General features: G+C 41.4%; 4 protein-coding genes, 1 long non-coding RNA gene and 3 other non-coding genes across 14 annotated transcripts; 5 read left to right on the top strand and 3 right to left on the bottom strand.

Moving 5' to 3' along the window:
- Nucleotides 1-6,719: 6,719 nt before the first annotated feature.
- On the top strand, nucleotides 6,720-20,694 carry LOC119480016 (cerebellar degeneration-related protein 2-like). Its single transcript, XM_037756077.1, has 6 exons — nucleotides 6,720-7,156; nucleotides 16,225-16,337; nucleotides 17,568-17,716; nucleotides 17,996-18,160; nucleotides 18,257-18,464; nucleotides 19,529-20,694. The coding sequence occupies exons 1-6, from the start codon at nucleotides 7,078-7,080 to the stop codon at nucleotides 20,294-20,296; spliced, it is 1,482 nt and encodes a 493-aa protein (XP_037612005.1). The 5' UTR covers nucleotides 6,720-7,077; the 3' UTR covers nucleotides 20,297-20,694.
- A 4,735-nt stretch (nucleotides 20,695-25,429) lies between these two features.
- Nucleotides 25,430-25,502, top strand: trnar-ucg. Its single transcript has one exon. It is a non-coding gene; the product is annotated as a tRNA-Arg (tRNA).
- Nucleotides 25,503-25,888: 386 nt separating this feature from the next.
- On the top strand, nucleotides 25,889-25,960 carry trnam-cau. The gene has a single exon. It is a non-coding gene; the product is annotated as a tRNA-Met (tRNA).
- Nucleotides 25,961-26,666: 706 nt separating this feature from the next.
- mrpl58 (mitochondrial ribosomal protein L58) lies at nucleotides 26,667-28,376 on the bottom strand. The gene is made up of 6 exons (XM_037755310.1): nucleotides 28,154-28,376; nucleotides 27,755-27,779; nucleotides 27,592-27,651; nucleotides 27,402-27,484; nucleotides 26,997-27,166; nucleotides 26,667-26,896 (listed from the first exon to the last, which is right to left on the bottom strand). The coding sequence occupies exons 1-6, from the start codon at nucleotides 28,298-28,300 to the stop codon at nucleotides 26,812-26,814; spliced, it is 570 nt and encodes a 189-aa protein (XP_037611238.1). The 5' UTR covers nucleotides 28,301-28,376; the 3' UTR covers nucleotides 26,667-26,811.
- Nucleotides 28,377-28,442: 66 nt separating this feature from the next.
- trnaq-cug lies at nucleotides 28,443-28,514 on the bottom strand. The gene has a single exon. It is a non-coding gene; the product is annotated as a tRNA-Gln (tRNA).
- A 389-nt stretch (nucleotides 28,515-28,903) lies between these two features.
- On the top strand, nucleotides 28,904-40,399 carry daglb (diacylglycerol lipase, beta). The gene is made up of 15 exons (XM_037755309.1): nucleotides 28,904-29,671; nucleotides 29,772-29,923; nucleotides 31,621-31,795; nucleotides 31,886-32,153; nucleotides 32,337-32,459; nucleotides 32,583-32,710; nucleotides 33,189-33,315; nucleotides 33,437-33,520; nucleotides 34,319-34,396; nucleotides 34,486-34,566; nucleotides 36,086-36,213; nucleotides 36,776-36,844; nucleotides 37,786-37,858; nucleotides 37,933-38,186; nucleotides 39,348-40,399. The coding sequence occupies exons 1-15, from the start codon at nucleotides 29,577-29,579 to the stop codon at nucleotides 39,541-39,543; spliced, it is 2,031 nt and encodes a 676-aa protein (XP_037611237.1). The 5' UTR covers nucleotides 28,904-29,576; the 3' UTR covers nucleotides 39,544-40,399.
- On the bottom strand, nucleotides 33,415-50,477 carry LOC119479553. The gene is made up of 4 exons (XR_005204699.1): nucleotides 50,293-50,477; nucleotides 35,649-35,660; nucleotides 35,251-35,253; nucleotides 33,415-33,425 (listed from the first exon to the last, which is right to left on the bottom strand). It is a non-coding gene; the product is annotated as an uncharacterized LOC119479553 (long non-coding RNA).
- Nucleotides 41,176-111,801, top strand: spag9b (sperm associated antigen 9b). 7 transcript variants are annotated; one of them, XM_037755302.1, is made up of 31 exons: nucleotides 41,176-42,013; nucleotides 60,547-60,667; nucleotides 65,929-65,999; nucleotides 68,307-68,410; nucleotides 76,383-76,527; nucleotides 78,602-78,673; nucleotides 79,847-80,288; nucleotides 80,416-80,509; nucleotides 81,677-81,801; nucleotides 82,330-82,387; nucleotides 83,654-83,806; nucleotides 83,918-83,975; nucleotides 85,356-85,486; nucleotides 86,828-86,884; nucleotides 87,012-87,014; nucleotides 90,352-90,531; nucleotides 90,823-90,952; nucleotides 91,118-91,207; nucleotides 92,294-92,455; nucleotides 92,752-92,923; nucleotides 93,102-93,311; nucleotides 94,691-94,847; nucleotides 96,322-96,450; nucleotides 96,546-96,626; nucleotides 96,746-96,813; nucleotides 96,899-97,047; nucleotides 98,366-98,537; nucleotides 98,651-98,764; nucleotides 106,220-106,399; nucleotides 107,747-107,878; nucleotides 108,796-111,801. In XM_037755302.1, the coding sequence occupies exons 1-31, from the start codon at nucleotides 41,714-41,716 to the stop codon at nucleotides 108,906-108,908; spliced, it is 4,173 nt and encodes a 1,390-aa protein (XP_037611230.1). In that variant the 5' UTR covers nucleotides 41,176-41,713; the 3' UTR covers nucleotides 108,909-111,801. The 7 variants fall into 7 exon arrangements, with proteins under 7 accessions (XP_037611230.1, XP_037611233.1, XP_037611235.1 ...); XM_037755305.1 differs by lacking the exon at nucleotides 87,012-87,014 and having other exon boundaries at nucleotides 79,847-80,282; nucleotides 86,828-86,885; nucleotides 90,350-90,531; XM_037755307.1 differs by lacking the exon at nucleotides 87,012-87,014 and having other exon boundaries at nucleotides 106,223-106,399.
- Nucleotides 111,802-125,191: the final 13,390 nt, after the last annotated feature.

Here is a 125,191-nt window from a genome sequence, read left to right as displayed (position 1 = left end):
CGCTCCCGTCACTACATCTGGTGACCGGCCGCTCTCTGGACGACAACATGGACGCGCTGCTGCACCGCAACGGAGGAAACCGGGATTTCCGCACATATGCCGCCCTGTGCTTCACCGAAACCTGGCTCGGTGAGCACATCCCGAGTGACACCTCACTCCATCTGCCGGGCTTCACACTCCTCCGGGCGGATCTAACGGGACCATGCGAGACAACCCCCGGGGTTGGTGTACAGATGTTCAAGTGTTGAAGAGAACATGTGTACAGATGTTCGAGTGATGACATATAAACACATAGAACTCACATAGAAACCTTCTTCATAGACTGTAAACCGGTTATTCGCGGCGGGAGTTCTCCTCGTTCATTCTGGTGGCTGTATACATCCCTCCTCAGGCCTCCTGTGTTAGTGAGGCGGTCCAACATCTGGCTGATCACATCACTAACGTGGAGCAGTGACAAACCAGACTCCCCGCTCATTATTCTGGGGGACTTTAACGGAGCAAACCTCAGCCAGGAACTACCAAAATACAGACAACACATCAGCAGAGATGAGAGCACACTGGACCACTGCTATACAGCGTTAGAGGACGCCTATCGCTCCATCGGCCGGTCAGACGTGGGACTGTCCGACCACTCTCTGGTTCATCTCCGCCCGACCTACAGAAGGAAGTTCAGATCTGTTAAACCTGTAGTCCAGACTGTGAGGAGATGGACCAACGAAGCTGTGGTGTGGAGGAGCCTGCAGGTCATCACTAGCTACAGGAGACCACCCCTCTCCCCCCCTCCCCCCCCCCCCCCCCCCCCCCCCCCCCACCCACACACACACACACACACTGTGGAGTCCCATCAACTGGCCGGCGACCTCAATGTATTTCACTGCAGCTTAGACAAGTCCACATTCACACCTCTCATCCTCTGTGACATCCTCTGCACCAAGGACTCTGGTGCAGTCAAAACAACCTGGAGATGACAACACTGCCCCCCCACATATTGAACAACACGGTGTCTGCTGTGGAAGCCTTCAGGTTTCTGGGATCCACCATCTCCCCGGACCTCACGTGGACGGGGGGTTAACATCTTGATGGTATCACATAACATCCCATATACAACTACATTGTTAGATTACTTGTAAATAACCCAATAAAAACTTTGAAAGAAAGAAATGTGTCAGCTTCTAACGCAAAGTGGTCGTGCACATTCAAATAACATTGAAGGCAGAAGCTGGACCAATAGAAACAGCATAAACATAAATGAAAGACAGCACACTGTAACTCCATTAGGGGCCAATTCATTGCCACATCCACAAATGATGTTTGAAGAAGAGCTCGAAACGTCACATGTGGATGTGCCGGTAAGGGAGCTGCAGTGTGCCGATCTTCATTTATGTTTTCAGTGTGTTAGCTTCTGCCACTCCAAGTTTCAGGAATGCAAACCAAACCAACCTAAACACTTGACATTTCAACTGCAATTCAATAATATCAAGAAATGATAGTACCAATATACACTTTGATGTAGGCCTAGTGTAATTCACATCCACTTTCGAAATGAGTTGAAATGAACACATGTGGAACATGATGGGTGGTGTCGATGCAAGCGTGCCTCATGTGATGGAGAGGAGGCCTTAGCTGATTCAAATGGTTCCATTTGTCACTTACCAGGGAGTCAAACCTCTTAAAGACTACAGTGAACACATCCACTTGCACGCCATTATAGTGATGAGAAAAAAATAACACATTAATGACTACAAGGGTTGAAATATTCCTCCTGCTATTTGGTTTGCTACTGTTGAAAGAGCAGGGCTTTTTTTGTTACTTACTAATAGTGGCAGACCAAAGCCCTCTCATATATTAAAACCTAATTTGACAGTTTGACATGTCAGAAAAAGCACTGGTGTAACAGATAACAAAACCAGGACGCAGGAACTGACAAACCTGAATGGAATGCAGCCATGATCAATGTTGATACCAAGTCAAAATGTCTATGAATGAAGAAAAGTCAACACTAGTACTTCCAGTTATCTCAGCAGTCTCAGTTGTCCCACCTTACCTGACAAATACCCGATTCCAGGCATCCTTGTTGTGTTTGATGTCTTCCTGAACCTCCCCAATCAACCTGGAGAGGGCGCTCACGATCTCTGACAGCTCCTGTGTATCAGCATGATGCAAAAACAACATGACTTTAGTGCTGTCAGATCAAATGGAGAAACCACATCACCCTCAACTCCACAATGTGAAGGCTTCACCTTAGTCATTGGCTGATGTAAACCCTTTTTGACGGTGAACCACTCCTGTGTACCTGTCTGATAGAACAGTGACATTAGGAGATATTAAAGACTTATGATATACATACTTTTGGTAATAATCTATTGAATGTACTGTAAATTAATATGAATAGAAGAAATTGTAAAAGGCAGTACCACTTTCTAGAAATGTATTTCACCCCCTTCCTCGCTTTTCCTGTCTCCCAGATATCTGAAGGAGTTCAGAACTGAGCAGTGCCCCCTGTTCGTGCAGCATAAATGTACACAGCACAGGCCTTTTTCCTGTTTCCACTGGCACTTCCTGAACCAGCGGTGCCGCAGACCCATCCGCAGACGAGACGGGACCTTCAACTACAGCCCAGATGTGTACTGCACCAAATATGATGAGGGAACAGGCACCTGCCCTGATGGAGATGAGTGAGTGAGACTGAGATTTCAGTGTCGTACAAGACTGTTTCACATCATGTTTGCATTGGTTATCATGAGCCCCCCCAATAGAGCCATACATTTAACATAAACAATCAGGGACCTCTGTAAAGGGCAAGTGTTATTGTAGTGCGTATTTATGTATTAAAGTAAATTACAGAGAATTACCTGGCCTTTAGTTAGACACCCCATAAACCTATCTCTATTGGTTTGCAGGAACCTCTTTTAAGGATGAGTTTGGGTGCCACTCCTGTCTAAACTATCCCTTTAACTCTAAATGTTTAAATCTAGCTGGCATCCAAAGCATTGTTCCCATCTCATCTCTAACATTTGTCAGCTTTTACATTTAAATACTGAATTGTTCAAATGAATCACCAGAATGTGTGGAACATGGCATGAGAAAGGAGCTCAAGTTGAACACCTTGGAGGAACAGTGGCTGATGCATAATCCCCACAGTGAGCATTAACACCTGAACAGAGCCGTTCTCTCACTCTGTGGGACTCTGAAATATACTGAGCCATTATGGTCTGACAGCCTTACAGACAAGGTGAATGTAAATGTAAAGAATGGAGGGTGAAACTGGGACGTCTTTGATACATGCTGATGAACCACTTGGTGCTAAGTGAACAGTTCAAATGATTCCTGTTCAGGAGTGATTGTAGGATCAGAGCATTAGGGGGGCTCAGACCCTAACGAGAATGTGTACAGTCAGGAGGATAGGTTTCCTTTCAACATTAGGGGGGACACATATGAAGTGGGGGTCTGGGTTGACCCCCCCCCCAAGGAAATTTTGAGCATCAAACACTTTATTTCCTGCATTCTGGTGATTTTTTATGCACCAATTTCTGTATGAAGTTATGTTGGAAATGTCTATTTTTGTAAAGGAAAACACAATATTCAGGTGCCAGGTGAAAATTAAAATGATTAACAAAAATATAAAGGAATATAATGCAGCAATGCTCTCAGTCATTCTGTATTGCTTTCAAATATTTATTCCTGTGTAGATAAACTTCTCATTTAACGTTGCCCGGAGCCTTATAAACAGTATTTCATCAAATTCACTGCCTCATATCTCTATTTTCCAAGCTACTGTAGCTGACATATTTTGCAGAAACGGACCTTCCTTCTGCCACTTAGCATTCAGGATTTAATCCAATAAACAAACTATCAAAACTCAGGCTATTACATTCAGTTTCAAGTTCATTTAAATTAAATTCCAAACTGATAGATTAAATTTGAAAGTATGCTATTCAGATTCAGTTTTCCAATGCAGTTTATTCAAGTTGAGCAATTCATATGTAAATTATTCAAATATTATTCAAATGTAAATTATACAAATTCTATTTCTAGTGACACATATCTCTGCCCATAGCCTTTTATGGTACAACTGACAGAAATGATACCCAGCCCGACATAAACGCTAAGCAAGAATAAACTGCATTACAATTGTCAAGAGAAAACGAAACAGAGCATCAAACTGAGTCTAGGTAACACATCAGTGTAACTCCACTGAGAAAACACTTGGAAGATTCATTCAAATTTTCACATTTTTACTACTATGAAAATTATACAACATCCCAACATCAACAGCTGATGCCTCAGAATCCATCCTGAAGCAGCTGTATTGCAGACCACATAGGAGCTTCAAGTGGGAACAAGGTAGCTTGTATACAAGACGGTGCAGACCTTGTAGTGATAGAGATATTATATTACTAATACAAGCTCCCTTCAGATGCACTCATGTAGACAGCAAGACTATCAAAATAAACTGTACAATGAACTGTGTTGTATTTATAGAATATTCTCAGCAGTAGCACATCCACCCTTCTACCCCTACACAAACCATCAGCACCACTCAGTGGTGGAAGGAGTACTCAGATCTTTAATACCACAGGGGAGAAATACTATAAGTGAAAGTCCTGTTGTCAAAATTGTATGTAAGTAAGTTTAAGTAAAAGTATAAAGCATCAGTATTAGCATCAAAATAAACTTAAAGTAAAAAAAGTACCCATTATGCAGAATGGCCATTTTCAGAATAATGTACATGATATTACTTGATTATAATTATTGATGATTTAATATACACTACTTTAATGTTGAAGCAGGTAAATGTGGGGCTTATTTTTTTACTATACTGTCAGGGAGCAGCCAAGTCTTATCTTCATACATAATAATCATACATCTTAATGCATTTGTTAATTATATTTTGTATTATGTATCTGAATCTGCAATGTAAGTAATAATTCATTTATTGTATTGAGAATTTCACCAAGGGTTCAATAAAAAGGCTATCTTTATCCATAATAATACATCATTTATTTGTTGATTATATTTTGTATTATTAATCTGAATCTGCAAAGTAACTGGTAACTCAAGGTATCAAATACCTGTAGTGGAGTAAAAAGTACAATATTTCTCTCTGAGATGTCGTGGAGTAGAAGTATAAAGTAGCAGAAAATGGAAATACTCAAGTAAAGTACCTCAAAATTGTACAGTACTTGCGTAAATGTACTTTCCACCACTATAGGAGAGGACTAAAGATGCCATTATAATAAATAAAAAATATTTTTCATAATTTATACTATATATATTTATATTAATATATATGATATGTATAGATTTCATAATGTATATTATTTTCTTTCTTTCTTCATAATTTTTGATGTATTTAGATTAATAACCTGTACACATTCCTAATATGATCCCATATCTGCCTTTTAGCCTCCCTGACTCTGGATGTCAGATGCATGAGGTAATGTGACGTTTATGTGCGGTCTGGAATTTAAGCTTTATATAATATAGTATTTGGTTTTAACAGGTTTACCATTATAATTGATGGGTCTAAATGAATGGTGTCATGCCGTCTTTACATATATTAATGTAGAGGGCGCGCTTGACCGACAGCTAGTCGAATGTAAACAAAGCTGGAGGTGTTTGCAGTGTACGAGCAGACCGTGAAGGCACCGTGAGTGTGCCGCTCGTGCTGCTGATAACAGGGAGAAAGGAAGTGATGTTGCAACATCACTGCCACGTCTGTAGGCTGTAGTCTGTAAACTGTAGTCTGTAGTCTGTACTCTATAAACTGTAGTCTATAGTCTGTGTTCTATAGTCTGTAATGTAGTCTGTAGGTTGTAGTCTGTAAACTGTAGTCTGTAAACTACTCTGAAGGGTGTAGACTGTAGTCTGTAAACTGTAGCCTGTAGACTAGTCTGTAAACTGTAGGCTGTAGTCCTAGACAGTAGTCTGTAGTCTGTAGTCTGTAGTCAGTAGACTGTAGTCTGTAAACTGTCGTTTGTAGGCAGTAGTCTGTAGGCTATAGTCTGTAATCTGTACACTGTAGTCTGTAAACTGTAGTCTGTAGGTTGTAGTCTGTAAACTGTAGTCTGTAGGCTGTGGTCTATAGTTTGTAGACTGTAGTCTGTAAACTGTAGTCTGTAGGTTGTAGTCTGTAGTCTATAAACTGTAGTCTGTAGTCTATAGTTTGTAGACTGTAGTCTGTAAACTGTAGTCTATAGGCTGTAGTTTATAGTCTGTAGGTTGTAGTCTGTAAACTGTAGTCTGTAGTCTATAGTCTGTAAACTGTAGTCTAGTCTGTAGACTGTAAACTGTAAACTGTAGACTGTAGTCTGTAAACTGTAGTCTATAAACTGTATTCTGTAGACTGTAGTCTGTAGGCTATAGTCTGTAATCTGTACACTGTAGTCTGTAAACTGTAGTCTGTAGTCTGTAGGTTGTAGTCTGTAAACTGTAGTCTGTGGTCTGTAGACTGTAGTATGTAAACTGTAGTCTGTAGGTTGTAGTCTGTAGTCTATAAACTGTAGTCTGTAGTCTATAGGCTGTAGTCTATAGGCTGTAGGTTGTAGTCTGTAAACTGTAGTCTGTAGACTGTAGTCTGTAGTCTATAAACTGTAGTCTATAGTCTGTAGGTTCTAGTCTGTAGGCTGTAGTCTGTAAACTAGTCTGTAGACTGTAGTCTGTAAACTGTAGTCTGTAGTCTGTAGTCTGTAAACTGTAGTCTGTAGTCTGTAAACTGTAGTCTGTAGTCTGTAGTCTGTAAACTGTAGTCTGTAGGCAGTAGTCTGTAGTCTCTAGTCTTGTAGTCTCTAGTCTGTAGACTGTAGTCTCCTCTGCAGCAGCAGCGGCATGGGCTGGTGCCGGTGCCGGTGCCAGGCGGTGGGGGATGAGGAGGAGAGGTGGGAGTGACCGAGGGAAGGAAAGAGGAAACACGTAGAGCCTCCTCACGTCGCTCCGGCTGAGAGAAGCAGCCTGCAGCAGCTCCAGCTGGAAGGAGCGACCGCTGCCTTCTGGAGGAGCCGCCGGAGGAGCTCTATTGTTCACACGGAGCGGCTCGTTTCTGCGGGTTTCCAGGTTCAGGAGGAAAGGGGGTCACCCATGCTAAACTCAGGGACAATGGAGGAATTCGTGACCGAAGAGGAAGAGCCATGGTACGACCAGCAGGACCTGGAGCAGGGTAAGAACCAGACCCCATCCTCCCTCCTCCCGGCCCGGCCGGCCGCAGCATCATCACCGTCAGCTGCTGGAGGCCGGTCCCGGAGCCGGTCAGCTAGCCTCCGATAACAAAGGCTCTCTGTCACGTCAAGAGACAGCAGAGATGTCTGCTCCACGTCATTCCTCCATTTCAATGCTAGTAGATAAACGTTGACGTGGTTTGTGAGGAGCGAGCTGTGCTTCTCTGACAACAATGCATTGAGAGCGAGCCAAGCAGGGCCTGGTGTTACTGTCAGCATCACAGAGCCTCAATGACTATGTTATCAGGAGGATATCTAATGGAAAGATTTAACATTACATTATATCTAAAAAAAAGAATGATTTAGACCATCAATTATTTGTTTATCAAGCAAAATGCAGAATCATTTCTGGTTCCAGCTTCTCAAATGTGAGGATTTGCTGCCTTTATGTGTCATTGTGCATTGAATATCTTTAGGTTCTGGACTATTGGTCAGATAAAACAAACAACCTCAAGATGTCACCTTGGGGCTCTGGAGATGTGATGATGTGACGATGGACATGTCCCACTATATTTTAGTATGAAATGTCACAATTTCATAGCACAGAGCCTAGTTATTACAAAAAGTGTATTCATTATTTCAAAGTAATTTGCTCATCGTTATAGGCTGACGTACAGCCCGAATACACAAGATATGCAACAATGTTAAAAGCAGTGTAAGATAATGATTTGTTTTTTCAAGGAAAAGTCTTCATGTTTTCCTGAAAAAAAAAAAATCATAATTTGGTCTCTTGTTGCCTTTGGTGCCTAAAAACTATAGAGGTCTTTATTTTGTACTATGATGCACTGCTTACTCTATTTGTGTATATATATATATATATACATACAGAAAATATTGGTTTCATTACTGATTAATCTGTCGAATCGAAAAAAAAAAAAATAATAATAATAATGTTAAGACAAGTGAGGGGAAAAAAATGGAGAAACTGGAATCCTAAAAAAAAAAAAGGCAGATCATTTTGAATCCACTGCACACTGTGCCGGTAGTGATGATTGAATTCATTTTTGAAGAATCTTGCAAAAACAAGCCAGCAGGAGGGTTCGTTCGCTGTTCAGTCTTTGTCTAATTAGCCTGATTCAGACTCAGCTAATGAACCTCTATGGTTCCATTATATGGCCACCTGCTCCATACGCTAACAGCAGGAGCGGATCTATCAGATCCATCTTGGTCATTCATGCTCCTGATATTTGAATATATTGAAATAGTCTAACTGAGCATATAATGACTCTTTAAAGGGAACCTATTATGCAAATTTTCAGGTGCATACTTGTATTTGGGGTTTTTTAGTCTACTAAAACATGTTAACATGCTTTAATTTCCCCCAAAATGGTTGTGCTGCAGCACCTCTTGTCACCCTCTGTCTGAAACACTCTGTTTGAGCTCCTGCCCCCGCCCCCTCCCCGAAAAGCCCAGTCTGCTCTGATTGGTCAGCTGGCCCACTCTGTTATGACTGGTCAACCGAACCAAACTCTTTGGACTCCGCTCCAGCTCCACTCTCAACTAGCTTTGTTTGAGGCCGTTCCAAGCTAGCCACCAGGCAAAATGTGTTACTCGATGACATCACCACGTTACGAAAGGAAAGGCGGGACTTCAAGTGAGGCATTTCAGACAGTTCAGGGGCAGTGTTTCTGTGAGGGAGACTTTGCAGACCTTTTACATGAACAAAAAAACGATATAATCCACTAAAGGAAAGGGAAAAAGCACAAAAGCATAATAGGTCCCCTTCGAAAGGTTTCCAAATTTATTTGAGTATTGATTAAAAAAATGCATTTAATTACATTCATGTTATGCCAGATGGACTTGGTATCAGCTGATTTCCATATAGATGAGGAGGACTGTCATTTTATGTTCCACTTCATCAGTCACATACTGTACACTAAAGCACATTTTAGATGAGGTCACACTTTGTATATTGTTGTGCACTGAACATCTGTAAAGACATTTATCAGCCAATTTACCACCAAATTAAAATATATATATTTAATTTGGGATCCCTCTAATACTGATATGCATGGCTCCTTAAAATGTAATCTAAAAGAAGACTCATCATTGTTCTTTGCACCACTTACTTCATTTCCTGTGTCTCTTCTTTATCATGTCTCAATCACTTGTCTTCATAGCAGGTAATTATAATGGTACATTTCCGGAGAAGAAATGGTGCTGATGCAGGGATTTTTATCGGAATTTTATCTAAATGTACCTGCAGTCATGCTGTAATGGAGTGTCGCACATCGGAGCTGAGGATAAAAATGGATCTTCGTTAGTCTTTATTTTGGGGAGGAGGAAAGAGAAAAAGAGGGATGGCAGCAGAGAGGACAAAATATTCACAAAAGTCAAAATGGCTGGTGTAAAAACTGAGCGGTGTCTTCATCATGTGTGTGTCCACGCAGAGAGCTCTGTGTCTGATGGAGCAGAGAGGATGTCAGACCAAACCGCTGACGGCCTGAGCTCATGGTTTGTTGTCGTGCGACATTTCAGGATGCCACGAATCCCTCGGAGAGAGAGACGCCACTGTCATCGTAGGCCATTACAGTACAGTAGTTGTTGTCGTGCAGGCTGAGCAGTCTGACCTAAGTGCTGTTTGAGAAAAAAAGGCTCTTTTTTGCGAGGGTTATGGAGGGGAAACATGCAATGAAAAGAGTCATTTGGGTTTTTGACATCTGGTTGAACAAAACGAGACATTTGAAGATGTCATCTTGGCTTCTGGGAAACTGATGGGCATTCATTCCTCATTTTTATACATGAGATTCATCCAGAAAATAACTGGCAGATTAATCAATAATTCAAATAATTGTTAGTTGCAACCACATAAAATTGTGTAACTCTGCTCCTGCTTTAGGCTGCTCCTGTGGAATCAATTATTTTCAAATACTAAAATTCTGTATTGGTACTGACCTTGAAGTTACTTATCGTGATGTTTTCAGACCTTACCACAAGCAATGGCAGTTACTTCCTGTCGTATCGCTGAGGTAGAGGTGCTGGTAGGCAGTAGTTTCATACGTAACTTAAAGGAGACATATGTGACATCACAACTTTACGGAAGTCCTGACGGGTCGTTTAAAGGCACAGTTTCTGAATAAGTGCTGAGTGCGTTTCTCCATGGATTGAGCGTTTTGATACTTTCACAGTTTTTATACAGCACCTAGACCTGCTTTATAATCAAAAAAAGACAAGGAAATCTCACTTTCTACAATATGGGACCTTTAAAGACATGAGGGTGGTGCTGATCTTCTTTAACTAGCAAGAGAACCAATATGCTTATATCCCACAATCTCTTGCTTTCCTTCAAGTCATTTGAGAATGAAGCTCTTCATTTGTGTGCAAATTTAGCAGATGTCAAACTTGGAAAGCAGAGTCTGTGGAATGTAAGAGACGCTGTGGCTAGTTACAGCTCACATTTCAACTCTTGAAGCAGAAACACAGGAGGAAATGCAATGCAGACATGTCATTTGGTTTGAGCCTTTTGTGTGCTAGCCAGAGAGCCTTGACTGGCCCAGGTCCAAGAGGAAACTACGTGGCTCTACCAGCTGAGACTGGAGGCTTGACTTACATCTGATGAGAGGCTTCCTCCACTGATTAAATGCTCTCGTTACTGCTTAATAAGTGGTGTTTGGTGCCACCCAAGAAGAGCAAAGGTCCCAGTGTGGACCATAAAAATGTTGCCGAAACGGCTGCTTTTTGCACATCGTCATGCATTAGTGCAGGTTATGGACAGAAAAGCAGTCTGTTATTGCACTAAATAATTCATTTCGGGCCACTGGTTGTGTCTAGAAGCTTTTCTGTGAGAAAGTCGGGTCTGCAACACAGGACAAGAGGAAGAGGAGATGTCTTGTTTTTTCCACATTCCGATAAATCTCATGGGAGATATGCACCTAGCCTGTGGAAGAGATCACCACATACAGTAACAAATATGTCTAACTGTGCAGGTTTTCAGCGGGTTGCATTCAAAACATGTATAGAATATAAAACTGCCCTTGTGTTTACTGTGTGAAAAGCCCAACCGAGTTCTTTTAACACACAAACACAGTCCCAACTGGTTGCAACTGGTTCTGTGGAGCATGCAGGAAATGCATATGTCATCCATGATGTGATTACGCTGTGGTTTCATCCTGTGTGGGTCGAGCCTCAGGTCTCTGTGGAGCAAACAGACGGTTGTCTGACTTGCTAAGTTGTTTGCTAGTGCAGTGAGTTGCATCGATTGGCTCTCTTCCTCTCTCCCACTTTGTTTTTCTTCTCCTGTTATTCTCCCGTCCCTGAGTTCTTTCTCCCTCTCTGCCAGCTCAATGTGGACACTAACACAGTGTTTGGGTTGTCTGGTTTTCTTGGTGGAATTTACGGTTTTTAGATTTGTCCGATTGGCTCAAGGCTGGATAGGATTGGAAGAGCTTGTTAGAGGGCTTCAGTCGTGGCTGGTTATATAACTCTTTTTAGTTCATTTATAACAGGAATGCTGGCTGGACTAACATTAAACTGACCATGAGGTTGGTCTGGTCTACTGAGTTCCTCTCAGAATACAGAAGTTTGGTTTATGTCAGATTTATTGCCAGTAGGTTTTCATATACAAGGAATTTGCATTGGTATTTGGTGCATGGTCACAATAAACATAACAAGAGAAAATACAAAAACAAGTACTGCAAGAAAAAAAAGGTACAATAAGTTAGGGCTGGGCGATATGGAGAAAATGAAACATCACAATATTTTCGACCATATACCGTGATATATCAATATTGCGACGATATTGTAGAGTTGACCATTGGTGCTTTTACGAAATATTTGCAAAAAAATTGTATTTTTGATAAATAATCATCAGTAATGTGAATGTGATGACAAAGTGGGTATAGGGAAATAATAGAACAGCTAGAACAGTCTTCACAAAATGACATCACTTTACTGTTTTGCAGCCTTTAAAAGCAGGAAAAGATGATGCTTATGCCAGATTACAATATCCAAAATCTAAGACCATGTCTAGTCTCATATCAAGATATTGATATGATATCGATATATTACCCAGCCCTACTGCAAGTACTGTTGAAGAAATGAATTTATAGGTTGCACTCTTTTCTTTATCTGCTTTAGCCATTGTTGCTAGTACTTCTAATGCTAACTACACAATTCTTCCTCAGCGTATATTAAATTTATCACTTCCTGTGTCTTAGGATTTTACACTGAACAAAAAAAAACAATCCCAGACACCAAGTTTTAAAAAAAAAAAACACACAAAACTTTAAACTTGCATTGATTCATGTTTTGGCCACTTGGGGGCAGCACAACAAGCTGTAAACACAACACTGACATATTAGTATCCTCTAAAGTTGACATGTTAGCCTATTTACACATCCAGCAGACACAGCAACACCAGCATTCATTTGGAATCATGTTTCTGGCCCACTGACAAATCTAAGTTCAATACTCACTCTCCTTGTAGTTGTTTTTCACCACCAATTCCTGGGAAAACATCTGTCTCTTTATCTGCTAAATGCTCCACTGAGTTCACCAGCTATCTGCTATCTTTGTCTGTCTGCAGTTTGGTGCTGGACCGGTTGAGAACAGTGGGTTTATCAGAGCTTTTTCACTGAAAACAGCTGCATGCTGGGACTGGAAATACTGCTGATAAGAACGGGTGAACCAAAGCAGTACATTCACTGGCCGTAACACCAAAACAACATGCTAAAACTTGCTAAAACTCTTCTGCAGAGCTGAGAGGAGCTGAGTCAGTATGAGTCACCCCACATACACATATTCATTTGATTCATTGTTAACATAGACATTTATCTACAACACCTTTAACTAGTTGTAGTAGATCTACTACTGACATCTACTGACAATATATGGAAATTTAAATGAAATTGAGCTTGAAAGTTCAGTCTTGACCTAGACCTTTCAGCTGCATCCCTTGGTCTTCCTCAGCAGATGGAGTTTTCTCAGTTGTCTTCACTTGGTCAGAGATGGTCTTGATGGCCTCTATATACAACGACCTGACATCAATATCTGGGGAGGGTCACATGATGACAACGGAGGCATCTCCATGACAACTGAGTACACTCTATCTGCTGAAGAAGGCTGTGAGATGAGGTTGAAAGCTCTGCAAATCAGAGGAGAAATTTTAACCTTGCTTTCAATATCTGACTTTTCTTTGTTTTTCCAGTTCTAGCGTGAGACGTGTAACTATTCCCTGGTGTGATATATGAAGTTGATCTAATGATAGGGCTAAAATAAGGAGAAAATATATGAGGAATTAGGTGGTCATGTGATACATTTGTGTCATTCTATATCAGAGATAAGGCTATTTATTATTGCCTTTGAAGCCTTCATGGTAATGGAATAAAAATTCCACAGGCTGCTCATGTTCAATCAATTCCATGCTGTGAGTTGTAAACGTTTTCCACAGAGCCTTTCTAGTTAGCTCGTCCTAGAAGAAAGAGGGCTGGCTGGACTCACTCACTCCAGCATTCAGGAGGAGTCCATGCAGTGGATCCAGAGCCACTGATGCTAGGGCCCCGCAGGAATTCATTTAGGTATCAGCACAGAGGGAAGTGTGTTAATTAGTCCATATGGAGCTGTCGGCACCTTATGCTTAGCTTGCTACTCATTAGTCTAATTAAAGGAGGTGAGGACGGGACTGCCAGATAGAAGAGGAGCATGGCTTCAAAACATGCAGGGACTGAAAAATAGAGCCTCACTGACATTAGATTCATAAGGCTAAAACCAATATTAATACAATTTATCAGCCAATAATCATATGATAGGGCTCATAGACTGTATAATACAAGTGGACGTAGTCACCGTGACATCACCCATAGGTTTGGGGACTGTTTTGAAGCCTTGAGTGTGGCATTTTGGTTGTCGCCATCTTGGTTTTTTGGAGCCAGAAGTGACCATATTTGGACAGAGGGTGGAGCTGGCAAGAAATTAGCTTGCTAGCTAACCAAGCTAGCTAACTAGCTGGCTTGGGTAGGAAGGTTCATCTGTAATTCATGTAAACTGTGATATTAATTGGAATGCTACATTTGTCTAGTAAAAAAACATGCTTAAAACAAAATGTACTTCCGGAAAAAATGAACAGCTGACTCCTTAGTGTCATGTAGTACAACCGAATGCTGAACAACGCCGTGGTAGCGACGCCGTGGTAGCAACATGTCAATCACAAGGTAGCCACGCCCTAAAGCATCCCCTGCTTTATGGTCTATTTGACTCTAAATGGGACCATAATTTACTAAATGAACATCACGCTGTATTGAAGAAGACTTGAAACTAGTGATTGAGACCATAAACTCATGTTTACAATGTTTACTGAGGTAATAAATCAAGTGAAAAGTAGGCTCATTTTCTCATAGACTTCTATACAATCAGACTTCTTTTAGCAACCAGAGGAGTTGCCCCCAGAAAGAATGCAAGTTTAAGGCACTTTAGCATTGGCTTCACTTTTCAGACACGGAGGTTGACCACTGGTCGGACTCTACTGCACATCAGGGGTTCCAAAAGCCCGTGGGGATGTCTTCAAATGGCTTGTTTTGTCCAACCAACAGTCCAAAATGCAAATATATTTAATTTACAATGATATCATACAGAGAAAAACTATTTTATTTTATCTATTAATTCTATTTCTTTTATCAACTAATCAGTTAAGCAAATTAAGCACTAACTCAGACAATGGTTGCGTCCAAAATTCCATACTAATATGCTATTTATACTTCTCACTATTTCCGTTGAAATACTACAGTATGCCAGCAGATTAACGAGTTACCTTGGTTACCATGGTTATGCGTTTTCAACCGACAAGGAGGCTCTCAGGAAGTGAAGTTGTAATTACAGTTCACTGCCTCTGAAAAGATACATACTACTGTTTATTTATTATTATTTATTATGTTGAATGATAGTACACATATTGAGTATTTAGGCTGGTTTAGAATATGTGATTTTGGACACAGCCAATGATTTGTTAGGTAAAGGTAAAGTGAATCCAATATAATTACAATTTTCCCAAAGTGTACCTGTGTTACAGTACCTGAACATCCTCAGTAAATTTATGTGAGCTACTGGTTGGGTACACTCCATTTACTCCATCTCAACATGGCACAGCTGCGGTGATAGGTAAATGTATGGGTAATATAGTATAATATAAAGTATAGCTAGGTCAGGAGTTGCTCTGAGAAGCTTGTGACTTGGCATCCATCCTAGTGATCACTATTCAATATTGCTGACAGAGGCAGGACTGAATGAGAAATGACTTCATTGGCCGTTCAGTTTAGTCCTCCGCTTTCTTACGGAGGTCGCAAACCACATCTCGCTGACTTAAACTCAACAATGTAGGCCATCAATACCGCTGAGTCAGAGCACAGTTAGAATAAAGAACAACAGCAGTGACTCGTCTTATTTTGGAGGTGCTATAACAGTCTGGAAGCACAAATACAAACAGCACAGTGTGGTGCAATAAAGGTAAAGCAAAGACCAAGACTCCTGCATCCCAGCATGTTGGATTTCTGGCCATTTCTGGCCCTGATCTCAGCGGAGAAGTGCCTCTTCAAATAATCTTGGCACCAATCTCTGACCTTCATATTCAGGCAGCGGAGAGGAGAGGACCTGCAGGGAGAAGATTGTCTTTCTGTCTTCCTCCTGCTCTCCTCTCTGTATGATTGAACTGCTCCAGGGCAGACTGAGACAATGTGATGGACCCTTTAATCATCCTGTTCCAGACCCTGTTATAACCTCGCCTGAAATAGAACAACGCGCTCCTTTAATTGTGTCAGCGGGTGATCTAAATTGTACGGCTGCAGTCTGTCTTCTTCTGTGAGATTAAATTCCCCATTCTTGTCCCCTCAATCCTTCCTCTACCACCATTTAATTTTCACATACTCGTATTAATATTCCTTTTGTCTTCATTCTTCCATCCCTCCCTGGCCTTCTTTTTCCCTATCCTCAACTTTCACTCTTTGTATCTGTCTTAGTAAATCTACATCTCTCCGTCTGCACTCGTGACTTATTTGTTCATCAATGTCATCCTAATTTTTAGACCTCCACTTGGCGGCAGAGCTGGGTAAGACTCTGCTGGAGAGGAACAAAGAGCTGGAGGATTCCCTGCAGCAGATGTACATCACTAATGAAGAGCAAGTGCAAGAGATCGAGGTACGAATGACGGAGTGCTGTCAAGAGTTTGTCCGGACTCAGGCAGGATGGGAAGCACTGAGAAGGGCTTTATTATCATTTAGAATGATTGATTTTGAGAGTTTTTATCTAATCTAAGAACAATTTTTATCCTAATTAACTTAATACATTAATTGAATTCATAAATTAAGTACAGCTAAAGGGCGGGTCCGTTATTATTATTATTATTATTATTATTTTTATTTAGGTTTTTATATCTTTCTGTACCTTCCCAGCAGTGTCCCTTATATTCAAAACCGAACATTAAAATTTTGGTGGAAGTATATATGCTTAACGTCCAAATTCTAAAATTGGTGAAAATATTTTAAATATAGCGTACACTTAAACTGATATTGATTTTTTTTTTTTAGAGGGCTACAATATGTTTTTCTGCAGCTCCCGTCCACAGCAGCTTTACCTTGTCGTCAGACAGCCCTTTCTGACGGGGAACTGAAGCCGTTATATCGCTCTCTTCCAAGCCACCAGACTCCATTCACAAAAACAATACTTTCACCTCGCAGAATACGGGAGTATTCATACAGAAAGAAAAGGAAAAAATCCAAACTAACCCTTTCAGTTATTACCAAACTTAGCACTGATAACGTTGACTCAGCTAGTGCTAGCATTCACATTCTTCATAACCTTATTGATTAGCTTACTTTGGTAACCTGCGTCACTGCTGTTTCCATTTGAAAAACCCGAAAAAGTATGCAGATGGAGTCCTTTAATGGGAAAGACATTTGGGAATGTCCCTGTAATAGCAAGACAATGAGTGAGTTACTGTACTTACACAATTTGTCATATTTTTATAATTTGAATGAAGTTTTTTTATGTGAAGGAACAAGACGACATGCAAATTGTTGTTAAGTTTAATATCTGATTTACTAACTTATATTTGATTTGATTATAATAAGACAATTTTGGAAATGTTGAGGTTTAAAGTTCATTTTGTCCTTAGAAACAGCAGTTGACAAAACAATACCACCTCAAATCTCAAGGTCCATTTAGTGACTTTTGATCATATCACATGATCTTCAGAAAGAAAGAAAAAATGAAGAAAGAAACAGATTAAAAATTGCTGCTCCCATTCTGCTGTTAGAGATCTGAACTTCTGAACTTCTCAGATTGTTGCTCCTGTGTGTGGAATTGTGTGCACATTCACTATGTATAGGTGTTCGTACAAACATGCATGTCTACTTGTCTGTCCTACAGTACCTGTCGAAGCAGCTGGATGTTCTCCGGGACATGAACGAGCAGCATGCCAAAGTGTACGAGCAGCTGGACGGGACTGCCAGAGAGCTGGAACGCACCAACCACACGCTGGTCATGGACAGCAAGGGCTCACAACAGAAGATAGAGAGGTAAGTGGAGCTAGAGGGTTTCTCTTCTCCATTCCTTCATAACCTGACCCGCCAGATGGTTTGTTACACAGAACCATCTGAGGAGCCGTCATTGGAAACTGTTTGGAAAAGGGCGGGCACTTTCAAAAAACACTTGGCAGGTGATTGGATGAACCATCTATCAATCAAACTCTTGCAGAAGCCAGTCGGGAGACGAGCGAAAATATGTTTTCCATCGAGAAAATTCCTACATCCTCCTCTCTTCAATTCCTAAACATGTTTTTCTTCCTCCTCGACCAGGTTGACAGGGACCATTGACTCTTTGCAGAACCAGGTGGAGTCTCTCTCAGGGCAGGTGGAGCAGCTTCGCTCCATGGAGCAGCTCCGAGTCAGGAGGGAGAAGAGGGAACGACGCAAAACCATCCACTCCTTCCCTTGCCTCAGGGAGCTCTGCACAGCACCCAAGTACTTGTTTTTTTGTTCTTTATAAAAGGAGAGAGCAGGTGGCAAGTCATCTTTACAACAATGAAAAACACTTCCTGTAATCTGTCATCTTGTCAGGTATGAAGATGAGTTTGTAGTGGGCAGAGCTGAGAGCTTTACAGTGGATACAAAGCGTCCACCGTTTGAAGAAGAGAACCAACATCTGAGGGAGGCGGTGTCGGCTCTCCGAGCGGCTGCCCGGGCTGAGAGGGGTCGTAGGGAAGGAGTGGAGAGGGAGTGCAACCACCTCCTCGCAGAGTTCTCCCGCCTGCAGACACGGGTGCAGGTAGGTCCATTTTTATAATATAAAATGTATTATGTATGTGGGTGTTTCTGCAACTACAGTCACTTTTGTCTCTCCCAATTTAAAAACATCAACCTCTGAATTTTAATATTAACCATCAGAGTATGTAATACATATAAACAGGTACACAAAATTACATATAGTCATTAAGATTTAATCTGTAACATGTTTATTTTCTATAGTTTTCAGCACTTGTTCTTACTAAATGTCCTTACCGCAACATTACAATAATGTTCATCTTATACATTTTGCGTTTTCAAATTTCTATAACATTTTAAAGACATTTAAATTCATTTTCGTCAAGCTTTGTGCATCATTGTAAATATTGATATAAAAACATTTTCTAAAAACGTCATGATTTTCTCTACAACCTGAAAAAATCAGACAGTAACCATAGATGTCAGTCTTCATACACAAAAAATATAAAATATGTTGTTTTTTTATGACAGATATTGTAATGTCTAATGTCTTTAGGTGTTGCGGTATGTTGTTGCGGAAATGACATTTTTGCTAATATTGCAGATAAATGGCAGCTAGCAAGGTCTGCTACGTTAGCTTTGACTCTTTGTATCTAATACATGAATTCAACAGTAATATTAAGTTTTTTAAAACATGTAGTTCACTGTGGTATTTGTTCAGTGTCGCTGTAAGGACTCAGAAGTATGGGACAGGTGCATTTTCATGAAAAAAATTATATAAATGAACACATTTTAATAAAAAATAATTTTAATATGGTGTAAAGTAATATGTATATGAATCAATTCCATTTGAAATGATATCAAATTGTAATTGAATTAATAACTAAAACACTAAACACTAAAATGCTTCATACATTTTCTTAAATCACATTATTTAGTAATTATTTTTTATGTCAAGATGGGTAATAACAATGTTGCACTGCAAATTTTAACAAAAATCCAAAATGTTGTTCCTGGGACTTAAAATGCTGTAGTTGCAGAAACACCCATGTACAAAAATATATCTGTCATTAATATATAGATTTTTTTATCAGATGATTATATGGAGCTGATTGTCTTTGCTTCTAGGATGCTGAGAGCTGCCAGGCGAGGGTACGGGAGTTGGAGGTGGAGCTACAGGAGCTGCAGCAGCTACGTCGTGCTCGGACTTACCTGCTGAGCGGAGAGGACGACGGCGTGGGTCTCACCCAGACTGTCCTCAACAGCACCCCGGAGACCGACACTTTCCTGGAAGTGGAGGTCGGGGAGACCGGAGGAGGCGTGAGGGAGGAGACCGAAGGTGGAGGAGGAGTGGGAGGAGAGGCCCTCCCGGAGTCCAGCCCTGTCAGGAAGAGCTGCAGTGACACGGCCCTCAACGCCATCGTGGCCCGCGACGCGTCCGGCCGCAGGAGAGGCAGCTACGCCCTCCACGCCAACAGCGTGAGGAAGAGAGGGATGTCCATCCTCAGGGAGGTGGACGAGCAGTACCACGCCTTATTGGAGAAGTACGAGGAGTTGTTAGGGAAGTGTCGGCGCCACGAGGAGAGCCTGTGTCACGCCGGCGTCCAGACTTCCAGACCCGTCTCCCGAGACCCGTCCATGAAAGACTGCGCCATGGGCCCCACCCCGGCGCCTCCCTCTACCCCCACCCAGTCGCCCTCCACCCCTGAAGCCATAGAGAGCATCAGCAAGCAGGTGGAGGCGGTGGATAAGAGGCTGGGACAGAACACTCCAGAGTACAAAGCCCTTTTTAAAGAGATCTTCTCTCGTATACAGAAGACCAAGATGGACATCAAAGCTACCAAAGCTGCTAAGGCTAGCAAATCTGGCAAGTCTGGCAAGTCTAGTAAACAGTGATGGTTCACTGATTGGCTCTAGGGAGGATGATAATGTGCTATGTCAGTGACTACATTTACATGCACAAAAAGATTCAGTTTTTTCCCCTTATTCCCAAAAAGACAATATTCCTACTAAGCGGTTTACTAGGCCAATGAAAATCAATATTCCACTAATATTCCCGTTTACATGCAGCTGTGCATACTCCGATTAACGTAACCGGTGGTGGACTTGTTTGAGTCCTAAAAAACGGAAATGAGTTAGCATTTTAGCACTTCCGGTTTCCTCGCCTGCAAGTCAATGGGTTTTAGTTAGATGCCTGAAATAAGCTCTGTGGTTACAACAAGCTGAAGAGATTTTAACGTTTTGTTCTACGACATAAAGTACATCAATAAATACCCCACTCATGATTTTTGAAGTCTTTATGTGTCTTTAAAAAGGCGGTTGCTAGCAAGTGGCTAAATGAGACTACTAAACGTCATCACGCCGACTCGTCCTCCTTTACAGCCTCGTTGTGTATACGATCATGTAACCGTAGTGTAGTTCGTTTATAGCCGTTAGCTTTTTACTTCTGCCGATTGCATTCACACTTCAAAAATCATAAAAGTGGTGTTCATTTGTGGAGATTTTCTTGCTGATCAAAACGTGTATCATAAACGTGTGTTTGCCACAGAGCTTATTTTCTGCAATAATCCAAAAGTCCCATTGGGTTTTTGTGGAGGGAACCAGGGCGATGCTAACTTCCTGGTTGGTCTACAGAAATACATTGTCTCCGGAGCACTCTGTTCCTTCAACCAGCTTCTTGAAACGGTCGGCATTGTGATATTTGTTCATATCCAAAAAAATTGTTGATATGCAAGTTTTTCATAATTTTTAAAAGTATGTGCGTCTCCTTCCAAACTGAAATGTGGGCTTTTCTTTTGGGTATGCATCTCCTCCCCAGCCTGGCATACTGTCGGCTAGTTGGTTTGTGTACAACGCATAAGGCTGGCTGCAAACAGGCGAGAGGCAGCGCGTTGCAAACTGCCATAAAAAACCCAATTGAGACGCATATTCTGAATGTGCTGTATACATGTCCAAAGAATGCTCCTAAAACCTGAATATCGGCATGTATGAATATTGTCATATTCAGAATAATAATGGAATATTAGTGTGCATGTAAACGTAGTCAATGTTAAGTGCTGTAGTTTGTGAACGGGGGCCTTAATGTAAACAGTCTTATAGAGGGTGCTAGTTCGAAAGCCGCTAAATTCAAGTACAGTTCCGTTCAATTTAGGACAAATTAGAGCGCGCAGTTTCATCCAGAACTGAAACCTTGCAGCTTACACAAGAATCTGATCTGCATGTGATCAATTTAAAAACGTTGCAGAATTGAGTCATAGGCTATATATATATAAAACATGAATGAATTTGTTACAGTAAGAACTAGATTGATTCATATTCTTTTATTCAGTGTTCCTGCTAAATATATATTCTGGCTTCAGTGCCTGAATCCTTTAGGCCTATAACATAATACTAGCAATATGCCTCTCATGAGCCTCACAAGTGCACTAAATGTTAAAGCTTCACGAAATAACACGAGAGAACTGCATCTCTGATGAAAACATGAGTGGAAATCTCAATCTGATATTAACATGAACTGTATCCTTTAAGGTTATTATAATGGACTCTACTAACATTTATAGAATTACAGTAAGAAAGACAAAGATTGATCCTCTCAGGCCACAGTGCTGTCTGTCTCAAGAAGGAACTCGAGGTGCTAATAATTCTCCTCCCATCTCGTATATCTCTTTACTAATGATGATAATGGACACTGTTCAACATTCAAACAAGCCTTTAGTGTGGATGACATTGCTACTCTCTTGCACCGCTCTCTCTCTGTGTGACCTTACGACTGGTTTGTTGTGCCTCGCCCTTTTATCTGGAGATTCCGAGAAATAGTTTTCTTCCTGACAGTTTGATAAAAAAAGATTGATACCACTCTCATGCAAGTGGTTTTGAACAAATGAACTAAACAAGATATATAATGTGTTAATTAGTGAGCTTCAGAGGCAGATTTTGTAATCTTCTGACGGAGCCAGGCGAGCTGTTTAACCCTGTTTTTCAGTCTTTAGCTAAGCAAGCTAACTGACTGCTGGCTGTAGCTTCACATTTAGCAAACACACAAGTGTGATATTGATATTCTCATCTAACTGTCGGCAAGAAAGCAAATAAGCGCATTTCCCTAAACTTTCTCCCTCACTTGTGCTTACATTCAAAGTGCTCAGTAAAAAAATTATACTAACTGGAAAACTTGAGCAAAGGAATAGCAGACTGGAAACCTAATTTACATTTATAAAAGAATGAATTTTCTCCCTCCACTGTGTTAAAGTCACTTTAGCTCTCTTATGAGTACTGAAGTGGGACTTATCAGTCCATTGGGGCAACAATGAAAAAGCTCAATTAGATCCAGGAAGCATTCTTTATAGTAGGCTAGGGAGTGATATTATCTACGGTAGAGTCTTTAGTTTAGATAGTTCAATCTGTAGTTTTTTTTAATGTGTAGGATTGATGATCCCACTAAATGCTACAAAGCTGCTGTCTTGCTAAAGACAATCTCTGCATTGATTGTTATTTTCACGATTTCCTGGTTGTTATGGACACTCATCATCATACAGAATATAAAAATCCTGAAGTTGAGATGTCTAATTATGGTCTTTCACCATATACAGTATAAGCATTAACTATCTAACAGACCAGGCAATGAAGAATAGCAAAAAGACATGAAGGAGGAATAACTCCTGATTGTCATTGGGATTATAAAAAGGGCATTGAATGAAGACAGCATGAAGATTAAAAACACATAGGGATGGGGGCCCATTTTTTAAAAAATAGAAAATGGTCCAGTGTTGAAAACTTCTATAATAATTCTTAGGAGCTTTTTTTATACATGTGTTGAGACTATTTTCTTTTACTTATAGATAGACAGACGCACTGTATAGTAGAACTGTAACCAGTATGAGGCTTCAAACCAGGGCTTTGTCTAACACCTAGCAGTCTTACCAAACTATAAAACTAACCTGCAAACGTATTGCACCTTTTTAACAATATACAATACATATGCCTTCTTTCTGGATTACCTTCTCTGTATAAACCTTTGTTATAATGAACGTTATTACTGCTAGTTTTATATCGGATTCTTCAGCAAAGTTGAAGACATAGCCAAGCTTGAAACCTTTCACATGTGGCACAGCTGACACCAGAGGGACCCTACACTCCTGTTTGTGGCTCATGTGTGTAAAGAAGAGCGAAGGATGGATGTTTGTTTGCAACCTGGCAACCTGAAACCAGAATCGTGTTACCCCCTGATGAAATAAAGGTTCATTGATTGTTGCAGCAGATAAATTCTATTGGACAACTGTGGTGTGTTGAGTGCATTTGAGGCCAACGCTTCTGTCTTTTAGAATGATTTAAGCGTATGGAGGGAGGAATATGTGTTAGCATAGACAAAACAATGCCAAACCAGAGCCTGTTAAAGGCCCATGAGGTTTCTGTACTGTAATGTCTTACCTATTGCACTTGAAAATGTTTGACGCCTCATCTTTTGCATATTTAGGATAGCTAACATGAAATTGTACCTGTGTATTTATTTGTGTGTGAATGTTTCTTCATATTTTTTTTTTTTTACTTTTTCAGTGCCTATATGTGAACATCACTAACAAATTGTCAGAATAAACATATTTAATTTGCTTTACTTTTATTATCCATTTGAAATGTGTGTATTATTATTTAAGATACCGGCATTTAGTCTGCTTAGTTCATATCATTACTGAACTAAGACCTACTTTACTCTGTTAATAAAGCATAAAATGCATCTGGTGTTGTTGTATTTACTGTATGTAGAGGCATTGTTTGGTAAGTCACAAGTAAGTCTCAAGTCTTTGCACTCAAGTCCCAAGTCAAAACAGGCAAGTCCCAAGTCAGGACAGGTAAGTCCTAAAGTTTGAGTTTCAAGTCCCAAAGTCATAATGTGATCTTCACCAAATGTAATGACATTTTAACAACAGACTAATGATAAATTCAATTTACAAAAATCATAAATGCTTTTAAAGAGTTGTATTTATTTGTTTAAAAAAGTGTGACTGAACTTAATAATGAAAAAAAAGACTAATTTAGTTCTGCCTGTTCTCCTTTTGTAATAATTCATGTAATATCTCAACACTGCAATGCACAATCATGACATTTCATATTTCTTTTTCAGGACCAACAGGGCTATCAGAATATGTAGGCTGCAGTGATGTCACATGAATACATAAATAGTTATATGACCTTAAATACATGAGAAAAAAAACAAAACGGAAATGAATCTGATGCATTTCTGAATCTCACAGAAATGTATGCAAACCACACAGAACAATAAGGAACAAGATTTTGGGCTTTTGAAAAATGTTCTCCCAAGTCTTGAGAATCAGGGGGAAAAAATAAACATTCAACAACACACATCAAAAAGTATTTACATGTTTTACAGAGAAGTCCTGACATTGTTCCATCTGTTTTTCTACCAAAGGTTAGCTGTGCCATGCCTCAAAGCAGTTCCTGTCTGCTGTGACACAGAGGGCCACAGGGGGTAGACTGATTGACCTGCCTGGTCAGCCTGCAGTGGACACAGGTCTTGCATTCAGAGGAGGCCCTCTTGCTGTCATCAGGTTGATCAGAGATTGCCACTCTGTGCCTTGGCAGAAGGGAAAGCAGCTGCGACTCCTCACATCTGGTCTGTGAGCTCCTGCAGGTAGGCCCTGTTATGCTGGGTCATTCATGGGTTCCTCCATCTGCTCTCTGCAGAGATCCCCGTCTGTTGCTGGCCTGGCATTTTGTCCTGCAGCAACCTGTTGTGATGGATGATGACAGGTACAAACGAAAGTTTATGTCTGATAACGTTAATGATAACTTGAAGATCCAAAACCTTGTTAATGTCTTCGATCGAGCCGTATATGAGCTATATTTGCTACAACGGCATTACGTCACATTTATTTAAGGAAAAATTGTTAAAATCATAGTGGTACGTCAACTGGTATGCATAAAATCGTCTTTAAAGTAAGTTGCCACAGCTCTGTGTGTCGTATTGTATCAAATTAAAGGTATTTTTACAGTATACCGCTCATGTTCCGTCAATTCGACCGCGTGGCCTAATGGATAAGGCGTCTGACTTCGGATCAGAAGATTGAGGGTTCGAGTCCCTTCGTGGTCGTATTTTGCTCTTCATGCAGCAATTGTTTTCTAAATCGGGTTGTATCCGGTATCATTAGAAGTGTTGTGGCTAGTACATAGTAGACTAGACCAGCATTAGCTTGTCACGTAACGTTACACATGAATCTCTGTTAATATGCGTCAATATAGCAACTCTTAGCAACGGTTAGCTAGACTAATGCTAATGTTATGCTGACTAACCTAACTAGCTAACAGCTAGTTAGTGACATTGCCCCTGGCTAAGTAAGCTAACGTAGAATTTCAGTCACAGTAATAGTAATAGTCAGTAACAGCGATGGTAATAGTGACTCAGTTACAAAAACAACAATAGCTATGAGGTGTACTCTCCATTTAAATTTTCGATCTGGACATGTAAGAATCCGTGAGAGCAGAGTGGCGCAGCGGAAGCGTGCTGGGCCCATAACCCAGAGGTCGATGGATCGAAACCATCCTCTGCTATTTTTGTGATTTCTCTCTGTCCAAATACTGACTATTTCTCTGAGCGAGAGTGATCATTGGCATTTCTGTTAAATAGGAATTTTGCCACTGTAAATGTTTTATCATACTTTATCACACGCTTAATTTTGATAGGTAGGTATATTGTCAAAAATGGTGTTTAAATTTAAAAAAGCATAAATAAATACAGGACAAATAAATGAATGTATTAAATTAATTTCTACATTTTTGTACACCGGCATTCACTTATTTTCGTATTTCCGTGTCTGTATGTTAATGTGGTAGGTCCTTACCTCAGTCTAAAGCGGAATTGACCAATTAGGTGAACCTTTATTTATTTCTGTGTTTATTTCAGCATTTATTTATTTATGTATTTATTTATTTTTATTTATTGCTTTATTTATTTCTACTTTATACTAATTTTTCGTCCTCCATATAACACCAGAGAATCAACTAATTTATATGAAAATGAACAAAGTCTCAACCAAATATTGTGAGATGACTTGTTAGTGTTCTACCTGTAGACTAAAGTTTGTGCGATCATAGCTATCTTTTCCCCCCTAATATATGAATATATAAGGTCACAATTTTTGTTTAACAGTTATTAAATTAAAGTATGCAATGGAGTATGATAAATATGTTTACATTCCTGTGCAGGGCACATAATCTGATGTGTCACAGAATACAGTTTAACACCAGTCAACAGCAGTAGTTTACTTTAAAACATTATATTTAATAAGAAAAATGTTGCTACTTACTTTTATTGTACAGAAAATTCAAGACAAAATAATTAAGACTGGACATATAAATCATATGTACAAAACAATCATGGGAGGTAGAAACATAACAGTCAATCAGTCAAAATCCACTCGTCTGCTCGTCTTTGTAGCTGAATGGATCTTCTTCTGTTTGAGTCGCTCCTTGTTCCCCTTATCTAACCTGCACAACATATTTCACATCAAAGACACACACAGGTATCATTAGTAATCAAGGTGGATGATATAAAACAATGTGCACTACTAGTACTTCCGGGTAATACCTGGCTGCCCTAAGAGCTATGTCCTCTGCTGTTGGTTCCCGTGGCTTCTCGCTGGCCTCAGCTATGATGGCTGAAATCTTCTGTATACAATCAGACAGGTTTCTGTGCTGACTCCTGCTCAGCTCTGAGGTCACCAGCAGCTCCCCGGCCTTATTGATGCGGTTTCTGTTCTGTGAAAAACAAAATGTGTTCAGTTGGTTTTAATAGTTACAGATTCAAAATGTCATGGATGAAAATCAGCCATATCAGAGGTTATTCAAATAGTAATTCTAGTGCTTTTCTGTTGACAATGTAATGATCCCTTAGGAGGAAATAAAAGAGAAAAATTGATGGAAATGTGCATAACTTTTATTTGTGAACTACAATAATACAAATATCCTGATTCCACAGGATTTGAAAACAAACCTTTTCAAAGATATTCTGTCGGACATCTTCTGGGATCCAGTCTGCTGTTTGCACATGGAAGCGGACCTCTGCTTTTGTGTTGACTGTGGATTAAGATGTCGTTACACACAGGAACATACTGTGCATGATAGAACAGATTCAAGATTCAACTTTGACATATATGTAAATAATGAAGTTTAACTTTGTGAACCTTTATTGACATGCTGACCACCAGGACCACCGCTTCTGCTGTAAGATACCGTCAGGCGGTCTAAGAACCAAAAGGAGAAGAAATATATTATTGAAAAATACAAAAAAAAGAGAATAAAAATAATTTCTTATTCTGCTTAGTGAAAATATATTTGTATATTTACCCACTGGAATGTGTACTTGGACGTCCTGGAAAAGTAAAATAATCTATTGATTTGCTGTACATCCAGGATATTAGTCCACACATTAGACTCAGACTATGATACAGTACATTTACACAGTTTTATGAATTGTCATTTATTGATTTGTTCTCATTTAGTCTCTCTTTTATATATAGAGAATGTCACAAGATCCATTCACAAGTCTGACCACAGTTTACCACAACATTGACCTCTGGAGGTTTGTGAGGGGAAAAGCTTAGTACTTAGTGCTCCTGTCTAAAGTCAGAATGATATCAACCCCTCGGTGTTTCTGGTTCAGGTTCAGGTTAAGGTCAGGATAACACATATGGACTCTGTTAGTCCTCTCCCCTCCTCTGTCCTGAGCCTGATCATGTAACTAACCTGTGTGCTGTCTGTCCCTCGGGTCCCGTAACCAACACTCTGCTGTAACGTGTTGTTAATGTCTCTTGTTAGTTGTACTCGCTGTGGCATCACGTTTACTGCACTACGACAAAGTAAATAACAACGTCGTGCTATGTGCGCCGCCATGTTGGAATGACGTCGTTATGGCCAGTCAACTGTGTGATGTAGCTCGGTGCTGCCGATGCTAAAATAGCAACACTTACAATCTCTGTCTGGGTAGAAATGCTGCTCTAACCCTGTACGGCGGATGGTAAGAGAAGAAAATATCAGGTTCCACCGAGATTTGAACTCGGATCGCTGGATTCAGAGTCCAGAGTGCTAACCATTACACCATGGAACCACATAAAACATTATAACATGTAAATATAAATTTGAATATGATTAAAGAAGAGTATGGAACCTGATGACACAAAACTTATAACAAAAATATTGGAACCGAAAACATTCCTTCGATGTAGATTAACAGCTACATTAAAGTGATTTTTTTATAGGCAATATCGTGAAGTCATTTGTGGTGCAGCAGACTAGACAGCTAATGGTAATGACAGAATAAAAATGACAATAATAGCTGGCTATCTCACATGCAAAGACTGTAACCGGTGCAAGAATGATCACCAATATTACACAAAAGTCGTGTCTAAAACTCATAAACATCTGCCTAGAAAAGGGGACTCTGTTATTGTGTGTTAAATATAAAGAGGAAGACAAAACCGGAACTACTGTGGGGTGGTCTCTGTTGCAATACGGAACCACCAGCGGACGGACACACTGCTTGTTTTTCGTTTTTCAAAACAAACCAGTTGTTCTACGTGTAGCTGCGTTGTATGTTACCTAAACCGCTGAGATGAGTTGGTAACGTTCTTTATAAAGCACTAGGTTGATATGTTAGTGTGTCAGACGGGGTTAGCGGACATTAGCTCTGAATAGCTGTCCGGTGTTGTTAGCTCGCTAGCTGATGTATGCTAGTCACGCAATGGTGTAGACTGTTTTAGCCAGCTAGTTGTCGTTAGCCGCATTAGCAACATGATCTAATGTTATCTAAGCTGTTTGTTGACAGATCGCAACACGCAACACTGTATATGACATCGAGATTATAGCCTGGGCGTTATCTAACGTTAACGTTAGCGGGCACACATCCGCTGTACTCATCTCAACGTCAGCTAGCTGCTAGCTTCCACTGTCAGCACGTCATGTTGACTTATTGAGCAATGTAGCCGAGTGACGGGAGGATGTGACTACTACGGGCAGAGCTCGCTGCCAGCCAGTGGAGGTAACTGCTTTGTGCAGTGAGGTCATGCTTGACTTGGGGAAGTGTCCATTGTTCAAGTGAGTTCCCTCCACTAAATAGTGGTGAAAAGGTTAATTACTATCGGTGATATTGTTGGCCTTGTTGACCTGGACCATGCCTGGGATCCTGGTGTTTGGTCGGCGGTGGGGGATCGCCAGTGACGACCTGGTTTTCCCCGGATGCGTTGAGCTGTTCGTCCGTGTACTATGGTATGTTATTTACTGTGATTTACTGGGGACTTGTGCCACTAGTTGGGCATAATGATCACATTCATTGACTCTGCTCTTTGTCATTATCTCTCTTTGTCAGGTGGATCGGCACGATGGTCCTGTTCACCTACCACAAGGGTCATTTTGATTGTAATGGCAGAGGAGTTCTCCACAGCTACCTGGTTGGACTGCTGGTTGTGCTCGCACTCATCATCCTGTCACTGTGTGCCATTGTCTACGTCAGTGCCCAAGGTAAATCACCTGTGTTTTAGCAGGTCTCCTACCTTAAAATCCAGTGAGCCTCAGTGAACTTTGTGTAGGGATGGAAATCCCAGGATCTCAAATGCGTTCATATAATTTTGCCCTCAGCAGCAGTATAGTGTCAAAATACAGGTTATACTGTCAGACAGTTGTTGCGCTACATAATACAGGAAAGTGGTGGGAAACATTGTAAAACAAAATGTAAGTATTTTTAGTGCACACACAACAACGTGTACACCAGTGCCAGCCTTCATATTGAAAACCACTATAAACTTGCAAAAGGCTTAACTGTCAGGAAGCATAGCTGCTGGAAGGAAGGAAGGAGACAGCTCTGCCTCTTGCCTCAGGGTACTCTGATGAAACATTGGATACATTCTAACTATTACTTTAATCTGTCACCCCTTTGCAACATCATAGTATTGTGGCTCATTAATGAGGGTAACTCCGGTATTATTCAACCTGGAGCTGGACCCTATTTCCCCATGTCTTTGTGACTAATAGGGACATCAAGTTTTGAAATTGGTCCAGCATTGAGGGATAACTAAAAGTGCTTGTTTTTGCCACTATCATGCTCAACGAATATTTTCATTTTTGATTTATTTGGTGATTATTTTCTAAATGAATCAATTAATCGTTTATAAAATGCCATAAAATGGTGAAAAATCCCAGTTTCACAAAGTCCAAGGTAGTGTCTCTAAATGTCTTGTTTTTGCAACCTGATATCACGCCAAAGTGTGTAATAGACCCGCCTGTCCACCAGAGGACATTACGTCTAGTCAAGGCATGAATATTGCACGTGTGTATAAAGGTGCGGTACCAGCAGGGGGCAATAAAACCACTCGCTTAGGTTTAAAAAAAAAAAAAAGAAAACATCATGGTTGGGCTTAAAATAAGTATGCAAACTAAGTACACTACGTACGGAAACAACGTAACATCAGTACGGATAGCATGTCACAAATGTCACTAACGTAACTTGCTAAACAAAACACCGGCCTCGAACACTGGTCTCCTGGTTGAAAGATGTTTTTATATTTACGAAGTTTATTTCTGTATGACTTTATTGTTAAAATACTTTGTTATAAGACACAGTTTGGACATCCTGAAAGCTGGAGACCTCAGCTTTTCAAAACAGCATGGCATGCATTTGTTCTATAAATAGATCATCTTCCATGCAACTTTTTTGTAACTATGTAACAGAGTATGACCAGTTTCAACTACCAGGTCCGTCGGGCTTAAGAGGTTAAAATAAAGTACTAAGTAAGTACAATATGTACGGAAACAACGTAACATCAGTACGGAAAACACGTCACAAACGTAACTTGCTAAACAAAACACTGGCCTCGAACACCAGCCTCCTGGTTGAAAGTCCTGTGCGGCCTGTGCAGATTTCAGAACGAGATTTCTCCTTCAGCAAAACTCTTTCCATAATGTCAGACACTTATAATAACAATCAGAGCCTGTCATGGCAAATACAAGCACTTTTAGTGGACGTAAATGACGGTGTCAGCTTGCCCCAATAGCATCACATTGCAGCCCGTGAGCAGCTGCTGTCTACAGCGCTCTCCCTCAGTACTGGACCAAGTTCAGACATTGTTGTCACTAGTAGTCAGTTAGACACAAACACATGGGAAGATCCAGGTTGAAAATACTGAGGATACCCTTTAAACATCAACTTGATTGTTTCTCAGGTACCATCACAAACCCTGGCCCGCGGCGCTCCATCCCTGCACTGGTGTACCTGCGAGCCCTCCTGTACGTCCCTGAGCTGGTGTGGGCCTGTCTGGGAGCCGTCTGGGTGTCTGATGACAGCCGGGGCTGCGATCCTGCCACAGTGGGTGTTGTCATCACAGCGGTGGTTGCCAGGTAGGTTGTTCAGGGTTCGTAGTTTCATCGTTTTATAATTTGACAAAGAGGTGTTTTTGACTCAGCATCTTTCTCTCTGCGTCACAACAGCTGGATCATCCTGCTGTTCACTGGGCTGGGCGTGATGTTTGTGTTCGACCCGCTGGGCAACCCCCGTCCTCAGCCTGCCGCCATGGAGCCGCTGGGAGTGAGAGACCAGCAGAGCACCGAGGGCGCCCAGTTCCTCTCCACGGCTCGCTCCATGGCCATCAAGGTGTGGGAGAGCAGGCTTCGGCTGATGTGCTGCTGTCTGCCGCAGGACGACAGCCACCGAGCGGCATTCTCCGGCATCGCACAGCTCGTCAGTGGATTCTTCTCCGTAAGGGACACTTTCTCTCTCCTGTCTGGGCTGTCCTTTATAAGTCAGATGACATAACAGAACCGAATACATCAAGAAAGCAAAATGTGTAGTGTGAAATATACAAGAACTGTCTAGTGGTGTCATACTGCTGCAAAACCAGTTGTAAGATGCTTCCCGGTCTGATGTTTGTGCGTGTTGCAGGACACAGACCTGGTCCCCAGTGACATAGCAGCTGGTTTGGCTCTGCTGCACCAGGAGCAGGACAAGATGGAGCAGAGTAGAGACCCAGACGTCGTGGTCGATCACAGCCCGTCCTCTCCCATCGTAAGTACAGGAGTCTGTCTGTCGTCATGTAGGTACAGTAGACCTAAAAGCAAGCATGTTAGTAATAGTATTCTAAGTCTGTAAAGATGTTTTTTCTCCTTGTATAATTTTAACTGTGTGTAGGGAGAAGATTTGGAGGCAGAGCTGGAGAAAGCAGCTCACTGTATGCAGTTTGCTGCAGCAGCTTATGGCTGGCCGTTGTACGTTTACTCTAACCCCCTCACTGGGCCCTGCAAGCTCAGTGGAGACTGGTAAGATGTGCTATTTACTTATAAATCAATGGGTTCTGTCAGACAAGTCATAAGACCAGCCAGGTTAGGTCAACAGCTGCTGACTGAAGGTTTTTTAATTTTTGACATGGAAAAAGTTGCATCATTTATAGTTGGAAAAAAGGTAATAAATCACAATATATCTTATGAAAATACTCAGCATATCTGTGTGTATATATATATATATATATATATATATATATATATATATATATATATATATATATATATATATATATATATATACAGTATATACAGTATATACAGTATATATATATATATATATATATATACAGTATATACAGTATATATATATATATATATTTTTTTTTTTTTTTTTGTCTCTACGGCCACTCCCAGGCTCTGTAGGCCGACAAGTTCATTTCGGAGACGGAGAAGAAAACCTTAAGAACTTGATCATATTTCAATTCAAATGAAAACGTGTGTTTGTGTGCATCAGCTGTAGGAGTCAGGCAGCCGAGTATGAAATCGTTGGAGGAGATCACCTCGGCTGTCATTTTTCATCCATCCTGCAAAGTACCGGCTTGCAGTACAGAGACTTCATCTACGTCAGCTTCCACAACCAGGTAGGACGTTCACTAGTAGCCCCCGTCAGGTATACTCCTCTGTGTTCAAAGGTTTTCTTTTTTTAGAGATCAGCACCTGTCCAACAGTCTCAGTAATTCATCTGTATTCTCTTTGTTGCAGATCTATGAGATCCCCTTCTACGTGGCTCTGGATCACAAGAGAGAGGCTGTTCTGGTGGCTGTCAGAGGAACGCTGTCACTCAGGGTGAGTCAAGACTCCAACCGATCTCTTTAGATAATAGAAAACACATCACTGTTTCAATTGTTTGCTTATATATTTCATTTTTATTTCTCTTCTTTTTATTTTGATGTATTCCCTGTCAAAGACATAGTAGTGTTGTTGGATGGTTGGTGCTCTTGTTTACTCATTTTAATTAGTTTAAATATATAAATATTACTGGGTGACCATGAAAGTCTAAAATCTTCTTCATACACCCCACTCCCCCTACTAGCACTAGATTTGATCCATGTGTGTACATGAAGAAGTAATTAAAATAATTCCTTTTTTCATGTTTTTCCTTTCTGTACTTTCTGTATAACTGCTGTGCATTTCTAATGGTTGCCGCTTTCCCATTTCCTCTTATTGTTCAGAATCACTTTCCCATTTGTACAGATGACTGATATGAATATTGGTGCCAGTTGATCTATATCTGCTGACATGTGACCTTTCCTCTTAAGAACTTAAAATAGCATTCATATAGAAAAAGAAGACTTGAGTGTGGCAAGTAAGTGAGGCGTGTGTGTGAGAGTATCAACGCATATAAACAGTGAAAGTCAAAGAAGGATTTATTGTGGCGATTTGGTTGAAAAATATTCAAATCTTTCTGCTCATGTTCATCAGCAGGTCTGAAACATTTGTTCCGACATTGATTCCGATCAAAGCGTTTCATTGAATATCCCCCACAAATATTCTATATGTAGCTTTTAACTTTGACCTTTCACATGGGGTCTTATACAAGGCCAGTCAGTTAGTTGTTAATGTCACTGAGTGTCTGTCCTGCAGGATGTCCTAACAGACCTGTCCGCTGAATGTGAGAACCTGCCTATAGAGGGAGTGTCTGGAGCCTGCTACGCTCACAAGGTACAGTTAAACCCAGTACTAGAAGCGTTTAATGTGTAACACGTGTGTTTCAGTGGAGATTAATGCTGCTTTGTCCCTCACTCCTACAGGGTATGTGCCAGGCAGCGGGTTACATCTACAAGAAGCTGGTCAATGATGGCATCCTGAACCAGGCTTTCTCCATCGCACCGGTAAGAAGCCTAGAGTCCCTTTCCCACTGGACAAAAACACCCACTAACACCCACTAACATTTTATCTTTAGTGGGTAAAGGTTACAATCTGCATTCATTCACGGGACAAATGACCCTGCAGTAGTCACGGGTATTTATTGGCTACAGCTCTGATGGGCAGTGATGGAAACATGACACCCGGGTGGACACGTTCATTTTCAGCCCTTTTCCGCGGTGATGCTATGTGACGTGCGTTGAAGGGAATATATAATAATTAAAATCAAAAGGGAATTTTTTATTATAATGTATTAACATTCAAAACATACAATTAATATGCTCTCCTAAAAGCCACCAGACTCCATTGACAGAAACAGTCATTTTACCTCACTGATCGTCGTAAAAACACATTTCATTCAAACTCGCTACAAAACAAAATAAAACTCCTCAAAACCATCCTTGTTAGTCTTTCTACTGTTCCAACAATCACCAATTCTGGTTTGGCGAAATAAAGCCTTATTTCACCGAGTTAAATGTGAAAAGAAACAGCCGTTATACGCTCTCCTCAAAGCCACCAGACTCCATTGACAGAAACAGTCATTTTAACTCGCAGATCGTCGGAAAACACACTTCAGTCAAACTCGACAGAAACTTAATAAAACTCTTCAAAACCGTCTTTGTTAGTCTTTCTACTGTTCCAACAATCACCAACTCTGGTTTGAGAGTTTGAAAAAGAGAATGAGTAATTAACAGATATAAAAAAAAAAAAGAAGTAACCACTATAATCTTTTCATTCATATTCAAATTGGACACTTCTTGTTTTTACTTTTAGCACGTACTGTTGCATGCAGTATGCATACAATTGGGACATACTACTTCCTCATAAGATTGTGCCTTGAGCTTTGACCCTCTTGCTCATATATCCGCTGTGCAGAGGATTGTGGGTCAAAATAGCAACAAAAGCATGCTGGCTTGAAAAATGCTACCGGATGTAGTAAGACATTCTGGTATTTTTGGAATACTATATTTGGAATACTATGTATTGGGACATACTAAATCTTTTTTTCTAGCATACTAAATAGTATGCTAGTGTGGGTATGCGGAACTGTTTACTATCCCTGCTTCCGTTGCCGTGACGTCGTGACACACCAGAAAAAAACCCAGAAAGGCCTACTCATCTACTGGCAATGGGAAAGGAGTCCATCACACATATGCTGTACGTGCTAATTTTGGTGGAAAACAGTAATAACTGAGGAGGTCATCATTATATTTCCTTTCAGTGACATCCCAGCTGGCAAATCCTATTAGGAGGGAATGAGTTTTTATCTATTGGACAGGTTTACAGGGACGGCACAGTTCAAAAACATGATGGTACTGATAAAATAACAACACTGCTTTCTACACAATACTCTTCCATTAAGAATATCCATCCATATTCTGTATTTGTTGACCATCTGTTGTCAAAGACATAACACCAACTTTGTAATAGATCATGAATAATCCTCTAAGTATAGAATGTGTTTCCTTGTCGTTGTGTTTGTAGGAGTATAAACTGGTCATCACCGGTCACAGTCTGGGTGCCGGCACAGCGTCACTGCTTGCTATCCTCTTGCGCAACTCCTACCCCACCCTGCAGTGCTACTCGTTCTCTCCACCAGGGGGCCTCCTGAGGTAAGGAACACCATACAGCTGACCGTGGATGGAACTGGGCTGCTCCTCTGCCTCTCAAGTAGAACAAGTGTTACTGCTAAAGCCACCCAGTCATTGTGTGGAGTTAAGAAATCCAGATATTTGTTGGTAATGGCTACAGGAGTTTAAGTTTTCCTTTTGTTCCTTAACATTTATCATCAAGATGAAGAACAATCACATGCTTACAAACATTGTATGTTTTCATTGATAAATTATCAGTGAAGTTGTTTTAAAAATGTGAAGCTTCAGACCACTTTGTCTAACTTTGAGCCCTAATTATGAGGACGTATTATTATTATTATTATTATTATTATTATTATAAGTATGATTTTACAGGTCTGACTTAAAATATGAAATGGTCACATAAACTATAAAATATCCATCCCACCCCACCCCAAGATATATATATAAAATTACTTATAACTATAATAGTAGTAGTAGTAGTAATAATAATAATAATAATAACAGTAGTAGTTCTATCTTTTGGTAAAGTCAATTTAAGTAACAGGAAAACTCTGTTTTCTGTTCTTTATTTTCTATGCAGTAAAGCCTTAGCTGATTACTCCAAGGACTTCGTGGTCTCGGTTGTGCTGGGGAAGGATCTGGTTCCCAGGTAAGACTGATGGCTTTTTTTATACAGAGTATACTTCTCAGCCTTTAAAACATATTGTTTAATCAAAGTTACAATTCATAATATAAATAAATACTGTATGTTGACACTGGTTAGATCCTTGTAGCAGTTTGGTTTTATTTAGTGTGGCTCATTGAATGTAATACATATGTTTGTGTGTTAGCAGCACTGCAGAAAGGCCAATATGAATGTGCTGTGGTGCACAGACTATTCTAGACTCATGCGTGATGGAGACTCTATATTTGGCTCTGCCCTGTAATTACAGGCTCAGGGAAGGAGAAAATGAGAGCAACTCACACACTCCTTTTTCTTCTTCTTCTTCCTATTATGCTTATTTCCAGGTGCATACTTGATGTTTAGGGGTTCTACTGGAATATGTTTACATGCTTTAATGTTAAAAAAAACACCTAACTTTTCTCATACCGGCTGTGCTGCAGCACCGCCTTTCACCCTCTGTCTGAAATGCTCTGTTTGAGCTCCTGTCCCGCCCTCCCTCCCGAAAAGCCCAGTCTGATCTGATTGGTCAGCTGGCCTGCACTGTTGTGATTGGTCAACCGAACCCTACCCCTCGGACTCTGCTTCAGCTCCGCTCTAACAAGCTTTGTTCGAGGGCATGCCGAACTAGCCGCTATAAGCGGGTATTATGCAAATGTGTTACTTGGTGACATCACAACGTTACGGAAGAAAAAAACGGGGCTTCATGCGAGGCATTTCAGGCAGTTCAGGAGCAGTGTTTCTGTGGGGGAAAGTAACTCCCTTTGACTCTGACTTTGGGCTTTGTAACTTTGCAGACCTTTTAAATGCATAAAAAAATCTATATAACACACTACAGGAAAGGGAAAAAGCACAAAACATTCCCTTTAAAGTTGTGTTTTTCCTTTGTAGTCTCTGTCTTTATTTCAATCAATGTTCTTTATGTACAGATTGAGCATTCCCAATATGGAGGATCTGAAGAGAAGGATTCTGAAAATCGTTTCAAACTGCAATAAGCCCAAGGTAAGAACCATTCAAAGCACTGACATTGACCGCCAGCTGTCAGTCTTTTGAAATCTTTTCCGTCTGTGTTTCAGTACCGCATCCTGCTGCAGGGATGTTGGTACGAGCTGTTCGGAGGAGACCCGGATGACTTTCCCACTGAGATGGACAACAGGAGGGAGGAGGAGCTCAGCCAGCCACTGTTGGGGGAGGAATCACTGATAATTCGCCACTCATCATCCTATCAGAGCCTGGCATCAGATGACTCACCTGCCCACACCGCTGCCCACTTACCTCTCTTCCTGCCCGGACGCATTCTGCATATCACAGAAGACGGGCCATCACGGAGGTTTGTCTGCAAATATATTCAATCTCCGATTTACCCATAGACTGTATATAAAGATGGACGATATGACAGCTCCCCAAAAATGAAGCCAAAACATCTGGATCGCCCCCTGGTGGCTGGCTGCAGTATAGGTCACTAATCCCACCACCTCCATGTTAGTGGATGGGACATGGGCCAAAATAAAAAGCCAAAGTACATGTCAAATACATTTTTTCCCAAAGATGGTTTCTGTCATTTTAGTTAGTTCTTATCACACTGATGTATGGTAAAGTGTTCATTTTTCTGATAAGTTTGTTTTTTATTAGTTATTTGATGCTATAAAAAGGGGGTGAGACGTCATGATTGACAGCTGTGATTGACAGCTGCTCTGAGTGATGTAGTCGCGGAAGCGGGAATTGTACAAGAGAGGAGATGTAACTTTAATTTTCCATAACTGCCATGAGTCTGTAATAGAACATGAGTCAATTTGATCATAAATGTAGTTATAGAGATATCATGGTTAGTTGTTGTGTCTTTCTAGCCAAACTGCTACCATGGTGCTAACGTAGCAGCTAGGTGGCTCACACTAGCAAGCTGTGGCTGTGCGCGGCTCGTGATTGGCTTGGGCGGGTGCGTGGGCGGCACCTCTACCGCGGCGCCAAATTACGTCAAAATCTCAAGATGGCAGCTCCTGTATCCAGAATATTTCGGCATCACTTTTGTACAGTTTTGTACAAGTGGAGACGTGTCGTCCATCTATATGTACAGTCTATGATTTACCCTAAATACCAGCTGATAAATAGGAAAACGTGTTTGTGTGCCCCCTAGTGGTGATTAGAAATGGAATGAAGGGAAAGCTTCAATATTTCCCCATTCAGTTGGTTGCAATATGCAACCTTACCACTAGATGCCACTCAATTCTACACACTGCTCCTTTAACACGTCATTCAGCGCTTTTACTTCCATTTTAACTTTTTTCTGTAATTGTATTCTGACTGCTACTTCAACTACAACTGTTTCAGCACTCGAGCTGTCTTGCAGGCAGTCACATTGACAATACTAGCACACCTACAGTATATCAACATTGTACAACCTGAATACCAGATATGTATCAACGTTGGGTGGAAAGAGGCCTCAGACCCTTTTGAAAATGAGAAATTTCTTCTTTCTCTCTTTTCCCCTCAGATCCTGTTTTTCCCAGGTGCGGTACCGTGCAGACTGGTCCAATGAGATGGCGTTCAGGAGTATTCTGATCAGCCCCAGGATGCTTGCAGACCACATGCCCGACATTCTGCTCCGATCACTCAACAGCCTGACCAGCGACAGGCCCTACGCCCTCTGCCCGTCATCTTTGAACAACAGCCAGCACAGCACTATCTGAATTGTGTCATAGAGACTGACTCCTGATGTCTGTTCTCCAAAACTCTACTTGTGTTTCTCTACACCTGATACAGGAGCATTTCAAATACTCCATGCTCTACATTTGCATCCTGTTTGCAGGCCTGATACTGAAGCCCCCTTTGGATTGTAATGGCATACATGAAACCATAGAGATGTACCTGCTGTGAGCTCCATGAACAAACTCCATCAGTTAACATGTTGGGGCACAAGTACTTTTGTTAAATTGCACTTTTAATTATTTAATTCAAGCCATTGTTATTAATTCAACTCTCTGAGTTACTCCATGAGCAACTTCATGCCATGATCTATGAATGTGCGTTGTGTACAATATTGGACAGTGCTACAGTTTTACTGTAATGTACATTTTATGTTGGTGTGAGCGCTGAATGCCCGGTAGAGGCTGCCCCCCTGCTCACTGGAAGGGTCAGACGCTGTCCTCCTTATGCGTGGGGACGAATGAAGAGATCCAGGATGTGATGACATAGGGGTAACCTTTACCTCAAAATGTGGACTGAAGCATAACTACTTCATTGTATAGTAACCGTAGCTAGTCTGTCATGTGTTTAATGTCTTGAAACATCAGGGTGAACAGTGCCTATGCATTACAGAAAAATAAGTCAACCGAATTGCTTTTACAGAAAAAGACAGTGACGGATGCAGTGAGTTTACAGTAAATACTGTTCTGCATTTTCTAAAATGAAGTTTCAGTAGTGCATGGTGTTTGGAAAAAAAGGATAGAAAGATTGTACTTATTCATTGTGTGGGAACGTGTTTACTTGTCATGGATATTACTTCTTTTTCAGGTGATATATAATATTAAAGTTTGAATCAACTGATGCCTGCATAATTATTTCACATTCACAATATTGGACTCCTTTATGCAAATAAAAGCCCTTGTGAAGCACACTTTCAATGCTTTGATTTGTTTGAATAATAGGAGGAATACAAGCAGTTTCTAACCTCAGCAACCTGTTGAACTGAATGCAAGGAAACTACATTTTAAGGCAAATATTATTAAAAAAATGGGATTAATATCTCTTGCCTGAAGCCTTATGAGTCAATGTGAGGGGGTGTAATAATTATGGAATGTCTCCAATGAATAGATCACTAAGGATTAGCTCCAGTTTTGACTCTCTATCCTTCATCGGCCCTGTTTAGCATGTGACGTAACCGCGACGTCCACTCACCAACACATGACATCTTCAAGTGATCCTCGGAAGCTTCTATTTCTGAGCTCGGACATGGTTAATTCCGGTGCGGATAGTTTTATACAGTATCAAAGTTGGCTCAACAATATATCTCTACTTTTGGCTCTGAATTCATGTGAGAAATCGAATGGCAGGCCTACATAACTACTCAGCTTTAGAATGAAATGTGTAGCAAGTGATTGAAATGAATGTGCGAGGTAAATAAATGTGACAAAAGTGGAACATAAAACTATTAGAAACTCACATCACCCCATCACGTCTGTAAAGAAAGACAGAGTTACAAATAAATAGTTTGAATTTCTTTTAATCCGTTGTTGATACGGTTTGTTCTCCGCCCCTAAACGTCACATAACAGTAACTATATATATGAGCAACAGGACACATGAAATGAAGCTTTAACAATAGAAACTATTGAGCTGATAGTGCTTCTTTATGACACTCATTCGCAACCTTGTAGTACTGTAGCCCTCCGATATTTTTACAACACTGTAGTGCTTTTAATATTGTTGTGTACACTGTACACTTTATATCCGGTAACTACTGAGATAAACTACAATCTAACGTTGTTTCTGTTGTGTTTACTACTCTGCTGTGACGTTTCACTGCGTGCGTCCCCGTCTTTCCGACAGCTCTTGAAAGCAGCAGCAGGAGCTCATCTGTTGGACAGGGAAACTAATCAGGAGACAAGTGAAGACTTTTCAGTCCCGCTAGCAACCAGGCTAGTTACGAGGCTAGCAAGCTGTTAAAGTCAACCGTCCAGACCACTAAAGGAGTACACACGTAGTTTATGAAGTCCATGGTCTCTTCTGTCCGGTACACACCAGTCTGGCTATGTTTTAGGAGCACTGTGTTGTTGCTCTGAGAGTAGCAGCCTCCGTCCAGCTGAAGCTCGCTGCTATAGCTCGTTAGTAACGGTAGCTGAGGACAGAAGAAGTGAATAAAATGGAGCTGGACGACGTCGTCCTGTATCAGGATGACTCTGGCAGCTCGACCATGATGTCCGAGCGGGTCTCCGGTCTGGCCAGCTCGATATACCGGGAGTTTGAGCGTCTGATCGAGCGGTACGGAGAGGACGTGGTGAAGGAGCTGATGCCGCTGGTCGTCGCCGTGCTGGAGAACCTGGACTCGGTGTTCGCGGTGAACCAGGAGCACGAAGTGGAGCTGGAGCTGCTGCGGGAGGACAACGAGCAGCTGGTCACCCAGTACGAGAGAGAGAAGGCTCTGAGGAAGCACACAGAGGAGGTGGGTTTCACCACACTACCACCAAACTAAATTATAACCCGGATTAGAGATTACAGGCTCGTATTATGGACTTTATTTAGTAGGAAAAGATTAAACTCAATTCGAAAATCTGGCAACTCACTGTTGCTCTTGAACTACACATCATATTTCATTAATCAGAACTTTTCTAGAAATATATGAACCATTCTTTCATTTAGCATCCTTACAGACTCTGACAAAGTACACTTGTGAAGGAGAAAGACACTTTATAAAGTGCTTGTTGGTACTTGTTATGACCCACTATGGAGCATGTTGACGGAGGGAAATAGAGGGAATGGGTTGCCAGGTCTGACAATTTACCAGAGCGCAAATATCCCATCCGAAGCACATACTGTACTCTGGCTGCAAGTTTATTAGTGATGTGTCGGTCACGAACGAGCCGGTTCAAAGAGCCGGCTCTTTTAAGTGAACGATAAGAGCCGGCTCCCGTTTTTTTTCTTTTCTTTTTTCTTCAATTAATTCAAGGCAGAACAATAGGATGATCTTCTCCACGCAACGGACACTCCATGCACTGACTGTGACTGATGGTACTTGTCCACAGGCTCCGTGCTTTCCACGCTTCCCATTCATTGTCTATGTAAGCAGCCGCGAAATGCATTCTGGTAGCGTGGCGGCGCGATTCGAGAAACAGAGCGTAACGGCGCCTGCTCCTCATTTGCATAAAGTTGAGGGCTTGTCTACTTTATGCAAATCACGGGCGTCCGATGCGACTCGCCGCCTCTTGAAACTCCCGAGAATCTTTTAAAATAAATGTTGTTGATCCAAAATAAAGACAGATTCATCAACTGCATGGTTTATTTCTAGCCTCAAATGTTTTCAGAAACACATTTCGGTGAACTATTTTCGTGAAATAAGAGAAGAAAGTTTCCAAACGGGCCTCCATACTGTTTCTGGTTTGAAAGCTGGGGGCAGCAGCCAATGGCGGGAAAGCGTTTGTCCAATCAGGTGGGGACAGCCTGTGTCTAGCGACACGCCCACCAAGCGTCCATTGTTGGGAATCGCGCGTCCCCTCACGATAAAAAACGCCTCTGTGGACACGTACCATGAATGTTGTGTTAGTGACGTCCGTGCGACCAATCAGGTGATGACAGACAAGGATCATACCATCGCGCAGAGAGGGGCGGGGGCGCGCTGACGGTCTACAGGTACAGAGCTGGAGGGAGAAGAGGAGAGACAGAGAGAGAGGAGTGCGGTGCGCGAATAGCATACAAGATGAGTGACAGTCGGAAACGAAGCAGCATGCAAAATTATGATATTCTCGAAATTATAAGGTTTAGTATAATTATATTGAATAATTTAAGTGATATATGTGCACACATACTAATCATAGGTCAAAACTGCGCTAAATTTGGCTGAATTATAAAAGGCAGAAGTGGTAAAACGAAGAGCCGTTTGGGAGCTGAAAGAGCCGGCTCTTGGTGATCTGAGCCAAATGATCTGGCTCACTTAAAGAGACGGAATTCCCATCACTAAAGTTTATGCAGCCACCTTGGATACCAGCAACTCTTGGGACCCACAGTTACAGTCAATGCGCACTACTATAGTTTAGCTTGAAAACCTCAACATTGATTTTCAGTCAAGCCTCATTTATGCAAACCAATCAGTGATTTGTGTGTGGTTTTGCTTTCTGCCGCCTCCAATACAAATTTGAACCTCAGTGATCACATTCAGCTTCGTGACTAATAGCAGCCACACTGCTCTCTCATTTGATTCCATATGACACACCTATTATTGCCACGCTCTTCATTACTTCACCACCACAGTGCAGTCTGTGTTTGCTCAGTGACACATTCACAGTTGTTATGGTGCTATACTAGCACACTGGGTGTCAATTGAAACTGATTTGTGTGTTTACATCCTTATTAGGTCAATGGTAGGCCTACTTTTGTTCTACTGAACTATATGAAAGTTTGGGTGATGGCTGCTGTATGCAGCTACTATCCCACAGTGGTCATCCAGTATTAAAGCTGAAGGAGGTGAGATTGGAGCAAATATGATTTAATAAAAGTTATTTTTATAAAACGGTCGCTATATCCTGACAGTAGTACATGAAACAGGTAACCTGAAAAAAATCATGTGCCTCTGTGTCCTCCGGTGCTCCTAACAGCATCTGCAAGATTTCACAGACCAGAGGAAAACAAGCAGTCAGAGCTGATCTGAGATCTGCTGTCTATGAGAGCCGGCTGTCAATCACTCACGAGTCAAACTAGGCAGCACTGATCAAATCTGAATCAATATTCTGTTACTATAATGCCTATTTCTCTCCTCAAATGTTTTCAGAATCATCTTGTAGTGCACGGTTTAGCTGTAAAATGAAAAGTTTGTGACCCAGCAGCCATGTTGGAAATCTCTTCAAGGAACGCCAAGTACCGGTCACATGACCGGAGCACAGCCAATAGGAACGCTCTCTCAATGAAATTACCTGTGAATGGTCAAAGTCTCCCGTCACGGGCTAGATTTAAAAAATATATATATATATATTCTGCCTACTGCCACTTTAAAGCGGCGGTAGGCAGAATATTTTTGCCATCATTGGGCAAAAAATCAGCATATGGTAATTCAAGTGTTCTGAGACAAAACTAGACTTCTGCTCCTCTTCATGGCTCTGTTCTCAGGCTTTAAAAGAATCTATGACGGAAGACTTTGGCCAATCACAGGTCATTTCAGAGAGAGATCTTTCCTATTGGCTGTTCATTCAACAGAAGTAGCTGTTGAATCACTCGCGAACTTCGGTCAAACTATGCAGGGCTGATCAAATATGAATCAATATTCTGTTACTGTAATGCCTGATCCGGATGTGATCCGGACGCCATGTTGAGATCAGTTGAGGAAATATCAAGCACCGCCCACCAGCCGGAGCACACTTTCTCATTTAACAGCTAAACAGTACATTACAAGATGTTTCTGCTCAGAGACAGCAAGGCTCCAGTTCGGCTCTGACTGGTTGTTTTCCTCCGCGCTCTGAAATCTTACAGATGCCATCAGGAGCACCGGAGGACACAGAGGCACATGATTGTTTTTCAGATTATCTGTCTCATGCACTACTGTCAGGACATAGTGACCGTTTTATAAAAATAACTTTTTTTAAATCATATTTGCTCCAATCTGCCTACTCCAGCTTTAAATCTTGAATGCACGGACACTAAGCCTGTGTTAAATCTATGGTACCAACAGGCAACCTGATGACATGAAAGCTGTTAGATCCACAGTGTTTAGCTTTAGGAGCTCATAACACTCATAACTCTCAGCTTTGCTCCTGTACATTAGTATGCACTTTTCCCTCCCGCTGTCATTACACCTACCTATTGTGAGGTATGAGTGGGTACCATATGTAACAAATTGCCCCCTCAGCCAAAGGTCCAAGTTACAGGGTAACTCCTCATCACAGTAACAATGTGTGACTGGGCATGATACAGGTGGTGATGATGCTTTATAATGTGTTAATGTGGCTCTTCAGTTTGATACTGAGATTGGTTGAAAGATATCTGTGATACAGAGGCTGGTATGTCAGAGAGCAGGACAGTCCTAAAATTAAAATGTCTACAGACCAGTGTGTTGTTTGGACAGGGCTGTAGTACTCGAGTCCAGTCTTGGTCTTGTGTCCGATCTCGAGACCACTTTTTTAAAGTTTTGCACTTGTCTTTGGTCTCGTACCTTGTTGGACTCTGAATTGTCTTGGTCTCGGGCTCGGCTATTGAGAACGTGTCAAGTTGTTCCTGTCTGCTGAAAAAAACACAAACCTCTGCCTCTTCCTCAACATACCTGGAGCCTGTAGTAACCTGTAATGGTCCTCAAACCTAAATTCTGTGCATTGGTTAGTTTGATGTTAGAAGATAGATTCATATTGTTCATATATAGATTATTTCTGTCCATCCTAACTCCTTAATCTCTATATTAGCATTGGAAAGACACTAGTGCCCATTATGGTCTTGAATAGGTCTCGACTGCCTTTGAACTTGGTCTTGGAACCATGAAATATAAAGCTATTTGTAAAAAATCATTGTCAACTGAACCAAAAATTCTAGGGATGCTCTGATATTGATAAGGGATCGGGTATCGGTGACAATAGGGCCAATCTGTTCAGTTCAATTCTATGTATTATACCATATGCATTATATAGGTAGTTGCAAGTGAACGATTTCTTATTTTAATAATAAATATCAATTCAGTAAATGTTTATGTATTTATGTAAACATCTACGTATTTATTTGTCACATTTTGTGTACAAGGTTAGAAGAGCAATGTTTAAACCAGGGCTGATGTTTCCTTACACTTAAAAGAACAATCCCAGTCACTTCCACACAGTGAGGTATACAGCTTATTAATTAAACGCTGGTATCGGATCGGTACTCGGTATCGGCCGATACCCAAAGCCCAGGTATCGCTATCGGGACCGAAAAAGTCCCTAAAAAATGATAAAGAGCTGGCATAGACATTGAAAACCTGTGTGAGTGTGAACTACAATACTATCTGAACTAAAGTTACAGAGAAATAGTCTTTGAAAATGTCTTGTTTTAGAAAAAACAAGACATTTGAGGACGTCATCTTAGGCTTTGGTAAATATGTTTCACCATTTTCTGACATTTCATGGACCAAACAACCGGAAAATTATCAACAGATTAATCGACAATGAAAATAATCGGTAGTTGCAGCCCTAATCTGAAAGTCACCAAGAAAACTGCCGTTTGAATGTCACCTGTTATGTCATGCTCATGCAGTTAAATCGTGAATGCATGGTTTGTTCTTTTCAGATTAGGATTGTGTGTGCAGGACTTGAAGTTCAAGAATTACTTAACAGACATCAACAGAAAACACACAACATGAAACCTAAAGTAATTGTTTCTAGAAAATAAAAACAAAAACTGCACCTTGAAAACAAACTAAAACTAAACAAGTTGAGATCCAAGATTACAAAAGCAATCTACATAAAAATCGATAGTTTAAAATTGCCTTGTTGTCCTTTTAATGAAAGGGGTTTGTAGATATATTGCCGCAAAGCTATTTTCCAATGAAATTCATTTAGGTGTTTTTGTACTTTTAAAGCTTAAACCCACAGTATTCCTCCTCTTAATCCTCACTGGTCCTCATGTTCTTCACACAAGCAGACCCCCTTTGAAGCATATTTAATAACCTAGAACTACTGCTGGGTTTTGCACCAGTTTTATTTTTTTAACCAGCCTCTATGAATTTTATCCCATCAAAATTAGTGGTATCCAACATGGGGCTTAGACTGGGAAAAGAATCAAAACATTAGAGTGAATTTGTTTTGTGAAGGTAACAACAAAACCCAACTTAATTAATTTCTGGGAGTGGGGATTAGGAAACAGCACGATGTGTGTACATGTGCAGTGTTTGCCACTCCTCAGTATTTTCCAACTTGTTGACATTCCACTTGTTACCGGTTAAATGTTGAATGACAGGCGCAACAGGTCACAAAGCAATGTGTTAATAATTAATGTCATGTCATAACATGTTGCTAAAGCCTTTAGGGTAGACCATGGGAGTTTCCATTGCTGTGTTATGACCTTCCATTCGTCTTGTTCCCTCTCGCTACTGTGTGTTAAATACCTCATCCCCTACAGAACCAGCTCTTCACTCAGCCAGGTTACCTGTTAGCTTTCACGTTGGCGTGATCAGGACTGTTGTGGTGAAGGAACTTCCCCTGCAGTAATAATGATTGGCTCAACGCTCAACAGCACGACATGCAGTATTATTGCCTTTTTTTTTTTTTGCAAATTACTAAATTTATCCTGCTTTTGGTGCTATATAAATATGCTTTATTGTTAGGCTATTATTAGGTGTATTGTTGCTTTTTAAATGACAAAGATGACAGAGTTTTAAAACTAATTATGTGTATTATTAAATGCAGAATACAGAAGGACAATGAGGCGCAGCGTTTTTTTTTTAGCTGAGACTCTTTGGTTGAGTCTGGTTGCTATGAAACGGAATATTCGCCTGAGTAAAAATGACGGCACAAGGTAGAATCAAGCCCCCGGGAAGAGCGCTGGTTGTTGATCCCAACTTTCGTAGTGGCCAAACGGCGGTACTGCAATTACCGTGTCCGTCACCTGATGCCATTGGGCCCAAAATTACTTTTTTTCCCCCATAGACTTACATTATATAATTTTTTTTGAGGTAAATAAACTAGGTTTTAAAAGTTGTAAAACGCACTAATAGCCGAATCCAGAGTTATTTCCCTTCCTCCGTTCATGTGAATGAGACCCAGACCGAGGCTGGAGCGCAAGCCGTGACGACGGCGTGACGTTGGCACCCCGTGACAGAGTCATGTGACTGAGCGGACGCTACTGCGCATGTTCCATGTGTCCAAGATCCGGGTACTTTCCCAGGCGGAAGTCGAGCCATTTTTTCTTCATGCGCCACTGAGCAACTTTCATAGGAATGAACGGGGCCTCGCTTCCAACGTTGTATCCAGTTCTCTTTATACATCCATGGGTAGAGTACTTTCTCTGAATGAAGGGAAGCCTGAAGCATGTAGGGAGAGAGGACAGACCCGCAGGTCTATGTGTATTCATTTCTCCTCCCTTGTTGTTGTTGTTGTTGTTGTTGTTGTTCAGCACTATTACCCTCCTCCATTGTGATTGGACGACTGGGTAAATTGACAGTGACGAGCGCAGCATTTTACCCAAAGCTGACTATTTTTCAACTCATGGCGACTGAAAAAAAAACACCAAACGTGCAGTGCTCAGCGCAGAATTGACGCTCAGCGTGTCGTCACGCCTGTGGCGTTTGTAGTATGGTGTATACGCGGCGCTCCCTTTGCAAAGAATCCAAAAAAGAAAACAACATGAACATAGCGGTTGTTTGCCATCCCCTGTGTTGGTTTGTCAATAGCATGGTATAGCAATATTCTGATTATTGCCCTAGGTGTGACCCGTAATATTCTCATGCTGCGATGACATCATAGGTCTACACCCTCTCTGTAGGAGAGGTCAGCTTCTGTACATGACAGGAACTGGAATGAACAATCAATTCCAAATGTGGCCTTTATGCCAGCAGGAAGAGGTTAACGATGGTCAATATCAGACTGGTTTCTATCAGTCTGTTGGTACTGATACTAAAACAATCCCTTTTTTGATACCCATGTTTACTGATTTAGATTAGGAAAATATCTAATCAAAGAATAAATAAACCAGCTTAAATATCTGACCAAGCATTTGATGCTAAGGATAAGAGGAATGTTTGCAATTTATTTTGATAATGCTTTAAGGGGAGACACCACAGGTGAACAGTGTAAAACGTTTAACTAATAGCCTCGATATCACCATGAAACTTCCCCAGTTGATTACTTACATTAAGACAATATTTTTTTGTATTACAAGTTAATGGAAAATGTATGTTTAAATATGCAAATGAGGTATTATCCTATCAAATATATACTAATTTGCATACAACCGGGTTCAAAATTCTTGTTTCCTTTTATTGAAATATTATGGGGCGGCTGTGGCTCAGAGAGCAGGTCGCCCACCAATTGGAAGGTCAGTGGTTCGATCCCCAGCTGCTCTGGGTCACATGTCGATGTGTCCTTGAGCAAGACACTCAACCCCAAATTGCTCCCGAAGGCTGAGCCATCGGTGTGTGAATGAGTATTTAGATCAGATCCTGATGGGCAAAGTTAGCACCTTAGCAGCCTCTGCCATCAGTGTATGGATGTGTGTGTGAATGGGTGAATGCTGACATGTAGTGTAAAGCTAGAAAAAGCAGAAAAGCGCTGTATAAATGCAAGTCCATTTACCATTTTTTGGGTCAAAGGTTTTTTATTGAGGGAATTGTGGATGTCTCTTTTTTATCACGCCATAAATCAGAAAATACTGTCAACAGCCATTTAAAAAAAATCTATTTTCAACGTGTTTTTAGGAATAAAATGTTTTATGAATCAGGCTATGAATGATGTATGAACAAACCCCTCTGTGAAAACCTTCACAATATAGATAGGAATCAACCTGGAAAGTTTGGTGGATGTAAGTGCTGCTGAAGTAGAAGCTTCTGGCTCAGAGTCTGAGAAAAAAAATATAGAAAACGGCCTTTAAAGATATGGATTGTAAAATTCCATACACTTTGCAAGACACTACAGGTGAATAGGTTAAAAATATAAAACAGCTCACATTAAGATGATTCTTTTTTTGTAATACAAGTTTTCAGAAAGTTTATGTTTAAATATGCAAATGAGGCATTACCTCATGCTAACTTATGGTGTATTTAGGAGAAATCTACAAATAGACACTAGTGTGAAAGAAGACACGTTATGGAAGCAAAATAGCCCAAAATCTCAAAATTGATCAGTGCATGAAAAAATAAAAGTAGTAAGTAAAAGTATATAGCAAGTAACAAACAATTGCATACCTTATGTACGTAGGATAATTTAAAAAAACAATGCAGATTTTGTGCTTGCTGTGCTGTTGTTGAACCCCTGAGAGATCATGATCATCGGTCGACCAGTGTACAGCTGTATCTACAGCAGTATCTTTTTACTTGCGTGTGCTGTTGAAGTTTGACTTCCTGTATGAATCAAATTTCTGAATGAAGAGACAATGAGTGAGCGGTACCTCATTGTCTCAGTTCATTCATCCACGGTGGCTACTGTTGCTTGTGCATACTGCCTGCTTCTTTTGTTTATCTGCAAGAAGTCAATTTAGCAGCAACCTGAAACTTGACATTGTGCACTATAGGGCTGTGTGTTGGCAAGAATCTGGCAGTACGATGCGTATCATGACAATTCAATATATTGTCGTAGTATAAAGACACATAGTATATATAAAAGTAAAATAAGTTACTATGTGAAATGTCTCCTATGGGGACATCATCACACACAAATACAGTTGGGCTCATTGGATCCACAAGAGTCTCAGCTTTACAGTGATACCCAGTTCATGTAATTGACTGTTTAGGGACCCCTGTATGCAGAAATATTCAAATACACCATTTTAAGAATAGGCGAAAATAACACATTTATACTGCATGCAAAAAACTGCATGGTTTTAGCCCTAAACTGCATGTGATTATCATAAAGTGGGCATGTCTGTAAAGGGGAGACTCGTGGGTACCCATAGAACCCATTTACATTCACTTATCTTGAGGTCAGAGGTCAAGGGACCCCTTTGAAATTGAAGAATGCCATGGTTGGTATCAATGGATCCCTTAGGTTTTAGTTTTCATATGATGCCAGTATCTTCACGCTTTAAAAGTGAAAAGACAGAATTGCATCTGTTTTTTAAGAGGTTAATTAGAAATTGATACAGCATTTTGTAGAATCGATACAGTATCGTAAAACGTAATATCGCAATACTCATGTGTATCGATATTTTCTTACATCCCCTTGTGCACTACAGGATATTTGTCGGGAAAGAACTGCCAGACATTGGGAGTTTACCAAAAATTACTTCTAAAAGATCATTAGGCATTAGTTAGTTGCATTTCACATGGTTAAACTGTCACACAATGGAAGGAATTCATAACACTCAGACCGTTTAAATGCAAAGTGTCCCCCTGCACCAAAGCAACTACCCACTCAATGGAGGCAAATGATTAGCATGGCACAGACTGAGCTACTAAGCCAAACTCATTTGGATGGCAAGTCACTCTTGAAGCAAAGGAGCACATTAATCTTACCAAACAAACACATTGCAGGAGCCAAGTCCTGCCTCTCCCTGCTCCGAGCCCAGAAGAGTTCCTCCTCTTAGCAGTTAGTCTCAGCAGAGGAGAGGAAAAGGCAAGGCAGGAAATTCACTTCCCTCAGTTCCCTTTTGTCCACTCAGGGTTGTCTGCTGACCTGCAAAAGACCACAGCCTATGAGCATATAATGCCAGCTGATTGATCATCATGGATTATTAACATGACATCTATTAATATACAGAGCGAGAGTACATACTGTAGCATAGCCTTATATAAAATTCTTATTTAACAGATGTTTACTACTGACCATGTATGGATGTGATATGATTACTCTCTTTGTTGTAATGCCTGGCTCAGGTTAAACCCTTTGTAAAACATACATATACTGTACATACAGAGAATGTTCATTTCCACAGAGCATGGGAAATGTATTCCTGTAAGAATGAGCACACATGTTGTTTTATGTTAAGCATGTTCAGTAAAATGGATAGTTTGATAAGATAACATTATCACGATCCCGATGCTAATTTCTGCGCGTTAACGGTAATTGCTATTATGTATTAGCATCTAGCTAACGGACTAAGCGCTAGTTATTTGCCACATGGTTGTAGCAATTCTGCTACCTTGCGTGCGTGCGTGCGTGCGTGCGTGTGTCAACTCGCCGTCCCGTGTATCGAAATACACTGCCGACAATTTACCCACATCTGGCGGGTCTAATTTCAGACCGTGGACACAACAACATGGAGGCTCCGTAGTCCGAACCAAGACGACAAACTTTACTACACCTTTCAACTTGACGAAGGCAGCACAGACCATATCCACTCCTTCTGTTCTTACCTTTCACAATAAAAGCCCTAGATATATAATATTCACAGACCAGTATTTAGTAGAGATGCACCGATCCAACTTTTTCAGTCCCGATAGTGATACCTGGGCTTTGGGTATCAGCCGATACCGAGTACCGATCCGATAGCAATGTCTGATTAATAAGCTGTATGGAAGTGACTGGGATCATTCTTTTATGTGTAAGGCAACATCAGACTTGACTTAAATATTGCTTTCCTAACAAATAAATACGTAGATATACATTTGCTGAATTGTTATATTATTATTAAAATAATAAATCGTACACCAGCAACCTGGTAAAAAATCTTCAAAATGATCAGGAATTACAATTCACAAGTAAATCTTATTAATGCAGCAATAAATTGGTCAAAACTTAAAACGGGGAATTTAAATTCCAGTATAAAATGTATATCGTATATAAACATAGAATTTAATTGAATAGGTCGGCCTCATTGTCACCGATACCCGATCCAGCTATTTGAGTCAGTATCGGCCCTATATCCGATCTGGTATCGGTGCCGCTGCATCCCTAGTATTTCGCATTTTTGTGTTGTTTATTCGTCACACCCCCGTGTGTAACGGCCTCTAGTCTTGTCTTCTATCTAACCACTGCAACAGCCAGTATGTTTATGAGCAGCTGCGTGAGAGAGTGTCGTGGTAATAAGCACAGCCTCTGGTTAGTCACTGATTGTAAGTCACTTGATTGTTTCTTAAATGACTGCATGGTTTTTAACATCTATATTATTAACTGTGTCATTATAATGTTGTGATCCTACTAGAAACACTGCAGTAATTCTTACACACCTCTGTTTTCCCAGATGTCCCAGTAGCAACCCACAGCCAAAAACACCAAAAGGAGTTGATTTCACTCTCTTGTCAATTGAGTGCCAATACAGTGGTGCCCTGTGTGTGTCTGTGTGTGTCTGTGTGTGTCTGTGTGTGTCTGTGTGTGTTTGTGTGTTGGCACTCAGGGACAAAGGCAGCATTATCCATGCAGCGTAGGGGGAAGAGTGCACGTTAAAACACTGGAACACTCATTCTCTGGAACGCTGTCATATGCACATTAAGCCTCCCTCCTGGGTCATATGATGAGCAGCAGCGTGAGAGAGGAAGATGTTGGGAGTTGTTCTAGAGAGTGTGTTGATACAATAGAAGGGTATCGTTGTCGGCATGCTCGTCTTTAACGGTGTTAATTGGTGTAGATCTGAGGAGAATCCTTTTCCTGTCAGCAGTTTAAAATGATCAGAAACTGGAACTGTTCAGCTTGTCTTCGTGTTGTAGTTATGTGCAGTTGCAGATTAAGGGGCACCCCCCCACTATGAACCCTCCTGTCTGTAGTGTAGCCCAGTGCTATGTTAATGCTCTTAGTAGATTTACATGGCAAATGCTGCGTAGCTACCAAAACCTCAGTCCTTCAGATGCTCCCTGGGCTTTCCAGACTGTAATTCTTTCACCTGCGAGCCCCCAATAACCTCCTCACCCCGCTGTGGGTGAGGAAAAAACTTCACAATAAAGACAAATCTATTCACTTCTTTTTATTTGTTAGCTTTATTTGTGAGCCTTGAGAGCTCAAAGGAAGAGTAAAACATCTCAGTCCATCAATAACCGACTAGGTGTTACTGCCCCGACACACCAAGCCGACGGTCGGCCGTCGGACAGTTTGGGGCCGTCGGACAGTTTGGGGCCGTCGGTGAGCGTCCGTCGGCCTAGTTTTCTCATTGTGTCGGCTCTAGGCTGTCTGTGTCGGGTTTTTTTCGGCCGATTCAACGAGTTGAATTGGCGGCGGAGCCTGTCAGTGAGAGAAATCACTCTGATTGTCTTTTCAGCTTAAACGAATCAGAGCACGAGAAGAGAAACGGACGTGAGGAAAGCAAGCAAATGCCGATCATTCCAATATGCAGATATTTTCACGACATGGCCGTCTGGAATGAAGCTGTGTGAGAGTGGTGTGTAAATGGTCGGCAGACGACACTTTATTTCATGTACGTATCATAACCTTGGCTTATATATCCACCGTCCTCGGTCTTCCGATTTCCCTTTTTGAATGAGGAATACAGACTACCGCCACCTGCTGGTGTGGAGAGTTATTTCATCTCACTCAGGCGCAGAACGTACGTGGTAGTTGGCCGTCGGCTGTAGTCTTTGCGGTGTGCTCGAGTGCAACTTTTTGTCCAAGGCAAAGGCGACGTGAGGCGACTTAATGGGCAGCCTTTTTCGCCGCTACTTCTTTGATGTTGGGTTGGTGTGTCTGGGTCTTTAGAGAGAGTTCACAAAAGCATCCTGAAGAAACACCTTTGTTATATCTAGTTCACACTATACAACATTAGCCCGGATTTTCCGCTCCCGGACAGTTTTTGGAGATCCCAGACAAAAGCCCCAGATCAGAGGCAGATCAACGTTGGTTATGTGTAACGCAAGCTGAGCGGCTCGCCGATGCCTCGCAGACACATTCCAGATACATTCCATTTTTTATTTGTGGGCGCCTTACTAAGCAGAGTGAAAAATGGATAACAATGTAACAATAAATAATGAAATTAACAAAACAAATTTACAGTGTATAAAATCATTATGTACAGAAGATTCGTGGGACCAGATGGACAATGATCAGAGTGAATATAATAGTTTAAAGAGATGTGTTTTGAGACGAGATTTGAGAGTGTCAATGTTACGGATATCTAGAATGCTGAATATCTGGACCTGTCGGAGACTCCGGCCACGAGCTCCAGCCAATGAGAGCGCCAGACTTGGGTTGAGGGGAAATCTGGGGGAGGAGGGGTCGCCTGTAACACACCTGTCTCACACACATACAGACATTTGGGGTCTTTTCCATTGTTGTTGGAGGTCGTCACAGTGTGTAAAAGAATAGGGACTTACTGTATGTGTTACATTTGCAACACGGAGCAAAGTTGTCGTTGCACCTAGAGGAATAAATAGTAAACACATCTGCCGATATCAGCAATGTGTCTTGCGTATGGTATCATGTCATTTACCGTGGATTTCGCCTGTGTTTTTGTGACAAAACATGTTTTGGAGACCTCATTGGGGGATTCCTCCCGGTGAAAGATCTTGTAGTGTGTGACCCTTCTGTCGCCGGTCAGTCATGTAGTGTGAAACCCCCCCCCGATTAGAAGACAGCAAGCTGTGTAGTGTGAACAGTACATCGATCCGACCACTTTGAAAGTCTTGTAGTGTGAACTCGGCATTAGACACCTCCAGTCTCAGTGTGATGTGCATATAAAGAAGAGGCTGTTTGTAACTGGGAGCTCAGGTGATCCTCATCTCCTTGCAGATGACCTCCATCCCGCAGCCCAGGGCCTGACTACAGGGCCTCTCATCCACAGCACCAACATCACAAGACTTCATGTTTACAGGCCCGTCCTCAGACACCTGACTCCACAATCAGCTGAGGGATCAATAGATGGTAGGGATGTGCATTCCAAGCAAAACAAAAAAATACTATTCGAAAATAACTGGGAATTTGTCAATTATTCGAAAATCAACGCCAATGAATGTCAAACTAGATATGTCAGTGCGTTGTCATATCTGGGAAATGGGGTATATATCTTAATGTTTGTTTTAATCTTGCATTGGGTCTATAGATATGACATTTTCCATTCTTTTTTGTCTCAGTAAGTTCTTCTTTTCTCATATATTTTGAGTGTGCTTTGCCAGTGTTTTCAGGTCATGTTGAAGGGATAATTCGTGTGTTTTGAAGTGGGGTTGTATGAGGTACTTATCCGTAGTCAGTGTATTATCTACAGTAGACGACAGTCGGCACACCCTCGTTTTGGAGAAACATACAGGAGTTACCGCACGGGACCAAAGCAATGTACTGCTGTGGACGGGGACAGCAGCAAAACAGATTTTAACCACCTTAAAAAAAGCGATATCACTTTAAGTACACTCTATATTTAGAATATTTTCACAGCTTTACCTTGCCGTCAGACAGCCATTTCCTACGTGTAACTGAAGCTGTTGTTTCCATCTATGCTCTCTTCAAAGTCGCCAAACTCCCGCCAGTATCGGGAATGCATCTGTTACTGCACAAAATTCGTGATTGGGTATCGGCGAGTACGCCAGTCTATGCACCAATCTGATACCATCATTTATTAACCCAGAAAAAGATGTAGTTTTCAATTTTTCTTCTCTGCTCCAAAACAGTAGCCTTCACTGTGCTGTCGCCCTGAATGTATCATGGCTGTCACTGGCATCTACTGTCTATTATCTATACATGGTCGGTAGTAGGGATGCACCGATACCACTTTTTTTCAGACCGAGTACAAGTACTTACATTTGGGTACTCACCGATACCGACCGAGTACCGATACGAGTACTTCTCTGTGCCAAAAGACCCTCGTTAACAGTCAGCTGGAGGGTGTGAGCGACACACGGCAGGTTGGGGAGTCCCGCATACGAGGCGATGCGCCGCGACTGGCTCTAGGTCGGCTTGGAAAGGCTCGGGGCGAAGGTGGCTCGCGGCCACAGCTTTACAGCGATCCCCGCCGCACCACGATGGGTCTCCCTGTTCCCGGTGCGACTGTCGACCGGGGCGGACTGTCCTTAGTGCGCCCTAACCACGTCGTGCCGCGCCACACGTAAAAGGCGCCAGGGGTCTGTGGCGTTGTTGGCAACCCACCCGACCCGTCTTGAAACACGGACCAGGAGTCCTTGTCTAATGCGCGCGCGAGTCAGAGGGTGCAAGCAAAACCTCGTGGTGGGATCCCAGCCCCGCGTGTTAGGGTACACCACCGGCCCGTCTCACCGTTGGGAGTGGAGCGTGAGGACCTGAAAGATGGTGACGAGAGGTTAATGTCCCGCAGCTGTAAAGTGGTATCGGTGCCGTTGTATCGGAGCCGTTTTGCGAGTACGAGTACATGAGCACAGTATCGGACCCGATACCCCATTTACCATGTTCTAGTTTTTCTTCACTCTATCTTGATATTTGTCCCTTCAGGGACCCACTTTCCATCAGACCTCATTAAAGTTTCATCTCAACTATTCACAAACAAATTGTAAACTGCCACCAGGGAGTATTAAATGGATTAGATTTGGGCTGAACGGTGGCTTTGTGGCTGGAGACAGTTTGGGAAGCTGTGTCGTAGTCCCAAGCGTCCATTCTGTCTCAGACCCTGACCACTGATAACCCTTTTGCCTTTCCGGGATCGGTAAAGTAACAGATTATGAATATTCTTCTTCTCATCATAATTATTTATTGTTGCATGTTGGTCTTTACAGTGCACACAATGTGCTGTGTGGTAGTTTGTCTTGATATGCAAACAGTCATAGAGTTGTTAGTCCCAGATCCCCTGAGAGAAGGACTGAGGTTAGCGACAACGGCTGCTGTGAAGATTGAAAAAACAACCTTGATACTGATATGGACTGTTACTAACTTGCCCAGGAAACTGTGTCTGCACACATTACAAACACTCATACACACAAACACACACACACACACACACACACACACACACACACAAAGGCTGTAGCTGTAGCCGCTGTTGTTTTGGTGAGAAGGCTGGCGCTGTGCACCTGTTGTGCAGAGAGGTTAGATGACTTTCACAATAGACACTCTATGCTCTATTTTCCACTGGTATCACATGAGCAGGTCTTTAACACACACACACACACACACACACACACACACACACACACCGTTGTGAAGTTTGGCAGCTATTTTAGATTTGGTCTTGAGATGAAAATGCTGATCAGTTTTAGTCACATTTTTATCCGTCGTAGTTTTATAAAGACGTCTATGAAAACGTAGGGCAGTTTTTGTCGCTGAAAAGTCATTTTAATCAATTTTTAGTGAAAATGTTTTCTCTTAATTTTGTCAGCTGTTTTTTTATTTGGTCTTAAGTAGGGATGCACCGATACCACTTTTTTTCGGACCGAGTACAAGTACCTACATTTGGGTACTCGCTGATACCGAGTACCGATACGAGTACTCAATAACACCATGACAGTTCTAACAATGACTTTGAAAACATGTTTTATTTTCATCAGACGCTCCACACTTTCCGACTGTAACAAATTAAATATACAGGCCGATGCTGTTGCTGACATTTTAACATTCAACTTTGTGTTTTCCTGAACAAACATGGCACTGCCACACATTTCACTTAAATGTAACCCTTAACACATTCAGTGGATTTCAGTACCACACAACATACAACTATAGCAAAACAAGTGAAATGATATGTGATCATATGTTAGTGCCGTCTGTGAGGAGTTGGACTGGGTACTTTTTCGGAAAAAAGTGAGAGGCAGGTTCTTTTTGATAAAATGAAGCTTCTCTATATTATCAGCTGTGAGCCTGTTTCTGTTTTCATCTACAATATGTGACATTGGGCTCAACACAGTCTTTTACTGTCCACACTACTGCATGGTGCTGAGAGGTATCTGCGGGACATTTGGGCAAGAGTGGGATTGTGGGTATGTCTTCCCGAGAAGTTGTCTCTAACTGAATGGCCGATACTGGTATCGGTATCGGTGCATCCCTAGTCTTAAGGCCCAGACTCACCAAATGGACATCAGAGAACTAGTGGCGACAAAGGCCGATTGTTGCGTCGTCTCAAGTCACCAGTGTCTTGGCCAAAAAGTTGCATTTGAACACACCGCAAAGACTACAGCAGACGGCCAGTTAGCACGTATGGTCTGCTCCTGCTTGAGATGAATGTGCTCTCCCTACCAGCAGGTGGCGGTAGTCTGTATTTGTCATTCAAAAAGGGAAACAGAAGGCAGACGATGGCGGATAATACAAGCCGTTGATATGATACTTACATGAAACAAAGTGGCGTCTGCCAACCATTTTCACACCGCTCACCACTTGGCTTCATTCCAGATGTTCATGTCGTTGTGAAAATATCCGTGTATTGGAATGATCAGATGAGATGAAGATGAAGATGAGAAATGAGAAGAGCCTTCTGTGTTCTTCCTCTTGACTTTACTTGTTGGCTTGCTTCCCTCATTTGCATTTCTCTTCCCCTGCACTTATTCGCTTGAGCTGAACAGCCAATCAGAGTGATTTCTCTCACCGATGGGTGAATCAGCCGAAAAGCCTCCGACATGGGCGGACTAGAGCCGACGGTCCAGGACACTCCGCAAAAACTAGGCCGACAGACGCTCACTGATGCCCCAAACTGGCTGACGGCCGACTGTCGGCTTGGTGTGTCGGGCCTTTGGTCTTAGTCCTGTGTCAAAATGTCCTTTTTTATACATCATTTGAGTCAAACTTATTTCACATCAGATTTGATCTTATCATTATCTGATGAAAAACACCGGTTGAATGATTAAGAATACCGCTTTGCTACTCCGAGTCCTCCTGACTGTGCTCATTAGTGATGCACGATTCAGTTGCACCCACTGGTCTGCAAAAATATGCGTTAATCAACCACCCGACCAGCAAACCGCCAACTTTATGCATTATAGTAGCACGATTGTCAGGACTGAGGACTGAGAGAAGAAGGACAGAGATGGACTGAGGACTGCAGCGAGAGGGCAAGAGAAGGTGGAAAGTGACGAAAACAACGAGAAATTTTGGGCTTTTAATTTTAAAAATACATTTTAGTCTCGTCTGTTTTCGTCAACGATATTGCCTGATTGATATCGTCACCATTACTGTTTGACGTCGGTGCCGTCTCGTCATCGTCTCGTCTTGGTCAAGGAAAACAAATGTTGTTGACGAATATATTCTGTCATAGTTTTCGTTAACGAAATTAACACTGACACACACACACACACACAGATGCAGGATTAAGTCCATAACATCTCCATTTCAGCCCGAACTCTATTTCATGCCTGCTCAAAGGGTTGGATGTCGTACATGGTGATGACTGAGGTCATTCACACTGGTTAAGAGGAACTGACTGCCGTATGCATGTGTGACATTTCTCTCTCCCGTTGGTGCCACAAACCAATCATCTCACCCGTCCCTCACTGGGAGTCTCACAAGTTTACGGTTCTCATGATAACTCCTGTGCCTTGATAATAAACGCTCTATTTCCTGTCTCTATCTGCAGAGGTACATCGCCCTAGAAGACTCCCAGGACGGCGAGAAGAAGGATCTCCAGTGTCGACTGGTTACGTTGGAGTCACACACACGGCAACTAGAGCTGAAAACTAAAAACTATGCAGATCAGGGTGAGTCCGCAGGCTGTACTGGCTCTATTATTGGAAAGTCTACCACACATACACATACACACACACACACACAGGCCAGATAGCCTGTGAGCAGCATTGATAGTTTGCAGGTCTTGTGACTGTTTGTTAGCCTTATGTGCCAGAGGGCAGATGGACTCCCATGTCCCTACTGAATAGAGGCCATTAGTAACATACTATGATTGTGTTTGCCTGCCAAGTCTGCTAAATGAGCTGTAACAGAATAGATCAAACCTATTCCAAGATTCAGTGTGGTGTACAGGAGGATTTTAGGGAGCTAAGGCTTCGATCTCCTTATAATATTAATCTTTATTTAGTAGCAGTCTGTGCTTCTGGAAAATAAGAAAGGCTAAAACATTCATGTCAAAAGTAACTGATCATTATGTTTTCCTGAGGTAGGAAAGACATTAAATTTTAAAGGACAGACTGTAGTCTTCAAAGCGTGGTAGTCTTTCCAGTTCATCAAGAGAAAACCCTCATGATGTGTGCATGACTGCACTGTTGACAGCGTGTGTGTGTGTGTGTGTGACTGCTTGTTTGTTCCACCACAGGACCGTAGCGTTCACGCTAAGGGAGGGCTCTCAGCAAATGGCTTTTTATTTTCTTTCATTGTGACACTTCCCTTTTTTTCTGTTTGTGAGTTTTATTAGTCTGTAATTATGTTTTTGGAACGAATTGGCAGCAGTGTGAGTTAGATCACTGATCTGGGTTTGATCATGTCAGTGTGAATACACACAGTCTAACTCTATAAACCCAAGACAACTTTGATGAATGCAAACACACTGTCAACTTTGTTTTCCATTTATTAATGTTCTTATTTTATTACTTTTTAAATACATTTATTTTTAATAGGGCTGTCAATCGTTTAAAATATTCAATCACGATTAATCATATGATTGTCCATAGTTAATCGTGATTTATCACAAATTAATTTTTTAACTGTTCAAAATGTACATTAAAGGGAGATTTGTCAAGTATTTAATCCTCTTATCAACATGGGAGTGGACAAATATGCTGCTTTATGCAAATGTATGTATATATTTATTATTGGAAATCAATTAACAACACAAAACAATGACAGATATTGTCCAGAAACCCTCACAGGTACTGCATTTAGCATAAAAAAGTAACATGAGCCTGCTACAACCTTAAAAATCGCAAGTTCCAAGGTTAACGGATTTTTTAACGATTTGTTTTAACGCTTTATTATCGCGTTATCTTTGACAGCCCTAATTTAATGCCATTTTACCTTGATTGGATAGCTGACACAATAGTCTTCTATGCTAATTTCGCCTGACTCCTCCATTATTTCCTGGCTGCAAATCAGCTGCAAATGCACTAACCACACCAGCACAAGGGATGTGACGGTGAGGACATTTTCCCACCGATTAATTAAACTTGTGACAACACCGGCGTTACCCAATACACCGGACATTTCACAGGAAAAGATGACAGTCAACATGCGTAGCTTTCTTACTTTGATCTTTAGCATCGGGTGGCTGTGTGTCTGGCCTCTCAGGTCCAGCTTTTGCTGCAGGGCCGCAGGGGTCTACCTGGCGCCGCTCAGTCCTCCTTGCGGCGATTAACGCTACCTTGTTACCGTTGCGGTTCCCTTATAGCGTTGGGTTTAAATCTAAAATATTGCCAAATAGGCACGTTTGCTTTTCGCTTCGACACCAAATCCTCTGCCATCTCTCGGTCTGTCAACTCTCTCTCGTCCTGTTTGTGTGAAATGTGACACATGCTGCTCTGAGCTGACTCCTCAAGATACAAACAAACTTGGATAAATATACATAAAAATGAGTTTGTTGAATCAGTGTGGCGACAGTCACTTGTTTACCTTGAAATTATTATCACTTAAATTGAAATATTTGAGGTATTTTTTTTTTTTCTTGGACATTTAAAGGAACGCCCCATAAATGAAAAGCATGATACCGTATGTGATCTCAGTTCTATCAATAGGACATATTCAGGCTTTTCATGTGGGGGCTTTCCTTTAGGATCACTTCCTTTTATTCTACACACCTCCTGTATCTGACCTGGGTTATTTCTGCTCTACTCTTTAACCACCAGTTCCTCTATCAGCCCTCTCATACGTAAGCACACTGAATCACAGTTTACATCATCCTATACAGCTGCTGTCTGAACTGTTGCACTTCATTGATCACGTAGGTGTTTTTTGTCTACTTGAGCCTGAGAGAAAAAACACTCTATTTCTGACTTAAAACCTGTGCAGCAAAGCATGAAGTATCACTTTTTACAGTCTCGCTTTTACGGATTTGGAAGGCACGTTTAAGTGCCTCTGTCCACCTGTTGGTGAGAGGGCATTTTGCTTGGCCTGGCATCTGAAAACACACGGAGACTGTCGGGCTGTTTTGACTACAAACTTATGTCACCTTAGAGCTGCAAACAAGGGACTACGACTGATGCGGATGGGTGCTCTCTAGATAGGTCTGTGGATTGTTTATATCCAGTTTCTTATCCTTTTTTTTAGATGGTAAACATGAAATATGTAGTTTTTAACTCTCATTTCCATTCTTTACCTTGAGGTTACTTGGACTTGTATTATTACCAACCACATACATTAAAATGAAACTTTTTAGACCACCATAATCAGAAATCCAAGGAGCTGCAAGATTTCGATGTTTGTCATTATTTCTGTCAAAATCCCATCAGCTGTTGATGAAGTTTTAAAGGTCCCATATTATAAAAAAAGATTGAGATTTTCATGTTTCTTTTATTATAAAGCAGGCTTACAGTGCATCCGGAAAGTATTCACAGCGCTTCACTTTTTCCACATTTTTTTATGTTACAGCCTTATTCCAAAATGGATTAAATTCATTTTTTTGATCAAAAAAAGTTTTTTTTGAAATTTTTGCAAATTTATTAAAAATAAAAAACGAAAAAATCACATGTACATAAGTATTCACAGCCTTTGCTATGACACTCAAAATTGAGCTCAGGTGCATCCTGTTTCCACTGATCATCCTTGAGATGTTTCTACAACTTGATTGGAGTCCACCTGTGGTCAATTCAGTTGACTGGACATGATTTGGAAAGGCACACACCTGTCTATATAATGTCCCACAGTTGACAGTGCATGTCAGAGCACAAACCAAGCCATGAAGTCCAAGGAATTGTCTGTAGACCTCCGAGACAGGATTGTATCGAGGCACAGATCTGGGGAAGGTACAGAAAAATGGCTGCAGCATTCAAGGTCCCAATGAGCACAGTGGCCTCCATCATCTGTAAATGGAAGAAGTTTGGAACCACCAGGACTCTTCCTAGAGCTGGCCGCCTGGCCAAACTGAGCGATCGGGGGAGAAGGCCCTTAGTCAGGGAGGTGACCAAGAACCCGATGGTCACTCTGACAGAGCTCCAGCGTTTCTCTGTGAAGAGAGGAGAAGCTTCCAGAAGGACAACCATCTCTGCAGCACTCCACCAATCAGGCCTGTATGGTAGAGTGGCCAGACAGAAGCCACTCCTCAGTAAAAGGCACATGACAGCCCGCCTGGAGTTTGCCAAAAGGCACCTGAAGGACTCTCAGACCATGAGAAACAAAATTCTCTGGTCTGATGAAACAAAGATTGAACTCTTTGGACTGAATGCCAAGCGTCATGTCTGGAGGAAACCAGGCACCGCTCATCACCTGGCCAATACCATCCCCACAGTGAAGCATGGTGGTGGCAGCATCATGCTGTGGGGATGTTTTCAGCGGCAGGAACTGGGAGACTAGTCAGGATGGAGGGAAAGATGAATGTAGCAATGTACAGAGACATCCTTGATGAAAACCTGCTCCAGAGCGCTCTTGACCTCAGACTGGGGCGAAGGTTCATCTTCCAACAGGACAACGACCCTAAGCACACAGCCAAGATAACAAAGGAGTGGCTTCGGGACAACTCTGTGAATGTCCTTGAGTGGCCCAGCCAGAGCCCTGACTTGAACCCGATTGAACATCTTTTGAGAGATCTGAAAATGGCTCTCAACCGACGCTCCCCATCCAACCTGATGGAGCTTGAGAGGTCCTGCAAAGAAGAATGGGAGAAACTGCCCAAAAATAGGTGTGCCAAGCTTGTAGCATCATACTCAAAAAGACTTGAGGCTGTAATGCTGCCAAAGGTGCTTCAACAAAGTATTGAGCAAAGGCTGTAAATACTTATGTACATGTTATATTTTCGTTCTTTATTTTTAATAAATTAGCAAAAATTTTAAACAAACTTTTTTCACTTTGTCATTATGGGGTATTGTGTGTAGAATTTTGAGGAAAAAAATTAATTGAATCCATTTTGGAATAAGGCTGTAACATAACAAAATGTGTAAAAAGTGAAGCGCTGTGAATACTTTCCGGATGCACTGTAAGTCCTATATAAATACTGTGACAGTATTGAAACGCTCAATCCACAGGGAAATACACACAGCTCGTATTCAGAAACTCTGCATTTGAAACAAGCTGTCAGGATTTCTGTCCATTTGTGATGTCACAAATATACAATATTTAGACCCTTTACACAGATTTAAACGTAAACATTCTAAATGTGTCCCAGTTTATTCCTGGTTGCAGTGTAAGTGAATGTCATCAGCTGACAGGAAGTACACATGGACCCAAGCTGTTGCCTAGCAACGCAATTCTGTTGCAATTTTATCGCAATTCCGTCGAAATGTGCTAAAACAGAGCGTTTCAGGCAGAGGGTAAATACAGGTATATTCAGGCCGACAGTATGAGGAAAATAAAGTTTTTTTTTGAACATTACAGCACGTAAACATGTTCTAGTAGAAACACAAAATACAAGTATGATCCTGAAAATGAGCATGATATGGGACCTTTAATATGTGTTGAAAGATTAATGATGAAGATTAATGATGATTGTTTAATGAGTTTGATTCCATAGCTTAGCCTATGATTCAGGAATAATCCTATCAGGGCTCTTTGCCTGGTGTAGTTTAGGAGGGGTTTCTTGATGCATGGTGGCCCTCTTCTGGCTCTGACATGTTATTGCAACGTCTACTCTACCACCACATTCACTACCACACAATGAAACGGTACAAAATGTGAGGTAAAACCTACTTGATTTCACACTGTGTGTTTGATCCATGATTTGTCAAAGAATGCATACGATTAATTCATTATAGAACAATTGCCGTTTTGAGACAAAGTTCCTTGTTGTTATCAGTGAATCTCGCTGCAGTCCTGTGGCTTGATTTGTCACATGCACTTTGAGTAATTGTTTCTCTTTTCCATGCAGTTAGCAGAATGGACGAGAGAGAAGCGGAGCTCAAGAAGGAGTATAATAGCCTTCATCAGAGACACACTGAGGTATGCCGGGCTGGAATAAACATATGTGTGTTTGGAAGGTTGTTCATCTGTGCATGTACTTTGTACAGTAATGCATACATACAGTTACTGCTTTACTCCTTTCACAACACAATAATGTCTATTTGAGATTCCATCTAAAACACAAATTGATTATAAATGGAAAGCTGAAATGTTTTGTGTCATTGAAGTATTCATCCCCCCACAGTAAAACCATGCTGGTTAGAATTCAGTTGAGATTAAATGGATACAGTATATATTTTTTTTACGTTTGCTTTACACCTTGGTCATGATTCAGAGATACATATATCAGAGGTGGGGCCAAGTCATTGTTTTGCAAGTCACAAGCAAGTCTTAAGTCTTTGCACTCCAGTCCCAAGTCCTAAACTTTGAGTTTTCGAGTCCTAAACAAGTCATAATGCGCTCTTCATCACATGTAATGCCATTTTAACAACACGACTGGTGCTCAGTAAGGTACCGTTAGTTCTTCATGGTTCTCTCTTGCAACTTGATTGGGATGCTGTCGGATTGGTTCAAACAAATTGGAACTTGGGAATTAAGTGTAAGATAATCAAATGTAAGTTCCTATAACATTCACTCAAAATAAAAAATCCAGTGTTCAACAAAAAAAATCCACTTTTTTCAGTTAGTTCAGTTTAGTTCAGTTTTTTCCCTACAAGTAAATCCTCTTCTCAAACAAATCAATAAAGGATCTCTCAAGAAGTAAATAAAGCTAACATCTCCGGTGCTGTCGGAGTTACTGTACCTCCGGTACCAGGCAGTTGATCATCTTCGTGCACACACCTTTTAGATAACATACTTTTAAATCTTTGGGCTCGGGGGAACTTATCAAGTATTTAAGTCAAAAAGGCTCGAGTTCAAGTGAAGTCACAAGTCATTGGTGTTAAAGTCCAAGTCGCGTTGCAAGTCTTTAATGATTTTGTCAAGTCGAGTCTTAAGTCATCACATTTGCGACTCATGCCTGACTCGAGTCCGAGTGATGTGACTCGACTTAACACCTCTGACATATATACACTGATTCATATACTGTATGAGTGCACTACAAGTGAGCAAAGAAACAGAAGACAAAGACAAACATGAAATCCAATGAATGCTGTTTAGATTTCAGAGACGGAATCATAAAGAGGCAAATCTGCAGAAAGATATAAAGTCCTGGAAGAGAACTGCTGAATATAGAACATAAAGATAAAAGCATGGGACATATTAGAGGTGGTCTCTGACTCAAATTTAACAATCAGGCAAAGACCTTGGTCGAAAGACCCCAAGAATCCCTCTGACCTACTGAGCTCTGTGGCTAAATTGGGAAATGTTAGTGCCGTATTTCACAAATCTGCACGGTAATGCCATATAGTGGACGGAGGGAAGTTGGCCCTGGAGGAACTGGCCCAGTTTATCACCTGTTAACTGTGATTGTGGCCACATAATGAGCTATTCAAAAAACATATAGAGAGGAAACGATGACTGTATGAATTAAAACTTGCCCAATTAAAATAGATGTCAGAAGACCTCCATTTTTCTTGCGTAGATGGTTAGATGGCCAAGGCGACTTGTTTTGTTTCTGGTTCGCAACCTCCACTTCTTCTTCTACAGCCTCGTGTAGCCCATAGCGCCAACTTCTGACAAAACTGCGCCGTAGTCGAGTTTATTTGCTCCAAACCAGTCGGTACGCGCCTAATTTGCTTCTTTCTTTTTTTTTGCAACATTCCAAAAGTTTGCTTAAAATTCCCTTGTCAATTGAATGGAAACACAACTAATAAAAGGTTGAAAAACAATGGTCCTTAAAAAGTGGACTGTAGTGGGCTAGTTAAAATGATTAAAACATGAAGGATCCAAACATGAATTGTGTTTCTGCTGAGTCATTGGTCCGCCTTGGCCTGTTATACATTATGCATCAGTAACAGATGCTCCTCTCAGGCTTCAGCAGCCAACTGCTGATCAGAATCATGTTGAATAGAGAAGTCTAATGAAAGCTGTCACCTCCACACTGTTTCTACACCATTTATTGTGAGTCTGACTGTCACAGCTGCGTCTGGACACAATATCCTTCATATGTGAGGGACCAAAGTAATGAGTTCTCGTGACCATTTCTAATCAAATATATTGTAGTTTGGTAGTCATATTGTTTTTTTTCTGAATCCCTTTTAGAAGTACAAGAGAGTCTAATACATATAATTCAAGCGTGGATTTTAAAACGGCTTATAAAACATGTAAACGCCAACACAATATGTGCCATCCAGATTGCAAAAATGATTGTACATCAACAAGCTAACTGTGTTGTCTACCTTCCAGATGATCCACAGCTACATGGAGCACCTGGAGCGAACTAAACACCAGCATGCAGTCACAGTAGCAGAGCCCTCAGATGCAGGAACAGGCTCATCAGCCAGAACACGGTGAGACACCAACCAGCGCTCCTCTTATTCACATGTTGCCGTGTGTGTATCGGCCGGTGTCAGCACTCTCTTGCGACTTATTCCTATTTATTAATTATTTCTTTAAGCATGTTATACTGTGTCAGTCATAATCTGCTGTTGTTTTATAGCTATATTATTATACTTGGGCTATGCATCTTCTATAGTAGGCCTATAATACTCCAATAATATTCCCACTTGAACATTATAGGGTTACGGTGGTGTGTTTGTATCTTTCCTGTGTTCATTTTGTAGCCTATAGTAGGGTATCATTCAGGTTTTAGGAGCAGTGTCCCAGTCCTATATATTATTCTGCAGGATAAAGAGACACATTCTGAATTTCAACAGTAAATAAAATATACTAGGAGATACTGGGTTTAGGGGTTCTCCCCCAAGGAAATTCATTTTCTTTTACTTAAAGACGACCTATTAAATTTGTGCTTTTTTCCCTTTCCTTTAGTGTGTTATATAGTTTTTTGTGCATGTAAAAGGTCCGTAAAGTTACAAAGCCCAAAGTCCATTCCAAAGGGAGTTACTCTCCCCCACAGAAACACTGCTTCTGAACTGCCTGAAACACCTCGCTTGAAGTTCCGCCTTTTCTTCCGTAACGTGGTGATGTCACCAAGTAACACATTTGCATAATACCTGCCTTGAGGCTAGTTTAGCATGCCCTCAAACAAAGCTAGTTAGAGCGGAGCTGGAGCGGAGTCTGAAGAGTTTGGTTTGGTTGACAATACAATACAATAAAACTTTATTGTCCACCAGGGTGGAAATTTGTCTTCGGCTCACCAAACACAGAAAACAAGCAGTTAGTCAAAAACAGATACATAGACAGGTTATGTTACACATTAAAACAGTTCATCTCAGTGTCTGTGGCTCAGATCTGCTCAGTCACATTGTTGAGTTAAGAATATCAATGGCATTTGGGATGAAGGACTTTTTAAACACATTGTTAGTTGCCAGAGGGACTCTGTAGCGCCTCCCGGAGTTCATGAGCTCAAACTGGCTGAAGAGAGGATGGGAGCCATCTGCCAGGATACTCCTCGCTTTCTTACTCGTCCTTTCTGTAAAAAGTCAAGGGCTTTTGGGGTTTACCAACTATTTTACCTGCCATTGACACAATCCTAGATAGTTTATTCTTCTATCTACAGTTTAGGTGACCGTACCAGGCAGGAAGGTGAAAGGTTAAAACACTCTCAACAATAGTTTTGTACACTAATTCTAAAATCTGCCGGCCTTCACCGAGGCCACTAAGTTTCCTAAGCAGATAAAGTCGCTGACCAATCACAACAGAGTGGGCCAGCCAGTATAAGAAAAGTTTTTGAACATTAAAACATGTAAACATGTTCTAGTAGAAACCCAAAATACAAGCATGCACCTGAAAATGCGCATAAAATAGGTTCCCTTTAAAACTATGCAATTTGACATCATTTTGGACCATTATCATTACTAGTTAAATTATTATTTTATTATTTGCACACATCACAGCCTTTGTCTGAACTTTAATTCTTCCGTTTCATTAATTATATTCATTGACAAATAAAAAAGGTTATGACGAACAGTTCGCTAATTATTTTACAAAAAGTACCTGAATATTGTTTTCATGTTGATACGACTTATGAGGCGTGAAGCAATAATGCTGGTGCTGCTCCGTTATGAAACTCCCAGTGACCCTGACATGGAGGGGGCAGAAAAGAGAACCAGCAGCTTGTGCCGATGCGCAAGAAAAAGTCACGATGCACCAAGGAGTAAAATGTAGAAGTGCTGCCGGTACTACATACTGGTGAGTGCCAGCTTCGAGCTCTGGAGACAGCCCGGTGACACCAAGTTTTTCTGACTCTGAGGCATCGTGTTTTTGAGTTGCCATACGTCCGAATGCCTTGAGTGAAGTTTTCCAAATTTGGCACAATCGTCCACTTGGAATCAAGAATGACCTGATTTAGATTTTGGTGGTCAAAGGTCACTGTGACCTTACGTCCCTCCCATTCTGGTAAAAGCAATATCTCAGGAACGCCTGGATGGAATTTCATTACATCTGACACAAACGTCCACTTGAACTCAAGGATGAACTGATTAGATTTTGATGTCACTATGACCTCACCAAACATGTTGCTGACCATAACTGCTGAATTCATATGCCAATTACAGTATAACAATTTCACACAAATGTCTAACAGGATGAAGTGATGAGATTTTGGACAGACATGGATGTAAACTGCAGCTTGACTGGTTGGCAGAGGCAAACAACCGCGAGGCATTAATACTAGTTTCTTTTTTTGTGTTTGTTCATTCTAAACTTATTCACCGTGTTCTCCGGAAACCTACATCATTTGTCAGTCCTATAAACACTTGGACTTTAAATGGAAATTGATGCCCACATAGCTGAAGCTCAGGTGTTAAACCTTTGTTCTCTTTGAAGATTTTATCCACATGGATTTTGAATTGCAGTTTAATCAATGATACTGCTCTCATTAGGAAACACTCTCTTTCAGAGACACTAAACACATTTGTATACTCTGGGTCGATACAATTTTATGTACTGATTGTTAGATGGGTAAATGAAATCGGATCAGTATCAATTTTTTGGGGGGGGAGGGGGAGCAAAAATCAGCCAGTGGATCATTTGAAGGTGGTTTAGACATGTTCTTTATTTAAAGTGTAGAGTGATATTCTACTTTGTTTTAAAATCAATTAAACTCCATTGATTTCAATTGCAAATATCTTACCGTCATTACACTCGCCCTATTATTAGTAGATTTTATAGCTTGGATTTCAAGACCTGACGAGGTGTGTTTCAATCATTTGTCTGTTGTATGTGATGTACCCTGTATTGGAGCAGTTTTAACCACTGTAAGCTCTACGCCCACACTCATATATCTTCCCTAGTACAACGGGTCAGAGAACGTGTCTCAGCAGAAGAATTGAGCAAAGAATGAACGCCGGAGGAGAACTTGAAAGCAACTGTGAAACGGTGCAAAATGAAGATATTTGGTGTTTGTAGGTGAAGATTAATGTTACGAGAGGGTTTTGACATGAAATTGCAATGAAGACAAAGTATGGAAGGGAGACCTTCATTATAAACTGCAAGAAGGAACTCAGTAGGACAGATAGAGGATGTTGTGGATGTTGTGTAAATCAAGCTGTTGGTTGGCTGGAGTAATCTCCTTTAGTGGGATGATGAGTTTTGGGGTTGATTGCTCACTTGCAGAACAGATTATGCCTGCTGCAGAGGGCCAGGATGTCAGCAGCCGTCGCCATCTTGGTTCTTTGCAACCAGTAGTGACACGAGAGGGTGGAGCTAAGTACAACTGAATGCTAATAAGACATTTTTAGGTGACCATAATATTACAATTAACTTTCATGAACTGAAAACACACTGTGAAATGGTTGAAGTTGCAAGATGAAAACAGACAGCTCCCAGAGCGGACAACGTCGTGGTAGCGACCTGTCAATCACAAAGTAGCCACGCCCTAAAGCCTCCCCTGTTTTATGGTCTATTGGACTCTAAATGGGACCATAATTTACTAAATGAACATCATGCTGTATTGAAGAAGACTTGAAACTAGAGATTGAGGCCATAAACTCATGTTTGCAATCTTTACTGAGGTAATAAATCAAGTGAGAAGTAGGCTCATTTTCTCATAGACTTCTATACAATCAGACTTCTTTTTGCAGCCAGAGGAGTCGCCCCCTGCTGGCCAGTAGAGAGAATGCAAGTTTAAGGCACTTCCACATTGGCTTCACTTTTCAGAAGGAGGTTTCCACCTGGTACTAATCAGCAAATACTGGCCGTACTGTATGTACATTGCGACTTTGGTATGTTGTGTGATGCAGTGGCTTGGAGCCCAAGACAAATTTCCCTGTGGGACAATGAAGTATATCTTATCTTATCTTATCTTACTAACATGCTAAACAAAGATAGCGAATGTGGTAAACATTATAACTGCTAAACATTTGCATGTTAGTGTTATCATTATGAGTATGGCAGCATGCTAACATCAACATTTAGCTCAAGGACAGCCTCACAGAGCCGTGAGCCGACTCTTGTTGCCAAAAATTCCAACAGCTGTTGGATGATCTCCATTCAACTTATTATGATAGAACCAGTTGTCTGCACCTGTGAGGAAATTGCCGTGTCCTTAATAATATGTGACATTTGTGTCAGTTTATACAAGGCAGCAACCTCCGGGTCTGAAAGGTGAAAGTCTTTAAGAAAATGACCTCAGTAAAGATTGTAAACATGAGTTTATGGTCTCAATCTCTAGTTTCAAGTCTTCTTCAATACAGCATGATGTTCATTTAGTAAATTATGGTCCCTTTTAGAGTCAAATAGACCATAAAGCAGGGGATGCTTTAGGGCGTGGCTACCTTGTGATTGACAGGTCGCTGCCACGGCGTTGTCCGTGTTTTCATCTTTCACCCTTTCACACAGTGTTTTCAGTTTAATAAAGTTAGTTATAATCTTTTTGGTTGCCTAAATGTGTCTTATTCAGTGTTTGGTTGTACTTAGCTCCACCCTCTTCTGTCACTTCTGGTTCCAAAAAACCAAGATGGTGACGGCCAAAATACCAAACTTGAGGCTTCAAAACGGCGGTCCACAAACCAATGGGTGAAGTCACGGTGACTATGTCCACTTCTAATACACAGTCTATGGTTTATACTAATTACATTCTCTGTAATTTACTGTTGTAAAACTATAAAACATGAAACCGTCCCAGAGGTGTGAACAGTGGTTAATAGAAAGGCACTGTACTGTGTATTTGAATGTACCATGGAGTGTATCTGTGCATTCAGGCAGCCCGCTGTATTTCCTAGTCCTTCACTATCCTTCCAGTTAACGCAGACACAGTGCCAACCTCTCACACTCCCTCCCATACACACACACACACACACACACACACACACACACACACACACACTTTTTGATCAGTCTCCCTGCTTTGCAGCCAATAAGCTGCAGCCTGAGAAGAGGCATATGAAACGAGCTGCCTCAGCACCCAAAAGAGAGAGGGAGATGGAGAGGGAGGGGTGGGTGGGTTGGTTTGCCGTCAGAGTGAGAGAGGGAGAGCGTCAGAGTGCTCTAGACTGCACAGCGGCAGGCGTGTCGTATCTCGGCAGAGGAATAGGAAGGAGGAAGCTGAACAGTATCACCTGCTAGAGGAGGACACTGGAAGAGAAGAGCTGCTGTTGCCAGCCTCTCCCTGCTCTCTGTGGATGATCCACTGCTGCTCTGCTTTAATCAGTCACTGCTGCTGAAGCCACCAGGATTACTGCTGTTGTGACTGCTGCTGTTCTGGCTCCCACTCTCTGTCTGCCTCACATCGCCCACTGCTCTGCTGCTGACTCCCAGCTGGAAGGATACAGTATCTTTCACCTCTGTTCTAGATATACTTTGGTGGTTATTAATGTCCAATCAGAGGTCTGCCGAGGTGAATCTGGTGCTCCAGTGACCCCTCCCACCTCATCTGCTGTCATCGCCTGTGCCCCCCTGGTCCCCGTTGAGGCACTGGGCCATGATCTGGGGGGGCCATGAGCCCCGGGTGTATGCTGCTGTTTGTTTTTGGCTTCGTAGGGGGAGCGGTGGTCATCAACTCTGCTGTACTGGTCTCTCTGTCAGTGTTGCTGCTGGTTCACTACTCTGTCTCTACCGGCGGCTTACCTGCCCTGCCTTCCTTGCCCTCCTTACCCAGAGCCAGCAGGTATAATGTGTATGTGTGTGTGTGTATGTTATCGTAATGTATGCTAAATGAATTCATCTGCTGTAATGTGTCTCTAGCCGGATTGTAGCCATGCAGTCGCAGCGGTGCTGCCATGTGGGTGCGTTCTAGTCAGACAGTATGAGACTGCTCTCCAAAAGTAGGTCAAAAGAGAGAGATGGTAAAAATGGCACAGTCATATCTTGAACCACCTTTTAGATGTTTCCATTTCAGGAGGTTATAGCTGTTTATTCTCATAATTTAATTCATTTCCAATATGAAACAGTAGTGGAGGACTGATGTGTGTGACTTTAACCCTCACCCCTCAGTTCAAATAACAAAAGGCAGCATTGGTCACCATCAGTGGCCCGCATGTGACCTCTTCCTCTCAATATGGTGGTGTGTCCATTGTTTTTGGGGCTGCTGCTCTTTCATCGCTGCCTGCCGGCTGCTCTTTTCACTCACACTGGCAGCCATTGTTTCTGCTCCACTGTACAATCTCTTTTTTTTATACCTAGCCACTGGAGTGAGAATAACAGCGGGTGTGTACCTGGTCTGATGCAGCGGAGGGTGCAGGGTGTTTATATCAATGTGTTCCTATGCCTTATTGAATATTACTGGACTTTCAGTGCTTAGAGTTGTTGTGAAATGGGAGTTTGAATATGAACAGTGAGCTGGTTTGTGAGTTTCATTATCAGAGCTGTCCATGTCTCTCAGCTGACCTCCTTCTAATAAAACACATGGCAAAATAACACATCTCCAATCATAGAGACGGATACAAATGATGTGTGTTATTGCCTGGGCTAATATGTGGGAGGTAATGGAGTTTATGAGGCAACCAGCTTTGTTTGTCTTCCCACCACTGTCCCAAGGGAATCTTTGCTACAACACCTCTCTGCGAAGTCTCGGCTCAGACTCGTCACACAATTTGTTTTGTTTTGTCTAACTGATGAAATTACATAACTGTATGATGATCTGCTTCCACTGCACTGAAAAATGGGACAAATTACAATAAAGGCTGAAAATTTTAACAACCTGCCGGGTGCCAGCCATCTAATTTAGTTAAAGCAAATTAAATGTATATAATCTGTCATGTAAGTGACTTCAGGCTTAGTGAAGTACAGTTAGCCGTTATTCATCACTTCACACTGTAGCCTTTTCTAAGTGTCACTTTCTCTGAAGGAACCTCATCACAACATGGAGAGAGAGGCTCAAAGCATTCAAACTAATGAGAGCATGTCCACCCTGGTTTATATAGTATAACATATCCCATACTGTACACTTTTTATTGCACAGTGTAAATCACATGTTCTGGCACCATGCTGTTGTCAGGATAGCCTTCCTAGCAGTGCGGCTCTATGGATGGCGAAGTTGGTCTATCAGCCAGTTGGACAGTCCAGCACTTTGGTCTAGACGGAAATATCTCTACAATTATTAAGTTGACGTTTGTGATTTTAAGTAAAATATCCTGATGTCTATTAGATGGATAGCTCGGACATTAAGCACCCGCATTCACGTCCCCTCAGGATAGATTGTAATAACTTTTCCTCTTTGGAACCATCATTACGATCAAAATTTCAATTTGTCCAATACTTTGGTTTATGACTAATTACCTGCAAAACTAATGACATTCCCATCAGCCTCTACTATACTTTGTGGGGCTGTAAGAAAATATTGAGTATCGCAATATTATGTTTTGTGATACTGTATTGATTCTCAAAAACACTGTTGATTTAATTAATACTGTTCTGATTGCATTTCAAAAAGTAAACTTTTTTTACTTAGATTTTATGCATATGATGGTGTGTTCTATATACTATGACAGTTTTCCTAAAGTTGGATATAGAAAAAATCGCAGTATATCGCCTTGCTTACAGTATCACAATATATCACAATATATTGAATTGTAACCCCCGTATCATGATACGTATCGTATCGCCAGATTCTTGCCAACAGCCCTAATTCTTTGTGTTTAGTGCTTAATAGCAAATGTGAGCATGCTAACATGCTACACTAAGATGGTGACCATAGTTAACATTACATGTTAGCATTGTCATTATGAGCATGTTAGCATGGTGACATTAGCATTTAGAGCCACTAGAATGTCTATAGACTCTTAGTCTTGTTTTCTCTATACTCTAATTATCTAAGAATGACTTGTCCAACAGCCAATCTCTCAGACACTTGCGTATTCCTTTCTTTTAGAATTGCTCTTTCCCTTTTGAATCATCCCTCCTTCCTTTTCTTTCTGTATCCAGAAAGGAGCGTCCCATCTCCATGGGCATATTCCAGCTTCCTGGGACTGATGGTATGACCTCTGACCTCCAGAGGGAACCTGTTGACCCTTCTGAGCCGTGGAGATTCAACAACCTTAGCCATCCGCGGTCCAACACCAGCCTCAAGGTATGACACACAGCTACACACACTCTATAAAAGAAAGACGTCTTTGTATCGCTAGTTATAGAGTGTAAAGTTACTGTCTGATGTTGGCTCGTAGAGCTTCCCACGGATCGGACTAGTGACATCATCCCCAGTTCACATAAAAGAAGTTGTGGAAACAAAATGCAAACACTCAATGCCAGCAAGCACCAAAGAAATAGTACATTTCTATTCAGAGAGAAAGAATTGTTCAGTGTGTCCAGAATTTTTAGCAGCAGCTTGTGTGTGTGTGTGTGTGTGTGTGTGTGTGTGTGTGTGTGTGTGTGTGTGTGTGTGTGTGTGTGTGTGTGTGTGTGTGTGTGTGTGTGTGTGTGTGTGTGTGTGTGTGTGTGTGTGTGTGTGTGTGTGTGTGTGTGTGTGTGTGTGTGTGTGTGTGTGTGTGTGTGTGTGTGTGTGTGTGTGTGTGTGTGTGTGTGTGTAACGGGGTGGCCTGGAGCCCAGCAAGCAGAGGAAGTGGTACCATTCGGGGGCCTGCCTTTAACCTCAAGGGAGGGTGGAAAGGACAGAGTGTCTTCACATTGTTGCTGTTGGAAACCATGATGCGAGCAAGGCTCCATTGGGAATATTAATGACCGCCTAATAAGTATTCATTCGCTGTTATTACATACGGGGTCCGATGGACATTGTAAGACTGGGTTTGAGTTTTGGTAGCCATTGTGTTGACCCATGTGAGAAAAAAGATAAATGGTTGAAATACAGTAGTTAGTTAAAGATGAGCTAAAAGTAATGGGTAAACAGTTGAGATTGTTAGCTAAAAGTAATGGGTATATGTAAATAGCTAAAAGTGAGTTTAAATGAATGGGTATACAGCTGAAATGGTTAGCTAAAACTAATGAATAAACAGTTGAAATAGTTAGCTAGCTAAAAGTAATGGGTAAACAATTAAAATAGCTAAAAGTTAGCTAGAAGTAATGGATAAACAGTTGTAATAGTTGGCTAAATGACCTTCTGTGATTGTTGTCATAGCAACAAAGCTCTCACCTCAGGCTCAGGGGGAGAGGTGGCTAACTAAACTACCTTAAATGAAGTCAGTCTTAATATTTATGCAACCTGACAATCTAAGACCAGTCTAAGGCCAACACTAGTCTTAGACTAGTGTTAAACTAAGTTTAGGCTACTGGCCCCAGGACTTATGTTAGATTGTTTCATAACTGGCAACCAATGTAGTTGATAATTCCTGAAGTACAATATAGGTGTCGCAGTACATCTTCTACACACAGACACACACAGTCTTAACCAGGCACCCCTGGTGCAGATATACTGCAGTGCCTTTGTGTTTTGTCCTCTGACTTGACTTTTTCCAAAGATTTACAGTTAATAAACCCTCCCCTCTCACCACTTGAAGGAGCATGTGTGTGTTTGTGTGTGTGGATGTTGTTTGGAGGGTAGGGGAAGAGCCAGAATCAGCAGAGCAGCAGTGGAGGGAAACGTTCCTCCTATTGGCTGCTCGCTGCTACTGTAGCAACAACAGAGTGATGGCAGCATGCAGACAAGAAAGGAAATACTGCCATCAGTGTTCACAGAGGAGAACCAGTGTGGAGAAAGCCTAATACTCTCCTATTATCTCATTCAATATCCGTGAGAGCTTTAGAGTCCCCTCTGTGTTATTAAAGTCCCTAAGTGTCTGTTTTCAAGGTGACCGAGTGTTGTTGTTGTTGTCCTGATTGACTGTTTTCCATCAGGCACTGTGCTATTTATAGGACTGAAGCCACTGGCATTAACGGATCAAAACAATACAAATTCTGCATGCCACAAAGGGCTGCTGAAAGCTGATGAAACCTTGGACTGATTGATTGGTACTGTACTGTATATCCAGTTCATTTTCATTCATACAGCCTCTGCCGACCAGGTCACCTTGAAACCATAAAAACTACACAGTTGACTCGTGAAGTTCAGGCTTTCCCCACAGCTTCTACCAATGGAAAATAGTTTTTGCAACATCCTTATATATGTTTTTTTTTGCTTCTAATAGTTTTAAAGCCTGAATGTTAGGAAATATAGCAACTTGATCTTTAATATATATATGTTTGAGGAACAGTTCTTGCCGATCAGAGTGGAAGGTGAAAGTTCGCAGGAGAATTTGCCCGATCAGGAGGCTGATCAGGAACAGGTAGACCCGTCTGTCACTCATGGAGAAACTCTAACCACAGTATCTACCGAACGCACCTAGTTTAGTAGATGTGTTGCAGACTTTGCTGTAGTGTGATTAAACACAGTGATGCTAACCCTACTAGCTATGCTTCACATCTAATTGATACTGCATGATGTTGACCTGTTCCCCTTTTGTATCTTCAGCGGGCCCCACAATTAGTTTTATAAAAAGCAACAGAATGTGTTTACAATAGACCCTTTTCACAGCACATTTTGGCATGTTGTAGCTGGAAAATCACACGTGTAACTGATAACATTGAAAAGACTGCATTCCATTCAGGTGAGCTGGTAGCTAACTGGGACAGTTAGTTGATGCAACTGAGCAATCATGAACAAAATGTGTTTCCCCTGTACTTTTCCTGCTATGACAAGTCCAAATGTCTGCTATGAATAAGGTCTATTTGAGATGGATCAGTGGATCATAACATCTTCTGTCAGGATTTACATGCATATCTCAAGGCTGTTTTGACACTTAAACACACTTGTGATTGTGGTTGTACATTATCCAGAATGGATATGATTTGTGAAACATGGAGTGTGCAGCCTGGTTGCATGGTGTGGTTCGGTTAGTGGTTGTGTTGGTTTTAGCCGCATGGCAAGGAGGTGCACACTGTTTGAAACAGTTGGTGTTAACATTTATTATTTTTGGGTTCATTTAATTTAAACAGAAGGAATGTAGATTGATGTGCTAACTTAAGGTCCACTTACTAGCTTTTTCCTGAGCTTACAATTTAATTGTTCTCAGTTGTTTCTTCATGCAGTAAGGAAGTTCGGTCATGGTTGAAAGCTCTAGAAAAAAGGCTAGTAAGTGGACCTTGAGTCAAGATTCTTTTGTCAAGCTACAGTTTATAAAATGTCAACTTTGACACTCTTTTCTTCAGAGTGTTTATCTTTTTTTAGTCTACTTTGGGTGAATTGAGTGAAGTTTCTTTTGACATTTTTGGCTTGATCCCACTTTGTGTTATTGTGTTTGGTTTGCACATGAATGTGCTGCACATTAGATGCATTTACAGCTTAAAATGCACAAGGTTCATCATTTTAAATAAATAAACATGTGTTGTTGACTTCATGAAGATCAATCTTTTGTTTTCCTTGTTAACCTCTGATTCACCTCCTCTTCCTCTATCTTAAGGATGAATTGGTCGGTTTCAACCGTGCAGGCTCCAAGTCCAGTACTCCAACCAACCAGGGAAGTGTCTCCAAAAGTGGAACTCCTGCGTCCAAATCCAACGCCTCCATGTCCTCTCAGGGTGTCACCTCTAAATCAAACACCCCCACCTCTACATACAGCGCTAACTCTCAGTCCACCACACCGCTGTCTCCTCATGACGGAGCGCCCGCCGGAATGAGTCCCAGGTCCAGCGGAGGGTCCGCCTCCGTCACACCCATGTCTACCGCCGCTTCCGACGTTGCCATGGAGTCCGCGGAGCAGGGAGTTTCAGACGGGCTCAACAAGAACCTGGACTGGAGCAGCGGAAAACCAGAGAGCAGTAAGAACATCGCAGCCGTGCAAGGAGGTCGGCAGGGTCATCCTGGACACGCTGGTCAGGACTCTACACCCCTCAGAGGTGATGGTCAGTACTGCAGTCAAATATCTATCATGCTAACACAGGACTAGTAGCACCTTAACATCAACTACCCGCTATTTGAGTGTACCGGCTTGCTCATTCCTCTGTTTTGTGTCTCTGCTGGTTGTATTAGATGGAGCAGACCAACTGGAGAAGTCTGAGGTGCAGGCCATCATAGAGTCCACCCCTGAGCTGGACATGGACCTCGATGGCTTCAGAGGAGCAAGGTACAGGACTGATGATTAGATGTTTTATCATCATTACCCTAACATGAGGAAAATGTTTAAGGATGAGGCCGGCATAGGTCTATAATATGTTTGTTTCCCTCAACAGATCCCACAAAAACTAACAATGTGTTACAGCGCCGTATGACGCTGTGTAATCCATCTGTTCAATATGTACCTTAAAGGGGGATTTGTCAAGTATTTAATACTCTTATCAACTTGGGAGTGGGCAAATATGCTGCTTTATGCAAATGTATGTATATATTTATTATTAGAAATCAATTAACAACACAAAACAATGACAGATATTGTCCAGAAACCTTCACAGGTACTGCATTTAGCATAAAACAATATGCTCCAATTATAACATGGCAAACTGCAGCCCAACAGACAACAACAGCTGTCAGTGTGTCAGTGTGCTGACTTGACTATGACTTGTCCCAAACTGCATGTGATTATCATAAAGTGGGCATGTCTGTAAAGGGGAGACTCGTGGGTACCCACATAACACATTTTCATTCACATATCTTGAAGTCAGAGGTCAAGGGACCCCTTTAAAAATGGCCACGTCAGTTTTTCCTCAACAAACATTAGATTAAGTTTGGAGCGTTGTTTAACCTCCTTCGCAACAAGCTAGCATGACATGGTACAGATCACAAGCAAGTTCAACTGCTATACGTCCTCAGATGTTGTCTTTATAATCTTTATTTTGTTTGTCAAAGAGGACACTATTTTGCAAGACCAAATGGATAAATCGATCATTATCAGAATTATGACGTTGACGTCTGAGGAAGTCTATTGATTGAGTGAGCAAAAGTCATTATTTTATCGGTTGGCTTGTTTTTATCGGCATCCGAAATTCGCAGAAATCGAAACAGCTGCGGAATAAAAAACATACTGCGAAAAGTTTCGGATTCGGTGTGGAAAGACTCAGAGATAGATGGGTTTTAATTTTTTAATTGACGTGTGATTTATTGGCACAAATGATTTGTGTTTGGTCTGAAAAGACCTTCACACAGTACAATTCTAGTTCCATTTGTACCAAAATAGTGTTAAAAGTAAAATCTATGTTCACATGTATTATGCAAAAATAATCATATTGCAATATCATACCTCATTCATCATGATGACCCTCATTCCTCCACCCCGCCACCTCATTTGTCCATGCAGCACACCGACTAAAGGCGGCATAGAGAATCTAGCGTTTGACCGCAACACCGAATCTCTGTTTGAGGAGCTGTCATCTGCAGGAAACGACCTGATAGGAGACATGGACGAAGGAGCCGACATGCTGGGTAAGAAGCCTCCTGACTTGGATGTATATCATTTCATCATCTCTGCTTTTACAAACCGTTCTCTTCAATTCTCTGAATTGTCTTCTCTTCGGCTGTCGGGGCTTTATCGTCTTTACAGATGAGTTTTCTGGTGTGTATCAATAAATCCCCCAAAGATCTCTCTAGCAGCTCCTCATCATTTGTCTCTTTGATTCTGTGTTCCGTTCCCTCTATGACTTTCTTATGAATGTGCAGAGTAGTGAATAGTGCTACTGTGTTGTAGAGGGCAATAATAGTATAGACTAGAAATTCACTTCAAATTAGTCCATTTAACTTGCTTACATAAACCTCTTCCTGATTTGCATCATCTCTTGCACGACTCTCAGACTTCAACTTTCTAGGTAAGACTGAGAGAACAATATGTTAGTGTGTAGGATAGACTTATTAAAATAAACACTTGTGATTTTTCAATAATAAACTTTCATGATGGAGATGTAAGGTGAAGAAGATGTAACATCCTGTAATGACATTATGGGTGGTGATTTTCAGGTATGGGTCGGGAAGTTGAACATCTTATCCAAGAGAACGCCCAGCTGCTGGAGACCAAGTTAGTACTCATTATAACTATTTTTCTTTTTTTAAAGCCATCTCTGCCCCACATGTACCATATATACTGTATAAGCAGCCAGACAAAAAACGACAAACACTTAATTAAAAGGACTTTTAACACTGAAGTAACTATATCACCATCGCAGACATTAGCTACATTAGTGGGTCATGTTAGGTAGCATGCCAAATACCAACATTATCTCCCATGTTTATTCTCTATATGCTTGTTGTTATCGTTTCTTGTTCATGCACTTTGTGTCTGGCATATAGTAATGTGGTGCTAGACTATTACACTGACATTATATGAAATTGCAGTGTCTACTGATGCACCTGCAGTTTGGATGCAAATGACTAGGGCTGTACTTAATAGTTTGAAGCTTCGCAGCTTCATTCATAATTAGGCTACACTATTATTAGTATTATAGTATTTGTAGAATTAGATTTCAGTGGCGGCTGCGTAGGATTGTTTACGACTTGTGTGATTTAAACATTTCCAATAACTCCAGAGCGTTGTAAAGTCCAAATGGGAAAATATATGAAAAAAAGATATACGTTATTATTTTAAAAAATGTTTTTATCTAATGAAATATTCTGCTTCAATCCATATTAGTTGGTGTTTAGCCTTTCAAATAACCTAATTTTTACTACGGTCAAAAAACTTTACGCTCCTCCGCTTGTCACACACTAACGAGTTATAGCCTGTTCATTAAAGAAAGTTGATTTAACAAAAAAAACTAACTCATTTAATCCGACGAGTCACTTTATTCAAATTTAGGATTTTATTCAAGGAATTTATTTATTAATTTTCTTAGGGTGATGACATCATCCAATATGACGACAGACATTCAAAACTTCAATTGAAAACCTCGATAGAAGCTTTGAATGTAAAAAAAAGACATTCGAAACAGCCCTACAAATGACTTTTTGGTGCCCTGTTATTTTCCTCATTCGATTTGAAATTGTGCACATTAAACTGCCAATTCCCAGACATGTTTAATGGCAAACAAAGGCTGTTTATTGGAATTCAACCTAATATTACCCACCTGTGTAGCAGTGTTTGTAACTGTGTGGTTAAGTTTATACAGTAAGAATCCTTCTCCTAGAGGTGCTGCTATTTTTTGTTGCATTTATTCTAAAGATTGATAATGAGGTAAAATGAGCTACTTTATGGGCACATGAAAACAGAAATATCCCCGTTGCATTGTTGAGAAACAGGACAGTGCTGCCACCTTGTGTTTAATGTGGATATCACATTTGTTTTCAGAAATGCTTTGAACGTGGTGAAAAATGACCTGATAGCACAAATGGACGAGCTGTCCTGTGAGAAGGAGGTTCTGAGAAGCGAGCTGGACGCCGTCACTCATGCCAAGACCAAACTGGAGGAGAAGAACAAAGAGTTAGAAGATGAACTCAAGAAGTGAGTTGGCTTCAAAACACAACATGCAACGCTAACTGTCCACTAGTGTACATATTGCGTACTGTATAAACGTGGTTGCGCACGACTTATAAGTTGTGTACTCGCTTGCAGGAGTCGAGCAGAGCTTGAGGAAGCCAAACAGAAGGTCAAGAACGACAACGAGGATGATGTGAGTCCTTGATATTCGTTGTGATCTCTGTGTGATACACCTGTATGGATTAGAGCAGAACCTGTTTTAAGTATCTCTAAATATGAGCATTTTAGTGCCAATATATTCCATAGCAATAAAGCCTTTAGTGTTCCTTTTAAATAGATTCTTAGCTGTTTATATCATATTGATCATCTGAGTTTAAATGAATGGCATATATATCCACCGATCAGCCATACCATTAGGTCAGCACGGGGCACCCTGACCGGTCCCCATACGCAACAACCTGCTCCTCACTGTGTGTTCTGACACCTTTCTATCAGAACCAGCGTTAACTTTTTCATCAGTTTGAGCTCCAGTAGCTCTTCTATTGGATCAGACAACACGGGCCAGCTTTCGCTCCCCACGTGCATCAATGAGCCTCGGGTCTGACCACGTCGCCGGTTCACCGGTTTTCCTTTCCTGCAGACCGGGAACATCCCACAAGAGCTGCAGTTCTGGAGATGCTCTGACCCAGTCGTCTAGCCAGCACTATTTGCCCCTTGTCAAAGTCATTCACATCCTTGCGCTGGCCCATTTTTTCTGCTTCCAACACAAAGTTCAAAGTTCAAAATGTTCACTTGCTGTCTAATATATCCCCCCCCCCACTGCCAGGTGCCATGGTAACCAGATAATCCATGTTATTCACTTCACCTCTCAGTGGTCCTAATGTTATGGCTGATCGGTGTATATTAGGGCTGTCAATTGATTTAAATATTTAATTGTGATAAATCACATGATCGTCCATAGTTAATCTTGTTTTTTTTTATCTGTTCAAAATGTACCTTAAAGGGAGATTTGTCAAGTATTTCATACTCTTATCAACATGGGAGTGGACAAATATGCTTGCAACAACAGCTGTCAGTGTGTCAGTGTGGTGACTTGACTATGACTTCTCCAAACTGCATGTGATTATCATAACGTGGGCATGTCTGTAAAGGGGAGACTCATGGGTACCCATAGAACCCATTTACATTCACTGATCTGGAGGTCAGAGGTCAAGGGGACCCCTTTGATGGCCATGCTAGTTTTTCTTCGCCAAAATTTAGCGTAAATTGAGCATTATTTATCCTCCTTCACTATAAGCTAGTGTGACATGGTTGGTACCGATGGATTCATTAGGTTTTTTATTTTCATATGATACCAGTACCTTCACTCTAGCTTTAAAACTGAGCCCGCTACAACCTTAAAAATTGAAAGTTGCATTAATGCGTTAAAGAAATTAGTTGCGTTAAAACGAATTAGTGTTAATTATTGCATTAACTGTGACAGCCTTAATATATACTGTATATATATATATATATAATCTGTATATGTACTGTATAGTGGTTCAGTTGTGTCATGCTGGTGTTGTGCCTGCAGAGCGACGTGCCTACAGCCCAGAGGAAGCGTTTCACCAGGGTGGAGATGGCCAGAGTACTGATGGAGAGGAACCAGTATAAGGAGAGGCTCATGGAGCTGCAGGAGGCCGTCAGATGGACAGAGATGATCCGGTAAGACAGGACCAACAATATTGAAGTACTGTAGGCCTGAACAAACGGGTGGAAAATATCTAGTTGCGTTTTTTTTCTGACCAATTGCGATTTAAATTCGTCAAACTGCAGGCCTGCATTTATGGTCTACATGGTATTAAATAGATATGATTGAACCATGCACAATCACAAATTGTTTCTACATCAATAGGTCAATTCAGTTAGAGAGGAAAGTAAATGTACCTAGGTTTTTTATAGAAGAAATTAATCAATTTATCTCACATTTATTGATTGCATTATTAGTGGTATACTGGACACAACGCAATGGTATTCTCATATAATCATGACATTCAAAAGTGGAGTTATACACAGTACAGGGGTGGAAGAAGTACTCAGAAATACCACAGTCTAAAAATACTCCGTTACAAGTAAAAGTCCTGAATTCAAGACGTATTGGTATTAAAATAAAAGTACTCATTATACAGAATGGCTCCTTTTGTGTGTTATATTATGATAGTATATTATATTATTCTGTTTTTTTATCACTAAAAATAGATGCAAGAGCATTATAATAGTAGTTCATCAACGTGGAGTCACTTTTAGATGTATATACTACTGGGTAGATTAGTAGTATAATACTGCATCATATTATAGAAGCAGATCATGTTTTTTAAATGTTAAAAGTAACTCACTAAAGCTGTCACATAAATGGAGTGGGAGTTGCATAAAATAGAAACACTCAAGTAAACTAAAAGTGATGAAATCCAAATTGTCCTTAAGTACAGTACTTGAGTAAATGTTAAGTAAAAGTTCCATTCCACCACTGGTTACAGTAGATACCAGCTGCATTCTGTAGAGGACCAGTCATGGTAGTAATGACAAAGTGCTGCTAAGTCACGTTTTGATATCTAACTGACAGCATCTAATTAAAGTAAGTTAACATTAAGTCCATGCTTCAGATGCAGAGTTAATAAACCTAATCAATGTGGTCTAAGTTGAATTGATAGAGTCTGATCACCTATAGATGCTTTATGCAGTTGAAGACTCGCCACTTTTTTTATGAACAGAAAAAAGTTATTACTCTGAGCATCATCTTGACTGAACACAATTTATTGAAATGACTTTCCATACACTATGATTTGATCATCAAGTACTGTTGCAATTGAATACATTCCCCAGTTTCCTTGTTTTGATCCTTAACACACACACACACAAACCATCCACAAAGGGGGAATACAAAGGCGTACTATACAAACCAAATTGTCAGAGTACGGTTTGAAGTTTGAAGTAGAAACGGAGGAAGTGACTGTAAAACCCCGTCTGAAGCATTCCATTTGATTCAAAGTGAATTGTCTCTCTCAGGGCTTCAAAGGAGAACCCAGGTCTTCCAGAGAAGAAGAAATCCAGCCTCTGGCAGTTGTAAGCTCCTCTTTTCTTTTCCCCTTCATCTCTCACATAGCAGCCACTGTGGGATTACTGTGTTATGATTAATGTGTTTCATTTTGCTTTTCTTTTGTACTCCATGTTGTGTGGTTGTTTCCTCCAGGATGTAGGTAAATCTTTGACATGTTAACAGTGTCTATCTTGTACTGGCTTCTTGATGTTTTCATCTTGAAAACAAACTCTTAACAGAGGAGAGCCAGCCAGGAAAACGGTGGCTCTGATCTCAGATCTGAGCTGCTTTACTGTCATAAATGTCTTTTAACGGTGCAACGTGTAAGATCTGGCCAGGATTTTAGGAAACAAATGAACTAACATTATCAAACAGAATGTGAATTGTTAACAGTGTTGACGTTATGTCAAAGACGTCTATGTGTTGTGTTGCAGAGATATCTTCTGAAATGAGCATGCTAACCAGCTAGCCCCGTCCCGTCCTGCCTTGTAATACCACTTGTACCTGGAGAGGCGATAATGAGTCACTGTAGCGTCCGGTCTGCTCTCAGTCCAACATGAGAGGACCAAGAAGTAGAGCTGCCCCGACAGCTTGTCAATCACGTAGAAGATACAGGGTCCGTGTACATTTTGGATTAATTTTATTAAATCCAAAGTAGCAAGAAAAAAGAGAAAACAACTTGTATTTTCGTTCATTTCATTCAGTCAGCGCAAACCCCAGCGCCGGCAGTCACTGCTGCTGGGTCTTACCTGTGTAACAGCAGCAACAGAAAGTTTTCTGATCCGGTGGGGAGTTGGGGCGGTCCAGGATCACATACCCCCCGGGCGCTGCGGTTTGTGCTGGCTGAATTTGAGTTGCTACAGCTAACCGCGAACTGAAGGTCTGTCTCTCTGAGCTGCCACAAGCTCCTCCTCCTGGCGAAGTTGTCTCCTGGTGGCAGGCAGGACGAGACGAGACAAAACTACGAGTAATTTTCTCGTTCTCGTTCTTGTTCTCATTCTCGTCTGTCACTTTGGATTCAATCCAATAAATAAACAAACTATCCAAACGATAGTCAAATTTTGCATATTCTCGTCGTGCTGTTACTGTAGTTAGTAGTTGGCGGCTTTTTTATATACGGTATAACTGATGACTGTAAATGTAAGCCTTGTTTCCACCGCAGGAACTTTCTCCCAGAACTAAGAACCTTTTAAGGAACTCATTGCGTTTCGCAGGGACCAGGGTTTAAATAATGTTCCGGGGACATTTTACGGGGTCGGGGGCAGTACTTTCTGACAGTACAGGAACCTTCGGGGTGGAGTTTGCAGGGATGATGGTTTGGCTGATTTGTAAAACACACACATAGCATCGCTGCTTCGACGGCTTCAACTCGTGTACCGCTTCACTCATAAACAAGGAAGTATTCTAATATTGATTTAGGAGCATTTTAAGACAAGGGGGGAGCATTTTTCTCTGTTGGATAACATTAAAAGTAAAGTTAGGCTCTGCTGTCGTCTTCCCGACTCATTAAAAAAAAGAGAGCAAGAGAGAGATGGCGAGGGTGAGCATTAGATATACATTAGAAGAGGGAGACAGCATGGCGGTGCTGTGAATGAGAGAAACAAAATGTATTATCTGATGGTTTCACAGTGGTTACGCTCTAAAGCACAAATATATAACCCTCAAACACTCAACAGATGATTTACTGTGGACACAGACGCTCTTAGTTTCATTTTCCTCCTCTGCATTTCATTCATTACATCCAACGTGCATCAGTAAATATCTGGAGCGGTAAATATCGTCGCAGTGAGACAAAAATGTTTATTTTTTAGATGAATCAGGCAGACACACTGAACCGCAGGCTGCAGAGTGTATTTACTACTGTGACCACCAGGAGTCCTCGTCACATTTCATGTTGCTTTTCTAATAAGTCAACAGATTAATTTGCCTAATCTTCGCAGGTCTTTAGACCGCGGTGGAAACACAGACAACAGTCGCCTGGAGGAACCTTTTAGTTCCTTGAAAAATAGTTTCAGGGACTAAATGTCCCCAGGACTTTTGGTGGAAACCCGACTTTAGATTGTAATGACCTAGTAGTAGAGGTGAAATGCTGCCCCCATGTGGCCAGATCTTACACCTTGCACCTTTAATTCTTTATTAAAAGTTAAAGAAAGTTGTTAACACCAAGCACGACTGAAGCTTTTGAGAGAACCGACGTTGGGAGAACGCACTTGTCTGCTCACAGAGGAGCTAAATCTGAAAGACTATAAGAATAATTTGTGTGATCTGATCCAGGCTCTCCTTTGTTGAGTTTCATAAGGAATGAGTTTGGTGTGGTGTGAAGGGAGGACGTTATTCTTGGCAGGTTTTTAACAGTTGTGTGTCTATAAGAGAAGCAAAATCTGATAAATCCACCATCTCTCTTGCCCTGTTTCTGTGTGTCCCTCTATATATTCTGCCTGATGTTGTGACGTCTGTGTGCAGGAGGTGTGTTGGGAGGGTTGCAATGGAGATGGGAGGGATTGCAGGAATATAGGAGGAGTGTGTTGGTCAAAGCAAAGCAAACACGCTCATATAGATAGACTTACCAGAGCCTATTTCTCATCTTTAAGTTCCAGGCTTTTAGTATCTGCTATAAAAAATATTCATTAAACCCCCGTGACAGCGTAGTAGGGGGGTATATAGCGCTCCGTCTGTCCGCGTGTCACACTTTCGTTTTTCGAGGCAAAACTCTGAAACTATTTAACTTAGGAACTTCAAATGTGTTATGAAAGTTGACAACGTGGTCTAGTTGTGCCTTTTTGGGGTTAAAAGTCCAGGGTGCCTGAAATTTTTTTTAAATTTTGGCCAAAAACTAGGATTTCTTTTTGACTATTTGGTTTCTGGAGCAGAACTCTGAAACTATTTAACTTAAGAACTTCACATTTGGTATGATAGTTGTGCCTTTTGGTGGTTAGAAGTCCAGACTTGAGGAAGTTGAGCTAATAACAAGCTAGATTGTGCTCAATAGACTAATTCCATTAGTTCCTAAATGGCAAAACCTTTGGTCCTACTTTAGCAGGGGTCAAGCGGTGAGCGGGAGGGGGTTTGTGAGCCATGCTCACTTTTGCCTTGTTTATCTGTTGCTATACGTAAACTGTCAGATATAATGTGATAAATACTGTGTGCACTGTAGAGTTAGGGGGGAAACGTTATTGTCCAGTGTTGCTCTGTGTTGTTGACTAACGTCCTAGTCGGTGCACATTAATAACCCTGCACTGCAGCATTCTGGGAGCTGTTCTGGTGCTTTGCCGTTCAGGAGGTCAAAAGGGGACATGTAATATCAATGTGTGATTGCTACCCGTATGAAAGCTGGCATGGTGTGTTGGCATGGGATAATTTTCCCCTTAAATGTTGAACCTTACTTCTGCCGCTGGAGCTACTGCTTGTGTCCATCCCCTCTATATGTTTGTCTGTGTGCTTTTTTTTCTCTCTCTCTCGTTCCTCCCCACTTCCCCACCCTTACACTTTCCAGTTTCAGCCGTTTGTTCAGCTCGTCGGGCGCGGCAGCGAAGAAGCCGTCGACAGAGGCCCCGGTGAACGTCAAGTACAACGCGCCCACCTCTCAGATCCAGCCGTCCGTCAAGAAGAGGAGCAGCACCCTGCAGCAGCTGCCCAGTGACAAGAGCAAAGCCTTTGATTTCCTCAATGAGGAGTAAGTCAGTCAGGGGATGTTAAAGGGGATAGTTTGGGTCTTTTCAAGTGGGGTTGTATGAGGTACTTATCCATAGTCAGTGTATTACCTTCAGTAAGTAAAATCAATGCTCTGCATGTCTGGTTTGAACCGATGATTAAAATCGAACACTTGAATTGAGCATAATAATAATGATAACACATTTAAGCAAGCTGTTCACAGTTCCTATCTCAGTTTCATTTATTTTTGTAGAAAAACCTAACAGTCCAAGATTAGACATGTTTGTCAGTGAGCTGTTGCTTCTTCCGGTAGAGTGGCAGCTGATAACGTGGTGTCCAGGCGGGAGCAGAAGAGGGCTCAGTACCAGCAGGTCAAAGCCCACGTCCAGAAGGAGGACGGCAGAGTGCAGGCTTACGGCTGGAGTCTGCCCAAGAAACATAAAGTAAGGATATGATGAGCCTCAAAAACCTCGGCAGTAGCACCGCTTGTCTTCTGTTGTCATTACTAACAGATTTGTCTGTTCCTCTTCAGATGATGGTAGAACTGATGTGATGTAATCTATAACAGAAACAGCTTTAATGTAATGGGGCTGTTTGTTATTTTTCAGGCCAACGGTGGTCAGACAGAGAGTAAGGTGAAAAATCTACCTGTTCCTGTCTTCCTCAGACCACTGGATGAGAAAGATGCTTCTATGAAGGTAGTTCCTCCAGCTTGTTGGTGTATCATAGCTAATTGCATACAAAATGTTTTTTAAAGGCATAGTTCACCCTAAAAAATCAAAAATCCATATTTTTCTTCTTACCTGCAGTGCTATTTATCAATCTAGATAGTTCTGGTGTGAGTTGCCAAGTGTTGGAGATATCGGTCGTAGAGATTCTGCGTTCTCTCCAATATAATGGAACAAGGTGACACTCAGCTTGTGGCGCTCAAAGCGCCAAAAAATACATTTCACAAACTCAACAGCGACGTCTCTTTCCAGAAATCATGACCCAGTTACTCAAGAGCAGTTTCATATCGGAACTATTTGTTGCCTACTCCATGAGTAGATGCACACTTCCTTCTGTGTATTAGCGGGTATAGTTCGGTAGAAAGAAAATAGTTCCTAAATCCTCCTGCATGTCTTAGTGTCTACGTTTACATGCACAAAATATTCCGGTTATTGCCCTTATTCCGAAAAAGACAATATTCCTACTAAGCTGTTCACTTGGCTAATGAAAATGAATATTCCACTAAAATTCTTTTTTTCATGCAGCTGCGCGTACTCCGATTAATGTAACCGCCGACTGGCTTGTTCCACCGTGTGGACACAGCCTCTCTCTTTCAATCCTTCAACTACCTTCTTGAAAAGGTCGGTGTTGCGATATTTGCGCATATTACAAAGCCTGTTAATATCCAAGTCTTTCATAATGTTTAAAAGCAGATGTGTTTCTCCTTCTGACCAGAAATGTGGTCCTTTCTTTTGGGCATGCATCTCTGCAAACTGTCGGCTAGTTGGTTTGTGTACCTACGCACAGAGCTGGCTGTAAACAGGCAAGAGACGCATATTCCAAATCCGCTGTATACGTACAGAAAATGCTCCTAAAACCTGAATAATATCAGCATATCCCACATGTCTTAATCGGAAAAATGCTCCATACTCCACAAGGGCCTAATTCAGCATATTCAAACGGAATATGCTGTTTACATGACCCGTATCAAATAATAAATAATAGTGGAATATTAGTGTGCATGTAAACGTAGTCTGTGTGTATCAGACTGCTGTAACTGTGTATCTGTGTTCCAGCTGTGGTGTGCTGCTGGTGTGAACCTCTCCGGAGGTAAAACCAGAGACGGAGGCTCCATCGTAGGAGCCAGTGTGTTTTACAGCGACGTGCCTGGACCAGAGAGCCCTAAGAAGAAAATCGGATCTCAGAGCAGTCTGGAGAAACTGGATCAAGACCTCAAGGTACACACACACACACACACACACAAACGCACGCACGCACGCACACACACACACACAAACACACACACACACACAAACGAACACACACGCACGCACGCACGCACGCACACACACACACAAACACACACAAAAACACACACACACACACACACACACACACACACACACAGACAGACAGACAGAGCTTTTGCTTGTTTCAGTGCTACTTTTATCATCCCATCCCACAAGGAACACACGGTGATAAAGATACTCATACTGTATAATTAAAGTCCCACTTGTTTTGTTTGCTGTTGCAGGAGCAGCAGAAGGAGTTGCGGCAGCACGACGAGATGTCGTCGCTGGTTTGGATCTGCACCAGCACCGAGTCCACCACCAAAGCTGTCGTCGTCGACGGCAACCAGGCTGGAAACATCCTGGAGAGCTTCTTTGTCTGCAACTCCCACGTCCTCTGCATCGCCAGCGTTCCAGGTCAGCCGATGAATACACGTGCATCTGACTGTTGCCGCAAGTCCACGTAGAGGAGAGAGGATTTCATTACCGACATCTGACTCGTTTTGCATTCAGCGCCGCCAAAGTGGAACCGCACCAATTATGAGCGACGTCACCTTTTCTTATTCATGATTCATATATGTGTGTTTTTATTCAGGTGCAAGAGAGACGGACTACCCAGCTGGTGAAGAAGTAGCTCCAAACTCTGAGATGGGACCGGCCACGGATGACGGCTCACAATTGACCACTAGCAGCTCAGCAGGTGACGATGGCGTGCTCGGAGGCATCACCGTTGTTGGCTGTGAAGCCGAGGGAGCTGCAGCGGTTCCTCAGACAGCAGACAGCCCAGGAGAAGACGGAGAGAGTGGTGAGACATGTTTACCGTTTGATCCATTTTTTCCACCTGACATTCTCTGTGATCCGGGCCAGCATTTATCAACCACGCTGCAAGTGAACCTTGGACAAAAAACACACAATCTCATAATGATATGTCTTTATGGATTGAACAATAAATATATATAATTTAAAATAGGTCATTTGATTCAGCTGCATGGCACATCCTAGTCACTCCTATCCAGTCATCTTGCATGTATAGTGCGTATTGCACACGCAGTGATGATCCTTAAAAAACAGTTTTACGGAATTTATTACCGTTTGTACACTTCCTGTTAACTTATGTGTCCTTATGATGTGTTCACACGACAAGCAACAAAAGCATAAAACGTCTAGAGTCACCGTTGAAATGCCGCTCAAGCGCTCGATGATGTTATTATGTCGTTAAATATAACCGGAAACGGCATCGTTTTAGTCGGAACGGAACAGGGTGAAACAAAAACCTATGATCGTTTGACTCTTCATTGGAGCGCTGAAAGAAGTTGAGACCAGTTTGACTTCATTTGTACTGCATCACGCCCGTCACGCAGTGTCAAGTTGTCGGGCATCAGTCTGTTGCTTCATGTCACCGGCTTCCATTGAAAATGTAGCCTGTTGCTGTGTCACTTGTAGTGTGAACGCAACATTACCGGTACGAAAAATTATTTCTGTAATGTCACCCAGTGAAATATTCACCAACAACATGAACATATGTCTTGGAATCAGGTTTTTATAGTAAACTAAAACTGAAATGAAAATGAAAATAAGCAGTGAAAAATATTTTTTAGTAAACTCAAACTAAAAAATAAATTATATCCTTCAAGAAAAACTGAACATGAATTTCCATCAACTCTTGTGACATTTAACCACAGAAAGTGAACAGACTTGACCTTCCAGGAGATGGCGTTGAATCAAGGAACGTCTCCCCTCCCACAGAATGTGTGTGCATGTCTTCTGGCCACACATCTGAAGCTCCTAAGAAAGTTGCTAAAACTTGCAGGCCCTAAAAGTAGGACCAAAAAATGCATCAATCTGAGGATTTTTTAGCCAGTTAGCAGCGATCTCCTACTCTGAGATGCTTAATAAATACAGTATGTTTCGGTAAAGCAGAATTCAGAACAGATAAGGAGATTCAACCGCAGTTGATCATGTGGTCAAATAGATGAGGAAAAGTAAGATGATGTGTGTCAGCTCTAAAGAGCATCAAAAGAAAGAGACGTGCTCAACAATCTGAAGTTCAGTGAGGGAAGGAATAAATCTGTTACTAGTGCATGATATATCTGGCACCTGCAGTAATAACTCTAAACTGACCCCATAAATATTAGCTACACATGTGAGTCGGCCCAGTTTACTGAGAGATGATCCTCTCTTCAGAATCCAGACCAGCAGAGGAAGCCACAGAGGCGACGGAGGCCAGCGCAGGGCCCGCTGACCAAAGAGAGAGCCTGAGGGGAGTCTACACCGAACACGTCTTCACTGATCCACTGGGAGCTCAGCAGACAGCAGAGGCTCCAGCCAACTACTCTCAGAGGTAACCCCACACACAACCCACTGTTGTTACAATTCAGTCTGTCCAATAAAACTCTCCATTTTATCAGTCACAAACCCACTGAGCAACAACATCGAATCACTGTAAAACCATTTAGTGTTTGGTCATGAAACCCGTGCACATATTTGTGTGATGGTAAATGATTATTGCAATGCATTAAACCTTCGAGTTAATCTCCCTTACTACATCGTTGGATGGCTGTGTGTTTGGCCCCCGGCTACCTCTTACCCCCTACAAAATGGGCTGTAACATTGTGTCCGACATAGAACTAGTGAAAAACACATCTAGAATCAGTGCTATCACTGTCCAATGTTGATTAAACTGACTTCCTTTTTGTTTCCTTGTTTATTAACTGTGTATTACGGAAGCCCCGAGAGGTAAGTGAGGATATAAAAAAAAATCTGGTGATCAATTTTCCATTCAACCTACAGTAGGCAGTGACGGGAGACTTCGACCAATTACAGGTCATTTCAGAGAGAAAGAGAGCGTTCCTATTGGCTGCTCATTCAACGGAGGTAGCTGTCAATCACTCGCAAACTCTGATCTCTCAACATGGCTGCCGTTCACAAAATTTCTCATTTTACAGCATATTTGATCAGCGCTACCTAGTTTGACCGTTTGATCGGAGTTTGTGAGTGATTGACAGCTGCTCAGAGAAGGCAAGGCTCCAGATCAGCTCTGATTGGTTGTTTTCCTCCAGTCTGTGAAATCTTGCAGATGCCATTAGGAGCACCGGAGGACACAGAGGAACATGATTTTTTTCAGATTACCTGTTTCATGAGCTACTGTCAGGATATAGTGACCTGTTTATAAAAATAACTTTATAAATCATATTTGCTCCATTTCTACCCATGGCTGCTTTAAATTGGATCAAAATTGTTTTCTCTCCCGTGTTTATAACTTAAGAACAGGTGAAAAAAATGTTTTTTCAGGATCATTTTTGAAAATTGAAGATGAAAAAACATTTTGGCAGGACTGAAAGCATCCATGTTTTCTTCCAGGTGATTACCTTGTTTTTATGGAGAAATTAAAGCTCACCTGGAAGAAAACATGAATGCTTTTAGTCCTATTTAGAACATGAGGTAGTGATGCACTTGAGCCTCTTGTGGCCGAAATGAGTATTACAACAACAAACACTGATCCTGACAAGGATCTCACTTGCCTCTCAGGCCTTCTGTAGTGTCTTATGACATCAGATAGAGATTATTCCCACCTAGATGTCTATCCGCTAAACCTTTGGCACATCTAATTTGGTAGTGAGTACAATTATACAAACTCAGCCTCCTTAATAGACCAGTTGTAAACATAAACCTTCTAAATGTGTCCCAGTTTATTTCCTGTTGCTGTGTATGTGAATGACATAAGCTGACAGGAAGTAAGCATGGACCCAGGCTGTTGCCTAGCAATGCAATTACGTTGAAACGGTCTATAATACGTCTCTGTCTCTGATGACCAGGGAGAGCGATCTGTTGAAAGATGGCGTGAGTTCAAACCCTGACGCAGAGGAGCAGGACCTGATGAGAGAAGAGGCTCAGAAGATGAGCAGTGTTCTGCCCACTATGTGGCTGGGGGCGCAGAACGGATGGTGAGTTCTACACCTCAGTTGTCCAGCACACGTTGGGTGTATTAGGCCAGAATTCAAGAAATCTGATGACATGAGAAAACGTTTTCTGATTCTAGTGTGTACGTCCACTCCTCCGTGGCTCAGTGGAAGAAGTGTCTCCATTCTATAAAGCTGAAGGACTCTGTGCTCGGCATAGTGTAAGTACATTGGAATACATGATGGTGTGTTTTACACATATGGGCCATTACGTCATTGTCATCCTCATGTTGCTGCTTCTCTGAGCTTGTTTTTGAAAGCTTTTGTTTCTCTCCCACAGGCATGTGAAAGGGCGAGTACTGGTGGGTCTGTCTGACGGCACTTTAGCCATTTTCCACAGAGGAGTAGGTAAGGGATCACAAGTGCTCGTAAAATAAAACAAGTCACTTATCTGTAATTGTAACCGTGTATCTTGACTTCCTGTTTGTGGCAGATGGACAGTGGGATCTGACCAACTACCATCTGTTAGACTTGGGGAGGCCACACCACTCCATCCGCTGCATGACGGTAGTACACGACAAGGTGTGGTGTGGCTACAGGAACAAGATCTACGTGGTGCAGCCCAAAGCCATGAAGATAGAGGTATGATGAGACTCAGTCATTTCTTTTTTTGGGGCTGTCAATCGATTCAAATATTTAATCGCGATTAATTGCATGATTGTCCATGATTAATCGCAAATTAATCACTCATTTTTTTTCTGTTCAAAACCTAATTTAAAGGGAGATTTGTCAAGTATTTAATACTCTTATCAACATGGGCAATTATTATGCAAATGCGGTTATATTTTTATTATTGGAAATCAATTAACAACATAAAACAATGACAGATATTGTCCAGAAACCCTCACAGGTACTGCATTTAGCATAAAACAATATGCTCAAATCATAACATGGCAAACTGCAGCCCAACAGACAACAACAGCTGTCAGTGTGTCAGTGTGCTGACTTGACTATGACTTGCCTCAAACTGCATGTGATTATCATAAAGTGGGCATGTCTGTATAGGGGAGACTCGTGGGTACCCATAGAACCCATTTACATTCACATATCTGGAGGTCAGAGGTCAAGGGACCCCTTTGAAAATGGCCATGCCAGTTTTTCCTCACCAAAATGTATTGTAAGTTTGCAGCGTTATTTAGCCTCCTTCGCGACAAGCTAGTGTGACATGGTTGGTACCGATGGATTCATCAGGTTTTCTAGTTTCATATGATACTAGCATCTTCACTCTAGCTTAAGCTAAACTGAGCCCGCTACAACCTAAAAATAACAAGTTGCGTTAATGCCTTAAAGAAATTAGTGGCGTTAAAACGGATTTGCGTTCTAGCGTTATTACCGCGTTAACTTTGACAGCCCTATTATTTCTATATTATTAGGGTTCAAGCCTCGAAGGGCTAGAAACATGAAACTTGGCCCAATAACGGTAAATGATGTGCAAGTGCTTCCCAAGAATTATGACCCTAATGGGCCACATGGTGGCGCTGTAGTTTACGTCCAAACACATGATTTTGGAAAGGCCACGCCCCTCACACCGTAAGTCCGATTGACTTGATATTTGACACACATGTCCAGCTCCGTATGCTCTACGAAAAAAGCCCCTTGGACTACTAAAGTCCGGCTACCTAGATTTTCCGTCATTTTTAATTTTTGAAAAAACATTTTTGACATCTCCTCCTAAACTGTAGGTCCGATTGCTACCAAATTTTCAGTGGATCATTATTGGACCAAGCTTATCAAAAGTTACATAAAGCTTGTTGATTTCTCATTGCGTTTTTCCCCGACACGTCAAAAGTTTTTTCAAACTTGCTTGACAGTGTGATAGTCATTTTGCCAATGAGCCATGAAATCTGTCCTGCGGTCTTCTTACACTCTTACATATCTGTATATATTGTGTCCTTTGCAGAAGTCCTTTGACGCCCACCCTCGTAAGGACAGCCAGGTACGACAGCTGGCCTGGGACGGCGATGGCATCTGGGTGTCCATCAGACTGGACTCCACTCTCAGGCTGTTCCACGCTCACACCTTCCAGCACCTTCAGGATGTCGACATCGAGCCCTACGTCAGCAAGATGCTGGGTCAGTTCAACTCTGTCTAACAACAACATTTCCTCCATGAAACAGACACTTATCAGGGGCCGACCAACAGACTTTTGTCGATCAACTCAGGTTTTGTGTTCTTTTTTTCTCAGGTACGGGGAAATTAGGCTTCTCATTTGTGAGGATCACAGCTCTCATGGTGTCGAGTAATCGTCTGTGGATCGGCACCGGAAACGGAGTCATCATCTCCATCCCTCTGACAGACAGTGAGTTTAGGAGCTAGACTGATGTCTTTACGGGGATAAACTACAGTGTGAACACACCCACTCACACTGCACTGTTCACCTCAGTAGCACTATCACTCCACATTTTATGGTACATTAAATGTCTGAAGATACTTAAAGGGATAATTTGGGTGTTTTTTTTTTTTTGAACTTAATTTTTATTGCAGTTACAGCAACTTACACAATCATAATAACAATCTATATCACTGTATTTTCATTTTGATAGCTGTCTCATAGTTTTAACACAAAATCTTACAGCTTAAAACAAGGGGGAAAGAGAGAACACAAAAAAGACAATCCAAATAATTAAAATAAAGTAAAGTAAATAAATGCATAAATTTAAATGATGATAACTGTGGTAAGGGGTCGGAGGTAAGGGAGGGGGAGTGTGTTGTATGGGTGTGTGCTGTATGAGTTCGTACACGTGCCCAGAGAGGTGACCTGGGTCAGGAAGACAAAGACACAAGCATGATCCAGGATATACAAGAACACTCAGATCACCGCACTAGTACAATCCTGGCAGGGCTCCACCTTTTAACAAATGTGTCTTTTTGGAGTCTTAGGGAATAGGTTATTTGTTCCATGTGGTAGATTTCCCATACCTTCTCGATCCATAAATTGTATGTTGGGGGCTCAGGTTTTAACCACATAATTGTGATACATTTAATTGCTGCTGTAAGCAATATTTGTAAGAGATATTTTTTGGCTCTTCCATTAATGCCTTCTGGTATTGCTCCCAGCAGTGCCATTTTTGGATCTTTGGTGAAATTTTGGTTGAATACATCTTCGAGTGCCCGAAATACCTCTTCCCAAAATGTTTTTAATTTGGGGCATGTCCAAAATATGTGATTATGGTTGCCAATATGTGTACCACAATTTCTCCAACATTTATTCGAGTGTTTAGGGCCCATTTTAGCCACTATTTCTGGTGTACGAAAGAATCTTGAAATTACTTTCCATTTGAATTCCCTCCAGCTATTAGAGTTGGTCACTAGATGTGCTTCGGTGCATATTTCTTCCCACATGTCCTGTGGTATGTCTGTATTCATTTCAATTTCCCATCTACCTTTTATTTGAAGCGTATTGTTCAAATTCATGCCTAAAAATATTTGGTAAAAATGGCCTATAATTTTCTTATCTTCATTTCCTGTTTGTAATTTCATCAGGAACTCTTCAATTGGAGTGGGCACCAGAAATTTATCCCATTCCTTGTGTTTCGTTAGGAAGTCCCTTAATTGTAGATATCGGAAAAAATCGGTATTGGGAAGTTTAAATTCCTCTCTCAACTGCTGGAATGACTTAAGTCTGCCATCCTTCAGGAGTTGGTGTAGGTTAACGAGTCCCTGTTCTGGCCATTTTCTAAATCCTGTATCTAAACTGGAGGGAACAAAATCCTTTATGAATCCAATATTGGTTAGTGCTGAAATTGCTTTGGGCAGTCCAAATGCTAGTTTGATTTTTCTCCAGATTGTTAGTGTGACTTTAGTCCATTCGCCCATTTGAGTTTCTCGTAAGGGGACATCTAAGAAAGGCAAGATCTGTAGGGGCCGCGCACAAAGGCTTTTTTCTATGTTAAGCCAACGTGTATGTGTACAATCCTGGGTCCATATTATCAAAGGTTTTAACTGTGCAGCCCAGAAGTAATATCTTAGGTTTGGAAGTTTGAGCCCTCCCTTTGGTTTAGATAGCTGCAATGTTTTTAGTCTGATTCTTGGCTGCTTTCCTTGCCATATGAATTTTGAAATTAACCTGTCCAATTTATCAAATGTGGGTTTAGGAATATCAATAGGCAACATCTGAAATGGATAGAGAAGCTTAGGCAGCACATTCATTCGTACACTCTCAATTCGACCTAAAAAAGATAGGGGGAGCGTTGCCCATCGGTCCAAATCCTTACCAACATTATCAATCAAATTTTTGTAATTTGCATCGAATAAATTTCTTAATGATGGGGGTATTTGGATGCCGAGGTATTTGATGCCATCTTTAGGCCATCTGAAACCACTCTGGAGTTTCACAGATTGTGAAATTCCACCACTTATATCCATAGCCATTGTTTTATCCACATTAACTTTATAACCCGAAAAGTACCCATATACGGAGATGAGATCCTTTAAGTGTGGGATTGTTGTTGCAGGTTCTGCTAAGTATAAAAGCACATCATCTGCGTACAGTGATAATTTATGCTGTTCTCCATTTATTGTCAGTCCTTTTATGTTATCGTTGTCCCTGATAAGCTGTGCCAAAGGTTCAATACTAATATCAAACAGAAGGGGCGAAAGAGGGCAACCCTGTCTGCAGCCGCGCTCTAGGACAAATCGGTCTGATAAAAACCCATTCACTTTAACAGTAGCCTGCGGATTGGAATATATTGTTTGTATCCACTTAATGAAATTGGGGCCAAATTGGAATCGTCTCAATGTTTGAAATAAGTATTGCCAGGACACTCGATCGAATGGCTTCTGGGCGTCGAGGGATAATATCATTGCTTCGTCTTCTTTTACTTTTGGATGTGTCATTAGATTTAGTAACCTTCTAATATTGTCTCCATAATATCTTCCGGTAATGAACCCGGTTTGATCTGGATGAATAATTTTCGTGATAATTTTATTGACACGTTTTGAAAGAATAGCAGTTAATATCCGCAGGTCTGTGTTGAGTAGCGATATGGGCCTATATGATTGGCATTTGGTCGAGTCTTTGCCTTCTTTATGTATAACTACTATTGTTGCGTCCCTCCAAGAGGGGGCCATAGTACCAGATTGTAACGCATGGTGATAAGCTTTTAACAGTAAAGGTGACACTTCCTCTTTAAACATTTTATAAAATTCATTTATGTACCCATCTGGCCCAGGGCTTTTATTGTTTTTCAATGTAGAGATTACCTGCTGTATTTCCCATTCATTGATTGGTTCATCTAGCTCTTTTGCCATAGGCTCAGATAACTCTCTTAATTTAATGTCCCTCAAAAATTGCGCCAATTCTTTGTCGTCTGTGCAGGTGTCCGTGTTTTTGTATAGGGATTTATAAAATTCAGCAAAGGACTGTGAAATTTCATCCGGTTTCGTGAGTGTTGTATTATTAGACACTAACTTCTGTACTATATTGGATGATTGCTGTTTTTTTAGTCTTAATGCCAATAATCTACTTGCTCTGTTACCGTTTTCGTAATATTTTTGATTTGTAAACCTTAAATTGCCCTCGATCTTTTCTGTAATTAGGGTGTTTAGATCTCTACGTGCTTGTTTAAGAGTATTAAGTATGCTGGGGGATGACGATCCTTTATGCTGTTGTTCAAGCTGCCTTATTTTGTATTCTAATTCGCGTTGTGTTGCTTCCCTTCTCTTTTTTTTAGCACTAGCAAACGAGATAATACGACCTCTAATATATGCTTTGGCACAGTCCCATAAAATGAGAGGTGATATTTCAGGTGAAGCATTTGTATCTAGATAAGTACTTAATTCAATTTTGACAAATGGAGTGAATTCCTTGTCGTTTAGGAGTGATGTATTTAATCTCCATTGTTTGGCTGATGATGTGTGACCTATGTCCCAGGACACCACAAGAGGAGAGTGATCAGATATTGTAATCGGTAAGATCTTTATGTCTTCTATCCTGTGTAACTCAACCGTGGGGGTAAAAAAATAATCGATTCTGGAATAGGATGAATGTCTATGTGAAAAGAAGGTAAAATCCCTCCCCTTAGGAAATTTGCTTCTCCAAACATCTGCTAGACCTAACTCTGTTGATAAATATTTAAGCCTTTTACTCATTTGAGAAGTGGGGGATTTTGAAGGAGGTTGTCTATCCATAAGTTGAGATACAACGCAGTTGAAATCCCCACCCAACAGCAGAATCCCAGAGCTGTGCTGCAGTATAGTGTTAAAGGTTGTATTAATGAAGCCTGGCTCATCTTCATTTGGGGCATATATGTTCATGAGAGAGACTTGTATTCCATCAATACAGCCATTTATCAGAATAAATCTACCCTCAGAGTCTTTGTGAATTTTAGTTGTTGAGAAATTAATCTGTCTATGTATCAGAATACAAACTCCTCTTCTTCTGCCTGAGTGGTGTGATGAGTAAAACACCTTGTCTGCCCAGGATTTTTTTTAGCTTTTCATGCTCCAAGTCTGATAGATGGGTCTCCTGCAAAAACGCTATCTGGCAATTGGCTCTTCTCAGCTGATTAAGGATTTTCTTCCTCTTTATGGGACTATGGAGACCTCTGACGTTATAGCTTATGACCTTAAGTGATCCCATGACTTGGGGTTAGGAGAATTAGGTAGGAAACAAATTTTGCACTGGCATAAAGTGATGGATCGAGAAGGCTGGTACAGCACAGAAGGCTATAAGTGGCACGTAGTATAAAGTATCTATGTGTATGATTGTGTGAATGTGGGTGAGTGGGTATAAGAAGATAAGTATTTGTAATAGGTAGGGGTGGAGAGGATGGGGTAAGGGGGGTATTTAAACCAAAAAAATAACAGAATATACAAAAGTAAAATACATAAATAAATAGAAGTGTAGACAGGGTTGAAACATTAACATGAGACATTTGTATTGGAATAGAGGAAAAAATCACTTTCCTTGTTGCTTTAAATCTCACAGTGAGATCCCTGGGGAACATTGGGATCAACTCAAACTGAACTGAACATAAAATTAGATAAACCGTAAACTCGGTCAACACAATGTCCAACACACCTTTGGGACAAGGTCCCAGGCTGCAGGTCAGGACGGCAGCTATGCGAACAATCCTAGAGAGTGCTCGCCTTTGCTTAGGTGAAAAACCAAACAGAACTAAAGAACAAAAGCTATTATTCTCGGTTCAGGCTCCTGCAGAACCCCGAGATAAAATTGGAAAAGATAACGACATTTCAATGTGAGTGTCACAATTTTTTAAAGTAATTCTATATATAAAACTTATTGTGAAACTTAGGAATTATCAAAACCAAAGGAAATTAGATAAAATAAGTGAAAGTTTCCTGACAGCTTATGCTCGTTCATTACAGCCTGTATGCACCTGAGTATTTAGATCACATATCCTTCTACTATACACATCCATACACAAGCATACACCCTCACACCCAAACACACCCCTACCAACATCCACACCCGCTCTCACATCCACACACCCACACATCCACATGCACACATACACCCACACACACACACAGGCAAGCTCAGGGGATATTTATGTTTTGTTTAACCTATGCTAATATCCTAATGATAGACAGCCTCTCAGGAAGTAAGCAATTAAGTAAATAATAACAACAAAACAAAACAAAAAAAACAACAACACTCAAATAGTCCTTCTGGATAAACATTTAGGAAGTTGTCCCAGGCAACAGTTAGAATTGTTTATATATCACTTCTCATGTGAAATAAGGACACCTTCAGTTAGTCTTCCATCTCAGATCTGGGGATGACTTCTTTCTTTACATAGTCCATGGCTTTGGTAGCATCCAGGAACTCCTTCTCTTCATTGTTGTGGGAAATGCGGAATCTGGCCGGGAAGAGTATTCCATAACGAACTCCTGATCTCCCGCGGAGCATCTTCCTGACGTCCGTGAACGCGGACCTGGCTTTGGCCACGGCGGCCGTGTAGTCGGGGAATATGGCGATCGGGCTGCCGTTGTAGCGGAGCTGACCACCGCGGTCCCGGGCCCTCCTCAGGATATTTTCGGCATCTCCCTCGTTCTGTAGTTTTGCAATGATGACACGTGGTTTGTCTCCCGGTCTCCTCTGTGTTAGCCCGCGATGTGCGCGCTCCACCCGCACCTCTTTATCCATCTGTAGCACCTCTTTGAGAAGTTTAGAAACCTCCGTAGGTGAGCTTGATCCAGGTTCTTCAGCTACTCCGATGATCCGAATGTTTCCTCTTCTCATCCTCCCCTCCATATCTTCACATTTTACTTTTAATTCTTCCACTTGCTTATTGAGGTCTCTGACATATGTTTGAACTGAAACTACCTCGTCCGACCAAGTGCATAGTCCTGCCTCCACCTGTTACGTTAGCTTTAACATGCTCGAGATCTGAGCGGAGCACCGCGGTGTTGTTGGCTATTTCAGTTTTCAATGCTCTCATTTCCGTCTGTAGCGAGTCAAAAAACTCCGCCAGAGAACTCTTCAGCTGTTCACGTGTGGGCCTTGTGGTGGATGAGCCCTCGTACTTATATTTGCGCAGATTAGACGCCATCCACGTCGATTTTACCGGCCTTTAACTACACCTTGATTAGTTGAGGGTAGATTCTAAGCTTTTAGTGTGCTTTTTTAAAATGAAAATGTCGTTTAAATACGAAATTAGTCGGGATTCTGCAGGAGCTCTGAAAAGTACGTCTTACTCCATTTGCGTCTGGCCACGCCCCCCAGTTTGGGTGTTTTGAAGTGAGATTGTATGAGGTACTAATCCATAGTCAGTGTATTACCTACAGTAGATGACGGTCGGCACGCCCCCAGTTTGGAGAAGCAGACAGGAGTACCAGCATGGGAGCAAAGCGATGTACTGCTGTGGACGGGGGCTGCAGCAAAACATATTTTAGACACTTAAAAGAATAAATATCAGTTTAAGTTTACGCTATATTTAGAATGTTTTCACTGCTTTACCTCGCTGTCAGACAGCCCTTTCCGACAGGGAACTGAAGCCGTCGCATCCATCTACGCTCTCACCTAAGCAACCAGACTCCGTTGACAAAAACAGTAACAGGAACACAGAAGTTGCTGGTCGTTGCTGAAGCCATTATCTATGTTCTGTTTTTATAGCCACCAGACTCCATTGACAAAGCCAGTAATTTAACCTTTGTGTTATTGTGTGACTTTGGTGTTTTAAAGGGTTAATTCAGATTCACTCAAGTCACACAACAACACAAACAAACTAACTGATTGAGGCAGCGGTAGAAACAGCAACAATTGCTGTTTTTGTCAATGGAGTCTTGTGGCTCTGAAGGGAGCATACAGTAGGTGGATATAACAACTTCAGTTCTCTTTCAGAAAGGGCTGTGTAACGGCAATGTGAAGCTGTCAGATAGTGAAAATATTATAAATGTAGCATATACTTTAAACTGATTCTTTTAGGTGTCTAAAATCTGTTTTGCTGCCGGCCCCGTCCACAGCAGTACTTTGCTTTGCTCCCGTGCCGGTACTCCTGACTGCTTCTCCAAACTGGGGGCGTGCTACCATCATCTACTGTAGGTAATACACTGACTATGGATGAGTACCTCATACAACCCCTAACTATCCCTTTAACTTATGTTTGCATTGTAATAATAATATATGCAACAAGAGTACCACAATAGTTCCACACAAAGTGCATTCTAAACATGATCTTGAAGGTGGATTACACAGATTGAGCATTTTGATTTCAATTTCTGTCCGTCTCTCACTCTCTCTCTCTCTCCCTCTCTCTCTCTCTCTCTCTCTCTTCCACTGTTCCATTAGCAGCCAACAAGGTCACCAAGGCGGCAGGTAACCATCCAGGAAGCGTAGTTCGTGTCTACGGTGACGACAGCAGCGACAAAGTGACAGCCGGGACGTTTGTCCCATACTGCTCCATGGCTCACGCTCAGCTCTGTTTCCATGGTCACAGAGATGCTGTCAAGTTCTTCACCGCTGTCCCAGGTAAACAAACCAGGCTGTTTTACGCCTTATATTATTTCTATATATATATTCCAATGATATGTCTTAACTCGGCTTTAGAAAACATTTTGGACCTACCAAATCTATCCTTTTATTGAATGTTATTTTTCCATTAAAGGGCGGGTCCATTATTTGTTTGTTTTTTTAGGTTTTTCTATCACTCTGTAGCTTCCCAGTGGTGCTCCTTATGTAGTCATATCTGAACATTCCAATTTTGGTTGAAGTATGTATGTTTTAGCGTCAAAATGCTACTTTCCCAAGCCCTTCTGAAAACGTTTTTCCACGTGACCTGACTTGACATACAGTATACAGTATACATCCTTATAGTCAGTGTATTAACGTTACATACAGTAACTTAGATGGCAGTCAGCATGCTCCCAGTTTGGAGAAGCAGACAGGAGTACCGGCACGGAAGCTAAGCCATGTACAACTGTGGACAGTTAGTTTGGATACGAAAGTCACACAATAACACAAACTAACTAACCGATGGATGCAGCGGTAGACCAGCAACTCCTCTGTTCTGTGAGGTAAAATTACTGTTTTTGTGAATGGAGTCTGGTAGCTTTGAAGAAGGCGTCATTCAGTTCCCTGTAGGAAAGGGGGCTGTCTGACAGCAAGGTAAAGCAGCTGTGGACAGGAGCAGCAGAAAAAACGTATTTTAGCCATCTAAAATAAAAAAGCTAGAAAATGCTAATAATCAGTTTAAATGTGCGCTATATTTAGAATATTTTCACAGCTTTCCCTCGCCATCAGACAGCCCTTTTCGACAGGGAACTCAAGCCGTTATATCATTGTCTTCAAAGCCACCAGACTCCATTAACAAAAACAGTAATTTTAGCTCACAGAACACGGGAGTATACATACAACCCCACTTCAAGAAATCCATTTTAACCCTTTCAGTTATTTCCAAACTCAGCACAGCTAACCTTGACTCCGCTAGTGCTAGTGTTCACATTATTCATAACTGTATTGATTAGCTTACTTTGGTAACCTACGTCACTGCTTTCAATGGCTGAGTGGGTGCTTCCATTTGAAAAAAAAACGAGAACAGAATGCAGATAGACCCGCCCTTTAAAACAAAGTTGTGCTTTTAGTTGCTGCTGTCGTATGCAGATGAGATTACACAATCAGCAAGCATCCTATATGTGCATAAAATGCAAGACACAGTTTTGTAGCCCTATTTGGCTGCTCATAATAGTGAAAGCAGATTAAAAACTAGTGAGTCAGAGAGCTCATTTGAATACAGCATACAGATAGAAGGTCTGTAGCAGATAAACACAATCTGGACTCGTTGGGTGTTATTTACAGTTTGTGGCTCTGTGCTTTCAGGTCACGCAGTTCCATCTGCGTCCTGCGGAGTCGAGGCAGCAGGTGACAAGACGACAGATGCCGCAGCTCAGGAAGGAACCAAGTCCATGTTGGTGATGAGTGGAGGAGAAGGCTACATCGACTTTAGGATGGGTGAGTTCGCTACACAGATAAAACCACCACTGTAATCACTACGGGAGATCTAGGCTGTATTCCAAACCACTCACTACATACTACTGATGAACGCAGTGTGCAGTATACAATGTACATAACAGTTAAAGCGATGTATTTAGCAGTATGCTAGGCAAGGCTTTAGCCTTTTAAACCAGCTCTTAAAGCACTGAAGATAAAAGCTAACTTGTACCACTAATGTAATATTATCAAAAAATACAACTTAGATTTTTTTTGTTTACGACCAATGTTTGTTTACTTTATAAGTATACTGCAGGTTTAGCTCCACCATCCCTTAAACTATTTATTCTAACAGCTCATAGTGAAGTAAGACAAACAGGAATATCAACGAGGGGAAACAACATTTACTCAAACTGCTTTTTCAGTTACAGCAACAAAATAAAAGCCTCTCGTCTACAGACCGGTCTCTAGAGAGCTCCAGCCAGCTCATAGCGGTCTCTGAGCGTGACTGACAGACTGGCTGGCAGCGACTATCTAGCTGTCAAGGCATTTTGTGGAGCTTCTAAACGATGGAGCAAATGTTCGATTCGTAAAACTGCCGATATTCAAAATCTACACCGTTGATTTCTCGCCACAAACATTTTCAGAAGTGAATTTAATGATGAAATAGGTGCGAAAAAAAACTTACCGTTTTTAGCTGCTGTTGTTGTAACCGTAGCCTGTAGTGGTCCAGCGCTTTGCATTGTGGGATACAGTAGGCGAGGTAGACTGGTTCAATGCATACTGGAGATTTTTCCCAAACCAGTACGGCATCCGGATACTTTTGGCATACTGTAGATTTTGCTTTTGTTTGCATACTACATGCTACATTTTGGCCAAATCAGTACGTACTACTAGTATAGTATGCGGTTTGGAATACAGCCTGTGTATGTCTTTAGGTGATGAGGAGGGCGAGGCGGAGGAGGGCGAGGTTCCCCCCATGAAACTGCAGCCCTTCCTGGCTAAAGCCGAGCGCAGCCACCTCATCGTCTGGCAGGTCCTCGAGGACTGAACTCTGACCTCTGACCCCTGAGGCCTGATTTGCCTTTTTCTCTCAACCACGCTGCCATGGATGGAGGAGTCCAGGTGGACGACTCCTCTCTACAGACAGTTTAATCAGCACTTTTCTTTCTTCCTGAACAATAAGAGTGAAACAAGCAAGAACTGCTCTGATACTCAGCGGTAACGTGGACCGGAGCAAACAGATTCAAGCAAACTGCATGTCATTGTTTCATTATTAGTTGTTTCTCTTATTTGTTCTTTTTAAAAAAAGCATGTTATGAATTTGAATTTCAATCTGTTCTAATATTATTTGAGATAAACAGAACTTATTTGTCATGTTTGCTCAGCAAATCCAATGAATTTTTCCCCCCTGACATTTCCAGGTTCCCTTCACTCAGTTCAGTCGTCGTGTGCTTTCATGCTGGACTCGACTTTACGCTAAATCAGTTGGTCAAACAGAAAATAATCACCTGTGAGCCCCCCCCGTTGCCCTTTAATAATGTAAGACGGGGGGTAATCATGTGTGGGAGCAAATCACGTGGGATTCTTGATCAATCCCGAATCCTATTTCATGTTGGTTTTTTGTTTTTCATCCTTTGAGAACTTGGCTTTTGATTGTATGCAAGACAAATTGAATTGATTGCCAGTTGTCAATGCAATACATCAGCTTGAAGATGGTCCTGTATTTATCTTAATATTCAACATGTAAGTCCCAGTTTATGCCTCCGCATTACCATTATATTCCAGTCACAGAGCTAAGCATCCGATATTACAGACAAATAAATTCAACCAGCAACCCAGAGGGTTGTTCAATACCACTTCCCACTGTTCTGAAGATATTCCCAGCTTTATAGCCATCTGAATGAAACAATATTCCATCTGCTGCATGATTAAAAAACATTTTTAACCCATTTCCAATTCTAGAAATGCCTTTTAGAACAGTGGTAAGAGTTGTTAAATTACTACTTTCTTTCCACGCTAGCAGCACGGCTCTATGGAGGGCAATGTGTGTCGCTCGGGCCCGACACTTTGATCCAGACAGAAATATCTCAAAAACTATTGGAACCATTGTCATGAAATTTGGTGCAGAAGTTCATGTCTCCCCCCCCCGCCCCCCCCCCCCCCCCAAAGGATGAGTTGTATTAACTTTGGTGATCCTCTTGACTTTTCATCTAGCGCCATCATCAGGTCACAATATTTATATTTTGTGGTTTGGTTTTTGACCAAATAATCTGCAAAAACGACATTCCCATCAACCTCAGCTGTACTTGTGTTTACTGCTGCAAGAATTAGTGTTTACTATGCTAAACTAGAATAGTAAACCATACCCTTGTCAGTGTGAGCATGTTAGCATGCTAACACTAGCATTCATCACAAAGCATCACTGCACCACGGGGTAATTATCTTTCAGAAAATCGGGTTCTTAGCTATGTGATTTAAATGTAATAATAATACATTTTACTATCTATCTATCTATCTTAGAGGCATAAACTGGAGCCTACGTAACTCAGTGACTGACAAAACTCCATTCACAATACCCTTAATTATGAAACGATTAAGAATCGTAGACTTGTATTTAATCCAATATTCCACGAGGATGCTTGTCAGTCTACCCACCAGCTCTAGATATAGTAGACACTATAAGAATATGCCTTAGGTATTAAGGCTTGAAAAGACTTCAGTTACTCTGCTTTTCAAGTGTGACAAAAAGTATTTATTTTTCTCTTGAAAGAATGTTGCTGCGCTTGCTACCAAAGGATAAAGAATTAAAGACGGATATACTGCGACATGCTGAAACAATAATCTAACATTGAGCAGCATGTTTGCCTCCATGTAGATAACATGCATGTTTTTTTGTAACATAAATCCTGGTGTATAGATAGGATATATTTTTAGACTTTCATATTTGGGAATTGACATATTTTCAGGGTGTGAGAGAAGACCTGTTACTATGAGAGGATGAAACGAGCAGCCGCACTTGAGAATTACAACCCCCACCACCCCCCCCTTCTAATCCTTGACATTTAGAGGTCAGAATTGTAACACTGACATGTTTGTTTTTGCGGCGCTGCCCTGCCCCCTCCGTGCAAGAAGATGATGTTTATCTGAAGTTCTCAGTGATATCCCCTCCTAATGTTTTTTATGAACTTTCTTTTTTTGTCTTTTAGACTGTTCTCTCTCTGAGCACAGTGCACAAGATGTTCATTTGGGTGTCATATGAGACTGTATTTCTGGCCTCTGTGTACCAGTACACTGCACTGGTGTGTTCTTTGTTTTGTCCTCTTTGTATTGACCAGTATCGGAGGAGGTCGGTCCTCGTTGTGAGTGTGTGTGCGTGTGTGTGCGTGTGCGTGTGTCTTCTCTCCAGGAGAGGAGTGAAATGTTATTGCAGTTTAGCCATTTCAGTATTTATTTACAATGATTGAGCCTTTGCAATTCAGAATGTATCTTTGTACATTGAATATATCTGATTATATATGTATGGAACATGAAAATGGCTTGGGTTTATTGTTTTGACAACACTTGTTGAAATGATAGAATTTGTTTGTAGGGGGTAACCTTACTCAGCTATGCACTATGTCTGTGAGGGGGGGGGGGTTGCTTCAGGCCTGTTTTTTTATTATTATTTTGTAAGCAGAAACCCTGCAGCCTGTCCACAGACACAATGCAGTTTTCAACTAATGCAGGAAAACAACTAAAGTCAATGAGCGAGCAACGTCCCACCACTGCATGACAGAGCATCTCGCCGTCCTCCACAAGTCCCGTCATCCCTCTCATCTGCAATTTGTGTCATTAACTTGGCAGGGACTTCCTCTCTCTTCCGAGTTAGCAGTACGCAGCTTGTACTTCTACAGCGTATCTGGCCTTACTTATTTTTCAATTAAAGCAACTCTTGTGGGCAAGCTTCGTCTGCTTGTGATGTTTGTCTTCATCAGAAATTATTCACAGCTAGTCTGAGATTTAGAGCTGAAGTGACTTGGACCTTTGCAGCACCACAGTAAAAATTCACCAGTTTTTACAATCTCTGACCAACCAAAAGCTAAAAACAACACCAGTTAAAGGGGCAGTGTATAGGATTTGGCGGCATCTAGCGGTGTGGTTGCAGATTGCAACCAACTGAAACTTCTGCTGTGTGCCGAGTGTGTAGGAGAACTACGGTTGCTGATGCGAAAACACGAATGGCCGTATCTAGAGCCATTGTTTGGGCTAGTAATAATTGGGCTAATATAATAAGCATTTTCAGTTCAAAATGGCAGAAGCGGTTGTTTAAAAAAAAACAGGCATTTCGCCTCTTTGCTTCTATACTCTTTGTCCATATGTAGATATAAACAGCTCATGCTAAGCTAACAAAACACAATTCTTAGTTTCAGGTGATTATACACTAAAGAAAACACTATTATTAATATATTCCATTTCTGCCAATAGATCCCCCTAAATGTTTCACATTGTCCCTTTAAACCAGGCTTATAATCCTTCTACGTTAAAACAACTTTTTTTTAAAGTGTCAAAACGTCGACCCATGTTTCAGCCTCATAATAAGCAGTATTTTACCATTAAATTCTCTATTCAAATGTCAGTTGAATGAAAATGAAAGACAAAACACCCAGTAATCAGTCTATTAAAATGCAAGAGGATCACACAGATAATCTGAAGGCATTTAAACTATTATTTTACAGTCGAAGATGTTATGTCAATGTTGTACAAAACCAAAAATCCAACTGAAAAAGAACTTTACTTTCTATCTCATATTGTTGCTATAAAACAAAGACCCTGCCTGGGGTCTTTTTTGATTCTGGTCACACCTACACACTTCGCTTTACCAACACTAGGTGGCGTGCTTGAACTACACTGTAATACTGTTTTCCCCCCCCCCCCCAGTGACTTTATTGGAAGGACACAAGCACCCCTCCCCTGCCTGTGATTGGTCCACCACTGTTCTATTCAAGGCCTTGGTTTCAGCCCGTTGAATGAGGCTGAACTGGTGCTTAGCAGGCAGGCTGAGAGAGACATGTAGAGAGGCTGTAATCTCTTCACAAGCTCCTGGGAGAACACCTGGCTGTCATGGATCACAGTCATGATAGTGGAGTAGCAGGTTAAGTAATAGATATACACAACAGTACAGTGTGCCTGGTTGTACGAGCATGTCACCGGTGAACTATATAAACATGGCTTTACTTCTTGTTTTACTGACATGGTAAAAACATTAAAGGTGCACTATATGGTATTCAGAGCATTCACATAGCAGTAAAGATCTATTGTCTATGTAAAGACAGAGGAGTAATGTCTACCTGAGCAGAAGTCACTCCGCATGTGTTGTAGTCTGAGCTTCTCTGTGCTTTGTTGACATTTTTTAGTGCATTTTAGTGCTAGTTCACGGCCGCTGATCTGGACGGCTGCTGCAACTGACGGTGTTGTCGCGGAAGCTTAGCACCCACCCTCTGGTCCCCCTCTCAGGTTAACACTGTTAGCTCTGTGAGCAGTTGTTTTCATTGTTAGCGCTGTTAGCACCGTTAGCTGCAGGCATGCTAAAAAACTTGTTACCTTTCGGCAAAATTCCCTGTTCCAGGCTAGGTCACCTGTGTGATTCGTGCAAAGCCGATGATTTTTTTTAATGGGGGTGGGGAAGGGGGTGTTAATGGGTGCAAGTATCCGTCGAAAGCGAATCATTCCGTCATTGTCCGTTTATTTTTTACCGCTAACGCAAAAAAAGATTGACGCACGTAATGCCTTTGGTTGCCTTTAGTTGATAGATAAGATAATAAGTACAGATATTTGTGTTATTTTTATTCTAAAATACAGTTGGATAGTTAAATTAGTACATGTAAGTTTTAGTTCAGTAAGGAGAGAAATAGGACTCCAGCACTAGTAGCATACTTTTTGAAGGTAAAATTATTTATTTTATACTTTTCATGTATAAGTGTTGTCAGGGATAAAAATCATGGCCAGAAGGCACCAAATTGCACGATTAAACTTTTTTTTTTTCTGGGGGGCATGACCCCGGACCCCCCCCCCCCCCCCATAACTGTAGCTTCGAGCCACCAGCTCAGCTGACACCATGTTGAGAGCCGGTGTAGGCAACAATCTCGCATTTAGCACCGTTAAAATGTTAACATGTGACCTGTAGCATAGCATTAGCACAAGTATAGAAAGCTTATAATGTCGCCAAACTGACACAGTAGACTAATGTCAGTTCTAAAGTCATCCTTTTACAAACTCTCACACACTTTAATGTATCATAAAGTAAGCACAAGCCAAGTATTCTTTTCTATTGGCCTATGAGGCAAGAATACTTGATTATACTTTTCTTAATTATGTCTTGATCAAAAGAATAAGAATAAACTTAATTTTGGTAAGGGTAATAGGCCACGCTTTCTGAATTTTCTTTTCATATAACTAATAATAATTTGCATCCTTTTGACTCTCTGTACCATTCTGTGTATTTAAGGTCGGAAACAGTTATACCGGCCTTGCTGACGTGAGAAGAATCTATTCTGACCAGTTTGCGTAACCTAACAGTACCATTTTACAGTCCGCTCTGCAGTTATGTAAGACAGCCAGATGGTGGCTCGAGGGGGGGGCTATCCAGGTCCCACTACAACCGTAACCTCTTGTTCCTGTTGTGGTAACTGCTGCCCAGGATGCTCCAGGTTAACTGACCTACTAGTACCACTACAAACGTCTGTTTACAGTAACGCCGAGAACATGCTGTGAAATGAGGATTAGTGTGTGCGTGTGTGGGGTCTTGTATATTTCACAAAAGGTCACGGGGGGTAATGAGGTGGACGTTGACTTTGCTGAATGCCATGTTTTCACTGGGAGATGGCATAAAGTAGAAATTGCTGCTCGCACTAAATTCACCCTCTCCTCAAAGACAGATTTGCTGTGGTGCATCTATTCAGCATGAATCATGGGTAACTCACAGACGCAGACACACTCCAGAGGAGGAGGAACAACTCACACCTTTTCAATGTGTGTTCGTACGCGTCTGCTCTGTCATCTCGGCTGGCTCGACACAGTCTTCCCTGGTGCAGGATAAACACACAGCTGGAGTCCCCTCCGACACTCACACGCACACGCACACGCACATGCACGCACACACACACACACACACACACACACACACACACACACACACACACACAGACACCATCTATTTCTGTCCTCTCATCATTTCTCATCACTCTTTTCACACTCTGCTTTACCCTCTCTGTCATCCCTTCTGTTTTTTTCCTTCTATGACGTGAGGACTCCCTTCCTTTGACAATCATCTCTGTCACCAAAGGCTTTTTCTCTCTTTTTGTGTGTGTGTGTGTGTGTGTGTGTGTGTGTGTGTGTGTGTGTGTGTGACTCTTAGATCACTTAGAACTGAGCTGACAAGAATCGTACAACTCCAGCTTCAGCAAACACCTTTCTTTTTGGCCTCGTTAAACTCCAATAATAAACCAAAAAAGTGTGCATATCACCTGCTCTCCACTTCCAGTCATGCTGACACTTTGATTTGCTTCGTCAGGACTACACACACACTGAATGTTGCATATATAGCTATATATATATACACAGGGGCACTGATTACACACACTCATTTGTCTTTTACCAGCCAAGAGCCTGAGGCAAAGACAAAGGAGAGAATCTCCCTTCTACCACTTTGTTTGTTCCATTTTTCAAATCTATTATTTCCATCCTGTCCTGTCATGGTGTTTTGCAGCATTTCATTTGGTATAAGCTTTGAACTTCACATTTACAAGGTTACATTTCTTCATTGTAAGAGGTCATTTTGGTTAGACTGTTATGTGTGATAGCAGGTTGTGGTCCTTTAATCATTAATTTTACCATAAAAAAAAGCTACAGTCGGTAACTTTAATAAAAATAACTTTTTGTCATATTTGCTCAAACTGTCACTATATCCTGACAATAGTGCATGAGACAGATAATCTCTGAAAAAGTCAGGTTCCTCTGCCCCCTTTTTAGTGCTCCTAATGGCATTTACAAGATTCCACCACGCCCGAAGATAAACGACCGATCAGAGCGGGGCGGTCTCTAAAGCAGCTGTCAATCGCTGCTGGTGAAGCTCAAACTCCGATCACATGGTCAAACTAGGCAGTGCTGAACAAATATGAATCAATATTCTGTTACTGTAATGCCTTTTTCTCTTCTCAAATGTTTTCAGAAACATATTTTTAGTGTACTGTTTAGCTGTAAAATGAGACACCGCCACCATGTTGAAAACAGTCCAGCCAAAACCAAGCCCCGCCCACTGGCCTTTCTTATTTTACAATACACAGTACACTACAAGATGTTTCTGAAAACATTTGAGGAAATATGACACTCTCATATCTGTCAGTTAAACATGAAGCTTTAGTCAGCCGCTGGTTAGCTTAACTTAGCGCAAAGACTGTAAACAGGGAACAGCTAACCGCTAACTCTGTCCAAAGATAACACGAGACAGCTAACAGCACCTCTAAAGGTGGCTCACTAATGAAGACGTTTTGTCATTTTTTTTAAATCCCTACAAAAACGTGTAAAAACAACACCTTTAATGGTTAGCCAGACTAGCTGTTTCCCTATTTCCAGTCTTTGTGCTTAGCTAACTGGCTTCTTGCTGTAGCTTCATATTACATGTAGGATAAGACAATTGATGCACTCTCTTATTTGGTATGGTAAATATGAAGCTACAGCTGGAAGCCGGTTCGCTAAGTTTAGCACAAAAACTGGAAATAGGTCATATTTACCGTACAAATATGAGAGTGGAATCAATTGTCTCATCCTAATCTCAGCAAGAAACCAATTTCCCAAAATGCCGAACTATTGTTTTAAAGGTCCCATATCGTGCTCATTTTCCGGTTCATACTAGTATTTTGTGTTTCTACTAGAACATGTTTACATGCTGCAATTATTATTTTCCTCATTCTGTCTACCTGAATATACCTGTATTCACCCTCTGTCTGAAACGTTCCATTTTAGTGCATTTCAACGGAATTGCAAAGGAATTGCGTTGCTAGGCAACAGCTTGGGTCCATGTTTACTTCCTGTCAGCTGATGTTATTTACATACACTGCAACAGGAAATAAACTGGGACACATTTAGAATGTTTACGTTTAAAACCATGTAATTGTCTGAATATTGTATATTTGTGACATCACTAATGGACAGAAATCCTAACAGCTTGTTTCAAACGCACAATTTCTGAATACGGGCTGTGTGTATTTCTCCGTATATTGAGCGTTTTGATAGTTTAACAATATTTATTTAGCACTTAAACCTGCTTTGTAAAGTAAAACACCTGAAAATCTCACTTTTTACAATATGGGACCTTTAAAAGCACACAACTGTAATGTAGAGTGGTGTAAAACAGTTCAAACAGGGAAAGAGCAATACATTCTGGAAGTGTCCTTTAATTTATAGAAATGAATAAATAACCTGCATTGGCAAATGTATATTGTATTCTATCTCCCCAGGTCCTTACAGCTGCTGAGCATGTAAGTCTAGAGCTGTAAATGTTAATAAGTTGTCAATAAATGGATTTGGGTCCGGATGGCCAGCAGCTCTTTTCCACAAGGTAAGTACTGGAACTGACCACAGGAGTCTTCCTGTTGAATTAAAGCGCTACATAAAAAGACAAAGAAAGATAATGCTGGAGGAGGATACATAGCAGCAGAAGGGATTTTTACACAACCTGGCAACCCAAAAGTTACTCTTCTAGATGGAATGCAACTGATCTATAACGTATTCAACTGTTTTATTCACCATTAAACCATTAGTTACATCTTACACACATGTATGTATTTTAATATAGCTCATATTTGACCACATTAACTCTACAGGTAGGCCTACATATATAGGCCTGTTGTATTTTCATTGTGTATTAATATCCATATGTCGTATTGCCACACAGCCACACCAGAGGCTTATCAGCTAACTGCTGAGGAGATGGCTAGTTTAGCACAGCAAAAAGACTGGAAGCATCATGTATAAAAAATCATTTCATATTTTATACAGATTAAACAAACGAGACAGCCTATATGTTACATGATATAATACTATGGCTCTAGTTGCTATGATTATAAACCAATGAATGGGGATTCACTCTGATCCGTTTCTTGTTTGGAAAGTCTCGTACATACGTCATTGATAATAAAAAATCTGTTAATATTCACTCCTCTTTACTGATTTAGCAGGCTAACACTTAGGTTAGTTAATGTTAGCTCGCTACATTGCATTATATTCCGTTGGGTCAGTTTCTGACGTGGGTTTCCTTCTTTAGGTAGTCTATAGAATGAAATATTTGAGTCCCCTTTTTTGTTGTCACATCTCACTGCACAGCCCAGCATATAGAAGGCATGTTCTAGTTTCAGAGTGGGCTTGGCTTGAACCTGTAACTCAATATGGCGGCGGCCATATTACGGGTTATGATTAGCGTTAATGTACCTCAGAGGCATAGTTGGACCTCCCTCACTGGTGTCTCTCACACACAGAAACAGTTTTGCCTGCTATGGGCATAATTTCATTATTATTCCTATGAATTATTTTTGGAATAATCCCTTTTCTTCATGCTATCACGCCGGCGTGTCCATATAGACAAACTAGGCAATTGCCTAGACCAGGGGTCAGCAACCTTCAGCTCCGGAGCCACATGCGGCTCTTTAGCCCCTCTCTAGTGGCTCCCTGTGGATTTATAAAAATGGAAATGAATAACTGTTTTTTGTTTACATTTTCCTTTTTATTGATCATAATTGTAGGTCTATGGAACGACGGTACGACGGAGTATTAGGGCCACATTGAGGACAAAAAATAAATGTGAGATTTAGAGAATAAAGTTATAATATTATGAGAATAAAGTCAAAAGATTAAGAGAAAAAAGTCGTAGTATTTTGAGAATAAAGTCATATTATAAAGTAGTCATTTTACGTGTTATTTTCTTTTTTTTCTCATAAAGTTATGACTTTATTCTCATAATATTATAACTTTTTTCTCTTAAAGTTATGACTTTGTTCTCGTAATATTACGACTTTTTCTCTCATAAAGTTGCGACTTTTGTCTCGTAATATTACGACATAAAAAGTCGTAATATTATGACTTTATTCTGGAAATCTCAGATGTTTTTTCCCTCAATGTGGCCCTAATACTCCGTAGTACATTTGCTCTTTGGCCCTCACTGCATTAGACTTATATACTATATACTTAGACTATAAACTGTGTTACCTTCATCACAATGCTCAAATGTTTTGCGACTCCAGACAGATATACTTATTTATTTTTTGCCTAAAATGGCTCTATTGTTAGTAAATGTTGCTGTCCCTTAGTCTAGGTTTAGCACTTTGGCAAGGGTGGCTACTAAATGTGGGCCAACCAACCTATGATCTTAGTCACGGAGTAACCAATAGCAGTTCTGTAAGCACGTGAGTTGATGAGGAATGTGTCAATCACGATACACCTGCAGCCGCGTCCCGCCCCCAGCTCTCATCAGCCAATGGCAAACCGGCCTGCTGACACAGTTAGATTGTGTTGGAGAAACAGCACAACTAATGCAATGTGAGTAACGTACGAGGATACACTGCAGCAGGTCTAAACCACCGACATTATCTGGATTAAAAAAACAATGAGACTATTGAAGGAGCAAGTACTCCAGAAACAGAAGGAGTCCTTGTTAAGATATATTGAGTGTTAGCGAGGATGTGGCGCGCTTTCAAGTCGGCTAGCACCGCCGAACCGCTAGCGCCGCTAGCATAGCGTAGCATGACGTAACGTTACCGTTACCGCCGTGGAGTCAGCAGGTGCTAGCAGGTGCTAACGGGTGCTAACAGGTGCTAGCAGGTGCTAACAGGTGCTAACGGGGTGCTAACAGGTGTCAGGTGTGAAAAGGTAAGCTTTATTGATCTGTTGTCATTGTTTAAGTTGCTGAAACCTTCTTGTGTGTGTGTGTCATGTGTGTGTGTGTTTGAGGCACATGAGAAACTGGTGCATAGGAGAGATTTGCATTGCTACTATTTCATTTGAGGAGCTGAAATGGTTATTATGCTCTACATGATGCTGTCATGACTCTGCTTGAAAGAGTTGTGCAGGCCGGTTTGGTGCATTACTTGTAGGCTATGGATCAGCAAAATGCCTGCATACCTTAATATTGCACTGGGATCCCACTATAGCTTCGCTGTTTGGTTTGTGTGTATGGAACATTGCTGTTTGTGTGTTGTCTCTGGTATTTGCTGTGTTTGTATGGCATACTGGTCTTTGTGTGTTACTGGTAGCCAGTGGTATGTTGCAAATAGAGGGAATTGTTTTTTGTAGAGCTGAAGTGCATGTTATGGCCATTTATTTCTATTTTGACCTAAGATTTGCATTCACTGTGACCTGGTGATAAAAAACAACAACCTGATAAAGTTACTGTAGCATTATCCTTCCAGACATCAAATGAAAACTCGCTCTTACAGTAAATGTGAAAGTAAATTAGCATAAAACATTTAATGCACATACATTTTTAAATTATTATTATTGAAAAAAAGTTCTTGATTTTTGTATTGATAGTTCAGCAGAATTGTGTGATGTAATGCCCGACAGTGGAACATAGTTCATTGCACTGAACAATAGGTTTATTATCTTGTATGTGGTTGTGGTTATTTTTGCCATATTGATATATCTACATTGAGAAACTCTGTTATCAGGACAACAGATGAGACCTATCTGATGATGAATACCTACAGTATCTGATGGTCTCCATTATGATGTAGAACCTATGGTAAATATTTCAGAACATGGCTAAATATACTGTATATGAATATGCTATATATTGAGGACAGCGTGCTGTCGAGTTGCAAGTTATTTTTTAGAAAACAAAGAGCAATATGAAAATGCAGAGGATAATCATATACTGAATACCTGTCATTACTATCTACTGGAGACAGAGAGGATCTCAGTTCCAATCCTCACTCCAGATACTGGGTAAGATGACCAACAAGCAAAAAACTAGTGGCCCTATGAGTGTCCTTGTTCAGGGGCCAGTATAAGGGGCTGGACTGCTAGATGGCCTCCTGAGCCCCCCTGCTGCCTGCACAGAGGAGGTGCTGCTGAGAGCAGACTGTCTGTGTGTGTCAGTGATGGAGTCTGTCCTCTTACTGTCTTTTGGATCCCCTGTCTGGTGCCATGAACACTGTCAGGATGAATGAGCCATAAAGCATTTGCTCAGTTCTCTGCCCTCGCTGATGCTTGTCTGTCCGTCTCTCTTACTCGCCGTCATCCTTCGGCCCTCAACCCTCTTCTTCTTATTTCTTCCTTCTAAAAGTGAAGGAGAGGTGGAAAGCTGATTTCAGATCTGTTCCACGTTAACGTCATGTGAAGTGATGACATGAACAGACGGGGGGGAAAAAAAGGTGCGAAAGGGAAAGAGGTGTATTTTGAGAAAGCGGAGCCAGAGGGTGAGATGAGTCACCCCCGTCCTCCCAAACGCACTGGGCTCAATGGGGTCTCACACAGCCTCACACACACTTAACTTTCATCCATGCACAAGTGCACACTGCACACACTTGAACGACCAAGGGCTACACTCAACCTGTCAACCGCACAAAGTGCTATTGTGGTGCTCCCCCCCCCCCTTCCCCCCCGAAGCGTCATCCGCAGTGTGACCAAATGTAATCTAATAATGCACCACATGACCATGAAGCACAAAATATTACATCTGCCCAAGTCCGTTCTTGATTAGCAAAAATGAGCCTCTCCCCCTCTCTCAGCTTTCATTTTCAGCCACATTAAACCGTGAATATCATTCTATTGAGTCTAATCCTTGGGGAGAATATTTGGCTGTAAGTTATGTAACACACACACACACACAGGGCGAGCACAGTCATCCCTCTATTTTCCTCTATAAATCATCACATCACATGTAGTTCTCCTCACGAGGAAGCCGTCGAGGTACGGCGATAGATGTTCTGAACACTGCCCGTCCTCAGGCTGACTGGAGTTCAGTCACTAATGTATCCGCTCATTTGAACCCTGGATGCCGTCATCACGCTGAGCTGTTCTCTGACCCGTCCTACGGCGCCGTACGCCGTCACAGATACACACAGAACGGAGGCAGCGGACCGGTCTGAGGCAGCTCAGCGACCCGCAACACATGCCCTTCATAATGCCTGGCTTTCAAGCAGTTGTGGTTCAGGGTGAAAAAGTCAAATCTGCACTCTACTTCCTGCTCTGCTTGGTAGTCAGTGCCTCTCTGAGGACGGTGTGGGTTTTTTGTGGTCTTTGCCTTCACACTGAGGTGTGGCTGTGGCCTGCAGGGAGCACTACTGTGTTGGTATAGAGGAGAAGGAAACAAGCTCTCTCTTACCTCAGCTCTGCAGAGCCTGGACACACACACTCCTCCCGGCCAAATACTGTCAATGTGTGTATTTACCTGGCCTCCTTGTCTGGCCCTTTGCCCTCCATCCTCCTGCCCACCCCCTTCAACTTCCTGTGTCCTTGTTGAGTCTCCTTTAGTGGGTCAGAGAGAATATTGTGGTGGATATTTGATCAATCAGTCAGAGGATCTACTGTATAGATTACTGTAAAACCTCAGGACTACTTGACCAATAGCTGAACCCCTCCCTCTGAACAACGACTGTCCAATCACAGTGTAGCTATTGTAGGCACAGCAGGTCTATCAAGTTTCTCCACGCTGAAGTGGTGAATATGGGGCTGTAGTAAGACAGACACTCTGTATTTAAAGAGTTTGAGGGTGGTTTCTTTTTAATAGTGATGGCGAGATGAAACGTCACGAAGCATTTAAGCTCTCCAGCCAATTGGTTCACAAAAGGGTTAATTTCATGAGGCTTCATGTGCACACAAAACCACCTAGAGTGTAAAAGAGGCAGATATATCACAGATGTGAGGCAGTGGTTTACCCGGGCAGAGGGCAGTGAATGTGCTTGTGTAACTATAGGAAAATGATAGAGGGGAGACTTTATTAATTTTTATTCAGGAACAATCATTTCTCAACTGTGTTTCGGCTTTGTGCGTCTTCAATTACATCATTGGTCGAAGACGATACAAGCCCCGAACCGCGCTTCACAGAAAACCTCCTGGATTACTGGGCACACGCTCCGAAGCCTCGGCACAGCACAAGACATCGACACTTTTTAATATAGGCTACTGTTTGAAAAATATGAACAAGAATGTAAGCTAGGCAGCCAAACAGAGTTATGTTAAGATAAGATATATTTTATTGTCCTCAATGGGAATTTGTATTTTTTCTCTCTCAATTTTTAATTGATAGTTTACATGCACCGTATCGTGACAGACAGTGGCTCATATTGCAAAAAAAGTAGTGTCATGATGTTGGATGTTACGGAGACTGTGATAAATGTAGATGTTACTGTTCTGATTGCATAAAAAAAGTAAACTTATTTTTTACTCAGATTTTATGCATATGGTGGTTTGTTCTTTATACTATGACAGTTTTCCTAAAATTTGATTTAAAAATGATAATATATTGAATCGTAAATCCTGTATCATGAGACACATCGTATCGCCGGATTCTTGCCAATACACAGCCCTAGTTATATTAAAACAAAACAACATTTTCATAATTTTTCTTATCGTACTGATAAGACTAACTAGCTCTAAACTGCTATACAAGAATAATGTCTTTTATTTCCATGTCTTCTACATGGATCATCAACTGGTGAGGATGCTAACTTTTTGCCTGGGACATGTAGCTTAATACTCAATATCAATAGCTTTTTACAGGCTTCTCGTTTTACATGTGTCATGCTGAAAACATTAAAAAGAGACACAGTTTTTCGAACCAACTGATAGAGCTAACATTAGCTTAACAAGCTAGCCAGCTACAGCTGATACAATCTGTCTGAAATCAATGATCCATTGTTTTAAAAATGACAAAATGGTAAATCTGCTACTCTTATTGTTGTAAACTCCATTATGTGAGAACCGAAAGCTTGACGTTCGTAGCAACAGTATACTAAGGGGGCTGGGTTGTCAATTATTAGTAGATTATCTCAGATGAAAACAAGGGTTGCGTCTGAAATTCCATACTAACATGCTATTTAATACACTAAAACAATATGTGAGATAGTAGTATGTCTGAAACCTTAGTGTTTAAGTGTAAGTATAGGATTTCACTTTGCTAATCGTAATTTATATTTAAAAATAAATTCAGACTTTGATGCTCACAAACCGTCTTTTTGGTCACATTAGGTTGGCACCGGTTACCATGGTTACACATCTCCAACCGGCAAGGAGGCTCTCAGGAGGTGACGACGTGAACTACTGCTCACTGTGTCTGAATAGATACATACTGCTGTTTAGTCACACAAAAGCATGTTAAACGATAGTACATGTATTGGGTATGTAGTGCATAGTATGTGATTTTGGACGAAGCCCTGATCCTTGGACATTATGTTGCATCTAAACTCCCTGTGTATCTTTTTTTTAATCACAGCCATCTCATCTCCAAGTACATAAAATGAAATGGCTTGAATTTACTTGCATACCTGCATGTGACACCTAGGGATGTTACGAGAACCGATACTTCGGTACCAAGGCGATGCCAAAATTTAATAAAAGTGACGGCACTCTTTTGTAGAGTACCATCAGTACCGTCCCGATGCCTGGAATGATCGTTGGTAGGGATGCAACAGTGAGAAAATTTTTCCCACCGGTTAATAAACTTGTGACAACACCGGTGTTACCGATTACACCGGAAATTTTACAAGAAAAGATGACGGTCAACATGTGCAGAGCGCTGACTCTGATCTTTACTGTCGGGTGGCAGTGTGTCTGGCCTCTCTGGTAGAGCTTTTGTGGCGGGGCTCCGCTGGGGGGGGTCTACCTGGCGCTGCTGCTCCGTGCACACCGGCTGTGACGGCTCATTCCATCTCGCGGCGATTACCTCATTAATGTTATGGTTCCCTTATAGCGTTGAGATTAAACCTGAAATATTGCCAAATAGGTGCGTTTGCTTTTCGCTTCAACATTAAACCCTCTGCCTCCTACTCCTACTACTCTGAGCTGACGGACCAGATGCATTCCCGGTCAGTATGTAGCGTCCGTCGTCTGACTATCGATTGATAGCATGTCGCTGATACGCCAAAATGAACAAAATGGGTCAATTCTTTTTAATTATTACTTAAAGGGACTGTTTGTAACTTTCAGAAATGCTTGTTAACAGCGACACCTGTGGCCGCTAAGTCAACGAAAGTCAGCGTCAGGCTCGCGCTTGCTCGCTCTACATAGACATGAACGAGCATCGCTCAAAACAGTGAGGCGACACACGTCAGCTAAAACCACAATATCACTCTATATTTTAGC

The sequence above is a fragment of the Sebastes umbrosus genome, chromosome 20, assembly GCF_015220745.1.
Source record: "Sebastes umbrosus isolate fSebUmb1 chromosome 20, fSebUmb1.pri, whole genome shotgun sequence".
Classification (NCBI taxonomy): domain Eukaryota; kingdom Metazoa; phylum Chordata; class Actinopteri; order Perciformes; family Sebastidae; genus Sebastes; species Sebastes umbrosus.
This window is presented reverse-complemented; position numbering and strand designations above follow the sequence as displayed.

Bases quoted from the DNA above. Each gene is read 5' to 3' on its own strand.
- LOC119480016 (XM_037756077.1), top strand. From the start codon at position 7,078: ATGCTAAACTCAGGGACAATGGAGGAATTCGTGACCGAAGAGGAAGAG. The intron at 16,338-17,567 runs GTACGAATGACG...TCTGTCCTACAG, and splicing joins AGCAAGTGCAAGAGATCGAG to TACCTGTCGAAGCAGCTGGA. The intron at 18,161-18,256 runs GTACTTGTTTTT...TCATCTTGTCAG, and splicing joins GAGCTCTGCACAGCACCCAA to GTATGAAGATGAGTTTGTAG.
- mrpl58 (XM_037755310.1), bottom strand. From the start codon at position 28,300: ATGGCGGCGCACATAGCACGACGTTGTTATTTACTTTGTCGTAGTGCA. The intron at 27,780-28,153 runs GTTAGTTACATG...TTACTTTTCCAG, and splicing joins GAGGGACAGACAGCACACAG to GACGTCCAAGTACACATTCC. The intron at 27,652-27,754 runs GTAAATATACAA...TTTGGTTCTTAG, and splicing joins CCAAGTACACATTCCAGTGG to ACCGCCTGACGGTATCTTAC.
- daglb (XM_037755309.1), top strand. From the start codon at position 29,577: ATGCCTGGGATCCTGGTGTTTGGTCGGCGGTGGGGGATCGCCAGTGAC. The intron at 34,397-34,485 runs GTACAGTTAAAC...TCACTCCTACAG, and splicing joins GAGCCTGCTACGCTCACAAG to GGTATGTGCCAGGCAGCGGG. The intron at 38,187-39,347 runs GTTTGTCTGCAA...TTTTCCCCTCAG, and splicing joins GAAGACGGGCCATCACGGAG to ATCCTGTTTTTCCCAGGTGC.
- spag9b (XM_037755302.1), top strand. From the start codon at position 41,714: ATGGAGCTGGACGACGTCGTCCTGTATCAGGATGACTCTGGCAGCTCG. The intron at 80,289-80,415 runs GTCAGTACTGCA...TGGTTGTATTAG, and splicing joins TACACCCCTCAGAGGTGATG to ATGGAGCAGACCAACTGGAG. The intron at 91,208-92,293 runs GTAGTTCCTCCA...TCTGTGTTCCAG, and splicing joins AGAAAGATGCTTCTATGAAG to CTGTGGTGTGCTGCTGGTGT.